General features: G+C 45.6%; 1 protein-coding gene across 1 annotated transcript; it reads right to left on the reverse strand.

The window, feature by feature from the left end:
* Nucleotides 1-78,851: 78,851 nt before the first annotated feature.
* Nucleotides 78,852-79,778, reverse strand: LOC132380721 (C3a anaphylatoxin chemotactic receptor-like). Its single transcript, XM_059949711.1, has one exon. The coding sequence runs from the start codon at nucleotides 79,776-79,778 to the stop codon at nucleotides 78,852-78,854; it is 927 nt and encodes a 308-aa protein (XP_059805694.1).
* Nucleotides 79,779-144,179: the final 64,401 nt, after the last annotated feature.

The following is a 144,179-nucleotide window of genomic DNA, read 5'->3' on the forward strand; positions in this document are numbered from 1 at the left end:
AGCTCTATTTAAAATGGTCTCGACCAGAAACGTCGACTCTTTATTCACCTCCATAGATGCTGTCTGACCTGCCGAATCCCTCCAGCATTTTGTGTGGGTTATCACAGTTTCCGATGAGTAGACGGGCGTTAAAACTGAATGTAACATATAGGGCTTCAATACAGATTTTGTCTAACTCCCTTTCATAAATCAATTTGGCTCGGCTTTTCCGAAAAGTCCCTCATCCGATACAGAATGATCCATTCCTTCATCGTTCACGCAGTGACGTCAGTTTACGTGCGTCCAAATTCTCGGATTATATCACCCTCCTCCCATTCATGGAAAGAATCTCATCTGGGTCTTTCACTCTGAGGAGAGTGCTCAAAGTTCGTAGACTTGCGGATCACACTCCACGACTACATCAGCCTTGCAGGCAGTTCCCAGATCCATTCCAGTGCCAATTGGTAAATGGGTTTATTATTCTAGATTCCGAATTTTTTGATATCATATAAATTCTCAAGTGTCAAGGAGGACGAAATAGTTGTTACATTCAATGAAACGCAAAAAACACACCAAAAAAAATCATTGCCACAGTGCATTGAGTTTCCAGGTAATACAATGACAGAGTGCAGAATAAAGCGCTGCAGTTACAGAGCAAATTCGGCGAAGGCGAACAACAAATTGCAAAGTCACAGCGAGGCAGGTTGCGATATCAAGAGTCCGTCCAATCGTTAATGTGAACTGTTGAATATTTTTTGAAGCTGCTCCTGAGCCTGATGGTACGTGCTTTCAGGCTTTTGGGTCTCCTGCGAGATGATGCCGAACGAACGACCGGGAACAGTGGATGTGCATCCTGGAAATCACCACCCTGATAAATAATTCTATTTTAAGTGTTGCCTCAGCTGTCCGGGCTCAAAGGGGTTATCTTTAGAAGTCTGTTGAGTTACTAACGTCAGCCCACACGGAGCCTGATTGGGTCACTGGGGGATCCGCAGCTCCATTTAAAATTGCTCCTTTCGATGAAGGTTCACAGTGGTAACCAGAGCAACCCCTCTGTCACACACGGACCGCCGCGGCTCCACTGAGCAAGACAATAATTGGGAGGTTGCGAACATTAAAGTGGAATTTTATATGAACGGTGGGATCTGCAGCGTGTCACCGACTGGAATTTGGGGACAGTGACGGAAAATGTCTCAGGAACGGGAAGTACTACCATGGAAAGTTTCAGCCACGGGAAAAGGTGTCTTCTATCTGGCTCCGTATATTTTTTCTAAAAACCCGTATATCACAGCAGATCATCGGATCTGGTATTTACTCCTGACAATTCAGCCCATCTACTATCCCGTTCTCGCTTTGGTTTCATTTCCCGGTACGTTGAATTTCACCTACTCAACGAATGAGAGAATGGAAAGTAGTGATCACGGCGTCCGTTAAAGAGGTCTGATTGATGAGGAATTCATTATATATTCTGGTTAACACAGTCACCGACTAAACTTCCGGTGATGAACCTCTGATACACTGACCGGATCGGGTCAATAACCTATGTCTCTGTGTTCTTCTTCAAACAATACGAATATTTAAAAGCACTGTTCATATAGACGGTAAAGATTCAATGTGTTTTCAAGATGCAAGCTGAAATTACATGGAAAGAACATAAAAGAAAAACGATTTTAGTTAAAAGCAGTGTTAAATAAACAGGTTCTGAACGAGCGTTTAAAAGGTTCAACTGAGTATGTATCTCTTAAAGTTTCAGATATTGAACTCACCAGGTTGGAGGATAGTTTAAAATAGACGTTTTCACAATTATCTTTTGAGGGAAATTGTTTAAGTTTAAGAGACCGGCAGAAGGAGCCTGAGAGCTGCTGCTGAACCTACGGGACGGTCTCAAAGCACTAGGTAATGAATTGAACTGTGTGCACAGTGTGGAGACGGGTGTTTCCCTGCAGCTTGTTATTCCACTTTGGTAATAGTAAAGCAATTCCAATTCAATGACCAATTCCGTGCCCTATTCCAAATCCATCGTCACCGAAATCCGGGAAGACTTCTTCACAGCTCTTTGTTTGTTGATGTGATGACGTTATTTTCCAGTTCTTTGTTGACTTCACTCAGCTATAAACCACGTCAACAGCTGCAGTCTTCAAGTCTTGGTTCAAAAACATTTTTCCATATTTGCTGTCTGTGACGTTGCTGACATTGCTGCTTGCCCACTGACATGCTTGTGTTTCTTTCAATCCCAATAGTGAACGTGCTGACGATTGTGATCCTGTCCCGCGGAAAGTGCGGTCTTTCTAAAGGAGTCACTCGTTACCTGATGGCCATGACAACAGCCGATATCCTAGTTGTTTTCTTAGACCTGGTACTGAGGCATATTCCGATTGTTTATTTGGAAGCGTTTCATTTCCTGAGGAACATCCCCGTGTGTAATATCCACGCCGCCCTACTTTACGCAGCCAACGACTGTTCCGTCTGGTTCACCGTCATGTTCACCTTTGACCGATTTGTGGCTATTCGCTGTCAGAATCTGAAAGCTAAATACTGCACTGAGAGAACGGCGGCTGTGGTTCTGGGGACTGTGGCCGTGCTGAGTTGTTTAAAGAACATTTTCTGGTATTTTTTGCTCTCAGGGAAATATCAGCTTTCTAACATCCCTTGGTTTTGCGCAGCAAGTTATGCTGTCGAGCTCTCAGTAGCCTGGACAGTAGTCGAGTTCAGTAGCCACTGCCTGACGCCTGTGATCCCGTTTGTGGTCATTCTGCTACTCAATGCTTTGACCATCAGACACGTGTTAGTGGCGAGCAGAGTCCGGAAGAGACTCCGGAGTCACAGCAATGGGGACATTTCCAATGACCCGGAAATGGAGAACCGAAGGAAGTCGATCATTTTACTGCTGGTCGTTTCGGGGAATTTCATCGTGCTGTGGATGCTTTTTCTTGTGCACACTGTGTGGATGCGATTGATTTATTTTATTGCTGCGTATCCACCTCTCAGCATATGGGATCTGGGCTACATGCTGCAGCTACTGAGCTGCTGCACAAACACGGCTCTGTATGCTTTGACACAGAGGAAGTTCAGAGAGCAGATGCGGGAGTTGGTGAAATTTCCTTTCACGCGCATTTGTGAGAAACTATTCGGAATGAAGAGTAGGGAACCAGTGCTGCCCACTTAGCTGAACGCGGTTGAAAGCGGTTTCAGTCCCCGCAGCCATCTCTATGAATTCTGTGCGTTCTATTGGTGACGAGAGAATGGAAAGTAGTGATCACGGCGTCCGTTAAAGAGTCTCTGCCCGAAACATCAGCTGATTATTCGTCTTCCAAAAATTCTGCCTGAAAAGCTGAGTTCCTTTAACATTCTGTCTGGGCTGAAAGTAAGACCTGCTGCTGTCACCTCTCAGTAACAGCATTTTAAAGTTAACCCATTCTACAGTATGATCATTAATACGGCTAAAAACACAGACTTATTCATGATTGAAGATTGCTTAACGGTATTTCTAGTACATAGATATAAAGTAGAATGAAGTACTTATTACTTCTGCTCCAGTGCAGCATAAGTAAATACTATTAAATAAAGAACACAAACGTAAAAATAAAGCATTCTTACCCTGGGTCCCATCTCCATAAAGAACGCTAGGTCGTGGGCTGTCAGTCGATAAGGTTATAAACTATTCGTGGCTGAAGGTCTGCAGGGGTGGGTTAGTGGGTGGAGAGGTTATTCAGACTTACTTGTTGGGTAAGATAACTGCTTGTGGGCCTCCCGTGGACATACATAGCCTTCTCCATCAGTCGACTAAGATTAACAGCCTGATGGCTGAGATCCTTTTTTGATGTTAGTGACTCTTTTCTGGCTCCCGTTTATATATGTATGTGTCCTGTATGAGCGATGTTGAAGATGTCCTTGCGATGTCACTCAGCACATGTGCACACGCCCTAGGAACTTGGCCTTGGATGTTGTCAACAAAGGAAACAAATATAGGGCCTTCCTTTTCTTCTTAAATCCCGTAACCCCTACTGTGGTCTAGGACGCCAGTACAACTTGCCAGGATCCTCAGACCTGGGCCGATTGGACAGAAATCGACCCTGTGTCCCCTTTTTTTCCAGAAGACTTCAATCGTCTTCTCAGCCAAGATCTTTCCCTCTACCGGCGATGTATTCTGTGGAGATTCTGTTGGCATTTCTTTGTTGGTCCCATGCCCAACTCTCCTTCTTTTACCGTTGTGTTTAGGACCACCCATTGCTCACTGCCACATTTTCAACTGAGAATCCTGTCTTGTTACTAGAATGTCTCTTAAAATTAATACATTATCAACCTGTTGTGGCTCAGAGAGCAGCAGGATTACCTATATTCCGCATACTTTTGTGAAACACTACCCTCTCCTGCGCACTGAAAACCGGTGTCTGGTGCTCCATCTCCCAATATATTTGCTCCTTTGCTCAGTGGTTCTTGCTCGGTAACTGATCTGCTGCCACATCGCAACGTCGCAGACAACAAGGCGCGATTACAGCTCGTTGCATCTGAGTTCGACTACAATTCCGACGTCTTCTGAGAAAAATTTGTACATCCGTCACATGAACGCATGGACTTTCTCCCCCAAGTGCTTCGGTTTCTTCTCACAATCCAAATGCCGATCACCAGGTAGGTTAATTGGTATTTGCAAATCTGTCCTGTGATTAGGCCAGTGCTAAATAGGTGTTTTTCTGCAGGGCGCGGTTTGTGAGTCACCGGAAGGGCCTGTTCCAATCTGCCTTTGTGACTCAGTATGGAAGGGGAGGTAGGGAGGTGAAGTGGGACTCTGTGTAAACAGGGGAACGGTCGCGAGGTTCTGTGGGTGTGTATTAGATTCCGTGATGATATGTTACCTACCGGGTGCCAGGGTCCCTGATAGGTCGGATCAAGTCCCCATCATTCTCAATGGGAAGGTGAACAGGTAGCAGTCGTGGTCCATGTACGTAAACTGACAACGAGTGTCGAGGTTCAGCACACGTTTAGGGAGTTATGTGCGACGTTAAAGGGATGGACCAGGAAGATTATACAGTTTAATACGTGGCCAGGCCGTTGGTTGCATTTAAATGAAGGATTATCGCAGGAAAGGTACGTAATACTGCAGAAGATGAGGTAGCTGATTTGCAAACAGAGGTAATATGTAGTGAGCACAGAAAGCTGATTGAGCAAAATTCCAGTGAACATGGTGAGATGCCCCTTTAACGGTTGTTAAATTCAAACCGGGTGATTGAGGACTGAAGGTGTTGTTTTTGATTGCGTGCAGCATACGGAATCAGCGGGTAAACTTGCAGCAAAGCTGCAGATTGGCTGGTGTGAATTTTTCGGGAAAACTGACTAAAGGCTGAATGATTATATCTTAATGTCTTATAGCTTATCATTTTAATATGATTATAGCTTAATGCCCAAGGATACGTATGGTATAGGAAGCGTAGGGAGGAAGGCAGAGGTACGGTGTTGCTCTGTTGTTAAGGAAAGGAAGTCTAATCATTAGAAAGAGGTGACATAGGGTCGGAAGATCTTCAATTATTGTGGATAGAGCTAAGAATCACAAGGGTAGTAAAACCCAGACACCCGGACAGTATTAAGGACGTGGCCTACCGATTACAAAGGGAGTTAGAAAATGCATGGAAAAAGGAACATTCTTCAAGGGGAACGTTAAAATCCAAGTTGTCCTGTTTCCTCACGCAATTCTAACTCAGTAGCCATCGTAAGCTGTCCTGTAATTATACTACTGTTAAACAGGTGGTTTACGAAGGGGAGTGACTCGTTGGACCAGCAAGGCCTGGAGTGAATCTTTAAATTCAATAAATATGATGTTTCTGAACACTGCGATTTCCAGGCACACCGACCTCGAATTTGATACGAGCAGAATCGTAAGTCAGTTGTGGAAGACATATCCATATTTTCACCGGGCGAAACACAGCATTAAAAAGAGGCGAGCGGCACTCGCTTATCACATAGACGAAAGAAGGGGCTGTCACTGTCGTGCATTTCCATTGCAGACTTCTAAATTGTCATTCAGATCTCGACGAGCAGGTATGTAGAGAAAATATTTTCTTTGATCGAGGGTTAGCGGGAGATTTCAATTGATTTGAGACACTCAGAGTTTCAACTGCCTAGACGAATTGTAATATTGTACAGCAAAGTTTCGAGAGCAAGTAAACAGTGGACTCTGCTACGAATGGCGCTGAACCTCTAAAGGAGGTGAAGGAAGTATCGGAAATGGCAATCTGGCAGCATGTTGTAACTGTAATGGCAGCCGTCTGTCTCGAATGATAATGGAGGCATTTTGCACTGGAATAACCTCTCCAAGGTACAAACCTGGACTGGGGATCTGGAGATACTGGGGTGCCGAGTCGTCAAGACCGCCCTCTCGGCCTCAGCGGAACAAAACAAAGCGAAGCAATAAGTTTGACACTAGCTTGGCTGCAGGGACTTACAGAAGGATGTTCAGTGACGTCCAGCCGCCTTTGCAGCTCCACCCCGGATTTTCTGTCTGGGTTTACTCCGGAAGATTTCGCCTCTCCTGAACCTGAACCTGCCCCCTTGGCAGTGGGGGCATGGTTGGGGACTGTAGCTTGGCACTAATTACCATAATTCTATGTGTTATACGATAGTCCGGGAAAGTGTTTGGACCGGTCCTTAGTTAGTTTTCAGAGGGCTAATTGTGGTGAAATTGGGCAGCATCTGGCAGCGGTTTGTTCAGTGTGTCTTAATGGAAAGAGACACTGTGTAAATGTTGCGGAGGGGTGGGGTTTTAAGAGCCGTGTCAAGAGTAGTCACGGCAAGTTACCGAGCCACAGGCCAATCAGTCTGACATAATGAACTGGAGGCATTTCTGAAGGATAGGACCTACAGCAAAGTGGATAGAAAACTTTCTGATTACGAGGATTATTTTCTTCTGAAACAGAGGAGACGGTTGACGATATTGATTCTGTGAATTCAGGAGCTACATAAAAGTTACCTGTATTTTATATAATGTAAATGTAGCACTTTGCTTGGCGTCCAGGGCTGTTCCATGCATAGTCAACATAATGAGAGGAGAATAATCATCCTATGATTAACAATATTGGATCAAGAGGAAGGGATATTTTGATCAGAAAATAATTAAGTGAATGCCAATTAGTCAAGGACAGTAGAAGTAGACAAACTAATTGTCTTTGTGCTTGCCATGAGCTTGAAGGAATGGAGCTGTCATTCTGTGGAGCTGCTCTGAGGCCTCCATAAGGCAAGCGATGGATCTGGCAGTAACACTAACAGGTTCTATGACGATACTCGGAGAATAATTATGACAAGGAAAAGAATAAGACTTCGCGATTAGCAGAGATGCCTATGTCTCTAACCATGGAATATAGGTCGGATTGCTATGGTTGAAGTCAAAGTTGCTCAAAAATAATAGAAATATGGACATTGGTTAAGAAAACATTTCAATTACCATGGCGGAATTTATCTACAATCAACGAAAAACGTTAAAGTTGATGCATCAACACTCCCTAATGGAGAACATTGTTGTAATTTAAGGAATCTAGAGAAGATATCCCAGAGGCCATGGTTGAGTTATCTCCTTAATCTTTTCCCGACGACTGCAAGTTCCGTTCTCTAGGAAAGGTAGCAAGGGCACGTTACGGACCTTCAGCCCAAGCAGTCCGTCATCATATATTGGAAGGAGGGACAGGACCTGGCAAAACCTGGATAGAATGACGTCCTTACAAAATAGAAGAAATGATTGTCGGTATGGAGTGTGTGAATTCAGTAGGTAATTATTCCCGTTATCTTTATAACACAAAGGGATTGTCTTCGTTCTTGCCAGCCGGTTGAAGGAATGGAGGTGCCATTCTGTGAAGCTGCACTATGGCCTCCATTTTTGAGCTGTATTGTGAACTTGTTCCCCTCAGTCCAGCCTCTTAATCATTTCCTCCGCCTGCCTCTAGTGCCCCTATGTGCCCCTCTTTCTTCCTTTTCTCCCATGGTCCACTCTCCGATCAGATTCAATCTTCTCCAGACCGTCACCTTACCCACCTGATTTCACCGGGCTATCATCTTCTTGATAGCCCTCCTTCCCATTTTCCCACTTTTTAAACATTTTAACGTCTATCCCCTTCGTTGACAGTGCTCAGAAAAGGTCTCTGCCAAAAACGTCATTTCCTCAGTTGCTGTCTGATCCGCTGAGTTCCTGCAGAATTCTGTGTGTGTAGATGATGAAGTATATATTTGGCGTAATGATATAAAGCATTTCTCGTGAAATGTTGTCTCTCAGACTGGAGGTCCATGATTGGTGGTGTACGCCTTTGGACATTGCTGGGCCTGTAATCGCTATTAACTCGAGGGATGAGAATACACAAGACGTGGTCGTGGTGAGTATGATACTCTTAATTACCATAAACACTAAATAAGTTTATCAGGAGTTCTATTCGGTTCTTGGGCACCTGGGCTACGTGGGCCGAAGTATCACAGACGGATTCTAACTCAGACAAGCGCCGAATATAGCATTTTGGAAAGTTATCCCAAGATAGGAATTTTACCCAACGCAGCAAGACGCTGAGAGTGTTGATCAGAGAGAGAAAACCTCAGTGCATATGAATTTACGTGTCGAGAGAACGGTGAACAAGACTTTGTTACGCTGGCTTGCGTCTGTAAGGGTCTTGTGCTGCAGTTACAGAAAATGCTGATAATGACAATTACTTTTTTACAGCAGCAGTTTATCTAATAGTGAAATGTATATCACCAGATTGAAATTTAGCTCAAGCTGCATTTACGACACAAGTTATAAAAATAAACAGTCTAACCCGGGGGACGCTTCATACGTGAAGAGGGTGCTAGAGACTTCAGTAGATTCACGAACTGAGGGAATAAGCTACTTCCCATCATATCAGTCATTGTCCTAATGCTACTGTACCTACTGCCTGATAGTGGGGGTTGATGTCAAAGAGATTGTGAGCTGGGCACGAAATTTACTTTACAGTATCAATAGCACTGTGTACCTAGCGCTCCTGACAAATATTCCAATGGGAGGGAATGATTCCCCACAGATCATCTCAGCCGAGAACAATGAACAATTTTGATATCCATCTTTAATTCGTTTTGAAATACATCGTGGTTACGTTGAAGCAGCTTCACAGGTTTGTGACTGAGACCAAAATCACTGGCAACGGATAAATAAATAACCCATTTATTTACCAACAGTAAAATATTCAGCAAATTATTTAAGTTCCCACAAGCTGCACAAACTACAGAAGTATTTATTATAACAGACAGATATTTAGTTAAATGTGCGCACAGAGAACACCTTCCCAAGGATTTTGTGAAGTATGTCTGGGAACAAAGCGAAAAATGGCGAATCTGTCACACGATGTATTCTTTATACTCCTGATGCATTTAAACTGGGTCACGCGGTACCAAGGCACGCAAGCGAACCAATGGGAAGAGCAGCGGCAGTTTATAAACAGGCCAACGTTGTGTCACAACGGAAGCTGATTTCGATCAGCAAAATTCTGCCACGCCTCCACAGGACGCCTCACCAGGACCCCTCCCCGGAAATGTCGCGACCCGCAGACGAGTATGACCATCAGGAATTCACGATAAGGTACCAGGAGATACATCTACAATATCAGTGCAGTAATCCCAGTAGCCAACCCGAGTGTACGGCAGTACCCCAGCAGCTTCCCTGTCCCCCCAAAAGCCACCACCATTCCCCCGGACGGTAATAGACAAAGAGTTGGTTCCACACTTAACATTATACACGAGCTCTCAAATGTTGTCAACTTGTTGAGTGATGTTCCTCGACTCGTCATGAATACAGGTGCAGCATATATGACCAATAACAGTGCAAGGGCATTCTTCTTCGTCAGCTGGTAATCTAAGGCCAAAAATATCAGTGCAAATAAAGCAATGGCTTAACATACACGTCCCGCTGTGACAGCGAATTCCACCGATCACCCAATCTCCGGTTGAAGAATTGCCTCTCCACCTCACTTTTGAAGGGGCGTCCTTTTATTCTCAGGCTGTTCACTCGACTATCTTCCAAATGGTAACATGGTAACAAGGTTTCCACGTTCACTCGATTCAGGCATACTTAAACGACACACACCAAACACACATGGTATTGTCTACGATAGATTTGTAGTGAAATATGGAGGGAATCATTCACACAATAGAACCCTTGGATAATTGGTATTCATTTCTCTCTAAGAGAGAGAGTTCAATTCTCCTCATCAAGCACTTCAGTTAATAAAAATGATAAGGATTTTTTTCGATTTTTTTCTATCTATCTATATGTTATTTAATTTATTTTGTTAGCAATACAATGGGGAACAGTCCCTTCCAGACCAATGAGCCGGCGTAGCCCAACAACCCATTTATTTAACACAAGCCGTATCCCACCGAACTTGTATCTGCCTACCTCGACTCCATGTGTCACTCATAGTTCAATCTCTCCCTACCTACATCCAGGAAACATCCCATGCCCTCCATCTCTTCAATAACTTCCGGTTCCCCGATCCCGACCGCTTCATTTTCACAATGGATATCCAATCCTTATACACTTCAATTCCCCATCCAGAAGCACTCAAATCCCTCCGCTACTTTCTGGACAATAGACCTCACCAGTTCCCCAACACCACCACACTCCTCAGGTTGGCGAAAATGGTACTCACACTTAATAACTTCTCTTTCGGCTCTTCCCACTTTCTCCACATCAAGGATATAGCTATGGGCCTCGCATGTGCCCTAGCAATGCCTGTCTCTTCGTGCGTTATGTGGAACAGTCTATGCTCCAAATCTATACTGGTACTGCTCCCCAACTTTCCCTTCGATACATTGACGACTACATTGGTGCTGCTTCCTGCACCCATGCTGACCTCTAACTTTCACCCAGCCCTCAAAATCACTTGGTCCATCTCCGGCACTCCTCTCCCCTTTCTCCATCTCTCGGTCCCCATCCAGGACATCCCAAATGTCCTCTTTCTTTAAGAATCGTGGTTTCCCTTCTACCATCATCAATGATACCCTCAACCGCATCTCCTCCCTTTTCCGCACTTCAGCCCTCACCCCATCCTCCCGTAGCCACAACAGTGACCGCGTCCCCCTTGTCCTCACCTATCTTCCCACCAGCCTCCGGATCCAGCATATTATCCTCCGCAACTTCCACCACATTCAACAGGACCCCACCACAAAAGCCAGCATAATGGACAAACATTTTTGCTTCTTTAGCATTCTGAAATTTGATCATTTTTTTCTTGCAAATTCTCTTCCTGTTCTTTCACCTTGCAAAGAAATGGTTAATTTTTCAGTCCAGAATTTTTAGATCGTTCAAATCCTTGAATCAATTCTGAAAATCCTTCTTCAGTGACTGCAGGTGTAAGCAGTACTCTTGCAAATCGCCATCTGTGAAAGAGAGTGCCGCACTTTATATGCATGTAAACTGTGAGAACATTTTTCTCCCAATGTTTTGCTTATATATTACCAATTTTCCGATAAAAGTGGGCGCAGCATTTTTTGCCTGTATTCAATTAAACTTCTCATTCAGATTTATAATGTTTATTGTGTCATATAGATCAGCCAGGTATGCCACAACACATAGATGTGGGTTGTTTAATCTTGTTCCCAATAATTTGTTGACTTTGAGCAAAAATTTAACCACCGTGTCAAAATGACCTAACAAATGAGATTTCCCACATTTTGCCATCACTTTGGAAATATGAGAAGCAAAGAAACCTCAATGGTTTGATGGCTTCATTAGACAGTACATTATAACAAATGAGACACATGTGGTGTCATTAATCTGTCGGGAACGGAATAAAACATATTCCAGGTATGTAACATTGTATTCATGCATTTCCTGTAGTTTCTGTTTCTTAGTCTTCAGACTCATAGAGATCACACAATAGTCTTTAGCCATCATTAATGGGGCTAAATTAAAATTTAAAATTAACACTGCTGGGAATGCCTATCAGATGTTGATGACTGCAGCGAGCTGACACGATGGAACAGTGATCGCAGCACACAAAGAAACTGCAAGGCGAAGATAGTTACAGCACAAAAAGTTTTTCAAGAATTCAGATTGTAATCTGAATACTAGTCAAGATATAACTGATCTTCAGCAAGCTACCTTGATACTATTCGAGTTAGCACAATTGACCAATCATATAAGATCTCATAATACCCAAATGGTTCTTGACTGCACATATTGATCACCATAAGAAGAATCCTCAGGGTTGGCAGGTTCACCGATTGTTTCTATTTCACCATTTGGTTCAGGCCAGCACTGCCTTCTTAAACAACCTGTTTTTTTGTAGATCTGTGGAAAATTTTGAGAGGGTGTACTTGGCTTACCAACTGTTAAATTGCATGCACTTGTTCCGTGCCACGTCAATGGGTTCTGTTGGACACCCTGGTTGCTAATTTGACACTCTCCCCAATTATCTCCGTTTGGTTGATAAGATCAGATGAGACTGCCGACTTTCAGACATGTTGTGATGACAGTGCTCACCACATGCTGAGCTATGGTTCCAGTACCTCATCCTTTTTTACTGGAACTGCATGCTCGACTAACGGTCCGTCAGGTCTCAAGACTCAAGTTAGGGTGCAGCTTACTGCTTCCCCCCCCCCAGGAATCTTGTACACCCCCTGACACCTTCCATTTCTTTTAGAAGCCTCTTGGGTCGCGTTACCACCCCCGTTGGGAATCACTGGTGCAGGTGAACACTTTGAATCTAGTGATCACAATGCAATTAGCTTCAAAGTAAATGTGTAAAAAGGTCTGCGGGTTGAGATTCTAATTTAGTGAAATTTTGATGGTATCAGAAATGATCTGGCAAGTGTGGGTTGGCACAGGCTGTTTTCTGGCAAAGGTGGACTTGCTTAGTGGAAGGCCTTCAAAAGTGAAATTATGAACGTAAAATGCTAGTATGTACCAAAGGTTAAGGTAAGAAGTGCAGGGAAGCTTGGTTTTCAAGAGAAATTGAGGCCTTGGTTAAGAAAAAAATGGTGTATGGCAGGTAGAAACAAATGAGTTGCTTATGGAGTATAAGAAATGCAAGAGGACACTTAAGACAAATTAGGAGGGCTGAAAGAAGGCATGATTTTGCCTTAGTAGACGGTAATGGAGAATACCTAGGGAATCTACAAATTACAGTGGAGGTGTTTGCTTTGCTGAGGCAAATCAGGGTGGATAAATCGCCATGGCATGACATGGTGTTCCGTCAGACCCTATAAGAAGCAAGTGAAGAAATGGCTGTAGCCCAAGCAGATATTTTTAAATCATCATTAGCGACAGGAGAGGGACTAGAGGATTGGACGATGCCAACATAAACTAGCTGTAAACATAAGCCAGGAAATTATTAGGCCAGTGAGTCTGACATCAGTTGTGGGGAACTAATTGGAAGGTATTGTAAGGGACCGGATAAGTAAGTATTTGGATAAACATGGTCTGAATAGAGATAGCCAGCATTGCTTCATGCCTGATAGGTCATGTCTAATCAATATTTTCGAGGAAGTTACCAGGAAAGTGTATGAAGGCAAGGCAGTAGATGTCATCTACATGGACTGTAGCGAGGAATTTGATAAGGTCCTACATGGGAGGTTGGTTAAGAGGTTCATTTGCTCAGCATTCAGGATAAGGCAGAAAATTGGATTAAATATTGGCTTTGTGGACTTGTTGCCTCTCTGATTGAAGCCTGTGACTAGTGGAATGCTGCAGGGATCATTGTTGTCTGTCATCTATGTCAATTACCTGGATGATAACGTGGTTAAATGGATCAGCTAATTTGCAGACGACACCAAGATTGAGGGTGTAGTGGACAGCGAGGAAGGCTATCATGGCTTGCAGGAGGATCTGGATCAGCTGGAAAGATAGGCTGAAAAACTGGCAGGGTGGAATTTAATGCGGATAAGTGTGAGGTGTTGCACTTTGTTTGGATTAACCGGAATAGGTCTTACACAGAGAATGCTAGGGTACTGAAGAGTGTGGTAGAACAAAGGGATCTCGGAATGCAGGTCTATAATTCATTGAAAGTGGTCTCACTGGGAGAGAAGGTTGCTTTAGGCACATTGACCTTTATAAATCAAATTATTGAGTACAGGCTTTGGTATGTTATGTTGAAATTGGTGATGCCTAATTTAGAGTATTGTGTGTAGTTTTTGTCACTTCTCTACAGGAAAGATGTAAATAAGCTTGAAAGAGTGCAGAGAAAATTTACCAGGATGCTACCGGTACGTAGGTCCTTAGAACATAGATCATTTAATAGAGGGCATAGATAGGGTCCATTAGGCGTTGCAGTTGCTCTTCAAAGTGTGTTGCCAATGCCGCGGCGTCCGCAAACAATATGTCCCTGATGTCTACTCCGCGAACCTTGGTTTTCACTCTCAGCCGGGACAGACTGAACAGATTTTCGTCCAATCTGGTGTGGAGGTAGACACCATTAGTTGATGCGCCAAAGGTGTGCTTCAGCATGACCGCGAAGAAGATGCCGAACAGGGTGGGAGCCAGCGCACACCCTGCTTCTCACCGCTGCGGATGTTGAAGGCCTCCGAAAAAGAGCCGTCAAACAGAACGACACCCTTCATACCTGTGTGGAATGACTGAACTATCCTGAGGAGCCTCGGGGGACAACCACTCCTGGCGAGGATTTTGAACAGGCCGTTCCTGCTCTAAAGTTTGAAGGGTTTTGTGAGGTCAATGAAAGCGACATAGAGTGGTTGTCTTTGCTCGCTGCATTTCTCTTATAGATGTCGAAGAGAGAAGATCATGTCGATTGTGAAGCGTTCTGACCTGAAACCACACTGAGACTCGGGATATACACTTGAGACTACTTTCTGCATTCTGTTCAGGACCACGCAGGCAAAGACCTTCCCAACGATGCTCAGCAAGGAGATTCCCCCTGTAGTTGTTACAGTCGCTTCTGTCCCCTTTCCTCTTACATATGGTGACAATGTTGCATTCTGTCATGTCTTGCAGCACTGCTCCCTCTATCCAGCACTGGCACAGTTCATACAGGTTGTTTAGCAGGATGCCTTTTACACATTTGGTGGAATGCCTTCCAATGCTGGTGCCTTCCCAGTGGGCAGGCTGTCGGTGGCATTGCTCAGCTCTTCGGCAGTGCATCCAGTTCCTTCATGACAGGCAGCCATTCCACAGCATCTCGCATGCTGTCCAAGATGCTGTTTTCTCTGGAGAAGAGTTCAGAGTAATGTTCCACACATCTCTCCATCTGCTTGCCTTCATTTTTTATGGTCTTGCCTGTATGGTTTTCAGTGATGTTATCTTGCTCTGGGTTGGACTGATGACTTTCTTGATCACCCTCGTACACTCCACGGATGCTGCCGGTGTCAAATGATGACTGATTGCCTTTGCATGGTTATAGCCAGTAGTTACTTGCATTGCGTCTGGCTGTTTCCTGGGTCTTGCTTCTTGCTGTCCTTAGCGCTTGCAGTGTTGCCTGGGTGGGGTGGCATTTGTGCTCTAGTAGCGCAACACGCTTTACCTCGATAACAGCGGTGAGCTTACTTGAGCTCGCTTCAAACCAGTCCTCTGTCTTGCTCCATTTCTTCCCAAAGGCCTTAGTGCAGTGCTGTGGATAGTGTCCCTGAGAGAGTCCCATCTCTGTTGAGATTTCCTTCTGGTGGGTCTGCAAGGAGAGCATCTTCCAATGACTTGATAAACTCCACCGCTTTGACTGGGTGTTGTTGTCTTACTGGCATCAATGCGCTCTTTGCGTGGAGGCTTGGCGTAGTGCATCTTTGTCCGAAGTCTGATCTTGCAGGAAAGCACAGAGTGATCTGTGTCGCAGTTGACACTCTGAAAGGAGCGAGTCATGAGCACGTCTCTCAGGTGACGGCGTCTTGTGATTATCAGGTCTAGGTGGTGCAAGTGTTTGAAGCGGGGATGTCGCCAAGACACATTGTACTGAGCTTTGGTCTGGAAGTAGGTGTTGGTGACACACAATTTGTAGAACATGCAAAGCTCGAGTAGACGTTGCCCGTTTTCATTCATTCTGCAAATCCTATACTGCCCCCGGCAGCTTGGCCAGGAGTCGTGGTCGGCGCAACCTCTGGCGTTGAAGCCGTCGTGTAGCAGTGACTGTTCCTGACTTGGTACCTCCTGTGTCATCATTGGGAGCTGGTCCTGGAACTCGTCCTTTGCGTCTTGTATAGAGTAGAGGGCCTCGGTATAGACGCTAACAAGGTTGACAGGCCCGTCGGATGTGTGGAGTTGAAGCGAGAAAATTCACCCTGTCCCTTTCTCGTTTGTCTCTACCATCTTCAGCAGTGAGTTCTTCACGTCAAAGTTGACACCATGCTCTCTGGTCTCGTCTGAGCCCTTCCCCTGCCAGTAGAAAGTATAGTCTCTCTCACATAAGGTTCAGGATTCTGCGAGACGTGTCTCTTGGAGTGTTGCGATGCCCACTTGGAGTCTCATCAGTTCATTGTTAATTACTGCTGTCTTACGTGTGTCGTTGATCTCCCGAAGGCTTCTTTCTTTTTCTTCTTGTTGTGCTGGTGCCGTGTTTACAGTCCGCAGTTTGGAAAACTTGTATCCCTAAGCCCCACGCACCCATCGGAGCGGGAGGTCTGTGGCAGGACAGCACCTAATTAGCAGAGGGCTGCCCAGCTTGAGGAGGGTGGCAGCTGTCCAATGAGACGCGATGGTCTCTCCCTCCGTCGAAAGGAACCCCGATGCCTTGTTCTACGCCAAATGAATGCAGGCTTATCAACGGTAGACTGCTGCTTTCCATGTTGTACTGTTGCAGTGAGGCGACGCTGGAGTGTCCTCTCCATGGCGCAGGCCTGGGCAAGGTTGTTTGGAAGTCTAGCTGCTGCCCATGCCGCATGTCTGCCCTCTCCGTGCCACCAATGCTGTCCAAGGGAAGGGCAAGGCCGATACAGCCTGGCATCTGTGTCGCCGCAGGAGTTGCCAGAACGAGGTTAAAGGCAATGTCAGACTTATGGACTCCAACTCCTGAATTGTCCTCCCGAATCTTTTCCAATAAGTGGGTATGGCCGCAAGGCAGCAGAGGTTTGAGATCAGAGTTTTCCCTCTCTTAGATGGAAAACCTTCCCAGGCTGGCCAGGACTTCAGCTTGCCCATCAGCCTGAAGAAGACCAATGTGTTGAGCCAAGACATTGAGCACCCCCCTGCCATTACCATCAACAACTCCGAGCTGGAGGTAGTTCACGAGTTTACATATCTTGGCTCCACCATCACGGACAGTCTCTCCCAAGACCCTGAGATCAAGAGACGGATCGGACGAGCAGCCTCAACATTCGCCAGGCTGACGAAGAGAGTCTGGAAAAATAGAAATCTGACGACGCACGCCAAGTTTGCAATCTGCAGGGCCTGCATCCTCAGCACACTGCTTTACAGCAGCGAGACCTGGAGCCTCTACTCCAGACAAGAGCAACTTCTCAACGCCTTCCACCTTCACTGCCTGAGATGCATCGTCGACATCAAGTGGACTGACCAAGTCACCAACAATGAGGTCCCGGCCCGCGCCCAGATACCCAGCCTCTTCACACTGCTCCAACAATGACATCTCCGCTGGCTGGGCCACGTACACTGATTGTCAGACGGGTGGATCCCGAAAAACCTGCTGTAAGGGGAACTGCCCACCAGCAAGAGAGCACAAGGGCGGCCCCATCTTCATTTCAAAGATGTCTGCAAGAGATATATGAAGTCACTGAACATGAACATCGAGAGGTGGGAGGACATTGCAAGCGATTGCTCTTGCTGGAGGCTGGAACTACGCAGAGGGCTAAAAAGAGGAGAAGAGAAGCTGAGGCTTGCCGCTGAAGGTAAGTGCACTCGCCGAATAAAACAGCACCAAGACAACACCAGAGGACAGCGCCTTCAAGTGCAGTCGCTGCAGCCGAGACTGTCACTCCCGTGTGGGCCTCTGCGACCACAACAGATGCTGCTCTACCAACACAGACTGAAGCAAGACTTTCCAGGCACAGATCCATGGTCTCGCAAGACTAACGGATGCCACATGAAGAATAGATATGGTAAATGCAAGAAAGTTTTTTCCACTGAGGTTGAGTGGAACTACAACGAGAACTCATAGGATAAGAGTGAGATGTGAAATATTTAAGGGAAACATGAGGGGAAGCTTCTGCACTCAGAGGGGCATGTGAGTGTGGAATAGGCTGGCAGCACAGGTGGTGCAATTCGAGCTCAATTTCAATGTTTAAGTGAAGGTAGGATAGTAATATTGGATGGTAATATTATTGAGGGCTATGGTCCCAGAGAAGGTTGATGACAGTAGGTATTTTAAATGGTTTTGGCATGAACCAGATGGACCATAGAGGCAAGTTTCTGTGTTGCACTTCTGTATTACTCTGTAATAATAAAAACTGTAAATTACAATTAGAAGTATGTTTATATAAAAAAGAAAGCTAAGTTGAATAAGTTGTACAAAAAGAGAAGGGCAAAGTACTGAAGTAATGTCCATGGGTTCATCATTCATTCAGAAATCTGATGGCAGAGGGGAAGAAGCTGTTCTTGAAATGTTCAGTGTGTGTCTTCAGGCTCCTTTGCCTCGGCCTTGATGGTAGCAATGAGAAGAGGGCATGCCCTGGGTGTTGGGGTTCTTAATAAAAGACGCTGCATTCAAGGCACAGTTTACAAAGCTGTTCTGGACGCTGGAGAGGATTGTATCCATGACGCAGATGGCTGAGTTGACAACTTGCAGTGGCACCACCATACCAGATCGTGATGCAACCTGTTAGAATATTCTACATCGTACCAATGTAGAAGTTTGCAAGTGTCTTTGGTTATGTTCCAAATCTCCTCAAACTCCTAATAAAATATAGCCACTGTTTTTGTATTTGCATTAATTTGTTGAACCCGGGATAGATCCTCAGAGGATTGACATCCAAGAACTTGCCATTGCTCACCCTTTACACCCATCAATGAAGACAGGTGTGTATCCGCCTGACTTTCCCAACCTTCGTCTTACTGACGTTGAGTGCAAGATTGTTGCTGCAAAACCACTCACCCATTTGATCTATGTCGCTCCTGTATTCCTCTCTATTACAACTGAAATTCTGCCAACAACAGTTCAGTTCTCGTTGGCAAATTTATACATCGCGTTTGAGCTGTGCCTTGTCCCACAATCATGGGTAGAAAGGGAGCAGAGCAGTGAGCTAAGCCCTTATTCTTGTGTCGTACCAGTGCTGATTGTCAGTGAGGAATTTTCAATGGGCACAGACTGTGGTCTGCCAGAGAAAAAGTCAAGGATCCAGCTGGAGAGGGAGATACTGAGGTCCAGGCTTTGGAGCTTGTTGATTTGTACTGAAGGTGTGATTGTGTTGAATGCTGAGCTGTAGTCAATAAACAGCAGCCCGAGATAAGTACTTGTCCAGGTGATCCAAGGCCAAGTGGAGAGCCAGTGATATCGCATACACTGTGGACTTATTATACAAGTTATAGCAGGTCCAGTTCGATACTTAGGCAGGAATTGATTCCAGCCATTATTAACCTCACAAGACACGCCAACACAGTAGATATACGTGCCACTGGGCTGCTCTTCTTGGGCACTGGTATTACTGTAACCCCTCTGAAACAGCTGGATACCTACTGTACCTAATAAAGTGGCCACTGTTGTACCTTCATGATCTTCTGCTGCCGGAGCGCATCCACTTCAAGTTTTGACGTGTTGAGCATTCCGAGATGCTCTTCTGCACACAGCTTTTGTAACGCGTGGTTATTTGAGTTACTATTGCCTTCCTGTCGGTTTGAACCATTCTTCTCTGACCTCTCAGCAGTTTCTGAGATACTAAACACCCATCTGGTACCAACAATCATTCCAAGGTCACAGTTACTTAGATCACATTTCTTCCCCCACTCTGATATTTATATTTATATCTCTGATATTTGATCTGAACTTCAACTGAACCTCTTGACCATGTCTGCATGCTTTTATGCAATGAGTTGCTGCCACATGATTGGCTGATTAGATATCTGCAAAAACAAGCAGCTGAACAAGTGTACCTAATAAACTGGCCATTGTAGATCCAGTTGTGTAAGAAAACTACCAAATCAGATAAATTAGTGTTGAGTGCTTTGGAATCATTTATTTTGTTTGCAACTTCTGTCTGAGAAAATAGATCCAATTCTACAACAAACTGACGAGACAGGCTGAATCAGTGTTTCCAGAGCAAAATGCACGCAATGCCACTCTTCTATTTAGGGTCTTGTTTTTAACAACTGTGTTATGTATCTCAGTTGCTGAGTGTTTTGGAATAATTTATTTCGTTCCATCCTGCAATTGGTCGAACAATGAGACTTCTCTTTCTAAAGTTCCTGCCCTCACGTTGAGAACCTGGGCCACGTACCCAGCTTCCTCCTTTTTCAGCCTACGCACGGACCCACTCTCACAGCAGCCACTCCCAAAACCTTTACTGAAGACCTGACATGTCTTCTCCCTTCCTCTTTCAGAATATTACAGAGTTATACGGTACGACAACTGGTCCTTCTGCCCAACTGGTCTGTGCTGACCCAGGTTTCCACCTAAGCTAGTCCCATTTCCAGAGTTTGCTCCATCTCCCTATGAACCTTTCCTATCCATGTTGCATTTGATGGCTGTCGGCCTGTACTCACTGGAAGCTTAGATTGGGGTAGGGATTCTCCTTGAAACCTATCGAATATTGAATGGCCAGGATAGAGTAGGAGTAGAGAGGGAGTTTCCAATAATGAGGGTGTCTAGCACCAGGGGTCACAACCTCAGAATAAGAGGCTTTAAATCAGAGATGAGGAGAAATTTCTTTTGCTAGACCATGGAGAATCCATGGAATTCATTGCCACAGTCCGCTGTGGAGGCCTTGTCATATTTAAAGCAGAAATTGATAGATTCTTGATCAAAAAGGGCATCAAATGTTATGAGAGGAAGCAGGCAGGAGAATAGGGTTCAGAAAACAACAGAGCTAATATTGGATGTTGGAACAGTCTCGATGGACTGAATGGCCTAATTATGCTCCTGTGCCTTACTCCTATGTAGCTGTTCATGCATATTTTAAACATTGTTAATATACCTGCCTCAACCATTCCGGCCCAAAGTCTGGCAGCTGGTTCCAGATAGGAACCACCCTCTCTGTGGGAAAAGTAGTCCTCAGGTTCCTATTACACCTCTCCCCTCTTAACTAACCCTTTGTTCTCTGGCAAACACACACAAAATGCTGGTGGAACACAGCAGGACAGGCAGCATCATAAGGAGAAGCAATGTCGATGTTTCAGGCCGAGACCCTTCATCAGGACTAAATGAAAGGAAAGATGCTAAGAGATTTGAAAGTAGTGGGGGGAGGGGGAATACGAAATGATAGGAGAAGACTGGAGGAGGTGGGATAAAGCCAAGACCTGGAAAGGTGATTGGCGAAAGTGATACAGAGCTGGAGAAGGGAAATGATCATGGGACGGGAGGCCTCGGGAGAAAGAAAGTGGAGCGGGGGAAGCACCAGAGGGAGATGGAGAACAGGCAGAGTGATGGGCAGAGAGAGAGAAAAAAGCAAACAATTAAATATGTCAGGGATGAAGTAAGAAGGCGAGGAGGGGCATTAATGGAAGTTAGAGAAGTCAATGTTCATGCCATCGGGTTGGAGGCTACCCAGCCGGTATATAAGGTGTTGTTCATCAAAACTGGGTGTGGCCTGGGTGTGGCCACAGTAGACGAGGCCATGGATAGACACATCAGAATGGGAATGGGACGTGGAATTAAAATGTGTGGCCCCTGGGAGATCCTGCTTTCTCTGTCGGACTGAGCATAGGTGTTCAGCGAGATGGTCTCCCAGTCTGCGTCGAGTCTCACCAATATATAAAAGACCACACCGGGAGCAACGGACGCAATATACCACACCAGCCGACTCACAGGTGAAGTGTCGCCTCACCTGGAAGGACTGTGGGGCCCTGAATGGTGGTGATGGAGGAAGTGTAAGGGCAGGTGTAGCACTTGTTCCGTTTACAAGGATAAGAGCCAGGAGGGAGATCGGTAGGAAGGGACGAGTTTTTTTGCTTCCGGTGTGGTCTTTTATATATTGGTGAGACCCGACGCAGATTTGGAGACCGTGTCGCTGAACACCTTAAGCTCGGTCCGACAGAGAAAGCAGGATCTCCCACGCGCCACACATTTTAATTGCACATCCCATTCCCATTCTGATATGTCTATCCATGGCTTCCTCTACTGTCAAGATGAAGCCACACTCAGGTTGGAGAAACAGCACCTTATATACCGGCTGGGTAGCCTCCAACCTGATGGCATGAACATTGACTTCTCTAACTTCCGTTAATGCCCCTCCTCCCCGTCTTACCCCATCCCTGACATATTTAGTTGTTTGTTTTCTTTTTTTCTCTCTCTCTCTGCCTATCACTCTGCCTGTTCTCCAACTCCCTCTGGTGCTTCCCCACCTCCCCTTTATTTCTCCCGAGGCCTCCCGTCCCATGATCCTTTCCCTTCTCCAGCTCTGTATCACTTTTGCCAATTAACTTTCCAGCTCTTAGCTTCATCCCACCCCCTCCGGTCTTCTCCTATCATTTCGCCTTTTCCCCTCCCCTTCCTACTTTCAAATCTCTTACTATATTTCCTTTCGGTTAGTCCTGACGAAGGGTCTCGGCCGGAAACGTCGACATCGCTTCTCCCTATAGATGCTGACTGGCCTGCTGTGTTGCACCAGCATATTGTGTGTGTTGTTTGAATTTCCAGTATCTACAGATTTCCACGTGTTTGTTCTCTCGTTCTTCTTTCCCCAATCCTGGAAAAAAGGCTATCTACATTCACCTAATTCATGCCCCTTGGAGATGCCATACACACCTCCCATTGGGAAGGTGGTACAAATGACTGAAAGGAGTAGCATGACAACTGGAGATGAGGTAACATTAGGGACCAGACCAGGGTCAGGGCCTAAGGGCTTAGACTTAGTGGTGGGGGTTAGCGTTAAAAATTGGGGTATGTATCTCTGTCTCTCAGTCGCACTGTTCCTCATTCCCTCTCGCCTCCCTCACCCTCCCTCTTTGCCTTCCCTACTCTGCCACCCCACTCCATTTCCCCCATCACCCCCACTCAGCATCCTCTCTCTCTCCCCTTCTCTCTATCCCCCCTCTGTCATCCCCCCTTTCTTTCCCCCTTCGTCTCTCACTCTGTCTCTCTTTTTGTCTTTTTCCCTCTGTTACTGTCTCCCTCTGTTGTTCCATCTTTCTGCCTCTCCACTCTCTTATTATCATTCATTATTAGAACTTCTACCTCGAATCAGAGTTTCAGAGAATCACCATACAATGGGGAGACCCGGTGGGGCACACTTTGAGAGAAGGGTTATGCAGTCTGATGTGACCAGAATTAACATTAAATTTTCCTGAATACTATTGGTATTGCTTTGCTTCGGAAATTGAAGAAGAAAACCTCAGTTTATTAAAGAAGAAGGGACTTATATTTCCTCCTCGTTTAAAGAAGGACACTTCTTAGCATCATTTCTGGTTATTCTGCCACCCTTGTGCCTCTCATTGTTATTCTGAAAACCTGCAGCCATTTTATCCCTCATCTCTTCATCTCTTCTGCTGTTTGTTCTTTGTCTCTGATCCTGGAGACGTGTATTTCTCAGCTCCTTTGTCTCTTCCTCGCTCCTCCTTCTGTGCCTGTTTTTGTCATTCTGGAGACGAGCATGCCTCTCCTCCTCTGTCTCTTCTTCTCTCATCTTTCTTGTCCTGACTATTTGATCCTGGAGTCGTGCGGCCTCATCCGATTTTGTTTTCTCCCTCTCCTTGCCACTTCCTGACTACGTATGGCATCATCTCTTGACCATATTGCCCCCCTAATTCAAACGGCATAATTAGGCGGACCATATTCTTTCACCCTAATGCTGGATAGAAGATACTAAGCAGTAACACCAAAGCCTGCAGGATGCTGATTATTCTTGATTATGTCATTGGCGTTCTCCTAAATGGACGTGATATAGTCACTGCTCTCCTTTGACTGCAGCAAAGTGTTTGATGGGTGTTTGGAAATACGTCATTACAATAAGATTTAATTATCTGTTGATGATGGGTGGCAGTCAGATCTGTTCCAATCCTGCACATGCTGATGGTGATTAGCAGAACATGACCGCCCGAGATAGAGCTGCCCTGCCTTTCTGCTCCAGTTGGTTTTGCTGCTGTGAGCATCGTGAGTCGTTTCTGGGGCTGGCCGTGCGTATGCGTATGTGCGTATGACATCGGCTCTCCTGTGAAAGCGGGGCAGTGATTTTGGCAAGTGAGCATTTTCATATGAATATATAACCCTGAACTTTGCCTGCATTCTGTAATTTAGCGCATTTTAAGTCGATTTAGCCAAAATAGTGCCGCTGTCATTCACCGTTGTGCTAATAGGAAGTCACAAACAGGCAAACCCAGAGTATGAGTTTTAGTAGTATATGGGTAGATAGAGCAAGTGAGCATAGATACAGGCCGTTCGGCCCAGCTAATTGGTGCAAAATATGTTGCCCACTCAGCTTCTCCCAATTTCCTGAATTTGGCCAATATCTCTCCAATCCTCACCATCACAGTGAGGCACACTAATCTAAAGATGCTCCAGAAATAAAAATGGCATTCTTTGCAAGCAAATCTATGCAAATACCTCTTGGATTATATGATTTTAACGGCCTCAACCACTTCCTCTGACAGATCATTCCATCTACTTCCCACCCTCTTTGTAAATAAAAGCACAGATACTCAGGTCCCTTGTAAATAATGCTGCCTCACCCTACATTGACAGTATAGTTCTGTATTGGTTTGCCTTCCCAGAATGCATCATTTTGTGTCAACGACAACGTCAGTGATCAGTCCTGGTGAATTTATCACCAACCCTGTGACAGCCCACTAGTCAGCAGCCATCATTCCGAGACTCAACCTTCAACCTCCACCCTCTGCTTCCTGCTCCCTATCATAAGACCATAAGATACAGGGGAGTTAGGCCATTTGCCCCAAGAGTCTGCTTTGCTATTTCATAATGGCTGATTCATTTTTCCCTCAGCCCCAATTTCCTACCTTCTCCCTGTATCCCTTCAGGCCCTGACTAATCAAGAATCTATCAACCTCTGCCTTAAGGATACCTATAGACTTGGCCACCACATCTGGCTGTGACAAAAAAATTGCACAGATTCACCACTTTCTGGCTGAAGAAATTTCTCCTCATCTCCATTCAAAAAAAAGCACCTCTCTATTATGAGACTGTGACCTCTGGTCTTTGACTCTCTACCACAGGAAACGTCTTTTCCACATCCACTCGAGAGAAGCCTTTTAACATCCAACAGGTTTCAATTAGGTTACCCTTAATTACAAGTCATTCTGAATTCTAGTGAGTTCAGGCCCAGAGCCATCAAATACATTTCATATCACATGCCTTTCAATCCTGGACCTCCTTTGAACACTTTCCAATGTGAACACATACTTTCTATGATCGGGGGCGCAAATCTGCTCACAATACTCCAAGTGAAGTCTCACCAGTGCTTTTTAAAGCCTTGACATTATATCCTTTTTTATATTATAGACCTCTTGAAATGAATGTTCACATCACATTTGTCTTTCTAACCTCTGACTCAACCTGCCATTTAACCTTCAGAGAACCTACACAAGGCTCCCAAGTCGTTTCTCTTCTCAGGTTTTTGAATCTTCTCTCTACTTCGAAAGTAGTTTTCCCTTTTATTTCTTCTACCAAAGTGCATGCCCATACACTTCCTGACACTTTATTCCATCTGCCACTTCTTTGGCCGTTCTCTTAATCTGCCTGTCCTTCTGTGTTCTTTCTACTTCCTCAAAACTATCTTTGTCTCATCTGCAAACTTTGCAACAAAGTTTGTTATGTCATCCAAATCATTGACATATAATGTAAAAAGAAGGGATCCCCACACAGGACCCTGTGAAACACCAATAGTCACTGGCAGCCAACCAGAAAAGGCTCCCTCCATTCCCATTCTTTGCCTACTGCCAGTCAGCCACTGTGTTCTCCAAGGTAGTAGCTTTCTGCAATACCATGATCTTATCATGTTATGCAGCTTTACATGGGGCATCTTGTCAAAGGCCTTCTGTAAATCAAAGTACACAACATCCACTGACACTCGTTTGTCTATCCTGTCTGTTATTTCCTTAATGAATTCCAACTGATTTGTCAGGAAAGATTTCCCGGTAAGGACTTGGCCTATATTATCGTGTGCCATCAAATACCCCCAAAACCTTTTCCCTGACAATCGGCTCCAGCATCTTCCCAACCACTGCGGCCAGACTAACTGGCCTACCATTTCTCTTCTTTTGCCTCTCTCCCTTCTTGAACAGTGGAGTGACATTTGCAATTTTAGCTACCCCAGAACCATTTCAGAATCTAATGTTTCCACGATCTCTACAGGCACCTTTTTCAGATCCCTCGAGTGTAGTCCATCTCAACCTTATTGCCTACATCCACATAATATTCTCTGTTGCTGCAACACTTTATTCTGAATTATTTTATTGTTTTACCTTGTTCTACCTCAATGAACCGTGTAATGATTTGATCTGCATGAACACTACGCAAGACGAGCTTGTTATTGTACCTTGGTGCATGCGACAATAGTAAAACAACTGAAGATCGACTTGATTTCCCTCTATAAAATCACCCCAGATTCTCACCACCACCTTTCATACAGTACCTCACCTCACAACTGCCATGTGCCAGAAGATACTATTTGGCCCATTGATTATGTTCTGCCTTTCCATCATGCTGATCCATTTTCCCTCTCTGACCCATTCTCCAGCCTTGACTTGTAGCCTTTGACACCTTTACTACTCAAGAACCTATCAACTTCAACTTTTAATGTATCCCTTGACTTGGCCTCCACAGCCGACTGTGGCAATGAATTTTACAGATTCACCACTAAAGAAATTCCTCCTCATCTCTATTTTAATGTGATGTTCTATTCTGAAGCTGTGCCCTCTGGTCCTAGACTCGCCCACTATAGGAAGCATCCTCTGCATGTCTTCTCTATCTATGCCTTTCACTATCTGGTTGGTTACAATGAAATTTCCGCCTCATTCTTCCGAATTCCAGTGAGTACAGTCCCAGAGAAATCAAACGCGCCTCATACGTTCATGCTTTCAATCCCCGGATCATTCTCATGAACCTCCAGTGACTCATACAATGCCAGCACATCTTTTCTTAGTTAAAGGGCCCAAAACTGCTCACAATACTCTGATCTCTTCCCGTCCCACCATCTTTCTTACAGGGAAGAAGTAATTCACTTACATTTTTTCTAGTCCAGTCTACTGTGTTTGATATTCACGCTGTGGTTTATTTTAGGCCTGAGGAACCAACCATAGACTTGGGTGAGTGGCAGCATTTAGTCAGTGGGGGTGAGCCGAGACCTCCCATTCCCCGTTCCTCTCGTTGCAGCAGACTGCAGTCTGCTGAAAGGAATTCAGTAGCTTAAGTAGACATGGCAGAGGCGGGGGAACAGTGAGAGAGACTCTAATTTCTAGAGGATTGGAACTTAAAAGCAATGATGTCATACAGTGGCTTATTAAGGCATTCGTCAGAGCGCATTGGGAGTATTATGAGCACTTCTGGGCTACTTATCAAAGAAAGGATCTTCTGGAGCTAACTTGAAGTCCCTAAATTCTGAGCTTTACCACAAATTTATAATAGATATAAGGAGCAACATGATGACTGAAGATGGGGTGAGATTTGGGACTACGTCAGAGTCAGGGACTGAGGGCTTAGCGTGAGTGATGGGGGTTAGTGTTTTAAATTGGCCTAAGTGTCTTTATCTCTAGTTGCTCTGTTTCCCTCTCGCTCCCTCTCTGTCTCCTATCCATCCGGCTCTGTACTCCCCCTGCTCCATCTCCCCAATCACCTCCCCCCACTGTCTCTCCTGAACCTTTCTGCATCTCCCTCACCCTGTCTTCCCTCTCTTCGACCTGTCTCTCTCTCTTCTCTCTCCCTCTCTTTTTTCGTGTGCTTCTCAGTCATCCTCCCTCTCTTTCCCCCATCATCTTCCCCATTCATATTCGTCTTTGTCTTTCTCTCTTTTACTGTCTCTTCTATGTTTCTACCCCTCACCCCATCATTTCTACCAATGTCAAAGAGAGCTTCCATCTCATATCTGAGAGACTTAGAGAGTCACAGAGCAAGTGAGCTCCGATACAGTCCTTTCGGCCCAGCCAATCCGTGCAAACCATGGTGTCCACTCAGCTTGTCCCAGTTTCCTGTATTTAGCCAATATCCCTCTAATCCTCACCATCCCAGTGATGCACACTAATCTAAAAAAATGTAGACATAAAGCTGACTTTTTTTGCAAACAGATCTATGCAACTACCTCTTTAATGATACTATTGTATCTGCCTCAACCACTTCTTCTGAGATCATTCCATCTGCTTACCACCCTCTGTGTAAATAAAACGGTTGACCCGCAGGTCCCTTGTAAATGATCCTTCTCAACTGACCATCGACAGTACAGTTCCATGTTGGTGCATCGTTTTGTATCATCTACCATGTTAGTGATAAGTCCTGGTGAATTTCTGACCAACCCTGCGGTAGATCACTAGTCACCAGCTGCCATTCCGATCACAACATTCAACCCCACCATCTGCTTCCTGCCCCATTGAGTCTGTTCCACCATTTTAACATGGATGAACCGTTTTCCCTCTCAGCCCCAATCTCATGCCTTCTTCCCGCGTCCCGTAATTCCCTGACTAATGAAGAATCCTACCAACCTTTGCCTTAAATATAGTTAAAGACTTGCCCTCACAGCTGCCTTTAGCAAAAAATTCCACAGATTGACCACTCTGTGGAAAAAGAAATTATTCCTCATCTCCATTCAAAAAGAAAACCCCTCCATTCTGAGGATGTGGCCTCTGGTTTTAGACATTCCGACATAGGAAGCATCCTCTCCACATCCACTTCTAAGAGACCTTTCAACATTCAATAAATTTCAATTTGGTCACCCCTCATTCTTCTGAACTCCAGAGAGTACAGGCCCAGAGCCATTAAATGTTTTTCCTATGACAAGCCTGTCAATCCATGAGTCATTTTGATGAATTTCCCTTAACCTTTCCAATATCAACACATGCTTTGTCAGATAAGGGGCACAAAACTGCTCAATACTCCAAGTGAGGCCTCGCCAATCCTTTATAAAGCCTCAACATTATATCCTTGCTTTTATATTCTAGTCTTCTTAAAATGAATACTCACCACATTTGCCTTTCTCACCACCGACTCAAACTGCAACTTGACCTTTTGGGAATCCTGCACAAGGACTCACAAGTCCCCTTGCACCTCAGATTTTTGAAATTTTTCTGTACTTAGAAAATAATCTACCTCTTTTATTTCTTCTACAAAAGCTCATAACCACACATTTCCTGACACTGTATTTACCTGCCAATTCTTTGTCCATTCTCTTCGTATCTAAGCCCTTCTGTACAATCTCTACTTCCTGAAAACTACATACCCATCTACATACCTGTTCCAATATTTCTGTCATCCAAGTCATTGACATATAATGTAAAAAGAAACCGTCCCAACACAGACCCCTGTGGAACACCACGTGTTACTGGCAGCCAACCAGAAAAGGCTGCCTTAATTTTAATTCTTTGTCTCCTGCTAATTTGCTACCATTTTCTCCATGCTGGTATCTTTCCTGTAATACCACCAGTGTTTATATTGTTAAGCAGCCTTATGTGTGGCACCTTGTCCAAGGCCTTCTGAAGATCAAAGTACACAAAACCCACTGACTCTCCTTTGTCTATCCTGCCTACTATTTCCTCAACGAAATCCAACAGATTTGATAGGCAAGATATCTCCTTAAGGAAACCATGGCCTATTTTATCATGTGCCTCCAAGTACCCACAAAACCTCATCCTTGACAATTGGCTCCAATATCTTCACAACGACTGCAGTCAGACTAACTGGCCTACAATTCCCTTTCTTTTGACTCTCTCCCTTCTTGAAGAGTGGAGTGACATTTGCAATTTTCCAGTACTCAAGAACCATTACAGAATCGAGTGATTCTTGAAAGATCATTATCAATGTATCTATGATCTCTACAGACACCTCTTTCAGATCCCTGAAGTGTACTCCATCTCATCCTTGTTGCCTATCCTTACAGAACATTCTCTGTTGCTCTGACATTTTACTCTGAATTATTTTTTTGCTTTACCTTGATCTACCTCAATGCACCGTGTAATGATTTGATCTGCATGAACGCTATGCGAGACACACTTTTTATTGTACGTCAGTGCATGTGACGACAGTATGCAACTTATGTGTGACTTGATACACCTCTACAAGGTCACCCCACATTCTTACTGCAACCTTCTTACAGCACCTCCCCTTGCAACTGCCATGTGCCAGAACAGACCAGAAGACACAGGAATAGTATTAGGCCTATTGACCCATCTATTATGTTCCGCCTTTCCATCATCCCATTTTCCATCTCTGCCCCATTCTCTAGCCATAACCTGTAACCTTTGACACCGTTACTAACCAAAGATCTATCAAATTCCACTTTAAAGACATCCCTTGTCTCGATGTTCTCAGCTGACTGTGACAATGAATTTTACAGGTTCAGCACTGAAGAAATTCCTCCTCACTCTGTTCTAAAGTGATGACCTATTCTGAAGCTGTGCCCTCTGTTCCTAGACTATAGGAAACATTCTCTCCTCGTGTTCTCTATCTAGGCCTTTCACTAACTAGTAGGTTACAATGAAATTCCCCCGATTCTTCCAAACTCCAGTGAGTACAGGCCCAGAAAAATCAAACGCTCCTCTTTTCATTTCCCGGATCATTCTCATGATTCTCCTATAGACAACCTCCTATAGACTCCCACCAATGCCAGCAAATCTTTTCTTAGTTAAAAAAGTATTGTTAAATCTTAGTTAAAGGGGCTCAAAAGGGCTCAGAATACTCTGACCTCTTCCAGTCCCACCATCCTGGGACCTGAATGCACCTTGCAGGGCAAGAAGGAATTCACTTACATTTTTGCCAGTCTAGTCCACAGCATTTAATATTCACACTGTGGTTTCTTCTACAGGAGCCAAACTTAGACTTCGGTGAGTGGCAGAATTCAGTCAGTGGGTGTGAGCTGAGAACTCCCATTCCCTGCTGGGGAAGAAGTCAGTAGCTTGAGAAGAAATGTCATGGGGTGGGGAAGATACAGTGAGGGAGACTCTCATTTCACGAGGACTAGAATATAAAAGCAATGATGTCATGTTGAGGCTTTTTCATCTCCCTCCCTCTCTGGATCTCTCTTTGACTTTTTCTCTGTAACTGTCCCTTTCCCCGTCGTTCCATGTTTCTTCCCTATGCCTTTCTCTTACTACTGCCCAGGACAGCTTCCAACTCATATCATAGAGTCTTGAAGAATCACAGAGAAATCCAGCATGGTTACAGGCCTATCCGCCCAGCCAATTCATGCAAACCATGGTGCCCACTCAGCTTGTCCTAGTTTCCTGAATTTTGCCAAAATTTCTCCAATTTTCACCATCACAGTGAAGCACACTAATCTAAAAATGGTCCAAATATAAAACAGTATTTCTCTTTGCAACCAAATCTATGCAAATACTTCTTGAGGGATACTGTTGTACCTGCCTCAACCACTTTCTCTGACAGATCATTCCATCTACTTACAACTCTCTGTTTAAATAAAATGGATGACCCTCAGGTTACTTGTAAATGATCCTGACTCACCCGACTATTGACAGTACAGTTCCATGTTGGTTTGCCTTCCCAGAATGCATCATTTGTGTCATCCACAACGTTATTGACCAGGCCTGGTGAACTTGTGACCAACCCTGTGGCAGCTCACTAGTCACCAACTGTCATTCCGAGACGGAATCTTCAAGCCCCACCCTCTGCTTCCTGCCTCCTATCATAAGACCATAAGATAATGGAGCAGAGTTAGTCATTTGGCCCATCGAGTTTTCTCCGCATTTTCATCATGGCTGATCCATTTTTCTTCTAAGCCACAATCTCTAACTCTGTTACTGTACCTCAATACATGTGAAAGTTCTAAAACAACTTAAATTTGAAGGCGGGGTAAAGTTAAGATGGTGCTAAATGGTGACTCCTTTGCTTGCATATTTGGAAACACCTTTATTTCTGTCTTAGATATCTCTTTCTTTCCCTTTTCATGGTGTGGGGAGTTCTTTTGACCTGGAGCCTGGAGTTACACTTTGGCTTCGGTTCTTTGCAAGAATGGAGCCAGCTCTCAGGCCTCATGACCGACCGGTTTTTCAAATCCCAAAGACGCATCCTGAAAGGCTACCACAGCTTCAGCTTTCTGGGATCTCATGGCTTTAGGGTGGGCTGATTCTAGGCCAGTGCCTCTCACTGAAACGTCACGGGAGAGCATGGAACATCAGGAGCAGCAGGTTAGTTGCTGGGGGTTATGTGTCCGGAGAGCATACATCTCGGAAAAATTCATGCAACAGACTTCTAACATCATAAATCAGCGAGTTGTTTGTTATGTCTCCCCTCTCGCTCTGAAACGGGGACACATCCTTTTCCTTTATTAGGGAGAGAGAGTGAGAGCCTGTGGATTACGAGGTGAACGAGTAGTTTTGGGGGTTCTGCAAGTCTGTGTCTTCATACTTTGTTGCACGCTTGAGTGCTCAGTAGCGGATGCAAATGCTTTTTTGCTGGTTGTGGTGGAGGGGTGTTGTTAACTTGCTGCTGTTTGTGAGTGGGAGGGGCAGTTGGGGCCACTTTGGTGTTCAGACGTTTTAACTGTCATTCATTCTTTGGGGCACTCCTCGGTTTTTGTGGATATCTGTGAAGAAAAAGAATTTCAGGATGCATTTTTGTATACATTTCTCTGACATAAAATGCACCTATTGAATAACCTTGTACACCATAAGAAACCATAAGAATTGTGGTAAGAGTACTGTTAGGTTATTCATCCCATCGATTCTATTTTGCCATTCAGTCATGGCTAATCTATTTCCCTTCTCTACCCCCAGATAATTACAGTATCTGTAATTACCAACAAGAAACCTTTATTGTCTCATCTAAAAAGCACATGGGTTCACAAAGTAACTACCTGTCCGGACCCCCCTAGGATCCCTGAACACTCCCCCCCCCACCCCCATGAACAGTAAATGAAGAGAAAAAAAATATTACCCAGAGAAAGGAGTGTACATTGCCAAGGCTTTCTTCGTGGTTCTGATTTCCACGTGTCCGTGGGATTCTCCTTATCCACGATGGTTGGTCTCTGGTAGCTGGATAGTTACTGCCCCTACATATTTAGAGCTCCTGACTCTAAAAGTGTTCCATATCAATTGAACTGATGGATCTCCATTCCACTGGCTCAAGCTCATCTGACCTACCTGTGTCACCTTCTTATTGGTTCTAGTCCAGGGCTACAACCAAGATTGTTTCACGGTTCTGCCCACCTCAGCCTTGTATGTGTCTTTCAACATTGACTTATCCAAACCAGTCTAATGAGGTGAACCAGACAGAGTCTAAGAGAATACAGGTTGCTCTTTTGGTAGGTCTGGGATTTTACATAATAAGTAGCTACCGATTGTTGGACCCACTTTTCTGACACAAGCCCATCGATGTCAGGTTCTGCCAAATCTAGTCCTAACAACTCCTCTAATCCTCACATGTCCCTTCCGGTCATGAGTTTATAAGGGGTATAACCAGTTGAAGATGCCAGTGTATTCCTTCTTACCAACAATACACAAGGCAAAACTACCTGTCAGGCCGTTCCATCATTTTTGTAGTTATATTTTTAGTGTTCAATTCATCATTTCCACAATTCCAATAGACTGTACACAAACGGGTGTATGAATTCTCTGCTGGATCCCTAAAAGTGCCATGACATCTTGCATTATCTCGGCTGTAAAGTGCGTGCCTTGATTCGATTTGATACTCCAGGGTAGTCCACAGTGAATGAATATCGTTTCCAATAAGATTTTTGCAGTGGCATTTGTTGTGTTTGTCTTAGCTAAGAAAGCTTCCATCCACTTCGTAAAAGTATCTGTAACTACCAGAATATATTTCTACCCTCCTGGAGTGGGCAGTAAAGGGCAAATTTAATCTATCTGAAAATTAATCCAATGGCCTTCCACTGACCTGAAGGGCTCCTTTCTTTACGCTTCTGTCAGGATTACATTGTGCACACATCAAGCAATTTTTGACATAATGCTCCACATCATCCTTCATCTTAGGCCACCAGGCTACTTCCTTGATCTTTTCCAAGGTGCTTTTGCATCTCAGGTGCCCCCATAGATCATGGTACCAATGGATCATCTGGTTTCTTCCTCCCTCTGGAACCACAAGCTTTCTTTCATAAAGGATAGCTCTATCTTTGACAAAATCTCCCTGTGCTCTTCATATATTTCAGACCCTGTTCCTTCTTTAATTTTTAAAAATTCTTTAATCTTTCTTTTGCTCTTCTGTTAAATCCATAACTTTAATCTGTTGTTCCTTCTGCCCCCCAATATACCCATTCTGTACTGCCATTCCTATCCAAAATAAAGCACCTGTCAGCCTTTCTATTTCCCTCAGGGGGTACTTTAGAGTGGGCTTCCACCTTTATGACTCTTTTCTCTTTGCCTCTTCAAATATATATTGCAATAAAGCAGCAGATGGGAGGGGCTTCCCATCAGCTGAAACAAAAAACCTGTCTTTTCACAGAGGCAAATGTTCCATAAGGCAGTTACAAGCTTGCTATCAGAGTGTATGACTGACCCCGGTGGAAAACATTCTGGCTGGCCAAATGCTACAGCTGCCAATTCTAATTCCTGTACACTTAAGGTTTCGGCTAACTTTAAAGCTGCCTTTCCAGGCCATATTCATCCTCTACATATATGCCATATCCTGTTCTCTCACCATCATGTACTGATGAGAAACCATCCACAAATATTTTAAAATAGAGTATTCTTTTTCCTTTAATATATTTTTCCCAGTCATTACTTTATCTGATCTGCTTCTACCTCTTCTTTTTGTTTTATTACAAATGAACCCATGGGAACATTTGCTATCTTAACTCGACACTCAAGTTCACTTCCTTGGTACACCAAATTATCAGCTATCATTGAGGTAGAGTTTACTCGCTTTGCATTAATGTTTCTTCCTTGCAACTGCAATGTCCATTTGCAATTCTATTTTGGCGTTAATTCTTCCATCAAACAGTGACTGTATGGAGGTGTGCTCGTCAGTATTCTAAGTGGATTAAGTCTCAATATATAGGTACAATGTTGTATTATCTAGAAAACTACCAAAATGTTTTTCACATACTGTATATCCCTGTTCTACATGTGAGAGAATGTGTGATAGATATGCTCCTGGTCTGAGCTTCACATGTGTCACCTGTAAGTGCACTGCTGAGGAGTTGGTATCAGTTGTAGCCACCTCCAATGAGAATGCCTCATTCGTATTCGGGATTTTTAAAGCAGCAGTGATGGTCTGGGAAATTTCTGATTTCCGTTCCCATACCACATTCTTTTCAAATAACTCCATTAAAGGAGCTGGCTTAGTTGAAAATCTATCAATGTGATCCCTAGAGTATCCTACCAGCCTCAGAAAGGAGTGGAGCTTCATAACCGTTTCTAATCTTTGCTTACCAGTTTCTCTTTTTTCTCAAGATCATTCTCAAATAACTTACTTCTTGTTTCATCGTCTGTGCTTTTTTAGGGTATACCTTTAGTCCCAATGCAAGAAATAATTGCAGTAGTACTGTCAATAGCTGATAATGTTCCTGCTTGGTTTCAGTCTGCAGAAGTAGATCATCTGCATATTGCACAAAGCACTCCTGCTTTCAAAACTGTTATAAACCTTCCCCTAAGTGCTGATGAAATATAGAAGGGGAATTATGGAATACCTGAGGGAGGTCCATATATACTGCTGTTCCTGAAAGGAAAATGTAAACATCTATTGACACTCTTGTTCTAGTGGACATAACCAAACTCCATGAATTATGTACAAAACTGTAAACCATTGTGCTCTTTCATTCTGTTTAACAACTGTCTGCAGGTTAGTTGCTACAGTTGGGGCTGTTAACGAGGTTGTTTTGTTCAGCTGTCAACCTCCAACTACCATCTGGTTTCCTCACTGCCTATATATGGGTGGGTAATAGTGGAGTTTACTGGCCTCAGTACTCCTTGTTGTACCAAACTCGTATCTACATCTTCCTCTGATTTTTTTTGGGAAACCCAGCTTGCTATTATGCTTTGTGGTCTGGACCGTGTATGCACACTCTGCCAGCCATCTTTCTGCAGTCGTGCTTGTGACTTGCAAATGCCCCTGAGTTCTGTGCAACGATCTGCTGCATCATCTGATCATTGCTCGTCTTCTCTGGTTTTATCCACATTTTACCCATTGTATATATTCTATCCTGATATTCTCCTGCTGGGATCTGCATGTGGTGTATAGGAGCACAGGAGTGACATATGCCAACTTGTAGAGTGTTGCCGCAGCAACAACATGGTACTCAACGTCAGTAAGGCGAAAGAGCTGACTGTGGACTTCAGGAAGGGTAAGACAAAGGAACACATGTCAAACCTCACTGAGTGATCAGAAGGAGAAGCATGTTATTTTATGGGCTCAGTCTTTAAGGCTTTGATGCACCATCAATAACTCACACTGAGACGTAAGGCGAGATATCGGCTTTTATTGACTGGAAGAAGGAACCAGGAGTGAGTGTCTATCATACAATGTCTTGGAGACTGAGGCCGAGCGTCAGGCCGCAGATCTCCTTTATACAGGGGCCTGTGGGAGGAGCCACAGGAGCAGTCAGCAGCAGGGCGTGTCCCGACAGGCACATAGTTCACCACAGGCTTCTCCGAGGCCAAACCGCCTTACTCTGCTCTTTCTCGTCTCTGGTTTGGACATTCTCACTTAATGTGTCCATCTTGACCACAAGCATGTAATTGTCCCACCTTCAGTTCTCCCTGTTCCATTTCCTCTGCTGTTCCTTTCTCCTTGATAGCGTGGCAGGAACACCCTTGGGGTGGGTCTCTTACCCTCATTTCTCCAGGCAGTTGCCTGACTTTTAATAGGCATCACTTTCCTATCAGAGTGTTTAGTTAATCTGCGCATCTCCTTTTCCCACACTCTCCTCATTTGTCTCAGTACACATGCCTCAGTATGTGTGGGTTTAGATGGATCAAACATTTCCAATGATTTTTCAGATACATCAGTACAGTGAGACACCGGTGTCCTCGACCATCTATTTCAGGCCTCTAGTCCTAAATGCTGTTCCGTACACCCCCTGGAACACTGTCCATAAAGGGGATGCAAATGCAGAGGAAATTACATCTCCTCTGGTAACATTTTTCTAGCACGTCTACCAGGGGCTTCCCCCGTAACAGTCAAAATTGTGTTCGTCTGTTCCTCACTTGTTCCCTCACCGTGCCATATTTATCAGGAAAAGCCGAGTGTATATTTGGATGTAACCACATTATAATCAATCTCCTTTCCTCGGAATCATCTGGGCCATGTATTACTCCCTTATAACTAGGTGCTGGAAAAGGCTTTCAAGGATCGTTTCTGAGCACAAATGTCCCGATCGATATTGGTTAAGCACAAATGATTTTCTAGCATGCGTTATTCATTAATTTGAGGCAAAACATAACTAGATGTATTTAAATGGCTAATTCCCATACTTCAAGTTTTTATGTCATTTATCTGGCCCACAGGCCGCTGATTAATACGCGATCCGGCCCACAGAGGCAAAACGTTTGCCGACCCCTGTTCTAGAATTTCCTGTTCTAACCTTTCTCTCTCGGCTTCTGCTTTATGCCGACATTCATTTTTCATGTCGGATCTGTGCCGTTCTGCCTCCGTATTTTATCATAATTCTGTCAAATCCTCAATTTAACAGGCAACTTCTACTGTGTTTTTTATAGTTTTTTAAACTTCCTGCCCGACAGTTTCTCTCGAGCAATTTTCCACAGGGCATCCCCAGCATCTTCCCTTTCCCAGCCAGGAGGACCGACTAACCCCTCATATCGCGCCCACATTCCCAACACATATTTCTGGAGGTACCCTCTCCACTGAAAACAACCCAAGACCTTCGGACTTGTAGAATTTCCTGAATTCTTCATTTTGGGTTAGCAACCGCTAATTACCCACCCCACATCTGTGTACCTCACCCATGTGGTCTGACTCGAGTCTCCCAGTGAATAAAGAGATTTATCCCCAAGCCCCCAACAGGGACGCCAATTCTGTTACAAGAATCATCCTTTGTAATAACCATCAGTGAGGCACAGTGAATTTGTGTTTACCGGCAAGTAGGTTTTTTTTTGTCTCATCTAAAAAGCACGGAGGTTCACAAACTAGCTACGTGCGTGTACCCTACTAGAACCCATGACCGTCACCCCCAGTGAGAAGTCATTGCAGGGGAACAGTATTTCCCAGGAAAGGAGTCTGTGCTGGTCAAGCGTTCCGCGTAGTCCCTATCTCCACGAGTCCGTCGTGTCCTTATCCGTGATAGTTGGTCTCTGGTTGCTGCTGGGTCTTCGCCCCTGTGTACCTTGAGCTCCTGACTCATAGTGGTCCTCATAAATTGAACTGGTGAATCTCCATCCCATTGGCTCAAGGTCACCTGACCTACCTAGGTCACATTCTCACTGATTCTTATACAGGGATACAACCAACATTGTTTCATGGTTCTGCCCACCCCTCCTTGTGTATTTGTATCTTTGACTGCTGCAAAGCAGTTAAATCAGGCGACCCATACATAGTCTAATGAAATTGCTGATGGCTTCTTTGCTAGGTCTAGCATTTTACATAAACAGCCACTTGTCTGAAATGGTCCCAAGTTTAAGGTCATTACTTGAAGCTTTTTTGTGTTACTCTGCTTAGATTATCCCAGAGCAAGAATCAGTTCAGTGTTCACAAAATGGGTGGGAGGAGGAACTAAGACAATTAGTTTTCTTGCTTCAAGAGTGAATCTGCAGATGCTGGGAATAAATAAAAACACAAAATGCTGGCTGAACTCAGTAGGCCAGACAGCATCTATGGGACGACGTTTCGGGCCTAAACCCTTCATCAGGAGTGAAGTAACATGGGTTGGTGGAGAGGGGATAAGAAGTGGGGGGAGGGATGAAGTAGAGAGCTGGAAATGATAGGCTGGAGGGAAATGGGCTAGGGGGAAGGTGGAGAATAAAACAGAAAGAAAGGTAGGGCTGAGGGGAAATTATAGTGAGGGGAAAAAGAGAGAGAAAGAGAACCAGACTAAAATAATAGATAGGGATGGGGTAAGGGGGGTGCAGGTGTATCAACGGAGATCTGTGAGTTGAATGTTCATGCTGGCAGGTAGGAGGCTACCTAGGCGGGAGATAAGGTATTGCTCCATCAACCTGCGTGTGGCCTCATCTTGACGATAGAGGAGGCCATGGACAAACATGTCGGAGTGGGAGTGATCTGTGGAACTGAAGTGTGTGGCTACAGGGAGATCCCGCCACTGCTGGAGGACTGAGCGCCGGTGTTCGGCGAAACGGTCTCCCAGTCTGCTGCGGGTCTCCCCAATGTATAAATGGCCACATCGGGAGCACTGCATACAGTATTTCACCCAAGTTGACTCGCAGGTGAAGTGGTGCCTCACCTGAAAGGACTGTCTGGAGCCAGGGATGGTGGTGAGGGAAGAAGTGTGAGGGCAGGTGTAGCACTTCTTCCGTTTGCAGGGATGAGTGCCGGGTAGGAGGTCGGTGGGGAGGGATGGGGGGGATTAATCGACAAGGGAGTCGCTTAGGGAGCGATTCCTGTGGAAAGTCGAGAGTGTGGAGGATAGGAAGATGTGGCTGGTGGTGCTTGCTTCCCCTGTTTTGATCCGTCAAATCCACTAACTGCATACCATAGTTTCTTCTGATCAATAGTACATTTCTCCCAATTACGTCACCCTATACCCGATAAATCAGTTAACGCGCTGTCAGGATAGAGAGTGTTGTACCTTGCAAAAGCGGCGATTAGGTGATGTTTAGATAGACACAAGAATTATGTAATATCCCCCATATGTATGCATATAGATAGGGTAATTTTAAAAGATCGGGTTATTTGTGCAGGAATTGCCAAATGTTGAGGGAAGTTCTGGAAAGATTCTACATGATGTAGGCAGTTGGAGATTTGGGCGGCAACATGGCAGCTAGAGATTAATCCGCAAACCGTGACCTGCTCCAGATTGGGTGTGGGGAGAGCTCAAACACAATTAAAAATATTTGGTGAATAGACTGGATACTGAGAAGCTTTGATGTAGGCTAGGTTCTTTGGCAAGACCTCCATATTTTTCTGACCTTGACAATGCATGTAGAGATGCTGGTAAAGCAGAAGCCCGCATTGCTCCCATAACCGGTCGAGTTTTTAAGGAATAGGTCAAGAAGTCATGTAGCAGCTACAAATGTAATTGAATATGGATATCTGCAACATCCGTTGCATCGTTCCAGTCTCTCCTCTCCTTCTTTTCAATCCCCCATCGGCCCCGCTTTTCCATTTACTCTTCTATTCACACGTCCAGCACCTTTCCCTTTCTCCCATGGCCCGCACTCCTCTCCTGTCAAATTCATTCTTCACCCGCCCTTCACGTTTTTACCCATCACCTCCTAACTTTTTACTTCAGCTCCCTCCCACCCAACTGACATCACGTATTACGTTCTCGCTTGCACGCCTTCTCCTCCTTTTAGCTTCTTATTCTGACATGTCCCTCCTTCCTTTCCAGTCCTAATTAAGGATCCCGGCCTGAAACGTCGACTGTTTATTCATTTCCATAGATGTGGCCTAACCTGATTAATTCCTTCTGCAATTTCCATGGTTTTCTCCGGATTTGCAGCATCTGCAGAATCTCTTGTGTTCATCAATCATTGTTTCAGGCCCACTTGGACCATTAAATGCAAATCCCTTTACCGCTCCACGTTCAGGTACTCATCAAATGCTTCTTCAACTGAGCGACACGGTGGTGTCGTTGTTAGCCCGAAGTTATTACAGGTCGGGGCGTCGGAGGTAAAAGTTCTCTTCTGGCCCAGTTTTGTTAGGAATTTGTGCGTTCTCCGCGTGGGTTTCCTTCGGGTACTCCGGTTTCCAGCCTCGGGTCAAAATACGTCATCGGTCGTACGTGAATTGGTCATTGCCAATTGTCTCGTGATTAGTGTTAAATAGGTGAGTTGCTTACTGGGCTGGAAGTGCCCATTCAGCTCGTAAGTCTAAATAATGTAATCTAAAACAAGCTTCTACTGACTTAAATGACACCACCACGTTTGGCAGCAGATTTCGGATAACTTCCATACTGGGTGTGAAAGAGTAACTTTCATATCCTCGCTCTCATATTAATGCTCTGCTCGATAGTTGTAGACAACCCTAACATGATAAGCAAATATTGACGATCCACCGCATCTATGCTTCCTATAATGTTATATACTCCTATCTTGGCACTTTTCAGCCTCCTTCTGTACGGTGTGCGATATACAATCTGCACCGAAATACTAAAGTCTGCAATAAATATTTTGCAGTTTTATTCAATAATGAGAATACATTGCGGATTTCTGTTTTCAGAGTGGGACTGATATCATGAGTAGGTTACAATTCGACTAAGAGAACACATTAGATGCCTCGGTAAATTTTCCTAGCCACAGTGGAGGTACACAATTACGGCAGTTCAGCAAACTTGGGCAATGTCAGAAGGTTTAGTCAGGAGTTTTAAACTAACTTCAGGGATAGAAAAAATGTGAAAACCAGGAATGATCTCCACTCAGAGGGGAAGGGCTTGTGCTTGAAAATCAGTATGGAATTGGTGGAACGGTACTGTGACTGAGTTAGCTTTTTCATAATCTTTAAGAAATCTTCTTCTGCATCTTCCTTGCACGTTACACGCTTGGGCGATAATGACTGTCCATATCGAACAACCCCACGCAGCGTCAATGATATCTGGCACACTTAGATCTCTTAATTCTTTTAAAGTGTCCATATATTTTCTTTTTTGCCTTCCTCTTCCGCGTTTCCCAGGCATACGGACTTGTAATGTAAGGCATTCTATTTCTCCCTTTCTGATGACAAGGCCCAGGAATATAAGTTTCCAATACTTTAATATTCTCAATAAAGATAATTTCTGTATGGACACGTTGGAGTACTGACTGATCAGTTACCCTATCTCTATATGATATTTTCAACGTTCTTCTGAGAAATCACATTTCTGTTGCTTCTAAGTTTCTTTGGAGTTCTGGTGCTATAACCCATGTTTCGGAAGGATACAACAGCATTGACCAGATGTAAAATGTTAGTAGCCTAAGTCTTGTTGTCATCGAAATGTGTCTGTTAGTAAAGATTCGCTTCATTTTCTGGAATTTGATTTTGGCAATGGAAATTCTTATTTTTATTTCTACTTTACTTCTAGCATCATGTGATATATAGCTGGTATTTTGGTCTTTTGTTCAATCTCTTGGTTACCTTTTGTACAATTGGCAGTTAGGAGTACCCTGCTATTTTGATATTACCATACTTTTTTTTACAGTTGATGGTTAGACCATAATCTGCCCTTGTTTGAACTATTTTGTCTCAGAGGATTTGTAGGTCTTCTGCAGCAGTAGCTATTAGAGTGATATCGTCTGCATATCTTATATTGTTGATGTTAACACCTCCAATTTTTATTCCATCCAGGTCTTCTATTTCTCTGAGAATCATTTCACTATAGATATTAAATAATTGCGATCAGACGACGCATCCCTGTCTAACTCCTCTTTGAATTTTCGACCAACTGCTTATATTATCATCATTTTTTACCGCCGCCGTTTGGTTCCAATATAAATTTTGAACCAGTTTTTTTTGGACGCTTCTCTCAATGTTTAGTTTAGCGAGAATTTGTAATAACCTTTCATGTTGCACTTTGTCGATTGCTTTAGTGAAATCAATAAAACATAAAAAGACAGCATTTTGATATTCAATTGTCCTGAAAGAAATAATGGATTTTAATTATAATAAAATTGCTGTACGAATTGTCAAGGTATATTATGCTATCGATCGATGTCTACCAATTTAGTTTCGTGTTGGTTTACGTAAATGTCAGGGTGGGGAGATTGGCCGAAGTGCGTTTCACTTCGTGGGGGGGAATTCATTGTTTCGATGAACCGATGTCAGACGGCCTCGTTTCGGTAGAGAGGGAGAATGATGAACTGCGGGCGGGGGAGGGGTAGGAAAGAAGGAACTATGTTGACTGTCTCATGAACACACTTATTTAACCCTAACCAGGACAATATACAATAATCAATTAGCCTGAAATTGGACTGTGGGGGGAAACCGGAGCACGCAGAGGAAACACGCTCGCTCACGGGAAGGAACACAAACCCCTTACTAACGGCGACGGGACTGAACTCAGAATTCCGCTACGCCCCGGGTTGTAATAATGTTGTGATAACCACAAGGCACCGTAGCTCCCAATGCAGTTGCCATTCCAGCTGACACATTTCAACATGATTCAAACCAATGGAACTGCAGATAGGAATATAATGTCATTACAGTCACGTGGGCCTGATGTGGTAGAACGTGACGCTCATAAACTGCCAACAAAATCGTCCGAAATGTGAAAGTTTCGGTCTTTTTTTAATGGAGGGTAGAAAAGAGGGATATGAGGGACAGATTGTCATTATACTAGTATTTTAAAATTTAAATGTACAGAACAGCGACAGGGGTTTCCACCACAAGGAGACCGTGCCGTCCAATTATACTCAGGTGACCAATTAGCCTACTTATCGATCGAACGTACAATATTCATAGGAATGGCTGCGGGGATTGAAACCGCTTTACCGGTTTCATAACTCTTCATTCCGAATAGTTTCCCTCAGAATGCGAGTTAATGGAAATTTCACCAACCCCCATATCTGCTCCCTGAACTTCCTTTGCGTCAAGGCGTAAAGAGCCGTGTTGGTGCAACAGCTCAGGAGCTGCAGCATGTAGCCCAGCTCCCCCGTGGTCAAAGGTGGGAACGCAGCATTAAAATAAAGCAAACGCATCCAAATAATGTGAACAACATAAAGCATCCACAACACGATGAAATTACCCGACACGACCAAGAGTAAAATGATCGACTTCCTACGGTTCACCATTTCCGGGTCTTTGGAACTATCCCCACTCATGCAACTCCAGAGTCTCCGCCGGGCTCTGCTCGCCACTAACACATGTCTGATGGTCAAAGCATTGAGCAGCAGAATGACCACAAACGGGATCACAGGCGTCAGGAGGTAGCTGACGAACTCGACTACGGTCCAGGCCACTGAGATTAGGGCAGCATGACTGACATGGCAAAACCAAGGTATGTTGGTCTTCAAATATGTTCCTGAGAGCAAAAAATACCAGAAAATGTTCTTCAAACAGCTCAGTGTGGACACAGTACCCAGAAACACAGCCGCCGTTCTCTCGGTGCAGAATTTAGCTTTCAGATTCTGGCAGCGAATAGCCACAAATCGGTCCAAGGTGAACATGACGGTGAACCAGACGGAACAGTCGTTGGCTGCGTAAAGTAGGACGGCGTGGACATTACACACGGGGATGTTCTTCAGAAAATAAATCAATTCCCGGTAAACAATCGGAATCTGCCTTAGTACCAGGTCTAAGATAACAACCAGGAGATCCGCTGCTGCCATGGCCATCAGGTAACGAGTGATTCCTTCAGAAAGACCGCACTTTCTCCGGGACAGGACCACCATCGTCAGCACGTTCACTGTTGGGATTGAAAGAAACATAAACATGTCAGTTCGAAAGACCAAAGCCAGGCGAGTCACAGACAGGAAATATAGAATCATGTTTTTGAAACCAGACATGTAGACTGTAGTTTTCCAGCATTGGCGATATCTGCTGGGGACGAGGATTATAGCTCAGTGAAGTCGACAAAGAAGTTGAAACTAACGTCATCACATCAACCAACGAACAGTCGTTAATAAGCTGAGAAGAAGTGTTCTCGGATTTCGGTGAAAATGGATTTGGAATAGGGCTCGGAATTGATCAGTGAATTGGAATTGCTTTACTATTACCAAAGTGGAATAACAAGTTACAGGGACACATGCGTCTCCACCCTGTGCGTACAGATTAATTCAATACTCGTTGCTTCGAGGCGGCGCTGTAATTTCTGCTCGAGCTCTCAATCTTCTTCTGTTGGTCTGTTAAATTTTTACCATCTCCCTGAAAAGATATTTGTGAAGTCATCTATTTTAAACTACACTCCAAACTGGTGAAGTCAATTATCTAAAGCACAAGGGATGCAGACTCAGCTGAAGCTTTTAAACGACAGCTCTGAACTTATGTTTTTAACGTTGTTTTTAACCAAAATCATTTTTTCTGTTCGTTTGCATTTTGAAAACTCTTTGAAACTTCATCCTCTATATGAACAGTTCCCTTTAAATATTATAATTATTTACCGAAAACACGGAGATAAAAGTTGTTGACCGGATACAGTGAAAATATCAGAGGTTAATCATCCGAAGTTCAGTCAGGGAGGACGATCGTCTGTGTGAGCCAGAACATGTAATTAAATCCCCATCAATCAGACATCTTTACCCCGTGACCACTACATCCTATTCTGGCATTCCTCGAGTCGGTGAACAGGAACGTACCGGGAAATGCAACCAAAGCCAGAACCGGATAGTAGACGGGCTGAATTGTCAGCAGTAAATACCAGATCCGATCGTCTGCTGTAATCCCAGGGTTCTTCGAAAAAATATAAGGAGCGAGGACGAAGACACGCTTCCCCGTCGATGAAACATTCCATGGTTCTATTCCTCGATGCTGAGACATTTCCCGTATCTGTTGCCAGATTCAAATGGGTTTCTGACTCTTCGCACGCTGCAGATCCAACCGCTCATTGAAAATCGTACTTTGTTGTTCGTAACTCCCCAGTTGTTTTCTTCCTCTGTGGAGCCTCTGCGGTCCGTGTGTGACGGAGGGGTTGCTCTGGTTACCACTGTGATCCTTCATCGAAAGGAGCAATTTTAAATAGAGCTGCGAATCCCCCAGTGACACAACCAGGCTCCGTGCAGGCTGACGTTAATTAGTCAACATTCATCTACGGTTAACCCCTTTGAATCCGGATCACTGGAGAAACACGCAAATCGAAGTATTTAATAGGATGGCGACGCAAGGATGTATGTCCACCGATAGCGGAGAGTCGTTCTGTATCAACTCGCAGGAGACACAAAAGCCTGAAAGGACGATCCATCAGGCTCAGGAACAGCTTCAATCCGCCGTTATAAAAAATATTCAACCCTTCACCCTGACGATTAGATGGACTCTTCATCTCGTAACCTTCCTCCCTCTGACTTTGCAATTTGTTGTTTGCTTGCTCCGCACTTGCTCTATCACTCCAACACTTTCAACTCTGTCATTGTATCACCTGGAAACTCAATGCACAGTGGCAATGAATTTTTTCTGATTTTTATTTGTGTGTTTGCGTTGCATTGAATGCAGAGTAACAACTATTTCGTTCTCCTTTACACTTGCGAATTGAAATGCTATTCATCAATTTCGAATCTTGAACAATAAATCCGTTTACGAATTGACCACCGTGCAGTGAGATTGACCAATTGGGTCAAGGGACTGACTGCAAGGCTGATGGTGTCGTGGCGTTTGGTCCGCAAGTCTGCTAACTTTGAACAGTATCCTCAGTGAAAGACTCAGATGAGATCCTTTCTGTTGATGGGAGGAGGATGATATAAACCCGAGAACTTGTCTGCATCTAATCTGATGTCACTGCGATTGTGATGAACGAGTGGATATTCTGTATCAGATGAGGAACACTTCGGGAATCATGCGGGGACAAATTGCTTTATAAAAGGGATTTGGACCGTATCTGTGTTGAAGCCCTTCATATTACTTCCCTTTTTCCAGCCCGTCTACTCACCTGAAACTGTGTTAACCCGCACAGAATGCTGGAGGGGTTCGGCAGCTCAGACAGGACCTCTGGAGGTGAATAAAGAGACGAGTTATGGGTCGAGACAATTTTAAATAGAGCTACGAATAGGACTGGAGAGAAAGGAGGCGTAAGATGTTGGGGAGTACAGACTGGTACGTGATACATGTGGCTAAGTGAGCGGTTAGGTGGGTGAGTGAGAAAAGGGATGAAGTAAGTACGTTGTAGTTGATATTTGGAAACGTTTAAGAGATGGAGAAGAAGGTATCTGATAAGAGAGGGGAATAGGTCATGGAGAAATGGAAGGAGCGAACTGCTCGTGGAGGAATGATGGAAGAGTAGTACAAGAGTGGATAATTGGAGAAAAGAGAAGGGGAGCAGAGAAAATGATCGGAAAACATTAAAACCATGAAATTTTGTTTTTATGCACCTACCACATCAAAATTATTTCCGCAATTATACCCGTCCGAATATCACATAAGTTGATAAATTTCGTTCGGTTCACCTCGCAGAAAAAAAAAATAAGACAGCTTATCCAACATCTCATCATAACCTGCAACCCCAAAAAAAATTCCAGAGATTCTCCTCTGCAGTTGATCGCATCCTCCTGTACTACGATGACCAGGTTTGCACTCAGCACTCTGCACTCTAAAGCCGGGCAACTTGCTTTTATACACATGAGAGTGGTGTGGAAAAAAGAAACAATCATGAGTAAGTAGTATTGGGCAGAATACCTTCATTACGATGCTTTCATTTGCGGATTCAATACCTCTCCTTTGATCGCTTTCCTTTTCCGGTTTTACCCTTTATACTCAAATGTACGCCCTGTCCTTCGCCTGTTGATATCTCCTTCTTAATACTCTCTCACTGTCTGTTGCTTCCACTCGACTACTGCTAGATCTCGTCGAAATGTCTGGATATTATCCCTGCTCTAGTTTATGGGTTAATACCCGGATCCGTCCTCTCTTTTCCCATCACTATCCTAAAATTAACAGGCAATCTTACGGGATTAGGGGAATGTTTGAAGAAACCCCTGAATCTTCCCCGAACAGAAGTCCTGAATGAGATCTCAAATATCCAGAGAAGCATATTTCGATACCAACAAGGGTACAAGAAGATACAAAGAGGGGTACAAGATGTGCAGGCATAATCCCTGGACGTCCTGTCTTTGAGCTGTTTATATCTACCTCTTAATCGTCTCTCGCTTACCGTTTCTCTTTCCCAATCGACCTCTGCTAGATGTCTCCTCATTGTCTGAATATTAGCTAAGCTTGAGATTCGGGTCTTAGCTCGCCGACACTTTTCCATCCTAGAATTAATAGTAAATCTTGTAACATCGGGATAGAGCCTGGCGTTTCTATTTTCTTCCGATGGGACAAGAGTAGCAGAGAGAATGTCGGGCGTTCAAGTGGATTTTATTATGCTGGCTTCTTGCCGTGCCAGACCAGGGTGTAGACTAGCCTATGGAATTGAGGTGCTTTGGCCGGACAACTTGGGATATACTTACAACTGGCCCCTCTCCCCCGCCCCCCACCCACACCCACGCAACAAACCGCGTTTTGAGGGCGGGCGGAAAGAACTTCGGCGCAGGTCGGCAAGAAGGGGATCATTGTCTGAATATACAGCGAGGACTGGAGGCGTCAGTTTAACTCAAGATCCTTAACACTACATTTAAAAGATGTCTGCATTATTTTAAACACAAAATTCTGGTCGAAAACAGCAGGACAGGCAAGATCTATAAGCAGCACCGTCGTCCTGACGAAAGGTCTTGGCCTGAAACGTCGATAGTACTTCTTCTTATAAATGCTGCCTGGCCTGCTGTGTTCCACCAGCATTTCGTGTGTGTTGTTTGAATTTACAGCATCTGCAGATTTCGTCGTGTTTGCTCTGCATTATTTTACCTATTTAGCCGCTCTCGTGCAACCTCGATCTCTCTCGCAATTCTCTTAGTAGCTGTGCCTCTCTCTCCCTCTCTTTAGATCTTGCGTGCTCCTGGTTGTACTCTCTTCTGCACTCATTGGACCAGCTCTCCCCTATTAACGCCTGTTTTTCTTTTCCTCACAGCTACTCTCCACACTCTCTATCCGTACCTTCTCTCCTTGTCTCTAACTCTCCCTTTGTCGCTGTGTTCCACACCCATTTGCGTTACTGTCCTCTCTTTAACTTTTACATTGCCTTTGTCTTCTTGGGTTATCCACGGTTGTGTCTTCAAAATACTTCTTCGTGTTAGGGGTGTGTATATCCTGTGCCTTCCGAATTGCTTCCAGGCATTCCAGCCATTGTTGCTCTGCCTTCATCCCTGCCAGTGTTCTTCACAAATCATGGAAACATAGAAAACTTACAGCACAATACAGGCCCTTCGGTGAACAAAGTTGTGCCGATCATTTCCCTGCAATTCTGGCCAACTCACTCTCATGCCGCTGTTATTCCGTTACTCCATTGAAATACTGATGCATCTGACTTCTTCCAAAAGTTCAGGGTGATAGACATCAGTTATCTAATTGTATGATCGCTTTTCCCTAGGGGTTATGTTACATTCATCTCTCTAATCAGTTCTGGTTCTTTGTAGAACGCTCAAGCCAGAACAGCTGATGGTCTGGTGGGCTCAACCACGAAATTCTCTGAAAAGCCATTTCGCAGGGACCCTAGAAATTCCCCTGACTGCTTTTCCAAATCCACCTGGATATTGAAGTTCCCCTTTAATAATTTTCTTTCTTTCATGCATTTCCTACAACTCGTTTTAATACGTAGGCTCCGTCTTTAATAATGTCCGGTTGTCTGCATACAAGTCCCAAAAGGGTTCTACTACCCTTGTGTTTCTTCGCTCTATCCACAATAATATAAAATCTCCGACCCTGTCACCGCTTTCTAATGATTCGATTTCATTTTCCTACTAACAGAACAACACCGTCCCTCTGTCTTCCTGCATACCCTTTTGACACAATACGTATCCCTGGACATTAAGCTATAATCATAGTAAGATTATAAATTACAAGACATTAAGATATAATTTTTTAGCCTTGATTTACTTCTGCCGAAAATTAACATCTGCCAATCTGTAGCTCTGCTTCAAGTTCACCCAGCTTATTCCATATACTGCACGCAATCAAATGCAACACTTTCAGTCGTGTAGTCACCCTGTTTGATTTTGTCCACCTTGGAAGGTGCAGCTCACCTTGTTCACTGGAATTTTGCTCTGTCAACAGCCTGTCCTTACTACAGATTACCTCTGTTTCTCAATCAGCTACCTCATTTTCTGCACTATTATGCACCTTTCCTACGATAGTCTTTCATTTAAATACAAGCTGTTCAGGACACGAGTCACTGCATGTACAAGCATTTGATTCCTAACTTTGTTTGAAGGTTTACCAACATCTGCCTCCACAACCTCTCCACTGAATGTTCTGGCACTCCGATTTCCATTCCCCTGCAACTCTAGTTTAAATCCCACCGTGCACAAATAACAAACATTCCTCCTAGTTTATCAGCGCCTCCCTAGTTCATTTGCATACCGTCCGTCCTGTAAAAGTTCTATGTTCCCTGAAAGATCCAAAACTCGTAAGTCTCCCTCCTACACCAACCCCCTGGGCACATACTAAACTGGATAATCTTCCTGGTCCTGCCCTTTAACGTAGCACCTAACTCACTGAATTCCGTATGTTGAACCTCGGCACTCTGTCAACACAAGACATTCCACCTGCATGGACCACGACTTCTACCTGTTCACCTTCCTATTGAAAATAATAGGGCCTTGATCCGACATATCGCGGGCCCTGGCACCCAGAAGGTAACATATCATCATGGAATCCAGTTCACGCCCACAGAACTCCATAACCGTTCCCCTGTTTCCACAGTGTCACTCATCACCTCTCCACCTTCCCTCCTACTGATTCAGAAGGCTATGTATGCCCACGATAGGACCACAAGAATTTGTATTCCCAAAGCAGTAAGTCCGAATAGCATCTCCACCCACTAACCTACCCCTGCAGACCCTCAGCCACCGATGTTTTATCACCTCATCCACCGACAGCCCAGTATCTGGCGTCCTTTCTGGAGATGGAACGCTGAGTGAGAATGCTTTGTTCTTGCGATTGTGTTCTTTATTTAATAACATTGGTTTGTTGCACGGGACACGGAGTAATAAGAACTTCCCTCTACTTTACATCTATGTATTAGAAATGCCGTTAAGTAATCTCTAATCTTTGCTAAACCTGTGTTTTGTAGTCGGTGTTAATTACAATACTTCAGAATAGGTTAATTTCAAAATGCTGTTATTGAGAAGTGACAGCAGCTGGTCGTACTTTCAGCACAGACAGAATGTTAGAGGAAGACAGCTTGTCAGGCAGAGTTTTTGAAGGAGAAATAAGCAGTTGATGTTTCCTGCAAGTCTCTTTAGCAAAATACCGAAGGAAGGCGGCAGAAGCCGGAATACCCGATGAGTAGCGGGTTCTTGTGCTGGAGCATTCTGGGTAAATGTGAATTTAGCAGATATCAATTCAATCGAGAACCAGACATCAATTCATCTTGTAGTTGGCAATCAATAAATGTCTGTTAAAAGCACTGGAGGCCCAGATATGGAGAGATGATGTTTGTGAAGTAGTGACGATGAGACGTTTTACATCCGCAACAGCCGAGCCAATCAAGTGAATCACAGTGAGAATAATTTACTGAAGTAAACAACGTCATTGGAAAGATCGTAATTGCATTGAATCACCCGCTGATACATCTGTTCCCAACGGCCAAAAATATGAAGTATTTTTGTGCGACTCTACCGAGTGGGGCATGGAGGAAAGGCTGCTTGTTGTGATGAATATCATCACTATCAGTGTGTCTCTGGTGGCTCAGCAGGAACGTAACGGGTGGCGGCAGAGGCTGTATTGCGAGTGGGTACTGTGAACCTGGACTAGCAGTCGCTGGTACTTAGGCGGGACTGTCTGTAGTCGAGAAGGATGCAAGAACGAAGAGTTACAGGAGTATTATAACCTGGACTTCCAGCATGGGAACGACCTCAATCATCCGGCTGCGAAACAGCAGAGGATCCTGCCACTACCAGTCTTGTCATCAGGACAAGAACTGTTCACATCTGCTGAGAAATTCACTGACATTGAACTGTATTTATAATCTTACTCGTAGCAATTTTTTTTCGTCTGATGTGTGTCATGTGTGTTTTGTGATGTGCTCCGTGGTCCCGAGGAAGGATGCTTCGTTTGATCATATATACGTATCACCGGATGAGAATAAACGTGAACCTGAGAAGGAGAAAGTTTAAATGCCAAGTAGAAATTAAATATATCATGCACTGCGTGGTAGCTGACTGGACTATGGTGCGAAACAGTGTTAGAGATGGTAATAGAAAAGGAATATTTGAAAATATATGGACGAACACAAACGTCAGCGGAGGTTGGGATGACAGGTGTATTTACCTTTAGCTTTGACATGATTGTATAGAAACAGAGCCAGAACCCTTTTCCTGTATGGAAATCCTAAACACCAGAGAATATGGAATCAAAGTGCGAACGAGGATATTTCAAAGGAGTCTTCCAGTGCAATTGCTTTCACACCGAGACTGATGGATGCCAGAAACACCACACAGCTGGTGTGTACAGACCACGTGAGGCCCTCGATAATGTGGATGCCAAGGAACTTGAAGCTGTTTATCCCCTCAACCACAGATCCATTGATGTCAATAGGGGTTAGCCCGTCTCCATTCCTCCAATGGTCCACAATCAGCTCCTTTGTCTTTGCAACATTGAAGGAGATGTCATTTTCTTGACACCACTGTGTCAGAGAGATGACTTCTTCCCTGCACGTCCCCTCGTTATTCTTTGAGATAAGGCCAATCAATGTAGTGTCATCAGCAAATTTAATTAGCAGATTGGAGCTGTGGGTGGCGATACAGTCATGGGTATACAGGGAGTAAAGGAGGGGACTCAGTACACAGCCCTGAGGGGCTCCTGTGTTGCAGGTCAGAGGCACAGAGGTGAGGGAGCCCACTCTTACCAACTGACAGTGATCTGACAGGAAGTCCAGGATCCAGCTACACAAGGGAGGGTGAAGGCCAAGGGCTCTGAGCTTCTTGTCGAGCCTGGATGAAACTATGGTGTTGAATGCTGAACTGTAGTCCAAGAACAGCATTCTCGCTTAAGCATCCTTCTCCTCCAGATGTATACGCTTGAGTTTATTGGGGCTTTTGTGCGCGGACTCTTAGTCTTCTTTCTCTGTGTGAGACCCTACTCAAAGGGGGGATATATTGGAGTATAAAGTTGCATTGTTTGCTGTGTAACCCAAACTATGTAGTCAGCTTTGTATTTGCGATGTATGTATCCAATTTAGTAGGAGAATGAAAGCTCTGTATTGTCTCTATACTATTGAACACATCAGTAACTTAAGAATGTAGCCAAATAAGAAGATAATGGTGTGTTAATGAGAGGCTAGCTAAGAGATAACCGTGGCCAGGGATGAGGTAACACGTGGCCCAACAAGTAGATGAGAACATGATTAAGTTAATGGCTAGAAACAATAGTGGGAAGTCGGGAGCTGATGTACTGGTGCTACACAACTGTAGACCGATTGCATATGCTAATGCAACTAAACCAGGAGATTGCTATAAAACATGTTATGCACAAGGATCGGTGGGCAATCAGCGACTAGCTCACTGACTGTCTCAGCTTTGAATTGCAAATTAAAGTTTAACACTTCTTGAAGAATCTTCTGCGTCTCCTGGTCGTCTGTGGGCACAAGAAACCACGACAATTGCAATATCAAGAGCACATCTAATCGTCAGGGTGAAGAGTTGAATATTTGAATAATGGTGTGACTGAAGGTGTTTCTAAGCATGATATTACGTGCCCTCAGCGTTTTGTGTCTCCTGTGAGATCATGCACAACAATTCGCAGCTCTATTTAAAAATTGCTCCTAGGGGACTTCCGGTAAGATGGCGATTGCACAGCTGCTCCGAACTTTTGTTCCGTTACTGTCGCTATCGTTGGACTAAATGTCTCCATTTTTTAAACCTTAGTTGGGAACTTTTTCGGTATCTCTTACTTGCCTGTGAGCACATCTAACTTACAATGTCTAGCAAGAGTTCTAAATCCGGGAGAAAGGAAGCTACGGCTCTCTCATACGAGACCCTGGCTGCGCTCGGTCAGCTCCGAGACGAAATTTTCAAGGAATTCAAAACCGCTTTCAAACAGTTGGAAGATGAACTTGATCGGATCAACGACAAGGTGGGCAAGCATGCTCAACACTTATCTCGCATCGATTCGACTTCTGAAGATTTAGAAAGTCGTGTTCGATACTTGGAGACTCTCTGTTCCAGCTTAGAGGAAAAGTGTAACAAACTCCTTTTCAATACGGTGGGTCTCGAAAATCGCAGCAGACGCTGCAATCTTAGAATTCTTGGATTGCCAGAGGCCACCGAACAGAGATCAACAGTGAAGTTTTTCGCAGAATTTCTCAGTGAGATATTCGGGAAAGATTTGCTCCCGAACCCGCCTGAGCTCGAACGGGCACACCGGGTCCATGTTCCCGCCGGAATTCTGAGCTCCCGCCCGTGACCAGTAATCTTGTGCTTCCATCAATACCAGGTAAAACACCGTCTGATCGCAGAGGCACGTCACAGAGGTTCTTTTATTTTCCAGGATACAACCATTCGCTTTGTGGAAGATTTTGCACCCCAGACCTTAAAGATGCGCGCTGAGTTTAAAGGATCAATGAAAGTGCTTTTTGATCGTGATTTGAAACCCTCTCTTCGTTCTCCTGCTGATCTACGAATCAAGCTTAACATTGGAAAATACAAATGGTTTAAGTCAGCGAAGGAAGCTGAAGCATCTGTGGCAAGTCTTCCGGCTATCCAGCCATCTTCGGAACCCGATCGGACCTCCTAAAATGGTGGATAAGTACTTCTCGTAGTAAAATTACTTTTTCTGGACTCAGACTTTACTTGAATCATTCAGACATTATTCATCGAACCTCTAAGGGCTGTTGACAATCTCTCCCTGGATTTGGTGTGTGTGTAATCTATTTTTTATTCTTGTACAACTTTATCTACAGAGTTCTACAACTGACTTTAACTTGTTTTGGAGGTTTGAACTCTTTAGTGAAGGCCTTCCTTTTTGTTGGTTCACAGTTTAATTGCCGATCTATTTTTCCTTCTTTTTATATTTATTTATTTTATTATACTTTTTTTCTTTTTTTTTCTTTTCTTCACCCCTTTTTTCTAATCTCTGAATTCTTTTCTCCTCTGTAAATGGTTGATAAATACTCGTCTTGAACTTATAATTTTCCCCTTCCTCTCCTTTTTTTATCCTTTTTTTTCCTTTCTCTTACTTTATTCTTCTATAAGTTTTTCGCTGGCAGGTTAGTTTTGGTCCTCTTCCGAATTTCTCTGTATTAAGTTTTATTTTCCTGCAGAAGGTGTTCTAATCTGTAGTTATGTTTTCAGTACGGAACTGCTGTTAATGACACAGATCTGGAAGTTGTATTTGGGTTAATTTTTTTGGTAGAGCTAGCTACTTGTTTTGGTCGCCGTCTAGTTTTGGATTGTCTGAGTGGGGTGGGTTTTCTAGTTCCAACATCACTCACTGTATATATTATATCTCTTTATTGCTCAGGACATGTATATGTTTTGATTTTACGAATCTATGTTCACATCTCTGCTCCCAGACTGCTATTGTACTGCTTGACTTTTTATATGCCTTCTGCCTTTTATGCATTAGTAATCGATAATGGCTAGTGCACTTAAATTCGTGAGCTGGAATGTAAAGGGATTGAATCACCCTGTTAAAAGGAGGAAGGTATTCTCACATATCCAACAACTCAAAGCTGACGTTGCTTTCCTTCAAGAAACTCATATTCGTTGTTCTGATAACTCCCGGCTTTTGTCAAAGTGGGCGGGTCAGCATTTTCATTCATCCTTTACCGCTAAAGCTAGGAGAGTCTCCATTCTTATTAACTCAAATATTCCTTTTGAACTCCATAATAAAATATCTGATATAAATGGACGTTTTATTATTGTTTCTGGCAAACTATATAACACTAAAGTTGCACTAGCAAACCTGTATGCCCCCAACTTTGATTATGTTAATTTTTTTGAACGGTTTTTTTTCCTCACGACCAGACTTAAACTCATACTCTCTTATACTGGGTGGTGACTTTAATTGTTGGTTAGATCCTAATTTGGATCGATCGTCCTCTGTTACTAGACCACCTACTAAATCTGCCTTAGCTATCCAATCGTTTCTCTCTAATTATGGCATCTCTGATATATGGCGTTTCCTCCATCCTACGGAGAGAGATTATTCTTTTTTCTCACATGTTCACCATACCTTCACTAGAATTGATTTTTTCTTACTCGATAACCAACTTATTCCATTTGCCCACTCTTGTGACTATCAGAGTATACTGATGTCTGACCATGGCCCAATTACTCTCTCTCTGAATTTACCTGGTCTCCCTCAGAGGAATAAACACTGGCGGTTTGGTTCAACTTTACTATCGGATGATGATTTTTTTTAATTTATTAAGGATCAGATAAAATTTTATTTTAACACTAATACATCACCTGAAGTGCCATCCCAGATTGTATGGGATGCCATGAAAGCATATCTGAGGGGGAAAATAATCTCTTACACAGCAAATCTCAACAGAAGATCCCGTGCAGATCGATTAGACCTCATTAACCAGATTAAAGAATTGGATCAAATATACGCCCAAACTAAGAACCCTGAATTATACAAGGAGCGCGTTGAACACCAAACTAAATTTAACCTTCTGTCCACTCAACCTTTCGAACGCCAACTTCTCGAAAGCAAGAGTTGCTTTTATCATTCATGGGGATAAGTCTGGCAAATTTCTAGCCAATCAGCTGAGGCGTTCCAAAGCCAAACAACATATTACAAAGATCCGGAAGGAGAACGGAGACGTTACATTGGATCATTTGGAAATTAATGATGCACTTAAAAACTTTATTCTCGGCTTTATTCCTCTGAATCTCTGAATGACAATATCTCTGTTGATCAATTTTTACAGAATCTGAATATTCCCTCACTTTCATCTGATTTCAAAGCCAAACTCAATGCGCCTGTGTCATTAGAAGAAATATCTACTGCAATTTCTGCACTGTCCTCAGGGAAATCTCCTGGACCTGATGGGTTCCCTGTAAAATTTTATAAATCATTCTCTTCTCTTCCTTCTCCTCAGTTACTTTCAGTATTATCTGACTCGTTTAATTACGGCACATTGCCACCCTCTTTCAGTGAGGCATCTATTATTCTTCTTTTAAAAAAGGGCAAAGACCCAACAGAGTGTTCCTCGTATAGGCCGATCTCTCTGCTCAATGTTGATGTAAAGATCTTAGCTAAAGGTTTGGCTCATAGATTAGAAACCGTCTTTCCCTCCATGATCTCTGATGACCAAACTGGCTTTATTAAAAACCGTCTCCCTTTTTTTAACATTCGGCGTTTATTTAATATCTTATACTCATCTCCAACTGGGATTCCTGAATGTGTTATTTCCCTCGATGCGGAGAAAGCATTTGATCGTATAGAGTGGAACTACCTTTTTGCAGTTTTAGAAAATTTTGACCTTGGCCAAAGTTTCACCTTTGTCCTGTGTCCTACTGCTTCTGTTTTAACTAATTTTCCGAAATCCCAAGTATTTAATCTCAAACGTGGCACCCGCCAGGGATGCCCCTTAAGTCCCTTTCTCTTTGATTTGGCTATGGAACCTCTGGCGATAACATTTCGAAACTGCCCTGAATTGACTGGGATTTGGAGAGGGGGTGTTGAGCATAAAGTTTCTCTCTATGCTGATGACTTATTACTCTTTCTCTCAAATCCGTCTACATCCTTACCTCTAATGTTTTCACTTCTTGACCAGTTTAGACAGATCTCTGGCTATAAACTTAATTTACATAAGAGTGAACTTCTCCCAATTAATAAAGAAGCACGAAAACTAACATTTCGTGATCTCCCTTTTAAAGTAGTCTATAATCTAATTCCAAGATAAGTAAATTCAGTCACAAGGAAGTTTAAAGATCTCTTTCGTGAAAACTTTGCCAATCTTTCATATGCTATAAAACAGAGTCTGGTACAATGGTCACCTCTATCTATGTCTTTGGTAGGTCGTATTAATGTTGTAAAAATGTATGTTCTCCCCAAATTTTTATACCTATTTCAATCTATCCCAATTTTTATTCGTAAATCTTTTTTTGATTCCTTAGACTCTATTATTTTGTCATATCTGTGGCAGAATAAGTGTTCTAGAACTAATAAAATCCATCTCCAAAAATCTAAAAAAAAAGTGTGGCATGGCTTTACCTAACTTTCGTTTATATTATTGGGCAGCTAATATACGTTGTGCTACCTTTTGGTCTTTCTTCCATGGCCAACCCGAGTGCCCTAACTGGGTGGCAATGGAGTTGAGCTCCACTAAAGAATCTCTTTAGAATATCTATCTCTACACTTCTTGGCTCTGCACTCCCTAGTAGTCTGCCCAGATCAAAGCTAATCCTCTTGTTAGACACACTCTGCGTATATGGGCTCAGTTTAGGAAATGCTATGGTTTCCAGGGGTTTTCCGTTTCCAGCCCTGTTGCTCATAATCACCATTTTTTACCTACTACATACGATTCAGCATTCCAGGTTTGGTATAGGAAGGGCATTAGACATTTTGAAGATCTTTTCATTGATAATCGCTTCGCTTCTTTTCAGCAGCTCCCTGTTAAGTTCAATCTGCCCAATGCTCATTTTTTCAGATATCTCCAAATCCGTACACTTTATTGCTCCTTTAATTCCTAACTTTCCTGAAATGCCTGCGAAAACTGCTATGGACCTATTTCTTTCCATGAATCCACTAGGTAAAGGCTTAATATCAATCATCCGAGATAAACTAGCAGCCTTACGACGGGCCCCCATGGATAAAATCAAAATGGCCTGGGAGCAGGATTCAAATATCTCTTTATCTGAGGAGAGCTGGGATTCAGTTCTCAAATCGGTTAACTCAACCTCTCTTTGTGCTCGCCACTGCCTTATACAGTTTAAGATTGTTCATAGAGCCCATATGTCTAAATCTAAACTATCTCGATCCTACCCTAGCGTTAGTCCGCTCTGTGATAAATGCAAGAGGGGCGTGGCCTCTCTCATCCGTATGTACTGGTTCTGTCCGAGCTTGGAGAAATTCTGGAAAGATGTCTTCACTACGTTATCATGTATTCTGAATCAGCACCTGGAACCAAACCCCTTAATTGCTCTGTTCGGTTTTTGGGGCGAGACAGATTTACGTCTGAGTCCGACCAAATGCCGAATATTATCCTTTGCCTCTGTCCTGGCTAGACACTTGATCCTCCTCAGATGGAGAGATGTTGCCCCGCCCACTCATGCTCAATGGCTTAACGACATCATGGCCTGCTTGGACGTCGAAAAAATTCATTATTCAGTTCTCAATTCGGATCTAAAGTTCCATAAGGTCTGGGGAACTTTTATCGAGTACTTTCATAACCTTCCTCTTGACTAGGGTTTTTTTCTTCTTTTCGGTCCCTTGCTTTCAGCTCCTTTTTTTTCTGGTAGAAGGCATTATTACCCTCTGTTGCTGAGTGTATTCACAGTCTGGGAGCTTGGCTGTCCTGACTTATACTCTCTATATTGTGTTGTGGTTGGTCTGGAGTTGCTGTTGTTTTTTCTTGTGTTGTGGGGCTTGGGGAGGACACTAAGCTTACTTGTCTTTAATTTAGGTGCTTTTTTTTGTTAAATTCTCTTCCTTTGTAGCATATTGCTATTGTATGCTTAATTTTGCACTGTTTTAATGTTCCTCATTGGGATTTGGGGTTTTTAATTTGTAAAATGTATTGAAAAACTAATGAAGTTTTTTTTTTAAATTGCTCCTTTTGATGAAGGTTCACAGTCCTTGCGAGAGCAACCCCTCCGTCACACACGGACCGCCGCGGCTCCACAAAGGAAGACAATAATTCGGCAGTTCCGAGCATCAAACTGGGATTTTCCGTGAACGGTTGGATCTGCAGCGTGAGACGCCTCAGTCACCGACTGGAATCTGGGAACAGTGACGGGAAATGGGTCAGGATCGAGGAATAGGACGATGGAATGTCTCAGCGACGGGGAAGGGTGTCCGCAGCCTGCCTCCTTATAGGTTTTCGAATGACCGTTGGAGGGCAGCAGACAGACGGATCTGGCTTTTACTCCGGACAATTCAGCCCATCTACTATCCAGCTCTCGCTTTGGTCGCATTTCCCTGTAAGTTGCTGACCAGCGACTGGAGAAACCAGAGAATGAGAAACAGTTATCACGGGGTCCGATTTAGCGATCTGATTGATGGGAATTTAATAAAATCTTCCGGTTAACACGATCGATCGTCCTCGCTGATTGAACTTAGGATGATGAACCTCTAATACATTGATCGGATTCGGTCAATAACATTTATCACTCTGTTTTTTTTTCTTTAAATAACAACGATAGTAATAATAATTAGAGCACTTTTCAAATAGAAGCTGAAGTTTCCATGTGGTTTTATGAAACAAACAGAAATAATATAACAGGAACAGAGAAATAAATTCAGTTAAAAGCGAAGTTAAATAAATCGCTTCTGAGCTGTCGTGTAAAATTTTCAACTGCGTAAGCGTCCCTTGCAGTTTTCGATATCGAACTCACCAGCTTGGACTGCAGTTTTAAATAGCTGACTTCCCAAATATACTTACAAATTTAAGAGACCGGCAGAAGAAGCCAGAGAGCTCGAGCTGAAATTACAACACCACCTCAGAGCACTGAGTAATGAGTTGATTTGTGTGCACAGTGTAGAGACGTGTGTTACCCTGTATCTTGTTATACCACTGTTGTAATAGTAAAACATTTCCAATTCAATGACCAATTCCGAGCCCTATTCCAAATCCATCTTTACCGAAATCCGAGAACACTTCTTCTCAGCTGTTCGTTGTTTGGCGTGGTGACGTTATTTTCCAGTACTTTGCTGACTTCACTAAACTATAATCAAGGACACGACCCACACAACCAACAAACTTTTTGTGCCTCTTTCCTCCGGGAGAATGCTCAGGAGCATGAAGACTCGTACGGACCAGTTTCTTTCCGACTGTGATGAGACTGCTGAACGGATCCTGACCCGCATCTGGGCCGTAACTTCCAAATCTCCGGACCAGCCTCTCAGTCTATTTTGCACTATCTTACTTTCCCTTTTCTACTTTTTAGTTATGATTTATAAATCAAATCAAATTGTTATTATATTTACTATTCATTTGTACTCCATGGAGCGCAGAATCAAATATCGTTGTGATGATGGTACGCTATAGTATCAATTGTTTGGCGACAATAAAGTAATAAAGTAATAATAATCCTCGTCCCCAACAGTCATCGCCGATGCTGGAAAACTGCTATCTACTAGTCTGGGTTCAAAAAGCTCTTTCTATATTTCCTGTCTGTGACTTTGCAGACTTTGCTATTGCCCACTGACATGCTTCTGTTTCTTTGAATCCCAATAGTGAACGTTCTGACGATTGTGGTCCTGTCCCGGGGAAAGTGCGGTCTTTCGAAAGGCATCACCCGCTACCTGATTGCCATGGCAACGGCGGATCTTCTGGTCGTTATCTTCGACTTGGTACTGAGGCAGATTCCGATTGTTTACTGGGAAGCGTTTAATTTCCTGAGGAAGATCCCCGTGTGTAATGTCCACGCCGCCCTACTTTACGCAGCCAACGACTGTTCCGTCTGGTTCACAGTCATGTTCACCTTTGACCGATTTGTGGCTATTCGCTGCCAGAATCTGAAAGCTAAATACTGCACCGAGAGAACGGCGGCTGTGGTACTGGGGACTGTGGCCGCCCTGAGCTGTTTAAGGAACATTTTTTGGTACTTTATGCACTCAGGACACTACCATCTTAATAACGTCCCTTGGTTTTGCCAACTAAGTCACGGTGTTCTGTTGTGAGTTACCTGGACAGTAGCCGTGTCTAGCAGCTTCTTTCTGACGCCTGTGATCCCGTTTGAGGTCATTCCGCTGCTCAATACTTTAACCATCAGACACATGTTAGTGGCGAGCAGAGCCCGGAGGAGCCTCTGGAGTCACAGCAATGGGGATAGATCCAAAGACCCGGAGATGCAGAGCCGGAGGAAGTCGCTCATTTTACTGTTGGTCGTGTCGGCGAATATCATCGTGTTGTGGGTGGTTTTTGTTGTGAACATGGTGTGGGTACGAACATTTCTTCTTCAGTTATCATATCTGATGCGTGTCTCGGTCCCTCCTATGACCAAGGGGGAGCTGGGTTACATGCTGCAGCTCCTGAGCTGCTACACAAACACGGCTCTTTACGCTGTGACCCAGAGGAAGTTCAGGGAGCAGATGAAGGATGTGCTGAATTCTCCGTTCACCCGCATTGTCAGACAAACTCAGCGGGGCGAGGAGCTGACAAACCCGCGCCTCCCACCTACCTGAACCTACCAGAGTATCGGTTCAGCTCTTTGCAGCTCCAACGACTCGGGTTCAGACCCCGCCGCCGTCTGTGAATTTGTACGTTCTACCCGAGACGGCGTGGGGTGGGTTTCCTCTCGTTGCTCAGGTTTCCTCCCACATTCCGAATGCGTATTGGTTAATAGGTTAAATGATCAGAGGTGTGTAACTGATCGGCACATACTCATCGTGACGGAATCCCCTGTTATTGTTATGTAAAAATTCTGTAAAAAAATAAAATTCCCTTCAAATTTCCTCCTGTGTATCTTCCATTAAAGAAAAGGTCTGAAGGTCCTACCTCGCGGAACATTGCTTTTGTTGTGTTACACCTCGTCACGTCTATGTGACTGTATAGCATTAACTTTACATATGCATTGGTTTGTATCATGCTCAAGCGTTTCAGATGGAATAGAAACTGGATGTCGCGGAAGCGTGATGTTACAATTCGCGGCATTCAATTCCGACACCGTCTATAAGGATTGTAAACGTACTTCACGTTGAACGTGACTTTGTCCCCGGCTGCTCCAATTCCGACCCACATTCCAACAGAAGCTTAACTTGTGTTGATATATTTGATCTGGCGAGGGTTAAATTTGTGGATTAATAATGTCGTCAAATTGACAGCACATCATATCTCCAAGTACAGATTCACGCTCTAAGCTCATCCGCTTTGATTACAACACTCCTTGCGTTAAAATGAACGCATCTCAAACCTTCAGTGTGAGCGCGTCACTTCTCTATCACCTGCTTTTCCTCCCTCTCGCACTGTCCACAAGCTTTCTCTATTTGTGAGCCAAATTTCCTCTTCCTCAGTTTCTTCAATTCTGTTCCCACTCCCAACAACTCTAGCTTAAACTCTCCCCAGCAGCCTTAGCAAAGGTCCCCGCCAGGATAGAGGTCTCCTTGGGCTTCAAGTGCAACCCGTCCTTTTTGCACAGGGCACACCAGCCAAAAATGATATCCCAATGATCTAGAAACCTGCCCCTTGCTCCAATCCCTCAGCCACGCATTTATCCTCCACCTCATTCTATTCCTCTTCTCACCGTCGCGTGGCACAAGCAGTAATCCCGAGATTAGTACCTTTGCTGTCCTGCTTCTGAACTTAGAAGGAAAACTAGCATTTGAGTTTCTTTCCTGCGTCCACAGAATCGCCTGTCAGACCCCCAAACTACAGAATCCCTATCAATACTTCCTTCCTCGTCACTTTGTGGGGTTTGTGGGGGTATGTGTCCCTTTTGGACTTCAGGATTAGGTTTCAGTGTTGGGCTGGTGGATGTATATATCCGGTTTAGATATATAACCCCCACAGACTCTGTGCCAGAGTCACGGCCACTGCCGCTTCCCCCAGGTAGGCTATCCACCCACCCACCCCCCAACAGCATTCAAACGGGAGTACTTATTCTCAAGGGGTACAGCCACAGGGGTACTCTCTAGTACTTGACTTTTCCCCTTCCCCTGCTGACTGTGACCCACTTGTCCGTCTCCCGAGGCCCCGGTGTAACCACCTGCCTACAACTCCTGTCTATCACTTCTGGGTGCTCTGGTTTCCGCACACGTCCGATTATGAATCGGTAAGATATAGGGGCAGAACAGGCCATTTGTCCCGCCGAGACTGCTCCGCTATTTTCCTTCTCAGTCCCAATCTCTTGCCTCCCCCACCCCGTATTCGAGCATGCCCTGACCAACTGAGAAGCTATTAACATTTGCATTATAATTACATAAATATACAACAGGATGTTGGAATGAATTCCCAAAATCACCACATTCTGGCTTTAGAAAGTCCGCATAAACCCCCTTCTAGAAGGACGGGCCACTATTCTGAAGCTGCAGCCAAACGCACCAGAGGGAACATCTGCACCGCATCCACTCTGTCGAGGCCTTTCGACATTCGACAGGTTTCTATGAAGACATCCCTCATTCTTCTGAAATTCAGTGAGTGGAAGCCCGGGACAATGAAACATTCCTCATTCTCTCTAATCTCTGAAGTTCTCCTTACTGAACTGCATGTTAACAATCCCACTGTCCTGCCTTCACTGGCTAACTGAGTTAACTCCTGAAAAACCTCCCGAAAGTCGGAAGGCAGGGTTTCTTCCGCAACACAACCCCGTCTATGATCCCTGATCAGACCCTCGTTTCCAAATTAATGTCAATCCCGTGGAAATTCATCTCACCTTTCCCTGGAATCTCCAGCTCTGTCCCCGGTCTTCAGCAGTTTTGGACACTTGCACTCAAACGTTAACTTCTCTTGAGTTCACGGAACTAACCTTGAGCCGGACCTGCACAGCGACGGACGGTGGTATTCCTCGGCTGCTCGAGATACAGCGAGGAGTTGTGTCTTGTGCGGAAATTGGATGCTGGTTCGTGGAGTCTTCGTTCCCCACTATGAGTTAATCCACTTCGATAGAGACTGCAAACACGAGGAAATCTGACGATGCTGGAAATTAAGGCAACACACACAGAATGCTGGTGCAGCGCAGCAGACCAGGCAACATGCATAGGGAGAAACACTGTCAACGTTTCGGGCCGAGACATTTCGTCCTGACCCCTCTCCCACAGAGTCCTGTGTCCTGACGAAGGAGTAATATCGGACCACGATAAAACCATGCTGGAGAGGTACTAATGGGGGACCCGGAAACGACGGAACACCTGAATAAGTATTTTGCATCAATGTTCACTATGGAAGACATTAGCATAAAGTACGTGAATGCACTATTCCTAGAGAGAAAGTTCTGGGGAAACCTCAAAGGTCTGAAGGTAAATAAGTCATCTGGACAAGATGGGGTTAATTTCAGTAGGAGACTCCCATTGAACAATGTCAGGCAGAAATTAACAACATGGCATATTTATATAAGTTATTTCCCAAACATAATGTATCTGAGGAAACATGTCGTATCCCTTTTAATATTGTTGCCTAGCCTAGTTTCGTATTCCATTTTGATCTTTGTAGCGAATTTGTAGTGTTTTCTGTTGCTTTCTAAAAGCTTTCTAATTTACTAAATTTCTGGTCATTCCTGCTGTTTAATTTCGTCCATGTTTGGTTTTAAGTTGGTTTTGACTTCTCTTCTTGGTCATGATTGTTTCCATTTGCCTTTGGAATACTTATTACTGGTTGGGATGTATATGTGCTGTGCCTTCCGAATTGCTCCCACCATTCTCTGTGTGAAGCAGCCCCCCGCCCAATGTTCCCTTTAAACTTTTGCACCCTAACCGATGTCCTCTGTTGTTTTTCCTCCCTGGCCTCAGTGGAAAAAGCCTGCTTGCATTCACTCTATCTATACCCATCATAATCTTCGACACCTCTATCAAATCACACCTCATTCTTCTAAGCTCCACCGAATAAAGTCCTAACCTATTCAACCTTTCTCTGTAACTCAGTTTCTCAAGTCCCGACAACATCCTTGAAAACCTTCTCTGCACTCTTTCAACCTTATTAATATCTTTCCTGTGAGTAGGTGACGAAAACTGCTCACAGTAAATGGGCTTGGAGTAAAATTGAGTTGAGCTCATGTGCAAATTTATGTTGACATTTACAAAATAAAAAATAATCGGTAACGTTGTCTTGTTGGGAATATGGTCACAGGAGTCACTGGGATGTTTCTGAATTGAAATTATGGGTAGGAAAATGCGAAAAGGGGTCATTCATTTCAGTGTGTGGTTGTCCATCATGTTTATTTGGGTGAGGGTGTTGAGGTTGAGGGGGTCAGTCAAATATCAGAGATGCACTATGTAAAGTCGTGGTCCATTAGGATTATTCACATACACTCAGCTGCTATTTTATTAAGGACCTCCTGTATCCAATAAATTTGCCAGTCACTGGATGTTTGTCGTCTTTTGTCGCAGCACCCGATCCACGTCAAATTTCAACCTGCTTCGCGTTTGGAGATACCTTTCTGCACAGCACTTTGTAACCGTTTTTTGTTTGAGTTACTGTCCCCTTCCTGACAGCTTGAACGACATTGGCTATACTCCTCTGACGTCTCACTGCAACAAGGCGTTTTTGTCTACAGAACTGCCGCTCACAAGTTTTCGACTTGGTTCCTCTGTCATAAGGGGGGCGTGGGAGTTCACCCAAATGCAAAACACAGACACTGAACTACAGGAACAGGTCTAGGCGTGAGAAGGAAGCAGGGGAAGAGAGGATGAAAAGACGCTGGACATGACTCCGGCCCCGGACGAGACAAGGACTCCGGGCCTGGGCTAGGACATGACGAGGATAGGGAACCAGGATATGGAACTGGGAAATAGGAGCCTGGGCTTGGACACCGAGCCAGAGACTGAACAAGGACCCAGAGCCTGGGGCTTGACTCCGGCTCGGACCCCAGAACTAGGCGAGGACATGACGAGGTTACAGGACTAGAGAGGCACAGGACTGGACGAGAGACTCCTGGACGGGACAAGGGAACCCCGGCACAGGACGAGGGAATCTCAGCACCGGGCTGGGCAAGGTAGCTCTCTGCTGGGCTAGGCACACGGACATGACGAGAATCCAGAGCCTACGGAGAGACAGGGACATGGAACACCGAGCCTGGACTCCTCGTTGGGTACAGGACGCAGGGCCGGGATTCATAGAACACCAAACACGACGAGACAGTTCCCAACGCTAGGTAGAGGCAAAATGGCCGGACCTACCTAGCGAAGGCGTGGACATGGACAGACAGATCCAAACAGGGCGAAGCTCCCAACGCAGGCAAGGCGAGGCGAGGCCCCAGACACAGGCGAGGCTCCAGACACAGGCAAGGCAAGGCTCCAGGCAGAGGCGAGGCGATGCAAGCCAAGGCTCCAGGCCGAGACGAGCCGAGGCAAGGCAAGACTGCAGGCCGAGGAGAGGCGAGGCAAGCCAAGGCTCCAGGCCGAGACGAGCTGAGGCAAGGCAAGGCTCCAGGCAGAGGCGAGGCGAGGCAAGGCAAGGCTCCAGGCCGAGGCGAGCCGAGGGAAGGGATACAGTCAGGGGGGTTGGACAGGAACAATCCAGTAGCCAGAGGCTAAATCCTGAAGCAGCCGCCTCAACGGAAACTGGGGAAAAGCGTGAAACCTGGAATAGGGAAAATGGACCGGACTGTGAACCGGAATGCAGACTTCACGGACCGGGCCATGACATCTTCACTCTATTCCCTGGGAAGTCTAGAGTCTGTTCTGGGTGAAAATCCCAGTAATTCAGCAGTTTCTGTGATACTCAAACCACAAACAATCATTCCATGGTCAAAGTAACTGAAATGACCTTCTGATGTTTGATCAAAAATTTCAAAGTTTCAACGGTATATTTAATGTCTGATGCTTTTAATTGTACATTTAATGTCAGATGTTTTAAAATATTTTAAAATCACATTCTCCCATTCAGTATGCTTTTATGCATTGTGTTTCTGCCACATGATTGTGTGATTAGATATTTCTATTAAGGGACTGGTGTACTGTACCTTATCAAGTGAGTACTGAGTGTATTGTCAGAGGGTTCGGCGGGACGTCGGTCAATTGCAGAGAAATGGCACATCAGAGTTTCTGCTGTTCCACTTTGAGAGATTAAATGTCAGAGGTACTTTTGCAATAAATGGGTGACCAGTGGAGCAATGATATGTGGAAGGATCTCGGGCGTTTCTGTTCATATCTACCTGAAAGTGGCAGCACAATTGGAGAATATACTTGTTGTGTTTAAAAAGGGAGGCCAAATCCATATTGCTTCAGTATATAATTTGGGTTCGCTTGCTTTTGGAGTACATACATGAAGTGGCCACTTTAGCACTTTCAGAGAACAAAGATGAGAACGGGGGAAGAAATATGATCTAAGTGGCTTTCACCGCGAAATCATTGCCGGTGTCAGGCGGGGTGGTTTGAGTATCTCAGAGACTGCTGATCTTCTGGGAATTTCACGTAAAACAGCCTCCAGTGTTGACACAGCATGGTGCGAGAAACAAAAACCTCCAGTGAGCGGCAGTTCTGTGGGCGAGTAGGTATTGTTAATGAGAGAGATCAGATGGGAATGGGCAGACTGCTTCAAGCTGACAAGAAAGCAACAGTATCTCAAATAACCATGTGTTACAACGGTGATGTACAGAAGAGAATCTCGAACATTGAATTGGATGGGCCTGTCATGGTTCAGTCCGTGAAATCCGCATTCTGGTTCACGGTCCGGTCCATATGGAGCCTTGCCTGGAGCTTTGCCTTGTCTCGCCTTGCCTGGCCTGAAGCATTGCCTTTCCTTGCCTTGTCTCGCTTACCTCGCCTGGTGCCTTTCCTTCACTGATGTCAAGTTCTACCACTGGAACAAAAACAACTGTCGTTGTTTTGAACTTTCTCTGCGTCCACGCCTTCGCTAGGTAGATCCGGCCGTTTGCCGCCACCTTGTTTTGGGAACCATCTCGTCATATTCTGCATTCTGTGTATGAGTCCCGGTCTTACTTCCTGTACCGAAGGAAGAGTCCCGGCTCTGTTCTGTGTAAATAAGTCCCGGCCCTGTTCCTGTTCCCAAGGAGGGGTCCCGGCTCTGTGTTCCATGTTCCTGTCTCTTCTTCGACCAAGGCTCTGCGTTCCTGATTCTTCCTCGACCAAGTGAAGGCTTCGGGGTCTCATCCTGTCCTAGCCACGTCCAAGAACCTTGTCCTGTCCAAGCCACGGCCTTGTGTTCTCGCCCAGCGCAGAAGTACCTTGCCCAGGCCGGTGCTGGGGTTCCCTTGTCCTGTTCATGAGTCTCACGTCCACTCCTGTTGACTCTCCTCGTCATGTAGCCACGTCTTGTCATCGCCTGGTTCTGGGGTCCGAGCCCGAGTCCAGACCCAGGCTCTGGGTCCTTGTCCAGTCTCTGGCTCGGAGTCCAACCCAGGCTCCTAGTTCCCAGTTCCATGTCCTGCTTCCGCTAACCTAGTCAGGTCCTAGCCCAGGCTCGGAATTCTTGTCTCGTTCAGGGCCTGTGTCAAGTCCAGCGTTCTTTCGTCGTCATTTCCCTTGCTTCCTTCTCACGCCTAGTCCTGTCCCTGGTAGTTCGGTGCCTGTGTCTTGCATCTGGGTCCGCTCCCAATGCCCACTTTATCACAGAGCCACTGCAGAAAAAGACTATGAACAGAAAATACACGCAGTGATCACTTTGTTAGTTCCCTGAATTACCCAATAAAGTGGCCACTGAATATAACTACGGTACGAAGGAATATGTTGAGTCGGAGTTCCCCGTCTTTGTTAGCTATGGACCAATATCAAAGGGTCCACCATACCCCTGGACAGCCAGAATCATTTGCCCACCCTGGGAAAGTCAGTCACAGAGGTTAAGAGGTTTGTAGCCAGAGAGTGGAAACTCTGAGGCTTTCATTGCTGCAGACCGCTCTAGATGACAAGTCATTGGGTGGTTCAGAAGTGGAGGTTGTGCATTCGTTCGTTCTGTGCCCTATGACATTGGCGATCATGGTCTTTCCAGGACCATGATTGTTCATGACATGGATTTCCATAGATGCAGTCTGCAATTGCCTTCTTCTGGCCAGTTTTTTGACAAGATGGTTTAGCCCAACCAATATCAATGTCCTAAGCTTGTCTGCCTGGGGTCAGAGGTCGCATAATCAGGATTTGTGATATACACCCGCTAAGCATAGCACCTGCTCTCACGGCTTCATGTGACACTGATCATGATACCAAAGCAGGGGCTACACCGTGCCTAAGGGTGTCCTGCAGGCTACTGGAGGGAAGGATCTCCAGTCCCCTATCCAGGAGCTTGTTCAGCTCTCGATTAAGCGTCGTAGGATATGGATTGAAGACCAGAGAATCCTCTGAGTCCTATGAGTCCTATGGTGTTTAAAGCGATTAATGTAGTTTGGGGTTGGGTTTATTGTGCTGTTGGACCTCTTCCCGTGTTTCAATGTTCTTAACGCATTGCTCTAGGTCCCTGATGCAAAAGGGGAAACTCTGTCGTTGAAACAACTCCATATCTACCCCACCTATAGCTCTCAGCCGAGGGCCCGCGAGGAGAATACCTGTGATGTTTTGTCCAGTTGACGCTGCTTTGGAATTACGTTCCCCGAGTGTTTAAATACGACGCCATTACTCAAGAATACATGAACACCCATGAATATAGCCAAATGGAACATCTTTACTCCGGTGTCAAGGTACAAAGTACAATACCAAGAGCAACACATACAGAAACAATATATAGGTTAGCAAGTTCATATACGGTGTCAGTAAATACAGTCAGACAAAAATATGATCTCAGACCCTGAGCCTATAAGCTGTTTGCCTTGTTGGTTATGTTTGAGTTTCTTGCGTTTGTGATTTTAGCCAGATGCTCTGATCTGTACAGCACTTTGGTCAACGTGGGTTGTCTTTAAATGAGCTATATTAATAAATTTGACTTGACTGAGTCCACGAATGTTGCAGAAATCTGAATCAGTTTGTGAACAAGAGTTTAATAACCAATACAAGGCGGCTGCCAATGCTTTCTTCCACACTGGAAATCACTGTGTCTGAGGCTGGTAGTGGGTGTTCGGACGGCGTAGACGGAGCTTCACTATGTGTCTGATCCATGGAGTGTGTTATGGAATGGTATGGAGGGAAATTCACTCTGTGTCTGACCCCGGGAGTGTGTGATGGGACGGTGTGGAGGGAACCTCACTCTGTGTCTGACCCCGGGAGTGTGTGATGGGACGGTGTGGAGGGAGCTTCACTCTGTTTCTGACCCCGGGAGTGTGTGATGGGGCGGTGTGGAGGGAGATTCACTCTGTGCCTGACCCCGGGAGTGTGTGATGGGACGGTGTGGAGGGAACCTCACTCTGTGTCTGACCCCGGGAGTGTGTGATGGGACGGTGTGGAGGGAACCTCACGCTGTGCCTGACCCCGGGAGTGTGTGATGGGACGGTGTGGAGGGAGATTCATTCTGTGTCTGACCCTGGGATTGTGTGATGGGACGGTGTGGAGGGAGCTTCACTCTGTTTCTGACCCCGGGAGTGTGTGATGGGGCGGTGTGGAGGGAGATTCACTCTGTGCCTGACCCCGGGAGTGTGTGATGGGACGGTGTGGAGGGAACCTCACTCTGTGTCTGACCCCGGGAGTGTGTGATGGGACCGTGTGGAGGGAACTTCACTCTGTGTCTGACCCCGGGAGTGTGTGATGGGACGGTGTGGAGGGAGATTCACTCTGTGTCTGACCCCGGAATGTGTGTTGGGACGGTGTGGAGGGAGATTCACTCTGTGTCTGATCCTGGGAGTGTGTGATGGGACGGTGTGGATGGTGCTGAACTGTGTGTCTGACCCCGGGAGTGTGTGATGGGACGGTGTGGATGGTGCTGAACTGTGTGTCTGACCCCGGGAGTGTGTGATGGGACGGTGTGGAGGGAGATTCATTCTGTGTCTGACCCTGGGATTGTGTGATGGGACGGTCTGGAGGGAGTTTCACTCTGTGTCTGACCCCGGGAGTGTGTGATGGGACGGTGTGGGGGTAGATTCACTCTGTGTCTGACCCCGGGAGTGTGTGATGGGACTGTGTGGAGGGAACCTCACTCTGTGTCTGACCCCGGGAGTGTGTGATGGGGCGGTGTGGAGGGAGATTCACTCTGTGTCTGACCCCGGGAGTGTGTGATGGGACGGTGTGGAGGGAGATTCACTCTGTGTCTGACCCTGTGAGTGTGTGATGGGACGGTGTGGATGGTGCTGAACTGTGTGTCTGACCCCGGGAGTGTGTGATGGGACGGTGTGGATGGTGCTGAACTGTGTGTCTGACCCCGGGAGTGTGTGATGGGACGGTGTGGAGGGAGATTCATTCTGTGTCTGACCCTGGGATTGTGTGATGGGACGGTCTGGAGGGAGTTTCACTCTGTGTCTGACCCCGGGAGTGTATGATGGGACGGTGTGGGGGTAGAATCACTCTGTGTCTGACCCCGGGAGTGTGTGATGGGACGGTGTGGAGGGAACCTCACTCTGTGTCTGACCCCGGGAGTGTGTGATGGGACCGTGTGGAGGGAACTTCACTCTGTGTCTGACCCCGGGAGTGTGTGATGGGACGGTGTGGAGGGAGCTTCACTCTGTTTCTGACCCCGGGAGTGTGTGATGGGGCGGTGTGGAGGGAGATTCACTCTGTGTCTGACCCCGGGAGTGTGTGATGGGACGGTGTGGAGGGAGATTCACTCTGTGTCTGACCCTGGGAGTGTGTGATGGGACGGTGTGGATGGTGCTGAACTGTGTGTCTGACCCCGGGAGTGTGTGATGGGACGGTGTGGAGGGAGATTCATTCTGTGTCTGACCCTGGGATTGTGTGATGGGACGGTCTGGAGGGAGTTTCACTCTGTGTCTGACCCCGGGAGTGTGTGATGGGACGGTGTGGGGGTAGATTCACTCTGTGTCTGACCCCGGGAGTGTGTGATGGGACGGTGTGGAGGGAACCTCACTCTGTGTCTGACCCCGGGAGTGTGTGATGGGACCGTGTGGAGGGAACTTCACTCTGTGTCTGACCCCGGGAGTGTGTGATGGGACGGTGTGGAGGGAGCTTCACTCTGTTTCTGACCCCGGGAGTGTGTGATGGGGCGGTGTGGAGGGAGATTCACTCTGTGTCTGACCCCGGGAGTGTGTGATGGGACGGTGTGGAGGGAGATTCACTCTGTGTCTGACCCTGGGAGTGTGTGATGGGACGGTGTGGATGGTGCTGAACTGTGTGTCTGACCCCGGGAGTGTGTGATGGGACGGTGTGGAGGGAGATTCACTCTGTGTCTGACCCTGGGAGTGTGTGATGGGACGGTGTGGATGGTGCTGAACTGTGTGTCTGACCCCGGGAGTGTGTGATGGGACGGTGTGGATGGTGCTGAACTGTGTGTCTGACCCCGGGGGTGAGTGATGGAACAGTGTGGCTGACTCGAAGAACAAGTGCTGGAATGACTCGGAGGGCCCTTAATTCTGTGTCTGATCTTGGGAGTCGTTGTTGCAGTGCCCATTACTGGGCCGTCTCTTTCGTGGCGTTTAATACCTTAGCCAACTCCTTACACTGAATGACCAATGGATATAGCCTTGCCCCCTCCCCGAGCCATTTCTCTTTACCACACATCCCTCCAAGAGAATCACAAGAAGGCCGTCGTTCGGTTTGGGGTTCTGCTTGCCTCAATGGCCCAGTGAGCCTTGTCGGTCGGAGTCAGGACTTTATGCTTTTGCTATCGTTAGGGTCACCCATGTCAAACAAGTCAAAGGATAGACCCCAGACTGAGAGTGAACGACTAGTCCTCTAGGTTTAGGACAGCTCAGGGCTAACAACGTTGACAGTAAAATCCTCACCTGCCACTCCTTCTGCATCCTATCCATGCCGTTAGACACCACTCTCCAGCACTAGCGGACGGTGTATTTTCGCAGAATTCACATTGCATTCTCGCCCAGAAAATTCCCGTAAAACCCCCACTCAACCCTGCTGCTTTTCCCGCGAGGGAGAGCAGCGAACACTACTACCATCAGTGTCCCCCACCTCCCATCCATCCGTTATCCCAACTTCATAAGACTTTAAGACAAGAGAATTAGGCCAGTCGGCCGATCAAGTCTGCTCCGCTATTCGATCATGGCCAAGTTAAATCAAATCGATCACCGTCAACGGGTCTGAAACCTCAGCCTCGATCCCAGCAGCCGCTTTTAACAGACAGTGGCGATTCAAGGGCGCAGTTCACGCCATCTTTCTGGTGTGCTGTTAGGAATGGGAAATATATACCGGCCTTTTTCCCAATTTTTCTCGAGATCAATAAAGTATGTCTGTCTGTCTGTCTGGTCTTGTTGGATCTCACAAAGTAATTCTTGAAATTATCCTGCGCATTTCTAGTTTAACGTGCAGAAATCAATGTGACCTTGTAATATTGTGAAACTAGAACTCCCAGGAGGCTGCAGCACTCCCAAAGAGCGCATGAGCTACAGAGCATGCGCGGTTGAAGTATTCCGTATGAACTATCCTGTATTCCCCAAGATCGGCCGCAACGCATCGCATGCCCTCGAAGCGACAGCATTTTAGACTGCTGTACATTCCCCAGGAGCCTCCACCCACCGCGCATTTTCACTTCAGGGAAGTTGCTGCGGCTCTCGCGGTGTTCGTGTCTGACAGCTGTTTTCCTGGCGGGTGATTTGGTTTTTTTTTTCTCTCCGCCTGACCCCTCAGCTCCTCCATGGTGCCGAAGCACCCGGACGATGTGTATCCACCAAAGAATACAAGCAAAGCCTGTTGTTAATATTGGCAAGCACGAGGAAATCTGCAGATGCTGGAAATTCAAGCAACACACACAAAATGCTGGTGGAACTCCGACGTCCAGTCAGCATCTATAGGAAGAAGAACTGTCAACGTTTCGGGCCGAGACCCTTCGTCAGTACTAACTGAAATAAAAGATAGCAAGAGATTTGAAAGTAGGAAGGGAGGGGAAAATGCGAAATGATAGGAGAAGACAGGAGGGGTAGGTTAAAGCTAAGAGCTGGAAAGGTGATTGGCAAAAGGGATACAAAACTGGAAAAGGAAAAGGGTCATGGGACAGAGGTCGAGGGAGAAAGAAAGGGGGAAGGGATCAGCAAAGGGAGATGGAGAACAGGCAGAGTAATGGGAAGAGAGAGAAAAAAAGGGGGTGAAGGGAAAAATAAATAAATCAGGGATGGGGTAAGAAGGGGAGGAAGGGCATTAATGGAAGTTAGAGAAGTCAATGTTCATGCCATCAGGTTAGAGGCTACCCAGACGGTATATCAGGTTTTGTTCCTCCAACTTGAGTATGGCTTCATCTTGACAGTAGGAGAGGCCATGGATAGACATAACAGAATGGGAATGGGGCGTGGAATTAAAATGCGTGAGCACTGGGAGATCCTGCTTTCTCTGGTGGCCAGAGCGTAGGTGTTCAGTGAAACGGTCTGCCAGTCTGCGTTGGGTCTCAACAATATACAAAATATATATATATATATATAAATTCAATATATAAAATCCATAAAATAAATATAAAATTTATACACTCAGTATAAATTGACAGTATCATTGTCATCTGTAATTTTCGCCTCATTATCGCTGCCTGTATGAGTAAACTCTGATATTTGTTTACTCCAAATAGCCATTGAATACAGAAAGACCATGGGTGTTGAAAGAAAACTCATCAACCCAACTGACACGAAAAAGAAAAGAAACAAAATTCACAGACCCCAATATCTCCCCTCGCCTGCATTAAAACAAAACAGCCACAATAACAATGAAATACCCCATATACATCAGGTTTTCAACACCTTACGTTCAGGAAAGGACAGGGACAGTGGCACCAAATCCCCAACACCGGCTGTCACACACAACAATGAACATTTCAGCCCCTCGCCAATCGGCCACAAGAAGGATACACTCCAAAACTGAATGAAACTAGTACAAATTACTGTCCAATAATCAGATTAATCTGAGAGAATGGAAAACGCCTTTACATCTGCGTAAGAGGAGAGCATTCGTTCATATACAGTCCTTCCTTCCGGAGGGAGAAAACGCCTATTCGGGTCCTAATGCCGCTGATACGGGGCCGACCGTGCTGACTGCCTGTTGGGAGCCACCTCTAATCCCGTCTGCATTCGTTGCCATCCTCTGTATTGACCCCTCTACACCAGATGATGATGCATCCAGTCAGAATAATCTCCACAGTACATCTATCGAAATTTGCCAGTGTCACCGCTCTTCGGGATTTTGCGATTTCCCGGAGAGTGTTGAGCTCTGTGAGTATTGGAGCACCCGAACTTTTTAACTTTAACGAAACATGTTAATGAATGACAGTTCTTCGTGTATTTTTTTCTTCTTCTCAAGTGACTCTCTCTTTGGGATGCGGTACCCGGTGCTTTCTGTTTAGAGTTGTTCAGTTTATTTTGACAGGCTCGGGGTTTCATGTTATTTGTATTGTTTTAGTGGACTCCCAATTAGAGCTAATTGCGGGGTCCCAGGTTTGGACATGTTACGTCTCAAGTAACAATGGGTCAAGAGACTGATGTTCTGTTGTAATTTTTATGTATAAACTCTGGTCACTATCTCTGCATTGGGAGTCTGTTTCTCCTCCATACTTGTGTTCCAACATTGTCAGCAGACATGAAGACTGGTAGAGTCATTGGTGACATCATATCCCCTTGAATTCTAAATCAATAATCCAGCTGACAGATTGTGGGCAGTGGTGTACAGTATATGGGTCGTGCTCAGAACCCTAAATATTTTACTCTCTTCGACGGTGTCAATGGCTTTGGAAATGTTCATTGTCATCTCTACTGGTAACAACGATGGCATCTAACTGCCTGGGAGACTTGCAGTACCTGGTCGATAGCTTTCTGCCAGAGATCTGGTGCAGATGCTACTCTGAAGCAAGCCTATTTCAGCGATAAGGCCGTTGGTGAGCATCTATGGTGAGAAACACTTTGGACTCTTCTTTCATCTCCATTTTCAGGTAGACCTCAGCTAAATTAACTTTGCTGAAGTAGTTTCCCTCCGAAAGGTTCTCAAAGATAACCTCTATCCTGGGAAAATGGCATTGATAAACCTTATATATTGGAGTGATGGTGACTTTAAAAACTCGTGATAGGACGACATGAAAGAAAAACCAAACATAAGTAGCGTGCAGTCAGGAAGGGCAGGCAGATGATTGGACATAATTGCAGTCAGCAGGGTGAGGATCAGTGCATTAGAGGTGCAGAATTATAAAAGCTAGCAAAAACAGTCCGCAATATGTTGTATCTCAATGCACGGAGTATATGAAATAAGGTAGATGATCCTGGTGCATTATTACAAATTATCACGTAATTATCACTCATTGTGTTCATCACTGAGTCGTGGCTGAAGGAAGTTCGCAGTTGGGAACTGAATATGCAAGGCTGCACATTGTATTAGAGGGATTGTAAGGAAGGCAGAGGGGGAGGCGCGGCTCTGCTGGTAGAGAATGGCATCAATTCAGTAGAAAGATGTGACATAGGATCGGAAGATTTTCAATCATTGTCGGCTGAGTTAAGCAACTGCAAAGGGAAAATAACTCTGATGAAGGTATACAAAGACGCCCCAAGAGTCGCTGGGATGTGGACCACAGATTCCAACAGGAAATAGCAAAGGCGTGTCGAAAGGACAATGCTGTGATAGTCATGCGAGATTTCAACATGCAGGTCGGTTGGAAAAATCAGGTTGGAAATGAATCTCAAGAGAGTGAGTTTGTTGAATGCCTAGGAGATAACTTTTCAGAACAATTGAGTCGACTTTGGGATCAGCTATACTGGATTGGGTTTACATATTAAACCGGAGGCGATAAGGGAGCTTAAGGTATAAGAAACACATTTGGTGAGTGGAGGTATTCTGCAGGGCTCGGTGCCGGGAACGCTTCTTTTTATGCTGTAAATGAATAAGCTAGATGTGACGATGAGGCTTTATAAGGGACCGGTGAGTCCTCACTTGTGTATTGTGAACAGTTTGGGTTGCTCATCTGAGAAAATAAGCGCTGGCGTTGGAGAGGGTTCAAAGGAGGTTCAGAAGGATGATTCCGGTAATGAAAAGGTTATCATACGAGGAACGTTTGATAGCTCCGGGTCTGCACTGCCTAGAATTCAGAAGCATGAATTGGATGTCAATAAAACTTTTCGAATATTGAAAGGCCTAGACAGAGTTGACGTGTAAAGGATCAAATCTGCAGGTGCTGGAAATCCGAGAAACACACAAATTTCTGGAGGAACACAAGAGGACAGGCAGCATCTTGGAAAAATGTACAGTCGACGTTTCAGGTTGAGACCCTTCGGTAGGACCGGGGGAGAAAAAGATGAGGGTTAGATTGAAATGGTGGGGAGAGGGAAGAGAGAAACACAAGGTAATACTTGAATCTGGGAGGGTAGGGATGAAATAAAGAGCTGGGAAGTTGATTGGTGAAAGACATACAGGCTCGAGAAGGGAAGAGGACAGAAGCCCATGAAAGAAAGATAAGGTAGAAGACACAACAGAGGGAAGCAAGGTGAGAAAGGAAAATAGGGGATGGCGAGTAGTATAGCAGGGAGGGTATTATCGTAAGTTTGAGAAATCAATGTCCATGCCATCAAGTTGCAGGCTACCCAAATGGAATATAAGTTGTTGTTCCTCCAACCTGAGTGTGGCCTCATCTCGACAGAGCCGGAGGCCAAGGATTGTTATATTGGACTGGAAATTGGGCCGGCTCCAAGAGAGCGGAGATCTGATAGAGTTTTGGAAGGTTATGAAATGCACAGACAGACAGTATATTTTACCCAAGGTTGCAATGCCGAATATCAAAGAGCATGCATTTAAGAGAAGAAAGTGTATTTCCAAATGATATGCGAGGGGCAAATAGTTTACACACAGAGAGTGATGGGGGCTTGGCGTTGCGCAGACTGGGTTGGCGGTAAACACAGATAGTTTAGAGTCTTTTAGACAAGTTTATATCAGCAAAATTGAGCTTAGTGGAAGGATATCGACAGTGCGTAGGCAGAGGAGATAAGATTAATTGGCCATTAAATTACTGATTTAATTGATCCGGCACATTGCAGGCCGAATGGCCTCTCCCTATACTGTACTGTTCTACACTCTATATTTTAAGAGATTAGAATAAAAGTGCAGGAAAGCCTCGAGCGCTGATCATACTTGCAGCCGACCGTCCACTGTGTCTGTGGTCAGGAGGCACTGGTCGGCTGAGGGCCCACGAATTATTCGTCAGACATTTCTATCTGAGGTGGGATTGCGGTTCGGGGTCTCACCCTGTAGCTCCTGCTCAGTGAAGGCCTGCTGGAGCGAGGCAAGCAGGGAGCGCTTGAAGACCTGACGGAAGTTGCTTCCGGCGAAGACGTAGACAAGAGGGTTGACCGCGCTGTTGAATGAGGTCAGGGCTTGAGTGAATCTGTACCAGTCCGAAAGAATAATTCCGATTAGTAGGAGGGCGCAGAGACAGAAGGGGAGCCAGCAGATCACAAAGGCGGCGACCGCGATCATGATCAGGCGTATGGGATTCCTGGACTTAGGGAACCTGTCTCCTTGCAGCCTCCAGCCAACGACGGCGTAACAAGTGATCATAATCAGAAAGGGGGGGCCGAAGCCTAAGGCAGCCAAAACTAGCCTCGTCTTGAAAAGATTCCTGATGATGAATACTGGCAGGCACATGACACTTATCACCCAGACCACGAAGCAGGTCGCACGTACCCATGCGAGGCTCACATGTTGCCGGAACCAGATGGGCCGAGTAATAGCCAGGCAGCGGTAGATGCTGATCAGACATAACAGATAGATGCTGGCAAAACCGTTTAGGAACATAATTGATGCAAAGAATTCCGAAGGGAAATTATCAGCGTCCTCAGAGTGGAGCACGATGTCGACCATGCGGGAGGGGAGACTCAGGCAATACATCAGGTCGGCCGCAGCCAGGTTCAGGTAGCACACGGTGTGGACCGTTCTCTTCATTTTGAAGCCCGACGCCCAGATGACTGCGCCGTTGCCCGGGACGCCCAGCAGGACGGTGAGGATGAAGATGACCATTGACATGACGAAAGGTTCTCCCCACTCCTTCCTGTCTCTATCGATTATGAAGTTGCTGTGGTTGAGATTCGCAGTGATCGTCGAATTATACACTCCCTCGGAGAGCGACATTGTCGGGTCTGGTGGTGGAAAAATTGTGGAAGTTAGAGGGGTGAAGAATTGAGCGAAAAGCTATTGAAGGGGGGATGGAGAGAACGAAGAAGGAAGGAGGGCACACGAAATAGAAACTGGACACATAATATGTCTGTGAAGTCGGGGTAAGTCTGCTGCAGCCGAAAGACTACAATCTTCTTTCATTACCTGCCACTGGACCCTGACCGCCCGTGTGGTGGCTGCCCGTGTTTTAGCCTCCCCAAGTGAAACAAAGTCACACGGAGGCGTTCCCTATGAAGGGTATCCAACCGAACACCGCGGTTCTGTGGATCCTGGATCAGCCTCTGTAGCCAGGATAATATTACACTGGACTCGAGTGATCAGGTTGCTACAGCCACTAATACTGGTCCCCGTGACCGTGTGGGGTTTGCTCCGGGTACTCCGGTTTTCCCCACGTTCCACAGACGTACTAGTTATGAGCTTAGTTGTTATTGAAAAATATCTTGTGATCAGGCTACGGTTAAACCGGTTGTTTGCTGGACGGTGCGGGCTCATTGGGCAGAAACGCCTGTTCCACGTGAGTCTCTAAAGACAGTATGTGCCTAAGACGTTTGTCGAGTACTGTACAATGCGGAAGAATCAAACACAGGGAAACTCCACAAAATTGGGCCGAAACAACTAAATTAGTAGTCACATGGCCAGTGGTATGAATCGCGTCTGCTGACACAATGTCCAATTCCCTCACATTCATGAGCCCATCAAAACGTCTCTTAAAAACCTCAATGTATAGTCCTCCACCACCACGTCAGGCAGCGCATTCCTGCTGGTTACATCTCCTTTGATCTCACCCCTCTCACCTTAAAGACATGTCCTGGGCATTTCAAACCTGAAAGAAAGATACTGTCAGTCAGCTCTCTCTCTGTCTCTCATAACCGTGTAAACTACTTCTACCACTGCTCCACTACTACCATTACTAGCATTACTACTACTATTACTACAAGTGCATTGTAGAAACAGGCCCTTAGCCGAGCAGGCCATGCCTACGATTTTCCCATTTACTCCAATAATTTTTGCAACCGTTTAAACTGTGACCCTGTATGTCCCTGCATAAATATCTCTGAAACGTAGTTATTGGATATGATGTTTGCCATTCTGGCAGCCACGTTGAAGATGTCAACTGATTCTGGACGACATGGCAGCGTAATGATTGGCATAACTCTGCGGCAGCGACAACGAATTGAGTTCAATTCACATCAGTGTCTGTAGGGAGTTGAGAAGTAGTCGCCCAGAACGCCTGGGTTTACAGAGAAACAAAGAAAACCTACAGCAGAACACAGGCCCTTCGGCCCACAAAGTTGTGCCGAACACGTCCCGACCTTAGAAATTACTAGGCTTACATATAGCCTATTTTACTAAGCTCCATGTACTTCGCTAAAAGCCTCTTAAAAGACCCTGTCGTATCCGCCTCCACCACTATAGCCGGCAGCACGCAGTCACCACCCTCTGAGTAAAAAACTTACCCCTGACATCTCCTCTGTACCTACTTCCCAACACCTTAAACCTGTGGCCTCTTTAGCCCTGGGAAAATGCCTCTGACTATCCACACGATCCATACCTCTCATCATCTTGTACACCTGTATCAGGTCACCTCTCATTCTCCTTCACACCAAGGGGAAAAGGCCGAGTTCACTCAAACTATTCTCAAAAGGCATGCTCCCCAACCCAGGCAACATCCTTGTAAATCTCCTCTGCACCCTTTCTATGGCTTCCACATCCTTCCTGTAGTGAGACGACCAGAACTGACCACAGTACTCCAAGTGGACCAGAGTCCTATATCGCTGCAATATTACCTCTGAACTGCGAAAATCAATTCCACGATTGATGAAGGTCAATACACCATACGCCTTCTCAACCACAGAGTCAACCTGCGCAGCTGCTTTGAGCGTCCTATGGAGTCGGACCCCAAGATCCCTCTAATCCTCCACACTGTCGAGCCATACCATAAATAATATATTCTGCCATCATATTTGACCTACCAAAATGAACCACCACATTTACTTGAGTTGAACTCCATCTGCCAGTTCTCAGCCCAGTTTTGCATCCTGTCAACGTCCCGCTGTAACCTCTGACTGCCCTCCACAGTATCCACAACACTTCCAACCCATGTGTCATCAGAAAACTTACTAACCCATCCCTCCACTTCTTCATCCAGGTCATTTATAAAAATCACGAAGAGTAAGGGTCCCAGAACAGATCCCTGAGGCACTCCACTGGTGACCGACCTCAATGCAGAATATGACCCGTCTACAACCACTCTTTGCCTTCTGTGGGCAAGCCAGTTCTGGATCCACAAAGCAATGTCCACTTGGATCCCATGCCTCCTTACTTTCTCAATAAGCCTTGCATGGGGTACCATATCGAATGCCTTGCTGAAATCCATATACACCACAACTACTGTTCTTCCTTCATCATTGTGTTTAGTCACATCCTGAAAAAAAAAATCAATCAGGCTTGTGAAGCACGACCTGCCCTTTACAAAGCCATGCTGACGACTCCCAATCATATTATACCTCTCCAAATGTTCATAAATCCTCCTTCTCAGGATCGTCTCCATCAACTTACCAACCACTCAGGTATGACGCACAGGTCTATAATTTCCTGGGCTATATCTACTCCCTTTATTGAATAAAGGAACAACATCCACAACCCTTCAATCCTCGGGATTCTACTCCTGTCCCCGTTTATGATGCAAAGATCATCGCCAAAGGCTCAGCAATCTCTTCTCTGGCCTCCCACAGTAGCTTGGGGTACATTTCGTCCGGACTCGGCGACTTATCCAACTTGATGCTTTCCAAAAGCTCCAGCACATCCTCTTTCTTAATATCTACATGCTCAAGCTATTCAGTCTGCTGCGAGTCATCACTACAATCACCAAGATCCTTTTCGATAGTGAATACTGAAGTATTCATTAAGTACCTCTGCTATTTCCTCCGCTTCCATACACACTTTCCCACTGTCACATTTGATTCCCCCTATTCTTTCATGTCTTATCATCTTGCTCTTCACGTATTTGTAGAAAGCTTTGGAGTTTTCCTTAATTCTGCCCGCCTTCTCATTGCCCCTTCTGGCTCTCCTAATTTCCATCCTAGTAGCCTTATAATCGTCTAGATCTCTAACATTACCTAGCTCCCTGAAATTTTCGTAAGCTTTTATTTCCATCTCAACTAGATTTATTACAGCCTTTGCACACAACGGTTCCTGTACCTTACCGTAACTTCCCTGTCTCATTGGAACGTACCGATACAGAGCTCTACACAAGTATCCCCTGAATATTTGCCACATTTCTTCCGTAATTTGCCGTGAAAACATCTGCTTCAGATTTAAGCCTCCAATGTCCTGCCTGATAACCTCATAATTCCCCTTACTCCAATTAAACGGTTTTCTTACTTGTCTGTTCCTATCTCTCTGCAATGCTACTGTAAATGAGATAGAATGATGATCAGTATCTCCAAATTGCTCTCCCACTGAGAGATCTAACCCCAGGTTCATTTACCATTACCAAATCATGTACAGCCTCTCCTCTTCTAGGCTTATCTACATACCGCGTCACGAAACCATCCTGATGACACCTAACAAACTCCACCCCATCTAAAACCCTCGCTCTAGCGATATGCAAATCGATATTTGGGACATTAAAATCCACCATCACGACAACTCTGATTATTACACCTTCCCAGGATCTGTTTCCCTATCTGCTCCTCGATGTCCCTGCTATTATTCGGCGGCCTATAAAAAACACACAATAAAGTTATTGACCCCTTCCTGTTCTAAACTCCACCCACAGAGACTCCGTAGACAATCCCTCCATGGTGTCCACCTTTTCTGCAGCTGTGACACTATCTCTGATCAACAGCGCCACGCCCCACCTCTTTTGCTTCCGTCCCAGTCCTTTCTGAGACCTCTAAATCCCGGCATTTGAAGTAACCAGTCCTGTGCCTGAGCCATCTAAGACTCTTTTTTTTTTTGAAAACATTTATTGCATTTTTAAATAGTTACAAAGTATGAAAAAAATGTATATAACCCTTACCCCCTCCCCTTAACCCCTCCCCCCTAACTGCCCTATAGAAAAAAAAAGAGAAAGAAAGAAAAAAAAAGAAAGAAAGAAAGAATGCCTGGTTGTTGGAAGATCTCCACATGCTCCATGGAATTCGTAATAACTTTAATATGTATATTTATTTCTTTCCCCTAATAACCAATTGTTTCATCTTCAGAGCATCTATATATTTAATCCTGTCTTTTGTAAATAAGGGCTCCAAATTTTCAGAAATGTTTCATATTTATCTCTTAAATTATAAGTAATTTTTTTCTAATGGAATACAGCCATAGATTTCTTTCTTCCAAGAGTCTATACTTAAATATGTATCCGATTTCCAAGTAACTGCAATAGCTTTTTTGGCTACTGCCAGTAGGCAATTTTTATAAATTCTTTCTGATATTTATTTAGTTTGAGTTTCGGTTTTATCCCTTCAATACCACCTAGTAAAAGTAATATTGGATTATGAGGAAATTGTGTTCCTGTAATTTGTTCCAGTAAAAGTCTTAAATTTGTCCAGAAAGGTTGAATTTTAGAGCAAGACCATGTCGAATGTAAAAAAGTACCAGTTTCCTGGTTACATCGGAAACACTGATCCGATAATTTTGGATTTAATTTTTTTTATTTTTGTGGTGTAATATATAATTGATGTAGAAAATTATACTCACTAATCTTAACCGAACATTTATTGTATTTGTCATACTATTAAGACATAGTCTTGAACAATTTGTTTCTTCAATTTTAATATTCAAATCACTTTCCCATTTTTGTCTTGACTTATGGACTCCTTGTTTAATTGCCTGTCTTTGAATCAAATTATACATACAAGATATAAATGTTTTAATATTTCCTTTTTGAATTAAAATTTCTATTTCATTAGATTTCGGCAATAACATTGTTTGACCTAATTTTTCTCTTAAATAAGCCCTTAATTGAAAGTAACAAAATAAAGTGTTATTTGATATTTTACATTTATTCTTTAATTGATCAAATGACATTAATATACCTCCTTCAAAACAATTCCCTATATATCTAATCCCTTTTTGAATTCAATTATATAAAAGTTGATTGTCCATTGTGAAAGGAATAAGTCTATTTTGAATTAAAGATCTTATCTAATAGATTATCTAAATGGTTACCAAAATTAGTACATATGGATCAAACAGGATTTATCAAAAATAGACAATCGGCAGATAATGTAACTCGGTTATTTAGTATAATCCATTTAGCACAAAAGAGGGAGGAAATGAGTGTGGCAGTTGCTTTAGATGCAGAAAAAGCATTTGATAGATTGGAATGGGATTTTTTACTTAAGGTACTGGAAAAATATGGATTAGGAACATCATTTATAAAATGGATTAAAACCTTAAATACTAATCCCAAAGCTAAAGTAGTGACAAATGGTCAAATTTCAACATCATTTCAGTTAACAAGATCAACTAGGCAAGGTTGCCCATTATCACCTGCTTTATTTGTGTTGGCAATAGAACAACTAGCTGAATTAATTAGAATGGACCCAGATATTAAGGGTTTCAGAGTTAATCAGGAAGAATACAAGATTAACTTATTTGCTGATGATGTTCTACTTTATTTAACAGATCCATTACATTCACTACGCAAATTATCTTATAGATTAGAAGAATATGGGAAAATATCGGGTTATAAAATAAATTGGGATAAAAGTGAAATTTTACCTCTTACTATAGGAGATTATAATCAATGTCGATTAATAACTTAATTTAGATGGCCAGCAAATGGTATAAAATATTTAGGTATAAGAGTTGATAATGATATAAAAAACTTATATAAATTAAATTATTTACCACTTTTGAAAAAAATTCAGGAAGATCTTGAAAAATGGATGGCATTAACAATAACATTAGTAGGTAGAGTAAATACTATAAAAATGAATATATTCCCTAGACTACAATATTTATTTCAATCATTACCAATACAATTACCCCAGAAGTTTTTTCAAGAGTTAAACAAATATGTGTGGAAATTCCTCTGGAAAGGTAAGATGTCAAGAATATCGTTGGAAAAATTGACATGGAAATTTGATCTAGGAGGATTACAACTTCCAAATTTTAAGAATTATTATAAAACAAATCAACTTAGATTGCATCTTTTTTCGAGAAAGATACACCTGCATGGATTAGAATAGAATTAGATAAAATAGGAGAAAACGTACCAGAAGATTTTATATACAAATGGGAATCTAAATGGATACGGGAAAAGAAAGAATCTCCTATATTAAAACATTTGATTGACTTATGGAATAAGATAAATGTTGATGATGAGACAAAAAAAATCTTTATTAACCATCTAAGTCTCTGTAGTGGCCACCACATCTGATCTCCAAGTACTGATCCACTCCCTAAGCTCATCCACTTTGTTCACAACACTCCTTGCATATAATAGACACATATCAAGCCTTCGGTCTGAGCGCGTCCCTTCTCTATCACCTGCCTCTTGCCCTGTTTCCAAGCTTTCTCTATTTGTGAGCTAACTTCCTCTTCCCGAGTCTCTTCAGTTCTTTTCCCAACCTCAACAATTCTAGTTTAAACTCTTACCAGTAGCACTAGCAAACCGCCCCGCCAGGATATTGGTCCCCCTGGGATTCAAGTTCATCCCGTCCTTTTTGTACAGGCCACACCTGCCATAAAAGATGTCCCAATGATCTAGAAATCTGAATCCCTGTCCCCTGCTCCTCAGCCACGCATTTATCCTCCACCTCATCCTATTCCTGACAAAGGTTCTCGGCCCGAAACGTCGACAGCGCTTCTCCGTATAGATGCTGCCTGGCCTGTTGCGTTCCACCAGCATTTAGTGTCTGTTGCTCATCCTATTCCTATTCTGTCTGTCGCACGGCACAGGCAGTAATCCCGAGATTGGTACCTTTGCGGTCCTGTTTCTCAACTTGGGAGGCAAACTACCATTCGAGTTTTTTTCCTGCGTCCACAGAATCGCCTATCTGACCCCCGAACTATAGAATCCCCTCTCACTACTTCCTTCCTCTTCACTTCCCTGCCCTTCTGAGCCACAGGGGCAGACTCTGTGCCAGAGGCACAGCCACAGCTGCTCCCCCCAGTTAGCCTGTCCCCACCCCCTCCCCAAACAGTAATCAAACAGGAGTACTTATTCTCAAGAGGTACGGTCACTGGGGTACTCTCTAGTACGTGACACTTCCCCTTCCCCCTCCTGACTGTGACCCACTTGTCCGTCTTCCGAGGCCCCGGTGTAACCACCTGCCTACAACTCCTCTCTATCACTTCTGGGTCCTCTGGTTTCCGCACACGTCCGATTATGAATCGGTAAGATATAGGGGCAGAACAGGCCATTTGTCCTGCCGAGACTCCTCCGCATTTTCCTTCTCAGTCCCAATTTCGTGCATCCCCCACCCCGTATTTCAGCATGCCCTGACCATCTAAGAACCTATTAACATTTGCATTAAAAATGCATAAATATACAGCAGGCTGTTGGAATGAATTCCCCAAATCACCACATTCTGGCTTTAGAAAGTCCACATAAACCCCCTTCTAAAAGGACGTGCCACTTTTCTGAAGTTGTAGCCAAACGCACCAGAGGGGACATCTGCACCGCATCCACTCTGTCGAGGCCTTCCGACATTCGACAGGTTTCTATGAAGGCACCCCTCATTCTTCTGAATTCCAGAGAGTAGAAGTCCAGGACCATGAAACATTCCTTATATGACAAGCATTTCAACATCAGAAGTCCTGAGACGCCAGTAAGCTAATTGATCACATGCGGGTAATTAGGGGGCGCAGTCACACTAGGGCCGGAAGGGTTGTTTACTGTGTTCTATCTCTAAATCAAATAAAAAATTAAAATAATTTTTCAAGAAGCCAGTCCCTTGTACTCGGTTATATCTCCTTCCCTCAAGATAAATACAAGCCTTATCCTCAATGATGCTCTTCCCATGGGAAAACGGTTCTGGCTGTTTACTGTATATGGTATCTCGTTTTATCATGTCAGCGTCCTTCAATCGCATGGAAATCAACCCCATTCTCTCTAATCCCTGAATTTCTCTTTACTGAACTGCATGTTAACAATCCCATTGTACTGCTTTCACTGAATAACTGAGTTATCTCCTGAAAAATCTCCCGAAAATAGGAAGGCAGGGTTTCTTCTGCAACACAACCACTCCTATGATTCCTGATCAGACGCCACATTTCCAAATTAATGTAAATCCCGTAAAAATTCATCTCACCTTTCCCAGGAATCTTTAGCTCTGTCCCCGGTCCTCAGCAGTTTTGGACACGTTAACTTCTCTTGAGCTCACGGAACTAACCTTGAGCCGGACCTGCACAGCGACGGGCGGTGGTATTCCTCGGCTGCTCCAGGTACAGCAAGGAGTTGTGTCTTGTGCGGAAATTGGATGCTGGTTCGTGGGGTCTTGGTTACGCCAGAGCAGAAGAAATGAGTTAATCCACTTCGGTAGAGACTGTCCCGGTTTGTAGTTCCCAGTAGCTGAATACGAGGACGCTGACGTGTTGACATAATCAGAAAATAGTTTCTTCAGACAGCAGTGAGGAACGAAACATTTCCTTTTATGTTTGGGAAGTAACTTGGATAAAGATGTCACGTTGTTAATTTCTGCCTGACCTTGTGCAACGGGTCAGTGCAGAGGGAGTTTCCTTCCGAAATTAACCCCATCTTGTCCAGATGACTTATTCACCATCAGAGCTTTGAGGCTTCCCCAGAACTTCCTCTCTGGGGATAGTGCATTCATGTACTTCATGTTATTGTCTTCCACAGTGAACACTGATGCAAAATACTTTTTCAGGTGCTGCATCATTTCCGAGTCCCCCATTAGTACCTCTCCAGCATGTTTTTAAAGTGGTTCAATATTACTTCTGTCGCCTCTCCTTTACGCTTTATGTACCTGAGGAAATATGTCGTAACCCCTTTAATATAGTTGCCGAGCCAACCGTCCTATTCCATTTTGATATTTGTAGCGACTTTTTGGTGTTTCTAACCCACTCGGGATGGGGTTCCCCCCCCCCCCCCCCCGTGCTGTTGGACCTCATCCCGTGTTTCAATATTCTGAACGCATTGTTCAATAGCCTCCGTTCCAGGTCCTTGATGCAAAGGGGAAGAAGCTCCAGATCCGTGACACCAGCATTGCTCGGCCGAGGGCCCGCGAGCAGAATCCCTGAGATGTTGTGTCCAGGGTGACGCTGCTTTGGAATGACGTTCCCCGACGTTTAAATACGACGCCATGAGCCTTTGCATCCACACTTCATACTTCAAGTTTAAATGTTACTCAAGCATACATGAACACCCATGAATATAGCCAAGCGGAACAACTTTACTCCGGGGCCAAGGTACAAAGTTCAATACCAACAGCAACACATACAGAAACAATATATAGGTTAGCAAGTTCAAAGAACGGTATCAGTAAATACAGTCAGACAAAAATATGATCTAAGCCCCTGAGCCATTTGACAAGGTTTTTATAAATGACCTGGATGCAGAGGCGGAAGAATGGGTAAGTAAGTTTGCGGATGACACGAAGATTGGAGGAGTTGTGGATGGAGCTGTAGGTTGTCGAAGGTTACAAGAGAATATAGACAGGCTGCAGAGTTGGGCAGAAAAATGGCAGATGGAGTTCAATCCGATAAGTGTGAGGTAATGCATTGTGGAAGGACTAACCAGAAGACTGAGTACAGGATTAATGGTCAGTTACTTAAGAGTGTGGATGAACAAAGGGACCTTGGGGTTCAAATTCATACATCCCTCAAGGTCGCTGCACAGCTTGATAGGGTAGTTAAGAAGGCCTATGGGTTGCTAGGCTTCATTAACAGGGGGATTGAGTTCAAGAGTAGGGAGTTCGTGTTGCAACTCTGCAAATCTCTGTTGAGCCCGCACTTAGAGTATTGTGTTCAATTCTGATGTGGAAGCTATGGAGAGGGTGCAGAGGAAATTTACCAGGATGTTCTCTGGGTTGGAGAACAAGTCATATGAAGCAAGGTTAGTAGAGCTGGGACTTTTCTCTTTGGAGCGCAGAAGAATGAGAGGGGATGATAGAGGTCTACAAAATTATGAGAGGCATAGATAGGGTGGAGAGTCAGTACCTGTTTCCCAGGGCACCAATAGCAAACACCATAGGGCATATGTACAAAATTAAGGGAGGGAAGTTTAGAGGAGACATCAGGGGTAAGTTTTTTTTACACAACAGGGTTGTGAGTACCTGGAATGACTTACCAGGGATGGTGGTGGAGGCTAAAACATTAGGGGTGTATAAGAGCCTCTTGGACAAGCATATGGATGAAAGAACAATGGAGGGTTATGGGTGGTGTGGGTTTAGTGCTTTTTTTAAGGATTATATGGGTCGGGACAAGATGGAGGGCTGAAGGGCCTGTACTGTGCCGTAGTGTTCTATGGTTCTATGATTGGACATAATTGCAGTCAACAGGGTGAGTATCAGTATATTAGAGATGCAGAATTATAAATGGTAGCAAATACAATCCGCAATATGTTGTATCTCAATGCACGGAATATAAGAAATAAGGTAGATGATCCTGTTGCATTATTACAACTTATCATGTACGATTCTGTGTTCATCACTGAGCGATGTCTGAAGGAAGTTTACACTTAGGAGGCAAATATCCAAGGCTGCACATTGTACTCGAGGGATAGGAAGGAAGGCGGAGGGTGTGGCGCATTTCTGTTGGTAAGGAATGGCATCAAATCAGTAGAAAGATTTGACATAGGATCGGAAGATGTTGAATTCTTGTCGGCTGAGTTAAGCAACTACAAGGGCAAAACGACTCTAATGAAAGTACTGTTATGAAGGATGAACAACTCTGATGGGCAGAAGGGTACAGAGTTGCCCATGTCCCCCCCCCCCCGGGAGAATCACAAACTGTTACTGTTACCACGCTGCTAATGAGAGACAAAGGGAAAACATACTGGGACTGGAACATCCGTTTCACACAAGGGAGATAACACCAGGGGAGAGAGACTTGTTGACCCACCATATTGTGACTCCTGAAAGAATTATGGCTCCAGAGAGGGCTGTTTACTTAGTACCATTCTGTTCATTAAAATTCCTCAGTGGACAGCCGGAGTGGGCTAGTTTGATGGATTAAGCCATTCAAAACTGATTGACACCTGAGACCCCGTGAGTAGGGATAAAAGTGAGGTCTGCGGAGACACCCCTCAGACACACCAGGAGACACACTAGTGAACACTGCTTGAGTGTTGGAACCCACGTGAAGGTGTGGGGCATCGGAGACCGAACTAAGGATCGGTCAGCTTAACTCACAGTGTTTATAACAGGGCCGGTGGGGGTTTGTGTATGTGTCCGCCCTTGCCTGGGTGACGAGTCCACCACAGAAGAACGGTCTAGTTGAAGGATAGAGGGGTCATACCTGAATGGCCACAACACATCGACGGATCAAGAACGTAAAGGAAGGTTTGACTCACTGTAGCTGTCACTGTTTGAGCTCTGTCTCTCTCTCTCTCTCTCTCTCTCTCTCTCTCTCTCTCTCTCCCGCTCTCTCCCCAACAATTACAACAAAACCACCAACAAATACCTCAGTATGTATGAACTGAACTGAACTTTATATTCACATATGACAATTCAGTATCCCCTAGACATCGATAGAGCTTGTTTATTATTGATTATTATTATACCCACACTTTTAGGTTCAGTATTGCTAACGTGTATTACCTATATATTTGCATTGTTGATATTGATTTGTATAATTTACTAATAAACACTGTTTGAAAACAGTACCACCAGACTCCAACGGATTCTTCTATCTTTGCTGGTCAGACACCCAGTTACGGGGTACCTAACAGTATCCAAATGCGCCCCAAGAGTAGCTGGGATGTGGATAAAAAAATTACAACAGGAAATCAAGAGGTGCGTCAAAAGGCAACGTTTTGATAGTCATGGGAGATTTCAAAATGCAGGTCGATTGGAAAAATCAGGTTGGAAATGGATCTCAAGAGAGTGAATTTGTTGAATGCCTAGGAGATGGTTTTGTAGAAAAGTTTGTCATAGGGCCTACTTGGGGATCAGCTATACTGGATTGGGTTTATGTAATAAACCGGAGGCAGTAATCACGATATGGCAGAGTTCAACTTGAAATTTGACAGGGAGAAAGTTGAGAAGGATGTAGAAGTACTTCAGTGGAGTAACGGAAGTTACATGGCGACACAGGGCAATATAGGACAAAGTCAGCATGGTTTTCTTAAAGGAAGATCTTGCCTGTTGGATTTTTTGAGGAGATTACAGGTAAGATATATAAGGTAGATGCTGTAGATGCTGAATGTTTGGACTTTCTGACCAAATTAATATCCCATGGTATTACAGGAAGGTCACCGGCGTGGTCAGCGCATTGGCGGATTGGTAGGAGACTGCGAGTCGGAATAAAAGGATCCTTTTATGGTTGGTTGCCAGTGACTAGTGGTTTTCTGCAGGGGTCGGTGCCGGGAACGCTTCGTTTTATGCTGGATATCAGTAATTTAGATGACGGAATAAATGGATTTGCTGCCACGTTAGAAGATGATACAAAGAATGGCGGAGCGGCACTCAGTGTTGAAACAGTTAGGTGTCATGGTCCGCTCCGTGAAATCCACATTCTGGTTCACGGTCCGGTCCGGTCCATGTTCCTTATTCCAGTTTTTCCAGTTTTCCCCAGTTCTGTTGAGGCAGCTGATTCTCGTTTGGTTTGGCTTCATAAATAGCCTCAAGATTCAGCCTTTGGCTTCTGGATTGTCCCTGTCCAAACCCCCTGTCTGTATCCCTTCCCTTCACCTTCCTCCTGGAGCCTCGCTTTGCCTCGCCTGGAGCCCTTGCCTTCACTGCTGTCAAGTTCAACCACCGGAGCAAGATAAGGAACTGTCTTTCGTTATTTTGAACTGTCTCTGTGTCCACGCCTTTGCTAGGTAGGTCCGGCCGTCTGCCGCTGCCTTGTGTTGAGAACCGTCTCGTCGTATTTTGTATTCTGTGTAATGAGTCCCGGCCCTAGGTCCTGGACCTTAGGAGGAGTCCCGACTCTATGTTCCATGTTCCTGTCTCTTCCTCGACCAAGTGAAGGCTTTGGGGTCTTCTCATCCAGTCCTAGCCACGTCCAAGAACCTTGTCCTGCCCAAGCCAAGGCTTTGTGTTCTCGTCTTGTCCCTGTGTCTCGCCCAGCCCAGGAGCACCTTGCCCAACCCGGTGCTGGGTTCCCTCGTCCTGTCCAGGAGCCTCACATCCAGTCCCGTTGTCTCGTCATGTAGCCACGTCTTGTCCGAGCCTAGTTCTGGCGTCCGAGCCCGAGTCCAGACCCAGGTTCTGGGTCCTTGTCCAGTCTCTGGCTCGGAGTCCAAGCCCAGGCTCCTAGTTCCCAGTCCCATGTCCTGGCTCCCTATCCTAGTCAGGTCCTAGCCCAGGCCCAGAATCCTTGTCTCGTCCAGGGCCTGTGTCATGTCCAGCGCCTTTCTTCCCCACTCCTTGCTTCCTTCTCAGGCCTAGTCCTGTTCCTGGTAGTTCAGTGTCTGTGTCTTGCATTTTGGGTCTGCTCCCAACGCCCACCTTATGACAATAGGATGCAGAAGGACTGAGACAGATTAGGGGAATGAGCATGAAAGTAGCAAATGAGATAATATGTTTGACAATGTATGGTCATGCACTTTGGTAGTAGAAAAATGTGCAGACTATTTTCTAAATGGGGGAGAATATCCGAAAATTAGGGATGCAAAGGGATCAGCTTAAGACTAATTTGCAGGTAGAATCGGTGGTGAAAAAGGCAAATGCAAAGGTAGTATTCAAAGGGTCTAGAATACAGGAGTAGGGATGAGATGCTGAGGCTTTATAGAGCACCGGTGAGGCCTCACGAGTATTGTGAACAGTTTTGGTCTCCAAATCTAAGAAAAGAAGTGCTGGCATTGGAGAGGGTTCAGAGGGTGTTCACAAGGATGATTCACAAGGAACGTTTGATAGCTCCTCATCTGTGGAATTCAGAAGGATGAATTTGATGTCATTGAACCCTTTCGAATATTGAAAGACCCAGACAGAGTTGATGTTCAAAGTAAGACCCCATCACAAACAGAAAATCTGCAGATGTTGGAAATCCGAGAAACACACCCAAATTTCTAGAGGAACTCAAGAGGACAGGCAGAATCTTGGAAAAATGTACAGTCGACGTTTCGGTTTACGACCCTTCGACAGGACCGGAGAAATAAAAGATGAGGAATAGATTGAAAGGGAGGGGAGACGGGAGAGAGAAACACAAGGTAATACGTGAAACCGGGAGGGCAAAGCATGAAGTAAAGAGCTTGGAAGTTGATTGGTGAAGGAGATACAGGGCTCGAGAAGGGGAGGGACAGAAGCCCATGAAAGAAAGTTAAGGTAGGAGGAGCAACAGGGGGAGGCGATGGGCAGGCAATGTGAGAGAGGGAAAGGGAGATGGGGAATGGTGTAGGAGGGAGGACATTAGGGGAAGTTTGAGAAATCTATGTCCATGACATCAAGTTGGAGGGTTCCCAAATGGGATCTAAGTTGTTGTTCCTCCAACCTGAGCGTGGCCTGACAGTGGAGGAGGCCATGGATTGCTATATCGGAATGGAAATTGGGCCGGCTAAAACAGAGGGGAGATCCGATAGAGTTTCGGAAGATCATGAAAGGTGCAGACAGACAGTATATTTTACCCAAGGTTGAAATGTCTAACATCAAAGAGCAAGCATTTAAGAGGAGAGGGAGTAATTACAAGGAAGATACTCTGGGCAAATAGTTTACACAGAGAGTGGTGGCTGATTGGTATGCGCTGCCTGGGATGGTGGTAAAGATAGATAGTTTAGAGACTTTTAAGAGATGTTTATATCGGTAAAATGAGCTTAATGGAAGGATATTGACGTTGCGTAGGCAGAGGGAATTAGTTTATCTAGCCATTAATTTGCTGGTTTAAATGATCCGGGCCATTGTAGACCGAATAGCCTGTCCCTGTGCCGCACTGTTCTACGCCCTATGTTCTAAGAGATTAGACTCAGCGTACAGGAAAGCCACGAGCGCTCATCATGCTTGTAGCCGATTGTGTCTGTGGTCAGGAGATAGTGGTCTGCTGAGGGCACACGAGGTATTCCGTCAGACATTTCTCTTCGAGATGGGATTGCGGTTCGGTGTCTCACCGTTTAGCTCCAGCTCGTCGAAAGCCAGCCGGAGCGAGGCAAACAGGGAGCGCTTGAACAGCTGACGGAAGTCGCTGCCGGCGAAGACGTAGACAAGAGAGTTGAGGGCGCTGTTGAATGAGGCCAGGACTTCAGTGAATACGTACCAGTCCCGAGGATACCGTTTGTAGAAGGTTGGTAGCAGGTCGGAGAGAGTGATGGGGAGCCAGCAGATCACAAAGGCGATCACGATCAGGCGTACGGGCTTCCTGGACTTTGCGAACCTGTCTCCGTGCAGCCTCCAGGCAACGAGGGCGTAGCACGTGATCATAATTACAAATGGGTGGCCGAACATGATGTCGGCAGGAATTAACCCGATCTCGGAAAAATGCTTGAAGACGTAGACAGGCAGGAACATGATGATGGCTATGGCCCAGACCACGAAGCAGGTCGCACGTACCCATGCGAGGCTCACATGTTGCCGGAACCAGACGGGCCGTGTAATAGCCAGGCAGCGATAGATGCTGATCAGACATAACAGATATATGCTGGCGAAAACGTGGATGAAAATCACAAGTTCGATCAATCCTGCTGGGAATGTGGGAGCGTGCCCAGAGCGGAGCAGGGAGGTGTAGACCATGAGCGGGGGAGAGACACAGGCAATACGTCAGGCCACTCACAGACAGGTTCAGGAAACACACCGTGTGGACCTTACTCTTCATCTTGAAGCCCGTCACCCAGCTGACTGCTCCATTCGTGAGAGGTGAAGAATTGAGCGAAACGCTATTGAGGAGGAAGAAGAGAACGAAGAAGGAAGGAGACCACACGAAACAGAAACAGGACACATGATATGGCAGTGAATGTGGAGTAAGTCTGCTGCAGCCTAAAGACTACAATCTTTTTTCATTACCTGCCACTGGACCCTGACCGCCCGTGTGGTGGCTGCTCGTGTTTTAGCCTCCCCAAGTGAAACGAAGTCACACGGAGACGTTCCCTTTGAAGGGTATCCACCCGAACACCGCGGTTATGTGGATCCTGGATCATCCTCTGCAGCCAGGAGAATATTACACTGTACTCGAGTGAACAGGTTGCTACAAACACTAATACCAGTTCCCGTGACCGTGTGGGTTTGCTCCGGGTCCTCCGGTTTTCCCCACGTTTCACAGACGTACTGGTTATGAGATTATATGGTCATTGTAAAATATCTTGTGATAAGGCTACGGTTAAATAGGTTGGTTGCTGAGCGGTGCGGGCTCATTGGGCAGAAAAGGTCTGTTCCACGTGAGTCTCTAAAGACAGTATGTGCCTAAGACGTTTGTCGAGTACTGTAGAATGCGGAAGGATCAAACACAATATTGGGTCCACAATATTCCACAATATTGGGTCTGAACAACTAAATTAGTAGTCTCATGCCAATGGTATGGATCGCGTCTGCTGAGACAATGTCCAATTCCCTCACAATCATGTGCCCATACAAACGTCTTTAAAAAAATCTTAATGTATCTGCCTCCACCGCCACCTAAAGCAGCACATTCCTGCTGGTTACATCTCCTTTAATCTTACAGTCCCCACACCACCCCCCCCCCTCCAACTTCACCTTAAGGACATGTCCTGGGCATTTCAATCCTGGAAAAAGATGCTGTCTGTCAACTCTATCTCTGCCTCTCATTACTTTATAAACTATTCTACCGTTGTTCCACTAATACCATTACTACTACTAGCATTAGTACTAGTATTGCTACAACTACATTGTAGGGACAGGTCCTTGGCCGAGCAGGCCATGCCTACGATTTCCCCTTTTACACTAATAATGTTTGCAACCATTTTAAACTGGGATCCTGTATGTCTCATCTACTCATGTCCCTGCATAAATATCTCTGAAACGTAGTCATTGGATATGATGTTTGCCATTCTGGCAGCCACGCCGAAGCTGTCAACTGATTCTGGACGACATGACAGCGTAGTGACTAGCATAACTCTGCTGCAGCGACAACTAACCGAGTTCCATTCACGCCACTGTCTGCAGGGAGTTTAGAAGTTGTCCCCGAGAATGCATGGGTTGCTTCTCGGTGCTCCGGTTTCCGCACACATACAATTAATCGTCAATAAGGCATAGGAGTAGATTTAGGCTGTTTGGGCCGTCGAGACTGCTCCGCCATTTTCCATCTCACCCCAATCACTTGCCTTCCCCACCCCGTATTCGAGCATGCCCTGGTCAATTAAGAAGCTATTAACATCTCGTTTAACAATACGTTAAGAAATAGCAGGCTGCTGGATGAATTCCACAGAATCACCACTCCCTGGCTTTAGAAAGTCTTCATAATCTTCCTTCTAAAAGGACGGCCCTCTTTTCTGAGGCTTTGTCGTCTAGTCTTAGCGTACTTCACCATAGGAAACATCTACTCCATATTCACACCATCGAGGCCTTTTAACATTCGACAGTTTTCTATGAAGACAATCCCCATTCTTCAGATTTACAACGAGTAGAAGCCCAGGATCATGGAACGTTATTCACAAGGCAAGCTTTTCAACCGCAGAAGCTTGAGACGCCAGTAGGTTGATTGCATACATGGGGGTAATTGCGCGGCACAGTCTCGTTAGGCCGTATGGGCTGGTTACCGTGCTTAATTTCCAAATCTAATTAAAAGTTAAAATAAACTTTAAAAAGCCTAACCCTTAGTCTCTTTCCCTCAAGATAAATATAAGCCTTACCCTCAATGTTGGTCCTACCAGAGAAAAGTGATTCTAACTGTCTATACCATCTCTGCAGTTGTTACCTAATTTTCTTTTGTCAGGTCATCCGTCAGCGGCTTTCGACCGCATGGAAACAAGCCCAGCCTTTGTAACCTCTGATGTTCTCCTCACTGAACTGCATATTGACAATCCCACTGCCCTTCCTTCATTGCCTAACAGAGCATAATCGCATGAAAATCACTTCCAAAAGTAGTAAGGCAGGATTTTCTGCCCTCAACTCAGCCACGCTGATGATCCCTGATCACCCGCCACATTTCTAAATTTATATAAGTCCTGTGGAAACGCAGCTCACCTTTTCCAGGAATCTCCGGCTCCGTCGCGGTCCTTAGCAGTTTCGGATACTTGTACTCAGGCGTTAAATTCTCTTGAAACAACGAAAGAAATCTTGAACAGACCTGCGCAGTGACGGGCGGTGGGATTCCTCGAGTGCTCGAGCTACATCGAGGAGTTGTGTCTTGTGCGGAATTTGGATGCTGATTTAGCAAAGTTGGGAACTTGGTTCCGAATGAGCAGAAGAGATGAGTTACTCCACCTCGGTGTAACTCTCTGGGTTTCAAGTTCCAAGAAGCTCAAAATAAGGAAGTTGCTGTGTTGACATCATAAGATAACACTTTATTCAGGAAGTACTGAAGAACAAAGCATTTCCTTTTATTTTAGAGAAGTGAAGTAGATAAAGAGGCCACGTGGTTAATGTCTGTAATTAACCCCACATGGTCAGGTGCTTACCTACCTTTAGACGTTTGTGGTTCCCCAGAACTTTCTCTCTAGCAATAGAGAATTCACACACTTCATGCTGGTGTCTTCCACAATGACCACTAATGGAAAATACTTATTCAGGTGATCCGCTGTTTCCGTGTCCGTCTTTCGTACCCCTTCAGCACCTATTTACAGCAGTCCAAATTCTCGAGGTTTGAAGTTCCAAGAAACCCAATATGAGGATGTTGACATCATAAGATAATACTTTACTTACAGAGCAGCGAAGAACAAAGAATGTACATCATCTTTTGAGAAGTAAAGCAAATAGACAAGCCACGTGATTTACTTCTGCCGGACATTATGAGATGGGACAGTGCAGAGGGAGTTTCTGAGATTACTCTATCTGATCCAGGTGGCTGATTTATCACACAACTTTGAAGTTCCCCAGAACTTTCTTTTTAGGAATAGTGCATTTGACACCCATCATGCTCGTGTCTTCCACAGTGAGCACAGATGCAAAGTACTTATTCAGGTCATCTACCAATACCGTGTCGCCCATTACTACCTCTACAGCACCCATTTACAGCGGCCGAATATTCATTCTCGTCTCTTTTTTAAATTTTACTTATCTTAGGAAACATTCGGTATCCTCTTTAATATTATTCGTCAGCTTACCTTCCTATTCCATCTTCACCTTCTTAATTACTTTTTAGTTACTTTCTGTTGGTTTTGAAAAGCTCCCTAATCCTCTGAATTCACAGTGATTCTTGCTGCATTATATGGTACTGTTTGGCCTTCTGTTGGCTTTAACTTCTTTTCTTGGCCAAGATGGCTTCATTTTGCCTTTAGAATACTTCGTTCTGTTGGGATGCTTATAGCGGGCCTTCTGTGCTGCCGACAGAAATTCCAGCCATTGCTGTTCGGCCAATGTCCAAAGTGTTTTTTTTTCCCAATCAATTTTGGCCAACTCTTCTGTCATGACTCTAATTACTTTTCTTCTGCTGTCATACCTGATACATCTGTGTTTAGCGTAACTTTCTCAGGGTAAATTCAATCATATTATGATCACTTTTCCCTTAGTGTTCTTTTACCCTAAGCTTTTTACTCAGTTCCTCAGTGACTAAGACAGAGAGGTCTTGCACTTGTAATTTCTTAACTCAATCCACAACGATTCAATACCTTCCTTTCTATTGTCACCGCTTCCTAATTATTTAGTTTCATTTTTTCAGCATCAGTGCCACGCCGCCTCCTCTGTAGTCCTGCCTGTCCTTGCGGTACTTTGAATATCCCTGGACATTAAGCTCCTAGCTATAATCTTCTTTCAGCCAGGCAAAGATATTGGGCCACTTCGGGTTCAGGTGTAATTAGACTATTTTGTAGAAGTCCTACCTTCCCCGGAAGAAATCCAAATAACCGATGATTTTAAGTCACCGCGTGCCTCCTGCACTAGTTCATCAGTTACGCAATCATCTGCCAATTCTTCCTATCCTTACGATGACTGGCTCATGACACAGGTAACAATTCAGAGATGAGCATCCAGAAAGTCTGGTTTCTTAGTTTCTACCGAATTCCCTAAAATCTCTCTTCAGGGTCTCCTCACTTTGTCTCCCTATTTCATTCGCGCAAATCCGGACTAATGCTTATGGCTCTCACTCTCCTCTTTGGGAATGCCTTGGACCGATTCAGAGACATCCCTGGTCCTGGCAGCAGGGAGGCAACATGCCACTCATATATCGTTACTGCGCCCACACAACCTCATCTCATTTTCTTTGACTATGGGACCTCCTATTAACACTCTGCAGTCGTTTTTACATCTCTGCTCTTCGGAGCTACAGCTCCAGATTCAGAGGCCCGGTCACTGTTCCCCCACCTGTCCCGGTAGATCGTCCCCTTAAACAGGATTTAATGTTGTATAATTATTACTAAGGGAAACAGCCACAGGTGTAGTCTGCACTGGCTGTGCAGTTCCACTCTTTAACCTAACAGTCACCGATTTACCTGTCTCCTGTCTAGGGTTGACGACCTGCCCTGTTGCCTCTGTCTAACACCTCCCCATTTACCCGTATGAGCCGAAGATCATGAAGTTGCAGCTTCAGTTCCTTAATACGCTCTCTCAGAATCTGCAACTCGGTGCACCTGGTTCGCATGTATTTACCTGGGGTTCCGCACAATCCACATCGCACACAGAGTACAAAACACTGCCGCCAGAGTCATTTCCACTAGGAATAAACAAATAAGAACAGAGAGGGAGAGTAACTTAAAATATATTCTTCTCAGAAGCCTGATATCGCCAAAATCTAATTGGCCAACGCCACTCTAAACGATGGCACACCCAAATGAATGGCCGCGAAGGTGCCACTTGAGTTATTGTTACAGGCCCTTTCTAATGAATCCCTCTTGCAGAACCGTCGCTCCTCAAATCAATTTCCCCGAAACTCTGTCTTTAAAATCTCGATCGAACCCCGTTCTGATGGAAATGTAGCTCTTTCTACGGTGATTTTGATTTTCCATTTCAGCAAAATCTTTTGCTAAGCACTGCTTTTTAAATGTTGAACATTTTCAAATTGAACATTTTACACATTTTTAAATGTGCAAAAAGATAACTCTTTCTACACACTACATCTTGCTGATTGGAGGCTCCTCAGCTCGGAGGAATTACCGTGAAACTCTGTCTTTCAGATTCGATCGCCGTTCTGACTGAATTGCAGCTCTTTTTACGCACCGCTGACGTTGATTGTCCAACAGGTTTGGGAACCCTCGGTGTGGAGTGAGCCTCTTCTCCCAGGACAGTTACCTTGTCATGGTGGGGAGGATCGAGAGTTCCTGGGGTCTCGTGAGCGCTGCCGTCTGGAAATTAGCTCCATTTCGGATTTCCCATTGCGGTTATATCAAGGGAGGAGGTGGTTCCGAACGATGAACCCTCTGTGCGTGTTTTCCCCTCTAATCATTGTTGAGCATTAGGGTGTTTGCAGCACGTTCTCTGAAGTCACTACACGGTCCTTGACAGATTCGTGTCAGAGAGCCGTGCCATGGATTATAAGACAACTCGGGACGTTTCATTGATGCAGCCTTTCTCTGCCTTCACTGCCATCTTCTTCTGGCTTCACCAGCTCGAGCTCTTCCAGCCTGTACGAGGTGCCGGATGCCGTTGTGCTCCGATATTTTTAGAGCAGCGGAATTGTTCAGGTTTGTGTCAGTCATTTAACTCTGGTATTTTGTGTTTCATCTTCATCAGTGTATTCTGATTGGCTCGGTCACTCCGCGTCTTGTTATTATCCAAGCGGACGCCTGATTCCAGCTCATTGCGAATATGTAAAAAGGACAGACAGGAAGGAGAGGAGACGGCTTGGCTCCATTGGTTAAAAAAAGAAAATAAATCATTGGAAAGAGTTGTCACGGGGCCTGAAGGTCTTGAGTCAATGTGGGTAGACCTAAGGAACTACAAGGGTAAAATGATGCTGATGGGAGTTATATATAGACCCCCTAACAGCAGTAAGGACATGTTTTACAAGTTACTATTGGAGATAGACAGTGCACGCCAAGATGTCAATGTTACAATAGTCATGAGGGATTTCAATATATAGGCAGACACCGAAAATCAGGTTGGCGTGAGATTCCAAAAGGGGGAACCTCTAGGGCGCCCATTGGATGTTTTTTTTTTAGAGCAGTTCATGGTTAAGCCCACTTAGAGGCAGCTATTCAAGATTGGGTGTTGTGCAATTAACATAAAAGTGTCCTTAGGGGACAGTGACCATAATACGATCGAATTCACCCTGAAATTTGAGAAAGAGAAGCTAAAGTCAGATATCGCGTATCAGAGTGGAGTAAAAGAAATTACAGAGAAAAAAAGAGAGGAGTTGGCCAGAATCGATTGGAAAAGAACACTGGCAGGGATTTCGGCAGAAGAGCAATATCTGTAAGTTCTGAAAGCAATTCGGAAGGCACAGTACAAATGTTTTACAAAGTGGAAGACTTATTCTAACGGCAAAGTGCCACAAGCCTGGCTAACAATGGAAGTCAAAACTAACATAAAAGCCAGGAGAGGGCATACAGCAGAGCAAAAACGTCGTGGGAGTTAGAGGATTGAAAGCTTTCAAATAGTAACAAAGGGAAATCGAAAAGTCATTCAGGTGGAAAGATAAAATAAGAAAATAAGCTAGCCAATAATATTAATGAGGACATCAATGTCACGAGGAGGGGACAAGGGTGCTGGGAGAGGACCCACACGCAGGACACAAACACGTCTTTCTTAGGTTCAATAATATAGCGTTTATTACTCACTACACAGAAAATCGGGAAATAAAGGAGGGCAAAGAGGAACACGAACCTCGGACTTGGGGACTAGGGACTTGGATCACCGCGGACCTTTGACTTGGAAACAGGCAACTGGGATCGCCGCGGCCATGACTTGGACAGTGGGAACATGGACATCGCGGACCTTGGACATTGACAGCTGCGGACCTTGGACATTGACAGTGGGAACATGGACAGCCGCGGACCTTGGACATTAACAGTGGGAACTTGGACAGCCGCGGACCTTGGACATTGACAGCTGCGGACCTTGGACATTAACAGTGGGAACGTGGACAGCCGCGGACCTTGGACATTAACAGTGGGAACTTGGACAGCCGCGGACCTTGGACATTGACAGTGGGAACTTGGACAGCCGCGGACCTTGGACATTGACAGTGGGAACATGGACAGCCGCGGACCTTGGACATTGACAGCTGCGGACCTTGGACATTAACAGTGGGAACATGGACAGCCGCGGACCTTGGACATTGACAGTGGGAACATGGACAGCCGCGGACCTTGGACATTGACAGCTGCGGACCTTGGACATTAACAGTGGGAACTTGGACAGCCGCGGACCTTGGACATTGACAGTGGGAACATGGACAGCCGCGGACCTTGGACATTGACAGCCGCGGACCTTGGACATTGACAGCCGCGGACCTTGGACATTGACAGCCGCGGACCTTGGACATTGACAGCCGCGGACCTTGGACATTAACAGTTGGAACGTGGACAGCCGCGGACCTTGGACATTGACAGCCGCGGACCTTGGACATTAACAGTGGGAACATGGACAGCCGCGTACCTTGGACATTGACAGCCGCGGACCTTGGACATTAACAGTGGGAACGTGGACAGCCGCGGACCTTGGACATTGATAGTGGGAACATGGACAGCCGCGGACCTTGGACATTGACGGTGGGAATATGGACAGCTGCGGACCTTGGACATTGACGGTGGGAATATGGACAGCTGCGGACCTTGGACTTGGACAGTGGGAACATGGACAGCCGCGGACTTTGGACTTGGACAGCGGGAACATGGACTGCCACGGACTTGGACAGTGGGAACATGGACTGCCACGGACTTGGACAGTGGGAACATGGACTGCCACGGAACTTGGACTTGGACAGTGGGAATATGGACAGCTGCGGACCTTGGACTTGGACAGCGGGAACATGGACAGCCGCGGACTTTGGACTTGGACAGCGGGAACATGGACTGCCACGGACTTGGACAGTGGGAACATGGACAGCCAGGGACTTGGACAGTGGGAACATGGACTGCCACGGACTTGGACAGTGGGAACATGGACTGCCACGGACTTGGACAGTGGGAACATGGACAGCCGCGGACCTTGGACTTGGACAGTGGGAACATGGACAGCCGCGGACCTTGGACTTGGACAGTGGGAACATGGACAGCCGCGGACTTTGGACTTGGACAGCGGGAACATGGACTGCCACGGACTTGGACAGTGGGAACATGGACTGCCACGGACTTGGACAGTGGGAACATGGACAGCCGCGGACCTTGGACTTGGACAGTGGGAACATGGACTGCCACGGACTTGGACAGCGGGAACATGGACTGCCACGGACTTGGACAGTGGGAGCATGGACTGCCACGGACTTGGACAGTGGGAACATGGACTGCCACGGACTTGGACAGTGGGAACATGGACAGCCGCGGACCTTGGACTTGGACAGTGGGAACATGGACAGCCGCGGACTTTGGACTTGGACAGCGGGAACATGGACTGCCACGGACTTGGACAGTGGGAACATGGACTGCCACGGACTTGGACAGTGGGAACATGGACTGCCACGGACTTGGACAGTGGGAACATGGACAGCCGCGGACCTTGGACTTGGACAGTGGGAACATGGACTGCCACGGACTTGGACAGTGGGAACATGGACAGCCGCGGACCTTGGACTTGGACAGTGGGAACATGGACAGCCGCGGACCTTGGACTTGGACAGTGGGAACATGGACAGCCGCGGACTTTGGACTTGGACAGCGGGAACATGGACTGCCACGGACTTGGACAGTGGGAACATGGACTGCCACGGACTTGGACAGTGGGAACATGGACTGCCACGGACTTGGACAGTGGGAACATGGACAGCCGCGGACCTTGGACTTGGACAGTGGGAACATGGACTGCCACGGACTTGGACAGTGGGAACATGGACAGCCGCGGACCTTGGACTTGGACAGTGGGAACATGGACTGCCACGGACTTGGACAGTGGGAACATGGACAGCCGCGGACCTTGGACTTGGACAGTGGGAACATGGACAGCCGCGGACCTTGGACTTGGACAGTGGGAACATGGACAGCCGCGGACCTTGGACTTGGACAGTGGGAACATGGACAGCCGCGGACTTTGGACTTTGATAGTGGAACGTGGACAGCCGCGGACCTTGGACTTGGAGACTAGGACCTTGATTCACCACCGCTAGACACTTAGGCACCATTGATCGCTGCAGCCAGAAACGTGGACACCAAATCACAGGACAAGGAACCTTGAGTCAGGACTCCTTCAGATCAGGCACCGAGCCGGGACTCCTCTTCAAGGAGACAGACGCGGACACAGGGCATGAACATGGAGCCGGAACTCTACCTTCAACTCAGGCACCGAGCCGGGACTCTTCTTCAAGGAGACAGACGCGGCCAGAGGGCATGAACATGGAGCCGGAACTCCACCTTCAACTCAGGCACCGAGCCGGGACTCTTCGAGGGATAGACACGGACAGTGGGCAGGAACGTCGAGCCAAGACTCCGCCTCCAGATCAGGCACCGAGCCGGGACTCTTCTTCGGGAGATAGACACAGACACTGGGCATGAACATGGAGCCGGAACTCCGCCTTCAGCTCAGGCACCGAGCCGGGTCTCTTCGAGGGTAGACACGGACAAGGGGCATGAACGTCGAGTCAGGACTCCGCCATCTCACCCCTGGCCGATTGACCTTGCCCGGACCCACTCTGGCGAAGGAAGGCGAATTGCTGGAACTCCAATGCGGCCGGGATAACTCTGGCTTGTCATAGCGACGGCGACTTGCTAAAACTTCTTAACACTCTCGCCCCGAACGGCTAAAGCCATGGGCACATAAGCTGCCGGTTCGGGTCGAGAGTAGATCACCTTAACTGCCAAGCTACAAGCGACACGTGAAACGGAATTAGAAGGGAACAAAGAGTCAATGGTCCGGATCATAACGCAATCTAACTAAATTGAAAGGGGAACCGATCTGGACCATGACAATTAAAGATTTCATAAATCTTATAAAGTGTTAAAGAGAGGCGAGTTTAGATATTGGACAGCTGCAGAACGATGCTGGAGTGGTAGTAATGGGGGCAAGGAAATGGCGGATGAAATGAAAAAGTATTTTGCATCAGCATTCACTGTAGGAGCCTCCAGCCGTACAGTGGAAGTTTCAGGTGTCGTGGATCATGAAGTGTCTGAAGCCATCTTTACTGGAGAAAACATTCTTCGGAAACTGAAAGGTCTGAACGTGGATAAGACCCCTGGACTAGATAGTGTCCAGAAAGAGGTTTCTGAAGAGATTGTAAATGCATCAGTAATGATATTTCAAGAATCACTGGATTTTGGAATAGTTCCAAAGACTGGAAAATTGCAAACGTTATTTCACTCTTCAATAAGGGAGAGAGGCAGAAGAAAAGATAGTGTAGGCCAGTTATTCCGACCGCAGTAGTTGGGAAAATATTGGAGCCGATTATTAACGATGTGGTTTCGGGGAACTTGGAGGCAAATGATAAATTAGGCCTGAGTCAGCATGGTTTCCTCAAGGGATAATCTTGCATGACAAATCTGTTGGAATTATTTGAAGAAATGATAAACAGGATAGGCAATGGCGAATCGGTCGTTGTATACAGTACGTAGATTTTCAGAAGACAGTTCATTAGGCGTCACCCACGAGGCTGCTTAACAAGCCACGAGCCCCTGGTATTAGGAAGGAGATCCTTGTATGTATAAAGCAGTGGTTAATTGGCAAGAGGCAAAGATTGGGATTCAAAGGATTTTTTTTCTGGCCGGCTGCTGGAGCTTAGTGATGTACCGCTTTTGTATTGGGACCGCTTTTTTCTATAGCATATATCAATGATTAGCATGATAGAAATGTTGGACTTGTTGCAACGTTTGAAGACTATTGCAAACCGACGGGAAAAAGATCACTTTGAGGAAATGGGGAGGCAATAAAAGGACTGACAGTTTAGGAGAATGGGCAAATAAGTGGCACGTGGGATTAAATGTCGGTGTGTATGGTCATGCACCTTTGTAGAAGAAATGAAAGGGTTGAATGCTTTCTAATTAGAGAGAAAACACAAAATTGGAGACACAAAGGGATTTGGTTGTCATTGTCCAGGATTTTCGAAAGGTTAATTTATAGGTCGAGTCTGCGACGAGGAAGGCCATTGCGATGTTAGCGTTCATTTCAACTGGAGTAGAATATAACAGAAAGCATGTAGTTCTGTGTCTAAATAAAGCACTGGCGGCCATCACTCGTGTGCTTATTCTACAATGGATGTGCTGACACTCGAGACGGCTCAAAGGAGGTTCATTAAAATGTTTCCAGGAGTGAATGGCTTGTCATATGAAGGACGTTTGATGACTCTGAACCTGTGTTCAGTGAAATGGAAGAATGAGGAGTGACAAAATAGAAAGGTATAAAATAGTGAATGCCTGGATAGAGTGGATGTTGGATGCACATTTCCTGTGGCGTGAACCATAGGAAGACCAGAGAACACAGCCTCAAAAAAACCCTTGAACACTACCGCAGTTTTTAACGTGTATTGTTTCTGTTTTTGCACTATTTTGATCTTTTCCATATACGTATACTGTCATTGATATACTTAATTATTATTATTTTATATTTTCTTCTTCCATATTACCTGTTGCATTGAACTGCCTGCAAAGTTGATAAATTTCAGGGCACATGCCGGTCATAATAAACCTGATTCTAATTCTGATAGTACTATTTATTTTTTCTCAGTTAAGGCTGGTAAACCCTGAGGTTCGGTCACGACAAATAGAGCTAATTTCTAAATTGCTTGGAACTTTCGAAGTACTCAAGTGGTGTGGCTTTCTGAAGCTTTACGTAGATATTCCTGTGTAGCCCTCATTATTTAGTGCTATTGAGTTGTAGATTTTATAATTGGGACAATTTATACCCTTTTCATGTTCCATGGTCTTAATTTTCTCTTTAAATTCCGTAAATTCCTGGTGGTTTTCACTTATTGATTTCTGTAGGTTATATGTGTTTAGAATGACTATATCAATTATGTAGGTTGTTCTTGCTTGTTTATCCTGTATCATTATACCCGGACGGTTATTATGGATTGTCCCATCCGTAATAACGGATCGATCATAATATCGTTTATGGGATTTTAACTCTAAAATTGGATCAGGGTTTTATTTAGACTAAGATATTATTTCTTTTATAAGTTTGTATTTTAAAACAAGATTTTGGTGAGTTATTATTATTATTTTTTAAGCAGTTTCACAGTTTGGCTGCTTTTGCACATTGCTTTTCAGTCTTTGCTTTACTGTGTGTAGTTTTTTTTTCCTCTTTTTATATATTTCTGGCTGGATGAGATCAACAGTGATATCCAAAGGACAGGAAGGCGGTTGTGCAACGCTTGGTGGAGAGCGTAAGGCATGACAAAGCAGATAAGACGCCATTGTCATCCACTGCAACGAATGTGATGTTTGTTCGTACCACTGGACCCAGACTTTCGAGGTCGAGAGAATGGAATTTGGAATAAATTCACTTTGGACTTTGAACGTCATCAATATCTTGATGGCTATCCCCCCATGACTCATGTCTGTAATCGTCATGTATCAATCACCTTCGTTATCAACAACTGTACCAATTTAACAGAAATCCTAATACCACGTCACCCACCTCCGCACTTTCGCATATATTTCGATGTCTCATGTTTGAATGTGGGTATGGTAGATGCTCGCAATTGATGCTGCTGCGGTCAATAATTTAATTTCGAGATGCTGCACGGTAACAAGCCCTTCCGGCCCAAAGAACCGATGCCGCGCAATTACGCCCATGCGACCTGTGATCCTTCAAGCCCGTCCGTCTTTCGTTTGTGGGAGGCAAACGATCAAAATCGTCCCTATTCCTTACAATACAAAAATACTCTCATTATGTCTAACTTTTTACAATATAAAGAATAGTGCTATGTATCAGCTGACATTCCAACTCCGGTGTCCCTGACAGCGACACCTGCAGGAAGGGCCTACTAGCTGCAGCTCTTAACAAAACGTGTTGGGAAACTGGAGCAGGAGCTTGATGATCTCCGAATCATTCGGGAGAATGAGGAGTTTATAGCGAGTAGTTTCAGGGAGGGAGTTACGCCAAAGGAGCAGCGTACAGGTAATTAGGTTACAGTCAGGCGACGGAAGGGGAAATTGCAAGCAGAGTTGTGTTCCACCGTCGCCATTCCCCTCAACAACAAATTTACCGAATTGAATACTGTTGTGGGGAATGACTTACTTGGGAAAAGCTGCGGCAGCCGGATCTTTGGCACTGAGTCTGGTTCTGCAGTGCAGAAGGGAGGGTGGAAGAAGAGGAAAGCGGTCATGATAAGGCCTCGATAGTCAGTGGTACAAAAAGGAGGTTCTGTGTTCGTGACAGAGACTCCTAGATGGTTCGTTGCCTCCCGGGTGCCAGGGGTAGGGATTTCTCGGATCGAGTGCACAGCATTCCGAAATGGGAGGGTTATCAGCCAGATGTCATGGTACGCATCAGTACCAATGACGTAGGAAGAACGAGTGAGGAGGTCCCGAAGAGTAAATATAGAGAGCTTGGTAGGAAGAAAAAAAGCAGGACCTCGAAGGTGGTAATCTCAGCATTGCTACCTGTGCCACGTGCCAGTGAGGGTAAGACTAGGATGCTCTGGTGGATGAACACAGGGCTGAGGAACGGGTGTAGTGGGCTGGGTTTCAGATGTCAGGATCATTGGGGCCCCTTCTGGGGCAGGTGGTGCATTTATAAGAGAGACGGGTAACACCTGAACTACAATGGGACATATGTCCTTGCAGGGAGGTTTGTTAGTGCTATTGGGGAGGGTTTAAATTAGATTTGCAGGGGTTGGAAAACAGAATGCTAGAGCAGATCATGGAACCGGGGTGAAAATAAATGATGTTAAAAGTCCATGTAGAGCCACAAATAGAAGGGTTTTGTGTGGTGGTGATAATCTTCTGAGGCGTGTCTATTTCAATGCCATGTGTATTGCGAGGAAGGCTGACGAGTTGAGGACTTGGATTGACACATGGAATTATGACATTATAGCCATTAGTGAAACTTAGCTACAGGAGGGGCAGGACTAGCAGCTGAATGTTCCAGGGTTCCGATGTTTCAGCCGTGTTAGAAGCAGGGGAATAAAGGGTGGGGATGGCATTGCTAGTCAGAGAAAATGTTACAGCAGTGCTCAGGCAGGACAGATTAGAGGGCTTGTCTACCCAGGCCATTTGGGTGGAGCTGAGAAACAGGAAAGGTATGGCCACATTAATAGTGTTGTATTATAGACCACCCAATAGTCATCGAGAATTGGGGGGAGCAAATCTGCAGAGAGATAGCGGGAGCGATAATTTAATTTTACACATATTGATTAGGACTCCAATATTGTTAAAGGTCTGGACGGGTTCGTCTTTGTAAAATGTGTTCACAAAAGTTTTCTAAATCAATATATAGAGATACCAACTAGAGAGGATGCAATATTAGGAAGCGAGATAGGGCAGGTGACGGAAGTGTGTGGAGTAACACTTTGGTTCCAGTGATCATTAGTTTCAACTTGATCATGGATAGATATAGATCTGGTCCTCGAATTGAGGCTCTAAGTTCGGAAAGGCCAAATTTGAAGATAAGAGAAAGGATCTGAAAAGTGTGGATTGGGGCAGGTTGTTCTCTGGCAAGGGTGTGATTGGTAAGTGGGAGGCCTTCAAGGGAGAGATTTTAAGAGTGCAGAGTTTGTATGTCCCTGCCAGGATTAAAGGCAAAGTGAATGAGAATATGGAAGTTTGGTTTTCGAGGGACATTGGAACTCTGATTAAGAAGAGAGAGACATATGACATGTACAAGAAACAGGGAGCAAATAAGGTACTTGAGGAGTATAATAAGTCAAGAAAATACTTAAGAAAGAACACATGAGGGCTAAACAAAGATATGAGGTTGCCTTTGGCAGTCAAGGTGAAAGATAATCCAAAGAGCTTCTGCAGCTATATTAAGAGTAAAAGGATAGTAAGGGATAAAATCGGTCCTCTTGAAGATCCGAGTGGTCGGCTATGCATGGAACCAAAAGAAATGGGGAAGATCTTACATTTTTTTTCTGCGTCTGTATTTACTGAGGAAATTGGTATGGAGTCAATAGAAGTAAAGCAAACAAGCAGTAGGGTCATGGAAACTGTACCGATTGAAGAGGAGGAAGTGCTTGAATCTTGAGGCAAATCGGAGTAGATAAATCCCCAGGATCTGACAGTGTATTCTCTCGGACCTTGAAGAAGACTAGTGTTGAAATTGCCGGAGCCCTGGCCGATATAGTTAAAATGTCGGTATCGACGGGTGAGGTGCCGGAGGATTGGAGGATAGTTCATGCTGTTCCGTTGGTTAAAAAAAGTTCTAACAGTAATCCGGGAAATTAGAGGCCTGTCAGTTTGACGTCGGTAGTAGGAAAATTATTGGAAGGAGTACTAAGAGATAGGATCTGCAAGTATTTAGATAGACAGGGACTGAGATACACAGTTGACGTGTTGACATTATGAGATAATAGTTTACTCAGACAGCAGTGAGGAACAAAACATTTCTTTTTATTTTTGAGAGGTAAAGAGGTAACTCCACACTCCACCACTGTCTTGGGAAGAAGCCACCCCCCCCCCCCCACTAATGTTCCCTTTAAACTTTTCCCCTTCACCCTTAACCTATGTCTTTTTTTATGCTTTTTTTCCTCCCCTAGCCTCAGTAGAAAAAGGCTACTTGCATTCACTCTGTCTATACCCATCATAATTTTAGATAGCTCTAGCAAATCTCCCCTCTTTTTTTATGGTGCAACGAATAAAGTCCTAACCTATACAACCTTTCTCTGTAACTCAGTTTCTCTAGTCCCGGTAAAACATCCTTGAAAACCTTCTCTGCACTCTTTCAACCTTATTAATATCCTTCCTGTAAGTAGGTGAACAAAACTGCTCACAATAAACGCATTTGGACTAAAATTGAGTTGGGCTCCTGGGTAAATTCAAGTTGACATTTACAAAATAAAAAGTAATCGGTCACATTGGATTGTTGGGAATATCGTCACAGGAATCACCGGGATGTTTTTGAATTGAAAATATGTGTAGGAAAAATGCGAAATGGGGTCATTCAATCCAGTGTGTGGTTTTCCATCGTGTTTATTTGGGTGGCGGGTGGTGAGGTTGTGGAGGTCGGTTAAATATCAGAGAGATGCACAAAGTAAACGAGTGGTCCATTACTGGTGGTGTATTGACATACACTCAGCGGCTATTTTATTAGGTACCTTTTGTATCCAATAAAGTTGCCACTCAGTGTATGTTTGTCGTCTTTTGTCGCAGCACCCTATCCACGTCCAGGTTCGACGTGCTTTGCGTTCAGAGCTGGTTTTCTGCACACCACTCTGAAACGGTTATTTATTTCAGTTACTATCCCCTTCCTGACAGCTTGAACGACATTGGTTATTCTGCTCTGACTTCTCACATCAACAAGGAATTTTTGTCTATAGAACTGCCGCTCACTTGTTTTAGTTTTTGTTCTTCACACCATTCCCTGGAAAGTCTCGAGTCTGTTGTGGTGTCATGGTCCGGTCCGTGAAATCCGCGTTCTGGTTCACGCTCCGATCCATGGACTCCAGACTCCGGGTCTTCCGGCTGTCCCTTGTGTCAGTTGGGCTTATTCATAGGCCCCTGATGCTCGTCTTGGGACGGGGAATTTAAGTGGCCCTCGGTTCGATTGTAGGTGCTGGCTTGTCTCGTCAGTATCCCGTCCTTGCATACGTGGGTTAAGTCAGGCCGGCTTTGCCGTTACCCTGCGGTTTGATATGCCCCTTCCTGTTCTTGCCTCTGTTGGGTAAGCCAGAGCGTCTTTGCTGTTACCCTGAGGCTGGACTGTTCCCTTCCTTTCAACTTCTTTCTGCAGCCCTTGGCTGAAGCCTCGCCTGCTACCTTTCGCCAAGATCCTCGCCTATTCTCGCTGTCAGGTTCCACCGCCGGAGCCTTGCTGTTCTAGATAAGGAACCGGCCTTCGTTGTTTGGAACTGTCTCTTTGTATCCTCGCCTTCGCTAGGTAGGTCCGGCTGTTTGCCGCTATCTTGAGTTGGAATTGTCTTGTCATATTCAGCTGCCTGTGTATGAGACCCGGCCCTATGTCCTGTTCCCAAGGAGCAGTCCCGGCTCTCTGTTCCGCGTTCCTGTCTCCCAAGACCAAGGTTCTGTGCTCTGTGTATGAGTCCCGGTCCTGCGTCCTGTTCCCAAGGAGCGGTCCCGGCTCTGTGTTCTGCGTTCCTTTCTTCCAAGACCAAGGCTCTGTGTTCCAGTCTCCCAAGTCTGAGCTTCATGTCCTCATCCAGCACAGGAGTCCCGCGTCCTGCTCCCATGTCCAGTTATGTTGCCTTGCCACGTCTTGTCCTCGCCTAGATCCGGAGTCCGAGCCCGAGTTAAGACCCTGGTTCCGGGTCCCTGTCCAGTCTCTGGCTCGGAGTCCTTGTCCAGGTTACAAGTCCCTAGTTCGGAGTTCCTAGTTTCTCGTCGAGGTCCGGCTTTCCTAGTCTAGTCCTAGCCCAGGCCCTGTATCCTTGTCTTGTCCAGTGCCAGTTTCTTGTGCAGCGTCCTTTCTTCCCCACTTCCCTTGCTTCCTTGACACCCCTAGACCTGTCCCTAGTGTCTGTGTCTTGCATTTGTGTCCGCCCTCAACACCCACAATATGGCAGGTGGATGGAAATCCCAGTAGTTTCTGAGAATCTCAAACCACTAACAATCACTCCACGGTCAAAGTAACTTAAATGACCTTCTGATGTTTCATCAAAGATTTCAAAGTTTCAAAGGTATATTTAATGTGTGATTCTTTAGATTGTACATTTAATGTCAGATGTTTTAAATTCAAAGTATTTTTAAATTACATTCCACATTATGCATTGAAGTTGCTGCCACATGATTGGGTGATCAGATATTTCTATTAAGGGACTAGTGTACTGGTGTACTGTACCTAATCAAGTGAGTACTGAGGTTGTTGTCATAGGGTTCGGCGGGATGTAGGTCAATTGTAGAGAAATGGCACATCAGAGTATGTGCTGTTCCACTTTCAGAGGCTAAATGTCAGAGATACTTTTGCAATGAATGGGTGGACCAAAGGAGAAATGATATGTGGAAGGATATCGAGTGCTAAAGTCCAGATCTACCTGAAAGTGGCAGCACAATTGGAGAAGATGCTTGTTGTGTTTAAAAAGAGAGGCCAAATCCATATTGTTTCAGTATATAATATAGGTTCGCTTGCTTTTGGAGTACATACAATAAGAGGAAACTTTAGCCCTTTTAGGGTGAAGAAATGGGATGTAAGTGACTTTCACCGGGTTACAATAGACAATAGACAATAGGTGCAGAAGTAGACCATTCGGCCCCTCGAGTCTGCACCGCCATTCTGAGATCATGGCGGATCATTCACTATCAATACCCAGTCCCTGCCTTGTCCCCATATCCCTTGATTCCCCTATCCATCAGATATCTATCTAGCTCCTTCTTGAAAGCATCCAGAGAATTGGCCTCCACCGTCTTCCGAGGCAGTGCATTCCACACCTCCACAAGTCTCTGGGAGAAGAAGCTCTTCCTCAACTCTGTTTTAAATAACTGACTTCTTATTCTCAATCCATGCCCTCTGGTACTGGACTCTCCCAACATCTGGAACATATTTCCTGCCTCAATCCTATCAAATACTTTATCTTAAACGTTTCAATCAGATCCCCTCTCAATCTCCTCAATTCCAGCGTGTACAAGCCCAATCTCTCCATTCTCTCTGCGTAAGACAGCCCTGCCATCCCAGGAATCAACCTAGTGAATCTATGCTGCACTTCCTCAATTGCCAGAATGTCTTTCCTTAAACCAGGAGACCAAAACTGTACACAATATTCCAGGTATGGTCTCACCAGGGCCCTGTACAAATGCAAAATGACATCCTTGCTCTTGTACTCAATTCCCCTTGTAACAAAGGCCAACATTCCATTTGCCCTCTTCACTGCCTGTTGCACTTGCTCATTCACCTTCATTGACTGGTGAACTAGGACTCCTAGGTCTCTTTGCATTTCTCCCTTACCTAATTCAACACCGTTCAGACAATACTCTGCCCTCTTGTTCCTGCTTCCAAAGTGGATAACTTCACACTTATTCACATTGAATGACAACTGGCAAGTATCTGCCCACTCACCCACCCTATCCAAGTCCCCCTGTATTCTCCTAACGTCCTCTTCGCATGTCACACTGCCACCCAGTTTAGTATCGTCAGCAAACTTGCTGATATAGTTTTCAATGCCCTCATCTAAATCATTGACATAAATCGTAAAGAGCTGTGGTCCCAATACAGAGCCCTGTGGTACCCCACTAGTCACCTCCAGCCAGTCTGAGAAACATCCATTCACTGCTACCCTTTGCTTTCTATCTGCCAACCAGTTTTCTATCCATGTTGAAACCCTGCCCCCAATGCCATGAGCTCTGATTTTACTCACCAACCTCCTATGTGGCACCTTATCGAATGCCTTCGGAAAATCTAGGTACACAACATCCACTGGCTTACCCTCGTCTAACATCCTTGTTACACCCTCAAAAAAACTCCAACAGATTAGTCAAGCATGATTTGCCCTTGGTAAATCCATGCTGGCTCGGCCTAATCCTATTTCTGCCATCAAGATGTGCCACTATTTCGTCCTTAATAATGGACTCAAGCATCTTCCCCACGACTGACGTTAGGCTAACAGGGCGATAGTTCACCGTTTTCTCCTTCCCTCCCTTCTTGAAAAGTGGGATAACATTAGCCACTCTCCAATCTTCAGGAACTGATCCTGAATCTAAGGAACATTGGGAAATGATTACCAATGCATCCGCAATTTCCGGAGCCACCTCTTTTAGAACGCTCGGATGCAGACCATCTGGACCCGGGGGTTTATTAGCCTTCAGTCCTACCAGTCTACTCATCATAGTTTCTTTCCTAATGTCAATATGTCTCAATTCCTCTGATATCTTATGACCCTGGCCCATCCATACATCTGGGAGATTGCTTGTGCCCTCCCTGGTGAAGACAGATCTAAAGTACGCATTAAATTCTGTTGCCATTTCCCTGTTTCCCATAACAATTTCTCCCAATTCATTCTTCAAGGGGCCAACATTGTTCTTAATTATCTTCTTTCTCTTCACATAGCTAAAAAAGTTTTTGCTATCCCCTTTTATATTCCTGGCTAGACTGAGCTCATACCTGATTTTTTCTCTCCGTATTGCATTTTTAGTTAAGATCTGCTGTTCCTTAAAACTTTCCCAATCATCTGTATTCCCACTCATCTTAGCCCTGTCATACTTCTTTTTCTTTAATGCTATATAATCTTTGACTTCCTTTGTCAACCACTGTGGCCCCTTCCCCCTCTTTGAATCCTTCCTTCTCATTGGAATGAACTGCTTTTGCATCTTTTGTATTATGCCTAAGAATATCTGCCACTGCTGATCCACTGTCTTTCCTGCCAGGGCATCCGCCCATTTAACTTTGGCCAGCTCTTCCCTCATGGCTCCGTAGTCTCCTTTATTTAATTGCAACACTGACACCTCTGATCTGCCCTTATCCCTCTCAAATTGTAGATAAAAACTTATCATGTTATGATCACTACTTCCTAATGGCTCCTTTACTTCAAGATCAACTTATCAATTCCTGTTCATTACGATTGTTGGTGTCAGACGGGGTGGTTTGAGTATCTCAGAGATTGCTGATCTCCTGGGAATTTCACGCAAAACAGTCTCCGGAGTTTACACAGAATGGTGCGAGAAACAAAAACGTCCCGACAGCGGTCCAGTTCTGTGGGCGAAAACACCTTGTTAATGAGAGAGGTCAGATGAGAATGGGCAGACTGCTTCAAGCTGACAGGAAAGTGACAGTAACTGGATGGGCCACTGCAGAAGAAGACTATGAGCAGATAATACACGCACTGATCTCTTTGTTAGTTGGAGGAATTACTCAATATAGTGGTCATTGAATGTAATTACGAGATGAAGGAATATATTGAGTCCGTGTTCCCCGTCTTTGTTATGCGATGGAACAATAGCAACGGGTCAACCATACTCCTGTTGAGACAGAATGTTCTGCCCTCCATGGGAAAGTCAGTAGCAGAGTTCAAGAGGTGTGTAGCCAGAGAGCGGAAACTCTGAGACTTTCACTGCTGCAGACCGCTCTAGATGACAAGTCATTGGGTGGTTTAGAAGGGGAGGTGGTGCATTCGTTCGATATGTGCTTTACAGAATGACTTGGGCGCAGACAGACAGTATATTTTACCCAAGGCTGAAATGTCTAACACCAAAGGGCCTGCATTTAAGAGAAGAGGGCGTAATTCCAAAGGATTTATAATTCCAAAGCTATATAGGACCTTGTTCAGACCCCACTTCGAGTACTGTGCTCACTTCTGTTCGCCTCACTTTAGGAAGGATGTGGAAGCTATAGGAAGGGTGCAGAGGAGAGTTATAAGGATGTTGCCTGGATTGGGGAGCATGCCTTATGAAAAGAATTTGAGTGAACTCGGCCTTTTCTCCTTGGTGTGAGGGATGATGAGAGGTGACCTGAGAGAGGTGTATAAGATGATGAGAGGCATTGAGTTTGTGTATAGTCAGAGGCTTTTTCCCAGTGCTGATATGGTTGCCACAAGAAGGCACAGGTTTAAGATGCTTGGGAGTACTTACAGAGGAGATGTCAGGGGGAAGGCTTTTTACGCAGAGAGTGGTGAGTGTGTGGAATGGGCTGCCGGCAACGGTGGTGGGGGCGGAGACAATAGGGTCTTTTAAGAGACTTTTGGAAAGGTACATGGAGCATAGAGAAATTGAGGACCATGGGTAGGGACATGCTCGGAACAACTTTGTGAGCCAAAGTACCCGTATTTTTCTGTAGGGTTTCTATATTTCTAAGTAGTTTTTACAGTATATGGTGCATGTACTCTATATGGATATTGTCTAGAGGAGCATAAACACGAACTTTCTTCAAAATATGTACACGAACCTTTTATTAAGACTGCTAAAAGCTTAAGATTCACAGATATTGTTGTTTAAAGGCAAATAAAGAATGATCTGAGATCTTAACTCTTGTGTGTTTCATATCAGAAAGAAAGGAAAAACACCCTGCTTGCAGGAAGTGGTATATATTCACACGAGTGTGCTGCGACTGTAGAGGGCGCCAATCTTCCAAACACAACGGGGCCGAGACACTGAGGTGATAGCATTGAATATGCATTATGGACGGAATTCCCAGTGACTTTATTCCCTGGATTCAACGTTGGCATACCCACAGAATGTGGATGGGGTGGGTGGGTAGTTTTTACGACCAGCGGTTTTCAGCCAGCACAGAGCAGTGCCATGAATTTCAGTTGTTTGTGATATATATCAATAACATGGATTGAGATGCAAATAGGTGGGTTATCATGTTTGTAAACAATACACGGGTTTGGTTGTGCCATGAAAATGTCCATCAAAGGATCCAGCAAATACTGTGCCTATGTCCTTGGCACGACAGATTTTTTATGTGTGGTTTTAGATGGCATGGTCTCCAGAGGGATTTGTTCGCAACATCTGCGAGGCTGCCTGAGATTGTCTGGAGAAACAGAAGCAGGTGAGACAGCCAGGAACTGTGATATGTTCTCCAAGATGTTTGGGACAAACTACAAGACGATCTTAAAATATAAATCTCCACGACAGTGGAAGTAAGAGAAGTGATGGAGCTTTACAGGCAAAGGTTGGTAACACCAAATATTGATGTGATTTCTTAAAAAACTTTTCTCTGCTCGTTATAGTAGTATTTCGATATTTAGAAACTTTACAATTCATTAGGCCACTTTATTAGGTGCAGCTGTATACCTGCTCGTTAATGCAAACATCTAATCAGTCAATCATATGGCAGCAACTCAGTGCATAAAAACATGCAGACATGGTCAAGCGATTCAATTGTTATTCAGACCAAACATCAGTATGGGAAAGAAACGTGATCTAAGTGACTCTGATAGGTCACGTCAGACAGATTGTTTAGGGTTTTTCAGAAACTTCTGATAAAATGGGATTTTCACGCACGACAGTCTGTTGAGTTCACTGAGAAGGGTGCGAAAAGAAAACATTTTGTTCTGTGGGTGAAAATGACTTGTAAGCAGAGAGGTCATAGGAACATGGAGACTACTTGGTGAAAGAGGTGTATACAGTTTTGGTCGCCCAGTGCAGGAAAGATGTCGAGATGTTGCAGAGGTTGCAGAGGAGATTTACCAGAATGCTGCCTGTATTAGAGAGCATCGTCTACTACGAGAGGTTGGACACACTTGGGTTATCTTCACTGGGGTGGCAATATGAGGTTTAGAAGATCATGAAAGGCATGGAAGTTCAGTATGATTCCCAGGGTTGAAATGTCTGACACCAAAGAATGTGCATTTAACGTGAGAGGGCGTCATTCCAATGGAGATGCGATGGGAAAGTTACTGCATAGACAGTGGTGTGTGCTTGGCATACGCCGCCCGGAATGGTGGTAAGTGTAGATAGGTTAGAGACCTTTAAGAGATGATTAGACAGGTAGAATCAGCATAAAGGAAAGGTATCTCCATTGTGTCGGCAGAGGGTATTTGGTTAATTGGCCATTTATTGACTGATTGAATTGGTACGGTACATTGTTGAGCGAGAGGTCTATGTTATATGTTCTGAGAGATTAAAATGAGCGTACAGGAAAGCCTCCACTGCCGATCACAATTGCATCGGACTGTCCACTGTGTCTGTAGTCAGGGGATATCGGTCGGATATCTGGCCGCGAGGAATTCCCTCAGACATTCGTATTTAAGGTGAGGTTGGGGGTTTGAGACTGGGTCTCCAAATCCAGCCTCTGCTCGGCGAAGGCCAGATGGAGCGAGGCGAGGATGGAGCGCCTGAAGACCTGGTGGAATTCACGGCCAGCGAAGACATAGAGAAGGGGGTTGAGAGCGCTGTTGAAGGAGGCCAGGGCTACAGTGAATAATGACCAGTCCTGGGAAATCGGTGTGGTGAAGGCCGATAGGAGGTCGCACACAGCGTTGGGGATCCAACAGATCATAAAGGCCACGACCACGGTGATGATGAGGCGGACAGGCTTCTTAGATTTGGCGAACCTGTTCCCTTGTAGTCTCCAACCTATCAGGAAGTAGCAGGTGATCATAGTTAGAAAGGGGAGGCCGAAGGTGAAAACAAACCAAAATGGCTCCAAGACCATCGATTCCTCCTTCAAATCCCGAAGCAGGAGGACAGGTAGGCACATGACGAAGGCTAGGATCCAGACTCCGAAGCAGGACGCACGAATCCACGTGAGGCTCAGATGTTGCTGGAACCACGTGGGCCGAGTAATAGCCAGGCAGCGGCAGATGCTGATCAGACATAACAGATACGTGCTGGCGGATGCGTCGAGAAACATCAAGATTCCAATAACCTTACAGAAAAAGTAGGCGTTGTACCCGGAGTAGGTCAGGGAGATGTTGGCCATGCGGAAGGGAAGGGTCAGGCAATAGATCAGGTTAGTCAGAGCCAAAGTCAGGAAACACTACGTGTGGACATTAGTCTTTAACTTGAAGCCAATCACCCAGATGACTGCCCCATTACCCGGGACCCCCAGTATAAGGTGAGGGTGAAGATGACCAATGACGTAACGGAAGCTGCTCCCCACTCCATGTTTCCAACGGCCGTGGAATTCCCAGCTAGCGTCAAATTGCACACTTCTTAGAGGGTACGAGTGGAATGGGAGCAGAGGTCGGGTCTAACGCGGAACAGAAACCTGACACACCGCAACGGCAGTGAAGGCGGCGGAAGTCTTCTGAGAGACCAGAGTCGTCTCGCATTCCAAGCCAAAGGACCCTGACCGGCACATCCCCGATCTGTCAACGACCATGTGATGTATGACCGTGCATTAGCTTCCCCACGTTAGACAAGTCATGCGCGTCCGATCTCCATTAAGGGAATGTTCTCTAACTGCCGTTATATGGGTCCTGGATCGGCCTCTTCAGCCAGCCGAGGACCCACGGATGACAATCCCTTAGAAGAACATTCTACTGTACTCGAACGATCAAGTCGCTACCTGCACTAATTCTAGCTGCCGTGAACGTGCGGGATCACCGCGGGTACTTCGCTTTCCTCCCACATTCCAAAAACGCTTTGGCCCTTAGGATAATTGACCAGTGTAAACTTTTCTGCTGTTAGGCTCGGGTTAACCAGGTGGTTTGATGGGCAGTGCGTCTCGTTGGGTTCTTTAGTACTGTAGTAATTTGATGTCAAGCACTGTTGCAAAACGATAAGCTTATTTCATGATAAATACGAGTGACGATAGACCTGATTCTGATATTGGTCTGTGTTGTGCACTGAGATTGGTAAAGGGGCTGAGAGAAGGGAATCATGTTTGGGAAAGGGGGAATGGAGATGGAGGAAGCGGGAAGCAACAGAGGATCATTCTGCAATCATGAATAGACTAATTGTTAGGAATCAAATTACCTTCGCTGGTGTCTCAGGTCCGCGCGTGTATGCATCCGCGTCAGCAACCGCTCCCAACACCGACCCTGGCACTCCTTCTTTGGTACCTGTCCCAAAATCCCTCCCGTGGCGCTTCACCTTCGCCATTCCCGGCATCCTTTGCTTCCGCCCGACGCTTTCCGGACTATGTTGATAAATCCAGTACAGTGCAAAAATCGAAGTCACCCTCTTTACCGAAACGGGCCCAGGACGTTTGCAAAATCCTGCAAGAACACAGAAGAATCCAGCACAGGAATGCTCCACAATTTGGTACCGAAACAATTAAATTCGTCATCACATGGTGTACGTAACTAATGGCGTCTGCTGACACAATGTCCATATCCCTGACATTCATGTTCGCATCCAACAGTCTCTCAACAATCTCAATGTATCTGCCTCCACCACCACTCCTTCAGTGGATTCCAGGCACCCACCGCTCTCTGTGAAAAATAACTTACCTTCACGTCGCCTTTGATCGTACCCCTCTCACCTTAAATGCACGCTCTCATTTCAACATTGGAAAATAGATACTGCCTGTCTACTCCATCTCTGCCTCTCATAACCTTATAAACGACTTCTAACACTACCAGCATTACTACCATTACCAGCACAATCCATATTACCAGTATTACTATTGCTGTAAGTTCAGTACAGAATCAGATTCTTAGCCTAACAGGCCATGCCTACCATTGTCCTATTCAGACCAATCTGTCTTGCATCCCTTTGGAAACATGACTACGTATGACTCATCTATTCACGTGCAAGCGTAAATACCTCTTAAACATGCTCGTTGCATATGATGTTTGTCACCTCCACTGGCAGCCGCGTTCAAAGTGTCAGTTCATGATGGACGGCATGGTAGCACAGTGATAATTACAGACTCTGCTGCAGCGCCAACAAACCGGGTTCATCTCCAGCCGCTGTCTGCCTGGAGTTTAGAATTTGTCCCGCTATCGCGTGAGTTTCTTCTGGGTGCTCCAGTTTCCTCACACATAAGATTATAATTCCATAAGATATAGGAGCAGATTTAGTCCGTTTTGCTCATTGAATCTGCTCCACCGTATTCCCTTTCAGCCCCAGTCTCTCCCCTTCCCCTTGTTTTCGTGTATACCCTGAACAATCAAGATTCTATCACCTCCGTCTTAAATATACAGAAATGGATTTTACTGTTTTCCCACTCTCTGGCTATAGAAATTAATCAGAATTTCCCTTCTAAAAGGACGGTCCTCCCTCCCGAGGCGGTGCCTTTTGCTCTTAGCCTCTCACAACATAGGAAACATCTACTCCACATCGACTGCATCGAGGCCTTTCCACAGTCCGCAGGTTTCAGCGAAGCCACCTCTCATTCTTCTGAATTTCAGTGAGCAGAAGCCCAGGACCATGAAAAGTTCCTCCTGTGATAAGCCTTTCAAACCCAGAAGTCCTGCTACTCTAGAGGGTTAGTTGATCACATGGGTGTAACTGGGCGGGGAGCTCCCGAAGAGCCGGAGGGGTTTGTTACTGTGGTTTATCTCGAAATCGAATTGGCAATTAGAACAAACTGTTAAAAAAACTATCCCTTATTTTCGACTTAAATCTCCTTTCTTCAAGATAAATATATGCCTTCCTGTTAATGTTGCTCCTACCATGGGAAAGCGATTCTGTATGCACTATCTCTGCATCTGTTATCTTAATTTATTTTGTCAGGTCATCGGTCAGTGTCCTTCGAACCCATGAAAACAAGCAGAGCCTCTGTAATCTCGGAAGTTCTCCTTACTGAACTGAATATGGACAATCCCACTGTCCTGCCTTCACTGGAAAACTGAGTTATCTCCTGAAAAAACACCCGAAAGTAGGAAGGCAGGGTTTCTTCCGCAACACAGCCACACTGATATTCCCTGATCAGACGCCACATTTCCAAATTAATATAAATCCCATGGAAAGTTATTTCACCTTTCCCTGGAACCTCCGGCTCCATCACCGGTCCTTAGCAGTATAGTATACTTGCACTCAGACGTTAAATTCGACGGTGGGGTTCCTTGGGTGCTCCGGGTACATCAGAGAGTTTTGCCTTCTGCGGAATCTGGATTCTGATTTAGCAGTGGTGGGGATCTTAATTCCGAATGAGCCGAAGAGGTGAGTTAGTCCACCTCGGTAGAAACTGTCTGGGTTTGAAGTTCCAGGAAGCTCAATATGAGGAAGTTGTGGTGTTGGCATCAGGAGATAATACTCTGCTCAGAGGGTTGTGAAGAAACAACCATTTCCTTTTATTTTTGAGATGTGAAGTAGATAAGAAGGCCACGTGGTTAACTTCAGAAGTTAACCCCACCTGGTCCATGTGACTTTTCTACGTTCAGATCTTTGAAGTTCCCCAAAACTTTCTCCCTTGGAATAGTGAATCAAGGCACTTCATGCTGGTGTCTTCCACAATGAATACTGATACAAAATCGTTGTTCAGGTGCTCCGCCGTTTCCAGATCCCCCATTAGTATCTCTCCAGCACTGTTTTACAGTGGTCAATATTATCTCTCTCGCTTCTCTTTAACACTTCATGTCTCTAAATAAACATTTAGTATCCTCTAATATTATTGGCTAGCTTAACTTCCATTTCCTTTTTCAGGTTTTTATTGACTTTTTAGTTTTTCCAATTAGTTTTTTTAAAAAAACTCGCTAATCCCATAAAATATAGCAATTCTTGTTGTAATATATAGTCCATGTTTGGGTTTATGTTGGCTCTAACTTCTCTTCTTGGGCAATTTGCCTTCAGAATACTTCTTCCTGTTTGCTATCTATACATGCTGCGCTTGAATTGCTTCCAGAAATTCCAGCCATCGCTGCTCTGCCATCGTCCCTTCCAGTGTTCTTTTCCAATCAATACTCGCCAACTCCTCTCTCATGACAATAATTCCTTTATCTCCGCTGTAATACTGAAACATCTGCGTTTAGCATCGTCTTCTCTGTGTAAATTATTTTATATTATCATTACCTCTGCTTTGGGGGTTTTGCCTTCAGCTTTCCAGTCAATTCCACAATTACTTCTACCAGGGTTTCTTGCAGTTCCATAGTTCTATCCGCAACGATTTCACTTCATTTGTTTTTTTTTACCAACAGAGTAACGCCCCCCCTCCTGCCTTCCTGTCTGACATTTCGACACATTGTGTATCCTTGGACATTAAGCTCCCAGCTACTATCTTCATTCAGCCACGATTCAGTAATGCCCACACCATCATACATCCCAATCTGTAACTGTGCTGCAATACAGATTCATCTACCTGGTTCCCTATGCAACTTTTTCGATTCTGTCCGCCTTTTACTTTGCGACTCACCGTGTTGACTGAAATATTCCCCGTCATTAGCCTTTCCTTGCTAGGAGCCTCAATATACATTAACTCTGTTCGTAAACTAACTGTCTCATATTCAGCACTATCTCTCTTTTCCCCACTGCCCTGCCAAAACCTTTCCCGAACAGCTTCAGTAAACCGGCCCACATAGATATTCAGGTGTAATCCGCCCCTTTTGTACAGCCCATACCCTCCCCAGAGGAAATCCAGATGATCTCTAAATCTGAATCCCTGCCTGCTCCCTACACCAGCTCATCAGCCAAACATTTATGTGAGAATTCCTCCTATTCTCACCATCACTGGCACATTCTAGAACCAGCAATCCAGCGATGACTACCCTGGTGGTCTTGATTCTCAGCTATCTACGAAGCTCACTAAAATCTGTTCAGGACTTTCTCACGTTCTCTGCTTAGTGCAGGGGACAGCATTCGACAACAAGGACCCGTGCCGTCCAGGACATGCTCACTTCTCTCTGGAGCCATCGGGCAGGAGGCATCTGAGCCTTCAGTAGCGCACCACCGGGTTCAGGATCAGTTATGACCCGTCGACCATCCCAGGCTGCTGAACCAGAGAAGATAACTTCTCTCACCACAACACTGAACAGATCTCACAACCTACAGTCTCACTTTCAAGAACTCGATACCCAAGTTGTCAATATTTATTTATTTTTATTTATTTGTTGTTATTTTGTTTTCCCTTTTTGTATTTACACAATTTGTTGTCTTTTACACATTGGTTGTTTGTCCGTCTGTATTGGTAAACAGTTTTCCGTTGATTGTATGTTTTTTCTTTGTATTTACTGTGAATGGTCTGAAAAAAATCTCTCAGGGTTGTTTCGGCGACGTGTACTTTGATAATAAATTTACTTTGAAATTTGAACTTGGTAGTTTTCACTCAGAAATGATTTTGTCACAGCCGACGGACTGTCCGTGTGTAGGGGTGTCAGTCTGGGGTGAGCTGCGCAAACACTGGTATTCAGAGTCCAATTACTTGTGACAGGACTGGGAAGATTTTAAAGAGCAACAGAAGATAACAAAAAAGGCAATACGCCAAGAAAAAATGGGGTACGAAGGTAAACTAGCCAAGAATATAAAGGAGGATAGTAAAAGCTTCTTTAGGTATGCGAATAGCAAAAAAATAGCTAAGACCAAAATTGGGCCATTGAAGACAGAAACGGGTGAATTTATTATGGGGAACAAGGAAATGGCAGACGAGTTGAACAGGGAGTCTGTCTTCACTAGGGAAGGCACAAACAATCTCCCAGATGTAATAGTGGCCAAAGGAACTAGGTTAAAGGATGAACTGAAGGAAATTTATATTAGGCAAGAAACGGTGTTGGATAGACTGTTGAGTCTGAAGGCTGATAAGTCCTCGGGACCTGATGGTCTGCATTCCAGGGTACTTAAAGTGGTGGCTCTAGAAATCGTGGACGCATTTGTAATCATTTTCCAATATTCTATAGATTCAGGAACAGTTCCTGCTGATTGGAGGGTGGTAATGTTGTCCTACTTTTCAAGAAAGGAGGGAGAGAGGAAACAGGGAATTATAGACCGGTTAGCCTGACGTCAGTGGTGGGAAAGATGCTGGAGTCAACTATAAAAGAGAAAATTACGACACAGTTGGATAGCAGTAGAAGGATCAGTCCGAGACAGCATGGATTTATGAAGGGAAAATCTTCTTGACTAATCTTCTGGAGTTTTTTGAGTATGTAACTATGAAAATGAACAAGGGAGAGCCAGTGGATGTAGTGTACCTGGACTTCCAGAAAGCTTTTTATAAAGTCCCACATAGGAGATTAGTGGGCAAAATTAGAGCACATGGTATTGGGGGCAGAGTACTGACATGGATTGAAAATTGGCTGGCTGACAGGAAACAAAGAGTAGCGATTAACGGGTCCCTTTCGGAATGGCAGGCTGTGACCAGAGGGGTACGGCAAGGTTCGGTGCTGGAACCACAGCTGTTTACAATAAATATTAATGATTTAGATGAAGGGATTAAAAGTAACATTAGCAAATTTGCCAATGACACAAAGCTGGGTGGCAGCTTGGAATGTCAGGAGGATGTTATGAGAATGCAGGGTGACTTGGACAGGTTGGGTGAGTGGGCAAATGTATTGCAGATGCAGTTTAATGTGGATAAATGTGAGGTTATCCACTTTGGTGGCAAGAACAGGAAGGCAGATTACTATCTAAATGGAGTCAAGTTAGGAAAAGGGGAAGTACAACGAGATCTAGGTGTTCTTGTACATCAGTCAATGAAAGCAAGCATGCAGGTACAGCAGGCAGTGAAGCTAATGGCATGCTGGCCTTTATAACATGAAGAATTGAGTATAGGAGTAAAGAAGTCCTCCTGCAACTATACAGGGTTCTGGTGAGACCCCACCTGGAGAATTGTGTGCAGTTTTGGTCTCCAAATTTGAGGAAGGACATTCTTGCTATTGATGGAGTGCAGCCTAGGTTCACAAGGTTAATTCACGGAATGGTGGAACTATCATATGTTGAAAAATTGCAGCGACTGGGCTTGTATACACTGGAATTTAGAAGGATGAGAGGGGATCTGATTGAAACATATAAGATTATTAAGGGATTGGACACGCTGGAGGCAGGAAGCATGTTCCCGCTGATGGGTGAGTCCAGAACTAGAGGCCACAGTTTAAGAATAAGGGGTAGGCCATTTAGACCAGAGATGCGGAAAAACCTTTTCATCCAGAGATTGGTGGATATGCTCTGCCCCAGAAGGCAGTGGAGGCCAAGTCTCGGGAGTTAGATAGAGCTCTTATAGATAACGGGGTCAAGGGATAAGGGGAGAGGGCAGGAATGGTGTACTGATTGTGTATGATCAGCCATGATCACAGTGAATGGCGATGCTGGCTAGAAGGGCCGAATGGCCTACTCCTGCACTAACTGTCTATTGTCTATTGACAGCTTAAACGGATTTGGCCTAAAATTGAGTTTGACTCATGAGTAAATTCGAGATGACATTTACAAAATAAATAAAGAATCTGTATCACTGGATTGTTCCGAATATAGTCAATGTTGCCATGGAATTCACCAGGATATAAATGAATTGAAAATATTGGCAGGGAAATGGTTAATGTGGTTCATCCAGTTCAGTGTCTGGTTTTCCACTGTGTGAGTTTGTCTGCTGGGTCAAATATCGGACATATGTACAAAGTGATCGAGTGGACCATCAGTATTATTGACATGCACTCAGTGGCTGTTTAATTTGGTATCTCCTGTATCAAATAAAGTTGCTATGAACTCTGTGTTCGTCGTCTTTCGTCATTGCAACCCATCCACTTCAAGGTTCGACGTGCTTTGCGTTCAGAGATGCTTGTCTACACATCGTTTTGCGACAGTTGTTTTATTTGAGTTACTGTCACCATCCTGACAGCTTGAACGAGATTGGCGAGATCTCCCCTGACACATCTCATCAAAGAGGCGTTTTGGTTTACCGAACTGCCGTTCACTGGACTTCTGTTTTTCACTGTCGCACCATCCCCTGAGAAGTGTCAACTCTGTTGTGCGTGATATTCCCAGGACATCAGCAGTCTCTGAGTTACTCAAACCACCCCGTCTGGCAACAACGTTAATTCCCCGGTGAAAGTCACTTAGATCCCATTTCTTCCCCGTTCTCATCTTTGTTCTCTAAAAGTGTTTAAATGGCCACTGGATGTCTGTACTCCAAAAGCAAGTGAACCAATTTTATACACTGATGCAATATGGAATATGGCCTCCCTACCTTTATGCACAACAGACATCTTCTCCTCTTGTGTTGCCACTTTCAGGTAGATATGAACTTAAATACCTGAGCTACTTCCACATATCATGCTCCTATGGTTCACCCATTTACTGCATACGTCCCTCTGACAGATCTCCAGATCTTTACATTAATGAATGTTGGAACTGCTTTCTGTTGGTTTGGAACAGCTTCGAAATCCTCTAACATTCCTCTAATTTGCTCGATGATAAGCTCTCGCTTCGGTTTTTATGTTGGCCTTGACTTCCCTTTTGAGCCATGGTTTTGTCACCTTGCCTTTAGAACACATCCGTATTGTGCTACATACATCATTTGCCTTCTGATACTTTCCAGAAATGTCAGCCATCCCTGCTCTACCTTCATCCCTGTTAGAGTTTGCGAGACAGTTGTATAGAGAGTCTGCGCCGCAGTTTGTGTCAGGTAGCTGGTTATTGGTGTATGTAACAGGTCTGAAGTCTTGCTCTCTCCCTCACCGGAAAAGGTTGGTGTCTTCCCACCTGCCGTGTGGGGCTCTCTACCCCGTCTACTTTGTATATCGGCCGCCTTTAGTTTTTCTGTTCTTTGGGTGAGGTTGCTGTGGAGGGTGGAATAGAGTACGGATCTCTGACTTCTCCCTCACTGCATCCCTCTCTCCTTCGGAACTTTCTCCCAGGCCGGTGTTCTTGTACGTTGCACTTTCCTATTACCCGAGAACGTTGTCATTCAGGGGCGGTTCGGGGCTCTATTCTCACCCTCCACACTGTGTGTGTGTGAGAAGCAAAGTACTACCGGAGCTGACTGGAACGTGTGCGTGGGAGATGCGAGGCCCAAAGCAACAGGATTCTGGAGCTGCTACGCCGCCTTTCTCGTGTTTTGTGAGTCGCTGTTCTTCTGCCCTCACTGGCGGAGTTCCCGTCTCACTCGAGCTTTTAAACACCTCGGCTGGCTCTTAAGATTTCATCTGAGCCCAGTGGAGGAGGATTTACCCCACCGACCGCCGCCTTTTCTTTTCATCTCCTCATCCCTTCAAAAGGACCAGAAACCCGTCGTGTGGTTTAGAGGCCTGTGTGCCTCAATGGCGCAATAAACTATGTTGGCTGGAGTTAGGCCTCAATGCTTTGGGTCCTGATAGGGTCACCCATGTCAAAGAAATCTCAGGTTAGATCTCAGACTAGGAGTGATCCACTGGTCCTCCCAACTCGGGAATTCAGCACAGGGCTAACCCTGGCTAGTAAAACAAAACAGTTATGGAAACAGCAATGAAGAATCCTTCTACATCTGAGCGTGATGGGTTACCTGATTACCTGATTACCTACTCTGGATGACTAACAGTAGTGAAAACCGAGAGGAAGCTACTGAGACGATGATGAACAGTGCCAGAGACGGAGGGCCTTCAATGCTGCCCTAAATGCCAATGGCGAAACGCCAGTGTCTCTGTACAATGCGCTTTCCTGTTACCCGAGCATGCTGCTATTCATAGCAGTACAGGGCGGACAAAAAGTTCAATTAAAAAAAGAACTGATTTAAAAGTATTTGAGGATACAGACATTTTGACTACATTCTCCAGGCGCCTCCACCACAATGCGAACGCGGACTTTCACGAAGATCGACGCCACTGCTCCCGCCGTGTTTGTGTCTGCCGTCTGTTTTCCCGGCGTACGGATCAGCCTTTGTCCCAACCTGTGAGTCAGCTATTTTATGTCTTCCCCCGCCCCGAGGCAGGCGGTCGAGTTGCATAAACCAATGGATAGAAATGTAGCCGGTTGTTTCCGTCGGCCAGCGCCTCTTTACCCGCCGTCATATTTGGATTGGAATCGCGGGCGCGACCTTTTAGTGAAGGGGCGGCGGGTATGGGTGGGTCCGGTGGCGGCTTATACCGCTTAGCTGAGGGGTGCTCTTTGGACTTGCCACGGAGGAGCGAAGGGGCAGACTGATGGAAGAAGAAATTACTTTAAAAAGCAAAGTCGGTTGGGTCGTAGTTTCAGATGTTCGTGGACTCACGTCCTTCCCTATGCTCCCCTACAACGGACGGCAGAGTTTGCCCCTGCGTGAAATTGTAACGTGACTTGCTGACATGGGGAATTTTAATGGTTTTGTGTTGACACCATAAGAGTCAAACGTATCGACTTGTCTGGCTTATTATTACCACAATATAGTTGGCATTTGTTGATTTGTGGTAGCATTACTCTGCAAGTTTCTACAAGTTACAAAATACATAATTAGTGTGCCAAATAAAAGGAACTGGTGAGGTCATGTTCATTGGCTGCTCAGATGACGGAGAGGAAGAAGTGTTTTCTGAATCACCGAGTGTGGATCTTTAGGCTCCTGTTTGTAACGAGAAAAGGGCTTGACCCCGGGTGGTAAGGGTTTTCAATGATGCATGCAGTACTCTTGAAGACATTCTTGGTGGCGGTCGCATTTCTGTCCATGATGGTGCGGACTGATTCTGCAAACAACCGCAGCCACCTTTGAAGGATGCTCGGTTTAAAGAATTCAGACTGGTGTCGTGCTCAGAGCCCCCGATCTTTTCATGTTTTTTTTAACGCTGGCATGAGACTTTGGAGATGTTCCTTGTCACCCTTACCGCTAACAATGATGTAATCTAAGTTCCCCGGCAGCTTTCCAGCACCTGGTTCATGGCTTTCTGACAGGTGAAAATGCAACTCTAAAAGCAAGCCTATTAAGCGATCAGGGCCTTTGTAGCGAGAAACACATTGGACTCTTTTTCCTTTTCCATCTGTATGTAGGCCTGAGCTAAGATCAGCTGTTCTCGTCCAGAATGGTTTGCAAAGTCATCCTCCAACCTGATCAAACGGTATTGATCTATTTTCAGTATTGGATTGCTGGTGACCTAACATCACCATAGACCCTGCAGCCGCATTTTCTTGGCATTTGGGACTACTGGTCTTGCCCGTAGGCTGGACTCCAGCTTGGACGGAAACCCGTCCCTATCAACTAGCGCACTCTCTACTTTGTCCTGGGTGGTACAGTATAAGGAATCAGATCGGATTTATAAAACTTGTGTGTATCACTTTACCTTGACCTGCGGATCCCAATGCTATTCTTGAAAACTGCTGTGACGTCACACACAGTTGTAACTTTCTTAATTTACTTGCAGTTGACTGGAATGTGGAATGGAAATTGATTGATCTCCAAAGATTTTGCTGTTGTGTTAGACAGTCACGCGCCTGTCATACTGGCACTCCTGTTTTTATTGCATATAAGTCATGAACTTTTAACAGGACACGGTACATGTCTTACATTTCTATATAATCCGTAGGAGTATAAACACGTGAATGAATTTAAACATCATATTTTTATTCAAAATATGTCAACCAGTATTTTATTAAAATTGCTAAAACTAAGAGTCGCGGGTATAGATGTTTCAAGGGTGAATAAAGAAAGATGCAGCCTGTATGCTTGAAGTGATATCAAAGGAATCAGCAAAATATATGACTATGCAAATATCTTCGGCGTGCCAGATTGTTTTGTATGCGGTTTTAGATAACATGGCATTCAGAGAACCCGAATCGAAACATCGTCGAGGCTATCTGGGATTAATGGCATAACCGATGCAAGCTGGACAGCCAAAAGCTGGATAAGAACTGTAACAAGTTCTCCAAGATGCTCGGAAGGAGCAACGAGCCGATTTTCTAATAAAACTGCACGACAGTGCAAGTAAGAGATTCGTTGCAGCTTTAGAAGGAAGGGGTGGTAACCTCAAATATTAATTTGATTTTGTTTATTTTTACTGTTTACTACTCTTCATAGCATTACTTTGATATTTAAAATTCAACACATTATTATATTTCAAAGCATCTCCACTTTGCAAGATTTTAAAAACATGTTTGAGTATTTCAGAAACTGCTGATTGAATGAGGTTTTCACTCACAACAGTTTCTGGAGTTTACAGAGAAAGGGTTGATAAAAATATTCCGTTGTGTGGTTTTTAAAGTGAGAGGTCGTGGCAAAATGTCTAGTCGCGTTGAAGCTGTCAGGAAGCAGACAGCACCTCACATAACCACACGTTAGAACAGCGGTGCGCAGAAGAGCATTTCTGAACGCACGACAGTCGATCCTTTAAGTGGATGGACTACAGCAGCATACAGAAGAATGTGTAAAGGGAGAAATAGAGTTAATTGCATTCGGAGGGTTTATGGTTTCATGCTTCTCAGTAACGTCGGAGAATGTATACAGTGCACAACGTAAAATCCTTACTCATTGCATACATTCAAAAACAGAGAGAAAAATCCTCAAAGGATGAATGACAGGAAAACGTCCCAACTTCAACGACATCCCTCCCCTCCCCCACGCACAAATATCGGCAAAGAATCAACCACCGCAGTCAGCAATCAGATAATTAATTGTTAGAAAGAGTAGAATTACGATTCTATCTATTATGAGTCAGAGAGAGAGAGAGAGAGAGATTAAACTAATTTATTCTTTCCGACATCTTTTTGTTCCGAGGACATTAATTAACAGTGGTTTTATTTCAGAACACTACAACAGAACGGGGAACCTCAGGGAGATTGCAGGAGAACTGTTGCAGGGGGACGGACCCAAATGCAAGACACAGACATTCAAGTACTAGGAGCTCGAGAAAAATTATCAAGAGTGCAAGGGAAGTCGGGAAGAAAGGATTGATCAGAGGGAAATCCAGGCAAGAGCAAAGCAGAAGCGGGAAGAAACGAAGCCGGACACGGACACAGGGCCTGGGTTAGGACTTGGAGCACGGGACCTGTAGAGGAACTTGGAACTAGGAGCCTGGACTTGGACTGGACTGGATCAGGAAGCCTGGACTGGGACTGGACTGCATCAGGAAGCCTGAACGAGGACTGGACTGGATCAGGAAGCCTGGACTTGGACTGGACTGGATCAGGAAGCCTGGACTTGGACTGGACTGGATCAGGAAGACTGGACTTGGACTGGACTGGATCAGGAAGCCTGGACTTGGACTGGACTGGATCAGGAAGCCTGGACGAGGACTGTACTGGATCAGGAAACCTGGACTTGGACCGGACTGGATCAGGAAGCCTGGACTTGGACTGGACTGGATCAGGAAGCCTGAACTTGGACTGGACTGGATCAGGAAGCCTGGACTTGGACTGGACTGGATCAGGAAGACTGGACTTGGACTGGACTGGATCAGGAAGCCTGGACTTGGACTGGACTGGATCAGGAAGCCTGGACTTGGACTGGACTGGATCAGGAAGCCTGGACTTGGACCGGACAGGATCAGGAAGACTGGACTTGGACTGGACCGGATCAGGAAGCCTGGACGAGGACTGGACTGGATCAGGAAGCCTGGACTTGGACCGGACTGGATCAGGAAGCCTGGACTGGGACTGGACTGGATCAGGAAGCCTGGACTTGGACCGGACTGGATCAGGAAGCCTGGACGAGGACTGGACTGGATCAGGAAGCCCTGACTGGGATCGGACTGGATCAGGAAGCCTGGACTTGGACTGGACTGAATCAGGAAGACTGGACTGGGACCGGACTGGATCAGGAAGCCCGGACTTGGACCGGACTGAATCAGGAAGACTGGACTTGGACCGGACTGGATCAGGAAGCCCTGACTTGGACCGGACTGGATCAGGAAGCCTGGACTTGGACCGGACTGGTTCAGGAAGCCTGGACTTGGACTGTACTGGATCAGGAAGCCTGGACTTGGACCGGACTGGATCAGGAAGCCTGGACTTGGACTGGACTGGATAAGGAAGCCTGCACTTGGACTGGACTGGATCAGGAAACCTGGACTTGGACCGGACTGGAACACGAAGCCTGGACTTCGACTGGACTGGAACTGAAGCCCTGACTTGGACTAGACTGGATCAGGAAGCCTGGAATTCGACTGGACTGGATCAGAAAGCCTGGACTTGGACTGGACTGGATCAGGAAGCCTGGACTGGGACTGGACGGGATCAGGAAGCCTGGACTGGGACTGGACTGGATCAGGAAACCTGGACTTGGACCGGACTGGATCAGGAAACCTGGACTTGGACTGGACTGGATCAGGAAACCTGGACTGGGACCGGACTGGATCAGGAAAACTGGACTTCGACTGGACTGGATCAGGAAGCCTGGACTTCGACAGGACTGGATCACGAAGCCTGGACTTGGGCCGGACTGGATCAGGAAGCCTGGACGAGGACTGTACTGGATCAGGAAGCCTGGACTTCGACCGGACTGGATCAGGAAGCCTGGACTGGGACTGGACTGGATCAGGAAGCCTGGACTTGGACTGGAGTGGATCAGGAAGCCCTGACTTGGACTGGACTGGATCAGGAAGCCTGGACTTGGACCGGACTGGATCAGGAAGCCTGGACTTGGACGACTGGATCAGGAAGCCCTGACTTGGACTGGACTGGTTCAGGAAGCCTGGACTTGGACCGGACTGGATCAGAAAGCCTGGACTTGGACCGGACTGGATCAGGAAACAAGGACTTGGACCGGACTGGATCAGGAAACCTGGACTTGGACTGGACTGGATCAGGAAACCTGGACTTGGATCGGACTGGATCAGGAAGCCTGGACTTGGACTGGACTGGATCAGGAAGCCTGGACTTGGACTGGACTGGATCAGGAAGCCTGGACTTGGACTGGACTGGATCAGGAAGCCTGGACTTGGACTGGACTGGATCAGGAAGCCTGCACTTTTACTGGACTGGATCAGGAAGCCTGGACTTGGACTGGACTGGATCAGGAAACCTGGACTTGGACCGGACTGGATCAGGAAACCTGGACTTGGACTGGACTGGATCAGGAAACCTGGACTTGGATCGGACTGGATCAGGAAGCCTGGACTTGGACTGGACTGGATCAGGAAGCCTGGACTTGGGCTGGACTGGATCAGGAAGCCTGGACTTGGACTGGACTGGATCAGGAAGCCTGGACGAGGACTGGACTGGATCAGGAAACCTGGACTTGGACTGGACTGGATCAGGAAGCCTGGACTTGGACTGGACTGGATCAGGAAGCCCTGACTTGGACTGGACTGGATCAGGAAGCCTGGACTTCGACCGGACTGGATCAGGAAGCCTGGACTGGGACTGGACTGGATCAGGAAGCCTGCACTTTTACTGGACTGGATCAGGAAGCCTGGACTTGGACTGGACTGGATCAGGAAACCTGGACTTGGACCGGACTGGATCAGGAAACCTGGACTTGGACTGGACTGGATCAGGAAACCTGGACTTGGATCGGACTGGATCAGGAAGCCTGGACTTGGACTGGACTGGATCAGGAAGCCTGGACTTGGGCTGGACTGGATCAGGAAGCCTGGACTTGGACTGGACTGGATCAGGAAGCCTGGACTTGGACTGGACTGGATCAGGAAGCCTGCACTTTTACTGGACTTGATCAGGAAGCCTGGACTTGGACTGGACTGGATCAGGAAGCCCTGACTTGGACTGGACTGGATCAGGAAGCCTGGACTTGGACCGGACTGGATCAGGAAGCCTGGACTTGGACGACTGGATCAGGAAGCCCTGACTTGGACTGGACTGGTTCAGGAAGCCTGGACTTGGACCGGACTGGATCAGGAAGCCCTGACTTGGACTGGACTGGATCAGGAAGCCCTGACTTGGACTGGACTGGATCAGGAAACAAGGACTTGGACCGGACTGGATCAGGAAACCTGGACTTGGACTGGACTGGATCAGGAAACCTGGACTTGGATCGGACTGGATCAGGAAGCCTGGACTTGGACTGGACTGGATCAGGAAGCCTGGACTTGGACTGGACTGGATCAGGAAGCCTGGACTTGGACTGGACTGGATCAGGAAGCCTGGACTTGGACTGGACTGGATCAGGAAGCCTGCACTTTTACTGGACTGGATCAGGAAGCCTGGACTTGGACTGGACTGGATCAGGAAACCTGGACTTGGACCGGACTGGATCAGGAAACCTGGGCTTGGACTGGACTGGATCAGGAAACCTGGACTTGGATCGGACTGGATCAGGAAGCCTGGACTTGGACTGGACTGGATCAGGAAGCCTGGACTTGGGCTGGACTGGATCAGGAAGCCTGGACTTGGACTGGACTGGATCAGGAAGCCTGGACTTGGACTGGACTGGATCAGGAAGCCTGCACTTTTACTGGACTGGATCAGGAAGCCTGGACCTGGACTGGACTGGATCAGGAAACCTGGACTTGGACTGGACTGGATCAGGAAGCCTGGACTTGGACTGGACTGGATCAGGAAGCCTGGACTTGGACTGGACTGGATCAGGAAGCCTGGACTTGGACTGGACTGGATCAGGAAGCCTGGACGAGGACCGTACTGGATCAGGAAGCATGGACTTGGACTGGACTGGATCAGGAAGCCTGGACGAGGACTGGACTGGATCAGGAAGCCTGGACTTGGACCGGACTGGATCAGGAAGCCCTGACTTGGGCCGGACTGGATCAGGAAGCCTGGACTGGGACCGGACTGGATCAGGAAGCCTGGACGAGGACTGGACTGGATCAGGAAGCCTGGACTTGGACTGGACTGGAACAGGAAGCCTGGACTTGGACTGGACTGGATCGGGAAGCCTGGACTTGGACCGGACTGGATCAGGAAGCCTGGACTTGGACTGGACTGGATCAGGAAGCCTGGACTTGGACTGGACTGGATCAGGAAGCCTGGACTTGGTCTGGACTGGATCAGGAAGCCTGGACTTGGACTGGACTGGATCAGGAAGACTGGACTTGGTCTGGACTGGATCAGGAAGCCTGGACTTGGACCGGACTGGATCAGGAAGCCTGGACTTGGACTGGACTGGATCAGGAAGCCTGGACTTCGACTGGACAGGATCAGGAAGCCTGGACTTGGACCGGACTGGATCAGGAAGACTGGACTTGGACTGGACTGGATCAGGAAGCCTGGACTTGGACTGGAGTGGATCAGGAAGCCCTGACTTGGACTGGACTGGATCAGGAAGCCTGGACTTGGACCGGACTGGATCAGGAAGCCTGGACTTGGACTGGACTGGATCAGGAAGCCTGGACTTGGACCGGACTGGATCAGGAAGCCTGGACGAGGACTGGTCTGGATCAGGAAGCCTGGACGAGGACTGGACTGGATCAGGAAGCCCTGACTTGGACTGGACTGGAACAGGAAGCCCTGACTTGGACTGTACTGGAACAGGAAGCCTGGACTGGGACTGGACTGGATCAGGAAGCCTGGACTTGACTGGACTGGATCAGGAAGACTGGACTTGGACTGGACTGGATCAGGAAGCCTGGACTGGGACTGGACTGGGTCAGGAAGCCTGGACTTGGATTGGACTGGATCAGGAAGCCTGGACGAGGACTGTACTGGATCAGGAAACCTGGACTTGGACTGGACTGGATCAGGAAGCCTGGACTGGGACTGGACTGGATCAGGAAGCCTGGACGAGGACTGTACTGGATCAGGAAGCCTGGACTGGGACTGGACTGGTTCAGGAAGCCTGGACTTGGACCGGACTGGATCAGGAAGCCCTGACTTGGACTGGACTGGATCAGGAAGCCCTGACTTGGACTGGACTGGATCAGGAAGCCTGGACTTGGACCGGACTGGATCAGGAAGCCTGGACTTGGACGACTGGATCAGGAAGCCCTGACTTGGACCGGACTGGATCAGGAAACAAGGACTTGGACCGGACTGGATCAGGAAACCTGGACTTGGACTGGACTGGATCAGGAAACCTGGTCTTGGATCGGACTGGATCAGGAAGCCTGGACTTGGACTGGACTGGATCATGAAGCCTGGACTTGGACTGGACTGGATCAGGAAGCCTGGACTTGGACTGGACTGGATCAGGAAGCCTGGACTTGGACTGGACTGGATCAGGAAGCCTGCACTTTTACTGGACTGGATCAGGAAGCCTGGACTTGGACTGGACTGGATCAGGAAACCTGGACTTGGACCGGACTGGATCAGGAAGCCTGGACTTGGACTGGACTGGATCAGGAAGCTTGGACTTGGATCGGTCTGGATCAGGAAACCTGGACTTGGACTGGACTGGATCAGGAAGCCTGGACTTGGACTGGACTGGATCAGGAAGCCTGGACTGGGACTGGACTGGATCAGGAAGCCTGGACTTGGACTGGACTGGATCAGGAAGCCTGGACGAGGACTGTACTGGATCAGGAAACCTGGACTTGGACTGGACTGGATCAGGAAGCCTGGACTGGGACTGGACTGGATCAGGAAGCCTGGACGAGGACTGTACTGGATCAGGAAGCCTGGACTGGGACTGGACTGGATCAGGAAGCCTGGACTTGGACTGGACTGGATCAGGAAGCCTGGACTTGGACTGTACTGCAGCACGAAGCCCTGACTTGGACTGTACTGGATCAGGAAGCCTCGACTTGGACCGGACTGCATCAGGAAGCCTGGACTGGGACTGGACTGGATCAGGAAGCCTGGACTTGGACTGGACTGGAACACGAAATCTTGACTTAGTCTGGACGGTGAGGATGAAGATGACTATTGACGTGACGGTAGGTGCTGCCCACTCCATCCTGTTTCCATCGGCCATGAAATTGTGGGAGGAGGGATTTCCAGCGAGCATCGAACTAGTCACGTCGAAACCTGACACACCAGAACCTCAGTGAGGGAGGCGGAAGTCTGCAGCCAGAGAACACAGTCGTCTTGTATTCCAGCCCATGTGACCCTGACCTCCCCAACCCAGGCCTCCGATCTGTCCAGGGGCATGTGGGGTCATCCCTTGCATTAGCTTCCCTACGTTTTGCAGATTTACATGCAGGAGTTCTCCTTTGAGGAATCCACCCTCAGATATCGGTTATGTGGATCCTGGATCAATGTGTACAGTCAGCCACTCAGGAAGACATCAGACTGGAGTCGAGTGAGCAAGCTGTTCCTACCAGTAATATTAGCCCCCGTGTCCGAGCGGGATTCCTCCGGGTACTTCGCTTAACTCCCACATTCCAAAAACGTGCTGGTTCTTAGGTCAATTTACCTTTGTAAACTTTCCTGTGGTTAGGCTAGGGTTAAACAGGTGGGTTTCTGGGCAGTGCGGCTCTTTGGGACGGAAGGGCCTTTTACTGCACAGTACTTTAGTAATTTGATGCATTGCACTGTCACCAAAAGAGAAACATATTTCATGTCACATCTGAGAGGTGATAAACCTGATTCTGATATGAGTGCTTGTTGTGGACTGAGACTGGGAAGAGAGCCTGGGAAGAGACGGGGAAGGTAGAGGGGAGGAAACGGGAGAGTTATTCTGTAATGATCAGTAAACAAATTATTTTGAATCTAATTAATTGTCTCGTATCTTAGGGCTACGCGCGTCTGTACCCGCGCCAGCAACCGCCCCCAACACCGACCCTGGCATTTCTTCTCTGGCGCCTTTCGCGCATCCCTCCCGTGGAGCTTTGCCCTCGCCATTCCCATCATTCTTTGCTTCCGCTCGCCAGATTCAGAAAGTCGCTGTCCGGCCGACGTTAATAAGTACAATACTGTGGGAAAAGTCGAAGCCTCCCTCACTACCGAAGTGTGACCCGGACGTTTTGCAGAGTCCAACATGAACACAGAAAAATCCAGCACAGAAATGGTCCACCATATTGTACCGATCCAATTAAATTAGTCATCGCATGGCCAACGTAACAAATCGCATCTGCTGACACTATGCCCATTTCCCTCACATTCATGTCTCTTACCAGTGCCAAATATGTCTGCCTCCACGACCACCTCTTGCAGCGCATTCCAGCCACCCACTGCACTCGGAAAAAAAATCTTACTCTTCAGATCTCCTTTGATCTTAGCTCCTGTCACCTTAAATGCAAGCCCTCTGGTAGTGGCCATCTCAACACTGGGGAAAAAGATACTCTCTGTCTACTTCATTCCCGGCTCTCATCACCTTAGAAGCTACTTCTACCACTACCATCATTACTATCTTTATCAGCACTACTACTATTATTACTACCAGTATTTGTACAGATACACTGCAGAAAAAGGCCCTTGGCCGAACATGCCATGCCTACCATTTTCCTATTTTCACCAATATACGTCCATAAGATACAGCAGCAGAATTAGGCCATTTGGCCCATCGAGTCTGCTCCGCCATATTAATTTTCTGTTCAAACTCCATATCCCAGCATGCCCTGACCAATCAAGATTCTACCGCCTTAAAAGTAGGTGATAAATAGAGCTGCCCATGGCACTGAATTCCACATTTTCACCACTCTCGGGCTTGAAATCCCTCAGTATCTCCCCTCTAAAAGGACTGCTCTTCATTCTGTGTCTGTGTCGTCTGCCCCAAAATAGGAAACAGTATTACTCCGGATCGACCCTATGGAGGGTTTCCAACATTCGACAGGGTTCAATGAAATCACCCTTCATTGTTCTGCATTTCAGTGAGAAGCCCAGGACCATCCACCTTTCCTCATCTGACAAGCCTTTCAAACGCAGAAGACTTGAGGCTCAAATACATTAAGTGATCACTTGAGCGTAATTGACTGGGGCGGAAGGGCTTGTTACTGGGCTGTATATCTAAATCGAATTAAAAATTAAACTAAACTATCTATTATATTCGACAAATCTTCTTTCCTGAAGAAAAATCTAAGCCTTCCTCTCAATGTTGTTCCCACCATGGGAAAGCGTTTCTGACTGTCCGCACTATCTCTGTGTCTGTTGTCTGAATTTCTTTTGTCAGGTCATCGGTCAACGTCTTCGACCGCATGGAAAACAAACACAGCCTCTGCAATCTCTGAGGTTCTCCTCACTGAACTGCATGTTGACAATCCCACTGTAGTAAGATCAGCAGTCACATTTCCAAATTAATGTAAATCCCGTGGAAATTCATCTCAACTCGTGCCTACCGGGCGGAATGTATATTTACTCCACCCTACCCCTCAGCTTCTCTGTGGTTCAGAGGCATCCAGTCGAGGTGTATCAACCAAAAGATACACGTGCAGCCGGTTGTCGCTATTGGCAACGGCTCCTCTCCCGTTGCCATGCTTGGGTTGGAGGCGCTGGTGCGACCACTGAGTGGTAACGGTGGGGTTAGCAGAGGCGCAATGGTGGGAGATACAAATGAGCTGAGTGGTACTGTTGGGACCTGCGACTGAGGAGGAAAGGGAAACACAGCAGGAACTTTATAAAGCGGAGTCGGCTGAGTGGCGGCTTCAGATGTTCCTGGCCCCGCTCTCTTCCCTAGTGCTCAACCGCAGGGCGAAAAGCAGGATTCGCCCACTGCGTGAAGTTGTAACGTGACTTTTTCACATGGGGAATTTCAACGGTGGGTGTTGGCACAGTATTATTTAAACGTATCATTGTTGTCTGTTTTATTATCTCCTCATTATCACTGCAAGTATGATTAAACTCCAATATCTGTGTTTTACAGACAGCCATTAAATACTGAAAGACCATGTGTGTTGATGACACATCAACTCCCCCCACCCCAACCGGCACGAAAAGGAAAAGAAACAAAACTCGCAGACACCAAAACGCGCCCGCAGTAAAAAAAAACTACAACAATCAAAGTCCCATACACATGATGTTTCCGATCCGTCACTTGTAGGAACGGGGTCAGTGTCATCAAATCCCCCAACTCCTCCTCTTATACACAAAAATTAATAGGTCAGTCTCCCCGCCAATCAGCTACAAGAAAGAAACACCGAAAACCGTAATATTTTTTACGCTGTCATGGAACATTGGAGATGTTCCTTGTCGTCCTTACCGGCAACAATGATGTAATCGAAGTGCCCGGGCGACCTTGCAGCACCTCATCCACAGCTCTCCGACAGAGTGCACGTGTAGGTCGAAAAACAAGCCCATTAAGCGACAAGTCCCTTTGTAAGTGTTTATGGCTAGAAACATTTTGGACGTTTCTTCCACCTCTATCTACAAGTAGGCCTCGGCTAAGAACACTTTGCTGAAGTGCTTCCCTCCAGAAAAGTTCTCCAAGATATTCGCCATCCTGGGCAAATAGAATTGATATCCCTTAGGTTGTGGATTGATAGTGACACAGCATAGGACGATGTCAAAAAAAAACAACAACAACAATAGCGTGCAGTAAGGAAGAGCAGCGAGATCTATTGGCAGCCAGCAGGGTGGGTATCAGTGCATTAGCAGTGCAGAATCAAAAATGGTAGGAAATACAGTCCCCAATATGTTATTTCTCAATGCACGGAGTATATGAAACAAACTAGATGACTCTGTTGCTCTATTACAAATTATCAGATACGATATTGTGTTCATCACTGAGCGGTGGCTGAAGAAAGTGTGTAGTTGGGAGATAAATGTCCAAGGCTACTCATTATATTGGAGGGATTGGAAGGTAGGTGGAGGGTGCGGCGCAGCCCTGCTGTTAAAGAATGGCATACATTCAGTAGAAAACTCTCACATAGATTTGGAAGATGTTGAATCCTTGTGGGTTGACTTACGCAACTGCAAGGGTTTCAGGCAGTCACACATAGGTCTTCCAGCAGTAGCTGGGAGGTTAGAGCAGGAAATGGAAAAGGCATGTCAAAAGAGCAATGTTATGAGAGTCAATGGAGATTTCAACATGCAGTGGATTGTGAAAATCAGCTTGGAAATGGAGCTCAAGAGAGTGGGTTTGTTGAATGCCCACTGGATGACTTTTTCGAACAGTTCCCCGTTGAACCTACTAGGGGATGAACAACACTGGGGATAATAATGGAGCTTAAGATAAAAGAACCCTTAGGAGTTGAACTTACTTGAAATTTGATATGGAGAAGGTAGAGTCTGATGTAGTAGTATTTCAATGGAGTAAAGGAAGTTACTTGTCGACACAGGAGATCACACGACGGATTTATAAAGTGGAGGCTGTGTATTTGGACTTCCTGAGGCCTTTGACAAGCTGCCAAACATGAGGCTGCTTACGAAGGTCAGTGCCCATGGTATTACAAGAAAGTTACTGGCATTGGTCAGTGCATTGGCGGATTGGTAGGAGGCTGCGAGTCGGAATAAAAGGACCCTTTTCTGTTTGGCCGCCGGTGACTGGTGGTTTTCTGCAGGGGTCGGGGTCGGGAACGCTTCTTTTTGTGCTGTTTATCAATAATTTAGATGAAGAAGTAGATTGTATTGTTGACAAGTTTGCAGATGATACGAAGATTGATGGTCAGGCCGTTAGTGTTGAGGAAACAGGTAGGATGCAGAAGGACCTAGATTAGTAGGAAGGGCAAGAAAGTGGCAAATGAATTGTAATGCTGGAGAACGCCTAGTCGTGCACTTTGCTGGTAGAAAGAAATGTGCAGGCTATTTCCAAATGGGGAGAAAATTTGAAAATCGGAGGAGCAATGGGTCTTGTGAGTCCTTCTGTAGAACAATCTAAAGGTTAATTTGCAAGTAAAGTCGGTGGTGAGGAAGGCAAATGCAACTTCAGCATTTATTTCAAGAGGCATCGAATACGGAAGCAGGGATGTGTTGCCCAGGCTTTATAAGGCACTGTTGAGGACTCATCTGAGTATCGTGAACAGTTTTGGGCTCCTCATCTAAGAAAAGAAGGGCTAGCATTAGAAAGGGCTCAGAGGAGTTTCACAAGGATGATTTTGGTAATGGAAGGGAGATCATACCAAGAACGTTCGATAGTTCTCGATCTCTACTCTCTGGAATACTGAAGAATGAATGTAATCTCATTAAAACCTTTTGCATATTGAAAGGCTTTGACA

Source organism: Hypanus sabinus, chromosome 24 (assembly GCF_030144855.1).
Source record: "Hypanus sabinus isolate sHypSab1 chromosome 24, sHypSab1.hap1, whole genome shotgun sequence".
NCBI lineage: Eukaryota > Metazoa > Chordata > Chondrichthyes > Myliobatiformes > Dasyatidae > Hypanus > Hypanus sabinus.

Excerpts from the sequence above, each read along its gene's own strand:
- LOC132380721 (XM_059949711.1), bottom strand. The coding sequence starts at position 79,778 with ATGTCGCTCTCCGAGGGAGTGTATAATTCGACGATCACTGCGAATCTC.